At 34.3% G+C, this 139719-nt stretch overlaps 21 protein-coding genes and 1 long non-coding RNA gene across 23 annotated transcripts in view; 11 read left to right on the top strand and 11 right to left on the bottom strand.

The window, feature by feature from the left end:
• The first annotated feature begins 8384 nt into the window (after nucleotides 1-8384).
• On the top strand, nucleotides 8385-18649 carry LOC128168117 (uncharacterized). The gene is made up of 14 exons (XM_052834223.1): nucleotides 8385-8522; nucleotides 8631-8733; nucleotides 10907-11073; nucleotides 12647-12804; nucleotides 12898-13054; nucleotides 13156-13247; nucleotides 13366-13591; nucleotides 13852-13973; nucleotides 14066-14210; nucleotides 14367-14516; nucleotides 14800-14961; nucleotides 15056-15128; nucleotides 16642-16699; nucleotides 16785-18649. Exons 1-14 carry the CDS (start codon nucleotides 8462-8464, stop codon nucleotides 17016-17018), a joined length of 1908 nt encoding a protein of 635 aa, XP_052690183.1. The 5' UTR covers nucleotides 8385-8461; the 3' UTR covers nucleotides 17019-18649.
• LOC128168118 (uncharacterized) lies at nucleotides 8388-10899 on the bottom strand. Its single transcript, XR_008241294.1, has 3 exons — nucleotides 10741-10899; nucleotides 8653-8742; nucleotides 8388-8520 (listed from the first exon to the last, which is right to left on the bottom strand). It is a non-coding gene; the product is annotated as an uncharacterized LOC128168118 (long non-coding RNA).
• Nucleotides 18650-19847: 1198 nt separating the features above from the next.
• On the top strand, nucleotides 19848-26994 carry LOC128167264 (uncharacterized). Its single transcript, XM_052832871.1, has 19 exons — nucleotides 19848-19996; nucleotides 20609-20758; nucleotides 21008-21184; nucleotides 21380-21507; nucleotides 21602-21679; nucleotides 21897-22017; nucleotides 22098-22220; nucleotides 22387-22473; nucleotides 22925-23032; nucleotides 23124-23205; nucleotides 23353-23465; nucleotides 23841-23935; nucleotides 24085-24124; nucleotides 24243-24341; nucleotides 24698-24793; nucleotides 24884-25027; nucleotides 25153-25206; nucleotides 25303-25388; nucleotides 25493-26994. Exons 1-19 carry the CDS (start codon nucleotides 19862-19864, stop codon nucleotides 25797-25799), a joined length of 2223 nt encoding a protein of 740 aa, XP_052688831.1. The 5' UTR covers nucleotides 19848-19861; the 3' UTR covers nucleotides 25800-26994.
• A 4210-nt stretch (nucleotides 26995-31204) lies between these two features.
• LOC128166707 (methylthioribose kinase-like) lies at nucleotides 31205-35336 on the top strand. Its single transcript, XM_052832026.1, has 8 exons — nucleotides 31205-31439; nucleotides 31838-31963; nucleotides 32120-32249; nucleotides 33170-33341; nucleotides 33744-33981; nucleotides 34130-34292; nucleotides 34801-34909; nucleotides 35090-35336. The coding sequence occupies exons 1-8, from the start codon at nucleotides 31356-31358 to the stop codon at nucleotides 35235-35237; spliced, it is 1170 nt and encodes a 389-aa protein (XP_052687986.1). The 5' UTR covers nucleotides 31205-31355; the 3' UTR covers nucleotides 35238-35336.
• Nucleotides 35337-36095: 759 nt separating this feature from the next.
• On the bottom strand, nucleotides 36096-36810 carry LOC128168103 (uncharacterized). Its single transcript, XM_052834208.1, has 2 exons — nucleotides 36588-36810; nucleotides 36096-36489 (listed from the first exon to the last, which is right to left on the bottom strand). Exons 1-2 carry the CDS (start codon nucleotides 36808-36810, stop codon nucleotides 36350-36352), a joined length of 363 nt encoding a protein of 120 aa, XP_052690168.1. The 3' UTR covers nucleotides 36096-36349.
• Nucleotides 36811-38094: 1284 nt separating this feature from the next.
• Nucleotides 38095-40317, top strand: LOC128168264 (uncharacterized). The gene is made up of 3 exons (XM_052834460.1): nucleotides 38095-38251; nucleotides 38419-38619; nucleotides 39594-40317. Exons 1-3 carry the CDS (start codon nucleotides 38197-38199, stop codon nucleotides 39752-39754), a joined length of 417 nt encoding a protein of 138 aa, XP_052690420.1. The 5' UTR covers nucleotides 38095-38196; the 3' UTR covers nucleotides 39755-40317.
• A 4229-nt stretch (nucleotides 40318-44546) lies between these two features.
• Nucleotides 44547-45352, top strand: LOC128168265 (uncharacterized). The gene is made up of 2 exons (XM_052834461.1): nucleotides 44547-44946; nucleotides 45041-45352. The coding sequence occupies exons 1-2, from the start codon at nucleotides 44688-44690 to the stop codon at nucleotides 45178-45180; spliced, it is 399 nt and encodes a 132-aa protein (XP_052690421.1). The 5' UTR covers nucleotides 44547-44687; the 3' UTR covers nucleotides 45181-45352.
• Nucleotides 45353-47129: 1777 nt separating this feature from the next.
• LOC128168263 (uncharacterized) lies at nucleotides 47130-49071 on the top strand. The gene is made up of 4 exons (XM_052834459.1): nucleotides 47130-47243; nucleotides 47333-47402; nucleotides 48509-48709; nucleotides 48854-49071. Exons 1-4 carry the CDS (start codon nucleotides 47130-47132, stop codon nucleotides 49012-49014), a joined length of 546 nt encoding a protein of 181 aa, XP_052690419.1. The 3' UTR covers nucleotides 49015-49071.
• A 1461-nt stretch (nucleotides 49072-50532) lies between these two features.
• LOC128168266 (uncharacterized) lies at nucleotides 50533-51459 on the top strand. The gene is made up of 2 exons (XM_052834462.1): nucleotides 50533-50936; nucleotides 51035-51459. The coding sequence occupies exons 1-2, from the start codon at nucleotides 50714-50716 to the stop codon at nucleotides 51172-51174; spliced, it is 363 nt and encodes a 120-aa protein (XP_052690422.1). The 5' UTR covers nucleotides 50533-50713; the 3' UTR covers nucleotides 51175-51459.
• A 576-nt stretch (nucleotides 51460-52035) lies between these two features.
• LOC128165907 (protein ecdysoneless homolog) lies at nucleotides 52036-61874 on the bottom strand. 2 transcript variants are annotated; one of them, XM_052830849.1, is made up of 14 exons: nucleotides 61688-61874; nucleotides 60448-60571; nucleotides 60018-60105; nucleotides 59756-59934; nucleotides 59256-59397; nucleotides 59034-59084; nucleotides 58105-58233; nucleotides 57330-57464; nucleotides 57029-57114; nucleotides 56799-56896; nucleotides 56550-56715; nucleotides 56369-56436; nucleotides 55698-55957; nucleotides 52036-55526 (listed from the first exon to the last, which is right to left on the bottom strand). In XM_052830849.1, exons 1-14 carry the CDS (start codon nucleotides 61866-61868, stop codon nucleotides 55158-55160), a joined length of 2076 nt encoding a protein of 691 aa, XP_052686809.1. In that variant the 5' UTR covers nucleotides 61869-61874; the 3' UTR covers nucleotides 52036-55157. The 2 variants fall into 2 exon arrangements, with proteins under 2 accessions (XP_052686809.1, XP_052686807.1); XM_052830847.1 differs by having other exon boundaries at nucleotides 56799-56899.
• Nucleotides 61875-61938: 64 nt separating this feature from the next.
• On the top strand, nucleotides 61939-64876 carry LOC128165908 (ragulator complex protein LAMTOR2-like). The gene is made up of 4 exons (XM_052830850.1): nucleotides 61939-62101; nucleotides 62654-62816; nucleotides 64161-64250; nucleotides 64347-64876. Exons 1-4 carry the CDS (start codon nucleotides 62034-62036, stop codon nucleotides 64401-64403), a joined length of 378 nt encoding a protein of 125 aa, XP_052686810.1. The 5' UTR covers nucleotides 61939-62033; the 3' UTR covers nucleotides 64404-64876.
• Nucleotides 64877-65089: 213 nt separating this feature from the next.
• Nucleotides 65090-73691, bottom strand: LOC128165906 (phosphatidylinositol-glycan-specific phospholipase D-like). Its single transcript, XM_052830846.1, has 24 exons — nucleotides 73554-73691; nucleotides 73420-73472; nucleotides 72013-72091; nucleotides 71828-71922; nucleotides 71618-71728; nucleotides 71162-71210; nucleotides 70840-70894; nucleotides 70421-70528; nucleotides 70285-70312; nucleotides 69629-69768; nucleotides 69225-69411; nucleotides 68936-69066; nucleotides 68089-68201; nucleotides 67866-67963; nucleotides 67663-67776; nucleotides 67226-67303; nucleotides 66967-67114; nucleotides 66743-66798; nucleotides 66538-66620; nucleotides 66097-66442; nucleotides 65901-65988; nucleotides 65624-65731; nucleotides 65454-65530; nucleotides 65090-65358 (listed from the first exon to the last, which is right to left on the bottom strand). The coding sequence occupies exons 1-24, from the start codon at nucleotides 73639-73641 to the stop codon at nucleotides 65248-65250; spliced, it is 2544 nt and encodes an 847-aa protein (XP_052686806.1). The 5' UTR covers nucleotides 73642-73691; the 3' UTR covers nucleotides 65090-65247.
• Nucleotides 73692-76212: 2521 nt separating this feature from the next.
• Nucleotides 76213-77026, bottom strand: LOC128164943 (uncharacterized; the record flags this gene model as incomplete). Its single annotated transcript, XM_052829055.1, has 1 exon — nucleotides 76213-77026. A coding segment is annotated over one exon (663 nt), but the record flags the coding sequence as incomplete, so codon positions are not given.
• A 138-nt stretch (nucleotides 77027-77164) lies between these two features.
• On the bottom strand, nucleotides 77165-94498 carry LOC128166993 (phosphatidylinositol-glycan-specific phospholipase D-like). The gene is made up of 24 exons (XM_052832478.1): nucleotides 94214-94498; nucleotides 92473-92519; nucleotides 92077-92155; nucleotides 91641-91735; nucleotides 91139-91249; nucleotides 87687-87735; nucleotides 87464-87530; nucleotides 86216-86323; nucleotides 86050-86077; nucleotides 85174-85313; nucleotides 84100-84289; nucleotides 83848-83987; nucleotides 83420-83532; nucleotides 82853-82947; nucleotides 82423-82536; nucleotides 81954-82031; nucleotides 81707-81857; nucleotides 81323-81384; nucleotides 81139-81221; nucleotides 80695-81028; nucleotides 80373-80460; nucleotides 80170-80276; nucleotides 80003-80083; nucleotides 77165-79488 (listed from the first exon to the last, which is right to left on the bottom strand). Exons 1-24 carry the CDS (start codon nucleotides 94383-94385, stop codon nucleotides 79390-79392), a joined length of 2631 nt encoding a protein of 876 aa, XP_052688438.1. The 5' UTR covers nucleotides 94386-94498; the 3' UTR covers nucleotides 77165-79389.
• Nucleotides 94499-98236: 3738 nt separating this feature from the next.
• LOC128167942 (proton-coupled folate transporter-like) lies at nucleotides 98237-99760 on the bottom strand. Its single transcript, XM_052833941.1, has one exon. It carries the CDS (start codon nucleotides 99758-99760, stop codon nucleotides 98237-98239), a length of 1524 nt encoding a protein of 507 aa, XP_052689901.1.
• A 7031-nt stretch (nucleotides 99761-106791) lies between these two features.
• LOC128164615 (uncharacterized) lies at nucleotides 106792-107267 on the bottom strand. Its single transcript, XM_052828553.1, has 2 exons — nucleotides 107045-107267; nucleotides 106792-106937 (listed from the first exon to the last, which is right to left on the bottom strand). Exons 1-2 carry the CDS (start codon nucleotides 107265-107267, stop codon nucleotides 106792-106794), a joined length of 369 nt encoding a protein of 122 aa, XP_052684513.1.
• A 160-nt stretch (nucleotides 107268-107427) lies between these two features.
• Nucleotides 107428-108188, top strand: LOC128167970 (uncharacterized). The gene is made up of 2 exons (XM_052834000.1): nucleotides 107428-107632; nucleotides 107970-108188. Exons 1-2 carry the CDS (start codon nucleotides 107431-107433, stop codon nucleotides 108068-108070), a joined length of 303 nt encoding a protein of 100 aa, XP_052689960.1. The 5' UTR covers nucleotides 107428-107430; the 3' UTR covers nucleotides 108071-108188.
• Nucleotides 108189-108199: 11 nt separating this feature from the next.
• On the bottom strand, nucleotides 108200-111957 carry LOC128167969 (uncharacterized). The gene has a single exon (XM_052833999.1). The coding sequence runs from the start codon at nucleotides 110728-110730 to the stop codon at nucleotides 109558-109560; it is 1173 nt and encodes a 390-aa protein (XP_052689959.1). The 5' UTR covers nucleotides 110731-111957; the 3' UTR covers nucleotides 108200-109557.
• An 84-nt stretch (nucleotides 111958-112041) lies between these two features.
• LOC128165788 (uncharacterized) lies at nucleotides 112042-119729 on the bottom strand. The gene is made up of 4 exons (XM_052830617.1): nucleotides 119630-119729; nucleotides 117139-117441; nucleotides 116670-116871; nucleotides 112042-116450 (listed from the first exon to the last, which is right to left on the bottom strand). The coding sequence occupies exons 1-4, from the start codon at nucleotides 119691-119693 to the stop codon at nucleotides 116399-116401; spliced, it is 621 nt and encodes a 206-aa protein (XP_052686577.1). The 5' UTR covers nucleotides 119694-119729; the 3' UTR covers nucleotides 112042-116398.
• On the top strand, nucleotides 119711-130070 carry LOC128165789 (ribonuclease H1-like). Its single transcript, XM_052830618.1, has 12 exons — nucleotides 119711-119850; nucleotides 120949-121037; nucleotides 121532-121662; nucleotides 122676-122791; nucleotides 123174-123286; nucleotides 125507-125529; nucleotides 126465-126775; nucleotides 127032-127149; nucleotides 128733-128787; nucleotides 128951-129035; nucleotides 129130-129254; nucleotides 129642-130070. The coding sequence occupies exons 2-12, from the start codon at nucleotides 120957-120959 to the stop codon at nucleotides 129744-129746; spliced, it is 1263 nt and encodes a 420-aa protein (XP_052686578.1). The 5' UTR covers nucleotides 119711-119850; nucleotides 120949-120956; the 3' UTR covers nucleotides 129747-130070.
• Nucleotides 130071-130199: 129 nt separating this feature from the next.
• Nucleotides 130200-136298, bottom strand: LOC128165786 (uncharacterized). The gene is made up of 11 exons (XM_052830616.1): nucleotides 136149-136298; nucleotides 135388-135576; nucleotides 134884-134979; nucleotides 134537-134774; nucleotides 133516-133661; nucleotides 133144-133305; nucleotides 132919-133000; nucleotides 132626-132789; nucleotides 132452-132523; nucleotides 131220-131411; nucleotides 130200-131023 (listed from the first exon to the last, which is right to left on the bottom strand). The coding sequence occupies exons 1-11, from the start codon at nucleotides 136290-136292 to the stop codon at nucleotides 130814-130816; spliced, it is 1695 nt and encodes a 564-aa protein (XP_052686576.1). The 5' UTR covers nucleotides 136293-136298; the 3' UTR covers nucleotides 130200-130813.
• A 206-nt stretch (nucleotides 136299-136504) lies between these two features.
• LOC128168072 (methylthioribose-1-phosphate isomerase-like) overlaps nucleotides 136505-139719 on the top strand; it is a 6809-nt gene continuing 3594 nt past the window's right edge. Inside the window, exons 1-5 of the mRNA XM_052834166.1 lie at nucleotides 136505-136688; nucleotides 137281-137516; nucleotides 137927-138096; nucleotides 139041-139442; nucleotides 139576-139719. The exon at nucleotides 139576-139719 is cut by the window's right edge and continues 31 nt beyond it. Coding sequence (XP_052690126.1) covers nucleotides 136557-136688; nucleotides 137281-137516; nucleotides 137927-138096; nucleotides 139041-139442; nucleotides 139576-139719 — 1084 coding nt within the window. The 5' untranslated portion in view covers nucleotides 136505-136556. The remainder of the gene's footprint in view (nucleotides 136689-137280; nucleotides 137517-137926; nucleotides 138097-139040; nucleotides 139443-139575) is intronic.

The following is a 139719-nucleotide window of genomic DNA, read 5'->3' on the forward strand; positions in this document are numbered from 1 at the left end:
ATTCTCGAACCTGCTCCACTTTTAAAAAAGGTTGACCCCCGGGATTACAGATAAAAATCACAACAAACTCATCAATGCATAACTTTGGTTCATCATAAATTGATGTTGCAAAAGATCTGTCTTTTTCTTATCTCGCTTCTTCCAACGAAAAAACAAACAAAAAGGAGTAACTAGTTGAAAATGGTAGTTGTATGGTAGCAGATTTTGTTATCAGTAATGGTGCGTATCTTTGTATGATTACACCAGTCGTTTCAGTATTTCAATTCGCTACTATACCAGTTTGTCCTTGTAATTAAGATAACAAATGTTTACAGGAACAACGTAAATTTAATATGAGCATGATAAAAAGTGATAAAGTCCTATAAATGACGAAGAATTTCCATTGTTTTAAGTGACGTCACATTTCGGCGTGGCAGGTTAAAATGATTTCTCTTTCACTCGATTGGTAATTTTGAAGTGAAAAGGCAATTTTGATCGAACCGAAAATCAATACTTCGATTAATAACCATCTTTGACGTCTGTCGGTATCTGTTTGATATCTATTTATCAAGAGATCGGGTAGTGTGGCCTATATAGAGATATGCCTAATATAGCACATCTCATAGTTATCTGTTCCCAAAGCTAGGGTGTACTTGATTTACTGTGCTTCATGTTATCTGTTCCCAAGGCTAGGGTGTACTTGATTTACTGTGCCTCATAAACAATCCGACAGTCATCAAAGTTATGTTTACCATCTTGCACATCTAACTACTTTAATATCCTTATATCGTATCATTTGATTACAATGCTAACAATTACATCGATAAATGTTTATTCACAAGAAAAAAAACCTGCGTGTTACAAAGTAGTTTGGCAACAGCATTTGGGGAAAAGTTATAGCGTTTGCTTTCACCACATATTCAGAAAGACCTCTGACAGTAAAGAATAAAACAAGAAGTCCACGGGCCATATCGCTCACCTGAGCAACAATAGCCATAACTCTTCAAATCTGCATCAAAGTATCTAATTCAAAATATCTTGACAATTTAGCAAAGTAGATTTTACACTGAAAGTTAAAAAAAAAATCTTCCTTTTCTTATCCACATATTTTTATGTTGAAATTCAAGCCCCTTTTGTTGTTTATATATTTTACCCCTTATCCTTTTGTGGCCCCACCCTTCTTCAGGGAACTGTGATTTGATCAAACTTAATCTCCACAATCTGCGCTTTCACAAAAGTTTCAGCATTTTGGGCTGAATGCTTTTCCAGAAGATTTTTTATTCTATAGATATATCCTTATGTAAAAAAAAAAATTCGACCCCTATTGTGGCTAAACCCTATCCTGGGGGTCAAGATTTTAACAAACTTTATTCTAAACTACCTGAGGATGCTTCCCACAAGTTACAGCTTTTCTGGCTAACTGGTTTTAGAGAAGAAGATTTTAAAAGGTTTTTCTCAATATGATTTAACATGTATGTCAAAATTCATTCCCTCATTGTAGCCCCAACCTACCTCGGGGACCATAATTTGTATAAACTTGAATTTACACCACCTGAGGATGCTTCCACACTAGTTACAGCTTGTCTGGCCAATTGGTTTTTGCGAAGAAGAATTATATAGATTTTTTTCCGGTAATTTGCTTTGTAAAAATTCATCCCCCATTGTGGCCCCACCATACCCCCGGGGACCATGATTTGAAGAAACTTGAGTCTACACTACCTGAGGATGCTTTCACGCCGATGTATTACCGCATGTCCAAATTTATTTTGTTATATTCATAATGAGCGTTGCACAATTTACAAATTACTTTAGTCTCGTGTACACTAGTTTTTCATAAACAAGTACTCCAAAAGTTTTCCACACTCCATATTTAGCCTCCTAACAGTTTTGACAACTTTACGAGGTTTTCCGCCATCTTTGTACTTTCATATTAGGCGCGCGGACTAAAAATAGCCGATATATGAAGCTCGGATATTTTTGAAAAATTAAAAAAAGTTCGGTAAGGTATCGTTGTATTAATGGTAAATGTATCGATCCAAATATCGTCAAAATAAATACCGCGATGCACCGGTGCATCGGTGGATCGTCCCATCCCTATTTCACGCAAATTTCAAATTTTCTGGCTTAATGGTTTTTAAAAAGATTTTTGAAAAATACAACCAATTTTTCTAAATTTCTTAATTATCTCCCCTTTAAAGAGAAGAATAAACTTGAATCCCCTTCATCAAATGATAATGATACTTTGTGGCAGGTTTGCTTTAAAAAGTGGCTCTCTGGTTCTGGAGAAGAAGGTGAAAATTTTAAAAGTTTACGACAACGTCGCCGATAAAGACGACAGACAACGGACAAATTTTGATCAGAAAAGCTCACTTGAGCTTTCAGCTCATGTGAGCTAAAAAGATTTCAATCTTATATTTTCAAGTATTGAACAGCTCTTTAATACTCATTTCTGAATAGTACAGTGCTTGAAAAAAGCGCCTGGAAATTTGAGAAAGGGGTAGGGTATTCTTGTCTTTACACGTCCCCCAAACTTTTAAACTACGCAAAATCTCAATATTTCAGCATAAAGAATCATGATATGGAGAGAAAATGTATTCATTGCACTGTACTTTTAAATTTTTGCTAATGGTTTTATCATTTGTTTTTAATAAAGGTGACATTTAACTGTTCTTTGACAAGAAACACTCAATTTGTTTTAATAGTGAATTACAGCTGTTTTCCTTTATAAGAATGAAAACATGAAAGACTCGAGAGTGATTTAAAAATGTCTATTGCTAAACGGTCGAAAAACAATATTTTGATATTAATGTTTCCGTACCACAAAATTGAACAGCTTGATTAATTTTCTATTGAAATCTATAGATAAATGTACCAGTGACTCAAGCTGAAATCGTTTTAACACCTTAATAAATCATATAGAAACAATTTTAGACATAGTAAATGAAGTTGTTTAAGAAACTGACGCATTTTTCTCTTTATACGAGGGTGTGTTTTGTGAATATATACAAAGACACAAACAATACCCTTGACAAATTGATTTTTGCTCGCACCGTCTTTCAACAGTTTGTCTTGTTGTGTTACACAACCAAATCGATGCATATATTAATTTTAAATGTGAAATGAGCAAATTTTAACAATAACATTGATTGAAGAGCAGCAAAAATGAGAAAATTCATCTCACAACTTAATTCTTGCACAGGAAAGCAATTGTAATTGATCAAATAAATTAAATTACATAAATTTATAACAGGCACCAAAAAATTGTACAAAATTTTTATTTGCATTTAACATGTATACACTTGTAAGCCATTCTGATTCAGTGACATAGTGTACAAATTTTCTAGAGTTACACATACATTTATGCATATTGCACTTTGATTTCATTGCTGATGTAAACTGTAAATATTTTTACGATTACACGAAATATACAATTAAACCGTCAGAAACACAGACAAACAAAACTAGCACTCATGTTTGCTTACAAAATTTTAGTAATTTACAAAATATCGATCATACAGTGACGGAAGTGATTGATTAATCTATATGATTGTCAAATAACAAATACATACCGAGAAAAGTCTTCCATTTGGCACATACCCTATTGTTGGGGAGAGTTGCCGTATATCTTCCGTTTCAAATTTACAGCTGGAAATTTGAAAACGTTCGTGCTTTCACGGCGTATTAACCTTATTTTACAAGAGAAGTCAATATTGCCCCACATAGACGAAATTTGAGAGCAAACAAACAGAAGACATTGGTAGACATTTATGAGTCTTCTTGTCAACTTCTTGAAACATGTCATACCTGTGCATGTAAAATGACGATTTCTATTTTTAAAACTAATTACAGAATTCTACAATTCTACAATGGCACAGTACCGCAGAACTAACGAGCATGATTAGGATATTTTTAATATGAGTCTGATTTGGCTCATTCTACAAATCAAGAAAATACTGCTTTTATCACCAGGCCGTAGATTGCTTTTTCTGAAGCATCCACTTATTCTTATCGATGCAAAACCATTTATTTAACGATTTAAACATCAACTATGTGAACAAAAAAGAGAACTTAACCTTCATAGCAAATTATACCATCTTTATTTACTTTCCTTTTTCCGTGAAGGCGATTTCGAATCCTTTTTCACAGAACTCTCTGATTTGGGCCTCGACCGAAATATACTCCGAAATCCTGATGTGTGTTCTTGAGCTTCAGATTTTTTGTGATTTTCTTGATTTTTGTGCGGTTTTCCATTTTCTGCTTGTTTAGCCTTTTCTGTAGTTTCTTTCGTAGCCTTCACATCCTCCTTTTCAGAAATCGAAGGATGGTCCAGTGTGTTGCTTCTGCCTCTGCCCCCTTCGTGGTGCCTCAGGATGCCGTGACGTTTATGGATGTCTTCGGAGGACCCGTGCTTACAGGGTTCAGTCGTTGTCAATTTCATTGAGAAATGAACATGATTTTTGGGCCTTGTGTAAGAACTATCTACAGTATGACTTCGCTTCCTGAAGCCCGTCTCTTCAGGTTCTACTCCTGATTCCACAAGAGCTTGCTGAAATTCTTGAGAACCACTCGGAATCGACAGTTTTGCCATTCTTAGATTGTTAAACTCCAAGTGAAGATGATCTAACTGACTTCTGCTGTTCTCTTGGCAGTTGTCTATAGAATTATTTAACGTTTCGGTTTCCATGGTTATTTGTTGCTGATGTAATATTATCCAATAAACACTGATTAACACACCCTGATCGAGGATAACAAAAATAATACGTTTCTTAATTTGAATCAAATAAATATCAAAGAGTCTGTCCATGTACAAAATCACTGGCCATGTTTGAAACGAATACAGCTCCTCATATCGATTACGAATTCATGCAAAATTCAACTTTCAAGAACGTACGTAAGAAATAGTGGATAAGTATTTGTTGAAAGAACGGACGTTTAAGTCAATTTCTTACCGACCAACCCAGTTCGTGTTTGAAGTGTGGGTTACGCTACTGCCAATTCCCTCGAATACGGTTATCGTTAAAGTTGATCTTTAACTGTGCCTCGTTTCACTGATTAAAACTTAAGGTATTTTAATAATCACCAATGTCCCAAAGATCAATTTTATCGAATGTTTGACAGAACAGACTTTGCAATGATAAAGATATTCCTCCTTCGGTCTTTAACAGTTTTATTTACACTAGGTTTGTTATGTTCTCCCGAAAATTTGGCAAGCAAGATCATGAAGCGAGTAATAGTCTAATATTCTGTCGACTTGTATAAATCATTGTTACATAAAAACGCCGGAATATTGATAGACTTCCAAACAAAGGGGTTAGATCTTGGAAGATACTATCGAACGAGTTTGTTCTTTGAATGGAAACCACACGAGCCTATCACGTCTGCTTTCTGCAAGAGTCACCTCCTTAAATGGAAGATATTCAGATATTCCTCGCATTAAAAAATCATTCAAACCGCAAGGGTATCCAGTAGAAGCCCCTATATTTGCTGAGCATTCTGTTTTCCGATTAATTCTGTTTTCGCCGTACTTGTTGGTCCTCGTTAGAAAATTGTCAAGGGTTTAAACTCTTTAGAGCAGGCAGTTTTAAGGAGGGACAATCGGACACTTGAATCACTTTACTGCCAGTTTTCTGATAACGCTAGTCCGATACAATATAGGAATATACAATGCCCCCATCTGTGCTGCATGTGCATCGATTGTATTCTGACTTCATTGAGTATACAGCAAACAATATGTTGCAGATCTTTTCTACTGATATTCCCATCAAATAATGATGATTTTTATGATATTCTGCCTCTGGTTCTTTTTTCTGCAGAGCCGAATTAATACATTTGCATTAAGTAATAAAATGTTATACGGTAAATGTCATGTCCGAATTTAATCTCAGAAATCTTCCTTAATATCAATGTCACTAAAAAGAACCTTTCCTTATTTGAATGATAAACATTAATCAGAAGTAACAAAAAATATGATTTTATTTGTTTCCTTGTATGAAAGAAATTTTTATATAATTATTTACTTTCCATTCTATCGGTTTTTTTTAGATTCAAATAAAACCCTTAAGGAGGCTTGGGGGGGGGGTCAAAATATTATATAAAAACCATCAGATTTTGCTGAAAATTTTATATGTGATTTCTGAAGCAAGCTGTCGACTACTATTTGGTAAAGAAAAATTTCATATATTTTAATATAAAATTTCATCATTTTCCATTATCTTAATATGGAGCTCTTCTTGTAAAGGAGATCAATATTGTCTATAAAATGACAGCCACCCCTTAGCCCCCTTAATGCATCAACGTATCACGATTGTACAACACAGTAATACATTAATTACATCAGGGGTTTTTTCTGTTTCGTCTAGCTTTGCAAGAGAAGAATGCACTTCTTAAGATTTGAAGGACGAGGTTCCCTTACTATTGAGATTTTTGAATAGACACAATCAACTTATGTTTTCTGTTGATTTAAAGTGTCGCAAATGCTTGAAAAACGTGCTAATAGCAATGTGTCTGTTGACAAAAGGCTAAGCTGGCAAATTTCCTACCTGTCTTTACAAATACTCATTATATGAATATGTACTAATTTGTGGCATTGCCAAAAAAAGGGTGAAAAACACATGTGTTTACTGTTTAGTGTCAAATGTCCGATAGACTTAATGACAAAATGATCCAACAAATTTTGAATTTATCATGCACGTTGGAAACTGCTCAGCTTTCAGCTTTCCGTAGATCTTATTTGAACAATATCCGCATTGTGGATTCTCAACTGTAGTTTCAATATCCTGAAAATTCAGAAAAGAAAGACTCCATTGCCTGATTTAAATTTATTTAAAAACTCAAAATCAGTCTTCCGTAATCCGGAATTACAGTCAGGGAATTGCAGGCTTATCATTTGTTGATACTGAGATGTTTATTATACCGTAATCTCGTTACTTTTGTGACCATAATATTCCTGATTGGTATAATTAGTATTAAATCAATTCTAATTCTTATTAGCTTCCTAAAGCTTTACTACTTTACGTTTTTGGATTAGATGTTAATAACCCTTCATTTAACTGTCAACTCTTTGTTCGTTTTCTATTTATGAACTGCTCACCTTTTAACCTCTCTCCTAAAAAACAATAGGAAAAGGGAAAATAACATTTTTCTAATTATAGGATAATTTTATATTTTATCTCATCCCTGTAATAGATTTTGAAATTCGGTAAAATAATGTACGACAATTTTCAATGCCTTTTTCTGAAATCTAAAGCAATGTTTGCTTGCTGTCGGTATGCGAATATCTCCTAATCTATCAAGTTTGTTGACTCTTTAATTAATCCACCAAAAAGAGGTTTACAAAAGATTGGATATCAGTGTATGTCATTAATACGGGGCCGGGTCAGGTTGGAACAGAACGAAATGCAAGGCATAAATCAACTGCACTCTCCCTCTAGCCTAAATCCCAACGTAAGGTCACAAAAACCTACGCTATAAAGACGTCAATGTATGAGTTATACTTGCTCAATGGTCACATTTTTTTTCCAAAAAAGAAACGCTTTGTTTTTGTGTGTCATCATTATTACTACAAAAAAGTGGTGAATTATCCGAACTTCCTTTTTGTGTGTGTTTTTTTTTCTTCAGAAAACGTCTTCCTCAGAATTTTATTGGTCTGATCAGACCGGTTTCGGTGCCTCGATGTATGTTGATTGAGCCTCGATGTACGTCGATTGAGAAAAGAACGCCTTGCACGAGTTTGAATATGTCTACATAATAAACGTGGCTTTGATCATGTTGATTCAGAAAGGATATTTTACACATACATTCAAAGTAGCAATTTGTTTTTCATCATGAAATAGATTCGACCCGTTACCCCACTCTTCGGGTTCAGACATCACCCCCTTCTTGTCACCGTATCTCACTCTACCATGTCCAGAATCATGATTCCCGATTGCTCTCCCCCTCTCCCTTCAACAACACACACATACATATATATACACTCATACCAAGTACAGTTGAGGTTCACCGGCGTTTCAGATACACGGCCTCTTAATTTATGTTCAGCCCCTTTATAAAACGTGTGTTTAAAGGGAAAAAAAGAATAAAATTTCTTTGACATCTGAAAATGTCCATTGTGTGCCCTGTCGATTTCTAGCGTATATTCTGGGCGCCCAACGTTGAAAAGGAAAAATACCCGATCAATTCTTTATTGCCATTTATCGATCTGATTAATCTTGATGGTTATTGAAAAAATGGAATATTCAAAACCATTGCATCCCAGCGAATGTGTGGTTTAAAGTTCCAATATTTCTCATATAAGAATACTGAAATTTCAAGTTATGGCCATCTCATGAGAGGGGTGTTTTTCTAACAAGGAAAGGAAGAAACATGAGAATAATAATGGAAAACAGTATCCTGTATGATTCAAAGTTATTGTGGATATTAACGGATACTCTGTGAGGAATTCAAGATGTATCCTCATTCCTGATATGAAAGCATTCGATCTGCAATGACATCCTGGAAATGTTTACAACTTCTGTTGGTTTTCCTCCGGGCGGGAACCGTCATCTGTAAGGAGGAAATTCTCATTAGAAGTGTTAACGAGGGCCTCTGATATTGGACGTACCTGAATAAAAAAAATAATCTGTTTATTGATATTTCCTTTGCTCTATTGTCAGGTGAGGCTGTCAACTGTTACACCTATAATTACGAAGATTTCCTCTTCTGCTCGTGGAATTCGTCAACTGCAGATAGCGGTACGACTGACGTCACAGTGAAGTGGTAAGTGCGCTGTAAAGTGGATTAAGACAACCAATAAAAGACAGTGAGAGATATTGTTTGTTTCCCTTAATTCACGCTGTGTACCAAAATCAAAGATTTCATTCATTACCATATTGATTTACCAGATGTATTCAGATTTAAAATGCCACCGGTTTAAATTACTCATATATGCATACAACCGTGTAAGGTCCTCGAATACGACTTTACATCGTGACCGTGGTTATTGCAAATCTGAAGTGTCATTGCCGATCGAAATTAAATCTCAATTAGAGTGAAAAAGATCTCAGTTAGAATGAAAAAGATCCGGATATGATTAACTAACATACAGTTGTAATTAGATTGAACGAGAACACATATATAATTGATTACTTCCGTTGAATGATTTCGATATCTAAAGACTTTTAAAGAGTATATGGTGTATATGTTCTAAGTATATACTAAATCAATGACTTCTAACGTGTATTTGTGACACTTTTGCTTTAACGAGTGTTTATATGTGCTTACTACAGCATAAAATCGGACCGGGGAGTAAATAATGAATTTAAACATATATGAACAAAGGCTATATTTACTCTATTTTATAACAAGGGGGTTGACAAAGTTTTTAATATTTCTCTTATTTCCTCTCTGAAAGTAGTAACAAATATCCATACATCGTATACTATGAACGTCTTGTTTTGAAACAAAATCTGTACAACAGAACAATGACATAAAACTATTCTTGAAAAACTGGTACAAGCAATTAAGGTCAACATTATGGATATCTTGATGTCTTGACCGAAACTGAATATCTTGTAAAGATGAAGAATTGCAGCAATACTGATATTCATTAAGCAGATATTTACATCTAAAGAGTAGACTTATTTGAATTGTTTTTTTCTATGGCAGATTAAACCGTTATCTTTGATTTTTTAAAACAGTCTCACACGTTTCTCGTTACAATTTTGTGTTATAGGGTCTTTAAATAACGAAATATTGGCTGTCTGTGACATTCTTTCTAATATGTCTCTAAATTTTTGTTTCATTGAAAAAGTATTTTAATCAAGTACAATGTAAATATGAATACATCAAAAGGGATTGAAAAGCAGGCGGTGCTTCTATACAGTAAAACACGCTTATAACGAAGTCCCAGGGATGGGCAATTTTACTTCGTTATTAGCATAATTCGTTATATCCGTCAAGTTTACAACATGAAATAAAGTCACCGGGAATGAAAATCACTTCGCTGTAAGCATCAATTCATTATAAGCGTGTTCACTATAACCGTGTTTAACTGTATATGTTCTCTCAAAGCCAACAAGATTTAACATGATACAAGTATTGCCATACATCATGAAAACATTTTAGAGGCTAATGATATAAATAACATGAGAAAAGGGTATATAACTTATTAACATAGTTACAAAGATATAACCACAGTCATATGATAAAGACTAGAGTAGAGATGATAATATTAATTAAAAGAAAAGAGGGGAAATCCTTACCAACAAAAGTGATTTAAGAACAAAAACAAAAAGACATGAATTCCTCTTCTTTTTAATTCAAAAAATATATATTATGAAAGATACATGGTACTGTTAATCAAAACAACGCTATCTTACTATGTTATAGCAAAAGGCATATACTAAAGGTATTTTAGTGAAAATTTATTATAATAATCGCTCCGATTTTGATATGGTTACTTATTTGTTTTAAGCTTTATTTTTGTTTTCATTTGTTCATTTTTTTTTATATCCAATAATGATTCTATGTCAGCAGTAATGAATCGTTCATTTTGAAGTTACCAAAAACACAAGAATTATAAATTCCTAACTATCAGCGTCTGCAGTGCTTGGCAAGACAAAACGCGGTATGATTTGCAATGAAAATATCTGGTACCTTGTCAATTTAACATGTAGTACCTACATGTATCATATAAACTTTTAATTTGTTAAAGTCTACACGTAGAGTGAAAATCATGTGGGTGTTGTGAGATACCATTTACAGATAAAAGGTTAAGATACTTACAATAACACATCTTTCCTTAGTTCCAATATTAAATGTTTTACCATTGTGAGACCCAGATGGACATGATAATCAGCATGTATACATATTGACAAGGCCATTCATATAATTACTTTCAAGCAAATATTATGTTTGATAACTGACATCCGTTTTTAATTTGAATGTGTAGGAGTTTGATATCCGGCTCCTTGATGTCCAGTTGGCTTGATTGTCCAGAGCAATCCCAGAATTCCTGTCGATGGGACATAGAACGCGGGGATCTGGATCCTAATTGCGTCATTAGATTGTGCGTCAGCCTGTTTAACAGTTGTTACGAAGTTCACTGCCAACAGAAAGGTACACAATATACTACACATGTGATTTCTACATTCACACAGGTGGTGTGTTACTGTAGCTACGTATGTAAAATACACTTATAACGATGACGAGCGTATCATATTCTAAAATTTGATTTGTGTTCAAATACAACAAAATGATGCATGTTTATATTGATCTTCAATAAACTCTCAATTATTTTTCATACAAGACATAAGTTCGATATTAACAACTGTATATGAATATTATATATATACTTTAGTATCTTAGTTAAAAGACTACATTCTGATGTTTTCCCATTGCGTTATGAAAAAGTTAGCTGTTTATTTTTGTTCAAAATGGTTACACCTGTAAAAAAAAGTATTACATGTACATTGTAAAGAATAAAAAATATCGTTTATCGTTCAATTTTGGGCACCGGTGGGGGTGGAGAGGGGGGGGGGGGGTATTGGGATTCCAAGTTTCATTAAAAAGAATTGGAGTTTTGGTTTTCAAAGTATAGTTTTATATAGTTTAATATTACTCTGAAAAAGAACTGCGCATGCATCGATCTGATATGTTTTCAAGGTGAGAGGAAAAAACACTCCTTCTTTTTTAAACTTTTCTCTCATGGATATTTTTACCCAAATACAATGTATACATTTATGCAATGATTATGTGTAATTAGGAGTGCGGAAATTAGATTCGAAGAATAGACTTCTCTAATGACAAAAACTACAGAAATTAGCCATATTAGAGTAGAATTTTGACGCCTGGTCTCTCCTTAGAGGCTCTTGGGGATGATCACGCACTACAGATTGATTAACCAGCGAGTGTCATTGCCCTTACAACTACGAAGTTTGAAAAAAAAAATTAGCAGTGTCCGCGAAATAGAATTCAATTTGTCGCCAAGAGATTTACAAGCTATTATCGTGTGTTATTTTGCATTTTGGAATAGAACTAGAATCACCCTCCTTTTTGAAACTTCTGGATAGGCTTTCTTCACCTCTTTTATTCTATATTATGTAATAATGTAATACTTAAAGTTTTAAAATGCTGCAATTTACCACACAGAATGCATTTTCATGAACATTACCACTTCTCAAGATTATTGTTTATTATCAATAAGCACACGTATCAATTAAAACGTTCCTGTCATTTAAATAGCATTCCAGCAAGTTATATTGACATAAAAATTCTTTTGGCGAAATGCAAATAATAATTTCAATCGTCAATAGAAAACTCAGCCGAGGTTGTCTGAAAGGGACTGAGTTTATATTTGGTTGATTTTACGATAAGTAATTACTTTGAGAACATATAGCATCAAAACTAAGGACGGGTCACAGATATTGAAAAATTCTATCAACATTTCCTCTGCTGGCTCAAAATTGTTATATCTTATTTATATCATTGGTTAAAAAAAAAAGAATTCTGTTGCTAGCACTTTCAGGTGTATACTGTTCATATCATCATCCTGTCAATTTTTTGAAAGCTAAAAATCGTCGTAAAAATAATTACCTAACATTTTGCACAGACAGCGAAATTTTCAAAACAATGTACATGTAGCATACATAATAAATTTAAGTTTCAGGATTTTCATAACTTATCATTGCAGTCAAACCTGCCCCTGTACAGAATGTAAGCCTTGTGGGGACCACCCCTTCTTGTGTGACACTGCAGTGGTCCTGCGGTAGGGGCTATCTGTGGAGTGTCCTGTACCCCCAACTCTACCAAATCACGTGTCTAGCTATCTCACCTGAAGGACAACAACATGTAAGATTGCTTGTTTCATAATTTAGCGTATAAGAGAGGTTACCACAACTAATGGCTATTGGAATAAAAATCTTTGAATAATTTCTTTCTCAGCCATCAGACAATTCTGCCTGGATAGTCAACAGCACACGGTTTGAAGTGTGTGGTTTGTTGCCTTACACAAAATACCTCATCAAAGTTGCAGCCATACCTCAGGAAGGAGGAATCTGGAGCGAGAGTCGATCTATTACAGCATCCACAGACAAGACAGGCATGTTTATAAACAATGCTTGACAGGTGTTACCATGAATTGCATTGTTTATAGTCTATTCCAAGTACTAACGTGACTTTAATAGTCTTTCTTTTTTACAGTACCTGGCCTACCACCCTACGTTCACATCAATTCGTTCACCACAATTTCCCGGGGAAATGGCGCATATAGCGGCCTTATGATCTTCTGGAGGGTATTATTAATTTAAGATCAACTCAATTGTCCTGTATGAAAAGAATTTTTTGCTGACTGTTGTAGCGCTGGAAATATTTTCCATTTTATGTTATTTTCATTGCTTCGATATTTTACAGGAGATTCAAAAACAAAGGATTTATGGATCCCATTTGCGTTACGTAGTGTCCGTATGTCCATACAATACATCACAGGAACCTAGAGACTGCACTGAGGAAACTGTATTCAATTTCGCTCGATTCCAAATCCCCGCGCAACAGGAAATAACGACCAGAATTTGGTCAAAGAATGAAATTGGAACGTCACGAGATTTTGCTCTGATTAGAATTCCATCAAAAGATGAATGTAAACATGTTGTTTTATTGAAGTTTGTAAACATCTTTTATTGAAGTTTGACACCTGTGAAATTGAGTAAACATGGATATTATCAGTAATTCACCTACTCAATATACCCTCGCGTTAGAGAAATTGACGATAAATTGACCGAATTTAAAACACGTTACTCCCAGTTAAAAGTAATCTTTCTTGTTCAAACCAATATAGTACTTCGATTATGCTTTAATAATTTATATGATTTCTACACGGTTTTTTTTGTTTACATTTAGTGTTACAATCGCCCGTCATTTTGGTTGTCGTCAGTGGCAGCTTAACAACAGTCTTCTTGGATATTGCTCAACAGAAAGATGTCAGATTTACGGTATTTTGGTGCCAAAAAGAAGATTTTCGGGTAATTATAAATCATAAAAGTATCATTTTTCTCATATGAGTTGATATAGAATGAACAATTAACGAAACCCTGTCTTGTATTTTTAAATTTAGAATTTACGGTGGCTGGATAATCTTCGGAACACGACAATAACAATAAATCACAGTCATAGCGTCTCTCTCAAATATGGCGTGTCTGTTAACCGAGGCGAAAGGACGAGTGGAATAAAATGGGCAGATTGTATTTTTCAAAATGGCGGTAAAGACAGAAATAAGTTTAAATGTTAGCTGATCTGTAAAAGAACAGATAATCAAGTTATCTAAAATTTATTGTGATTGACATTCTAGAAATTCTGTAAAATCAACCACTGTCTGTGGATGGAAAGTTTGGTTACACCTGTAATGTCTTCTTCAGAGCTTCCTGGTCTGTTAGAAATGACATTGACCCACACGGAAGAAGACCATCTGGAGGTCACGTGGAGAATACCTTCCTGTAACATGCGATTGGTTTCCGCTGTGGTGGATCACTATGTCCTATCCTTTTGCAGCACATCGGACTGTATGAGTGAGAACATTTGAACGTGAACATTTGTCAGGCTATATCTAATTACTTTCCATGGCTTATTTAAGGTTGCCTGACCTATGAAACGCTAATGTGTGAACTATCAGTAAACAGCTACGGTTTTCAAAATACTGTAATTTGAAACTGCTTTTAAAAAAAAAAAGATCGAGTTCCAAAGAGACAACAACATAAGTAATGGAATAATTGATCTGAAAAGTCTGATCATCGGAACATTTTCAGTGCAAAATTATTTTGATTTTATGGAACAATTCTTTTCTATTTGAAGCAAAGAGAAATTTCAATATCTCGCCGGAAGTAACATCATATTCCTACCATTTAAGTAACGAAGATACACTTTGTGCAGAGATAAATGTTCTAACATTAGCTGGAGAGAAATTACAAAATGGTAGGATTCAATGTTATACAACCGGAAAGAAGTCCAGCCTATGTAAGTTATCGAAAATCTTTGTTTCCAAACCTTATTTGGATCTTTGTATGTTCCAGAATTAAATGTAAGTCATCGAATTGTTTATTTTCCACAGATCCCATCATAATTTTTGCTGCAGTCTGCGCATCCATCTTCATTCTCTGTCTCATTATAACCACAGTTCTAAGGTTTGTATTTTTATGACAAATTACGAAACTTTAACCATTCTATACGTGTAGTTCCTTAGTTTGTACAACAAATTAATAAAAATTGCTATTCCTCGCTTTTCTTCTTTCAAGAGTTATAACCAACCTCCAAAATTATGATTTAAAAACCCAGACAACAAAAAATGTCAGTTGTTTTTGGAATGTTGGGGAGACTCTTAAAACAATTGAAGGTCGTGTTAATTTGATATTCAATTTGACTTTTCAAAATGAGTCACGCTATCGAGTATGCAACAAATTTCCATCTACAGTTCTTACCAAATTGCCAATTCATCAAAATACGTACAATTTGTCATGAAGTGATGGCATTTATGAGGAAACTCATTCATCGCAAATGGCAGATGCATCAAATCACAAGTGGAGTTAATGTATAATATTTTTGTCCATATTGTATTCAAGCACTGCTTCTGGTGGCAGTCGGATGAGTCCATGCTTGTAAATGTTTCGTTTAGCGATACTACAATCTTAGAAGAATCAAGAAACATTTTTTTATTTGACTGTACAGTATTTCCTTACACAAGAGGCGTTACCAGAATTCACCACAGGTGCTTGTGGACTGGACCGTGCACTACCCCCCCCCCCCTTTTTTATATTTTTTTTCCAATTTTTTTTTTTATTTCTTTTATTAATTATCATTAACAACTCCTTATATATGTCTCCAGCCGAAAAATAAAAGAAATATCACGACTTGGTAGCATTTTATAATCACACTCGTTTCCCCTATATATAGGGCACAAGCACCTGTGGAATTCACCTGCAGTGATAATCACACGTTAATTTAGGATCTGTGTTGACTAATCTCATAAAATCATAAAATATTTTTCACCACGCAATCTGAATGATCTGTTTTTAGACATAAAAAATTAATTTCATTTGGTTTTATACATGTTATTATTTTTCCCCATACGTTATCGTTGCAAAGTGGTATCGACGCTTCTAGTATTGACGTCTGTATTTAATATTTTCTGACATTATCTTTCGTTTGGACCACGCGTTCGTTTTACTTCTGGTTAAGAGATAAATTTGATAAAAAAGAACCATTTTAACAAGCGCTTGGACTTTGGGTAGTTGTGTCAAACAAGGCCTGTCCATTTCATTACTGCCCACTCGATGATGGTTCATTAAAGTCAACAAAATTTGTATATACAATTTGTAATACACAATCGGTGCATATTTCGCTTGAAACCAGCGTCATATTTAACTTGTGAGAAGCAAGAAATAGATAGTTACGCTCTTCCAAAAGTCCAAGGCCTTGTTAAAATGGTTCTGTTTGGAATCAAAATAATCAGAAGAACATACTCTATTTAAAAACAAAAGAAAACTCATTTCCCAAAATTTTGTCATGAAGGCCCCTTCTTTTTGACGCAAATCATGTGCAGATGAATGTAAAGAATAAAATAGCATCTGTATCCCTTATATCGGGGAATCCAGACAGTATAGATTTGAAAATTACAATATGTTGTTTTTGCGTTTACAGGTTGTGGAGAACTAACATTGAAATAGAGGTTCCTCCAGTAGGCAGTGAACAAAATCAGGTAACAGCCGTGCATGCATTGTGTCAAAGATTTACTATTTGAAGTATTCTTTTTGGAAAATTAAGGAAAATATCCAACTTTTCAGAAACTTTTAAATGCCACTCCATCTACCTCCAGTGGTCAGGAGAAATTGTACGTCCAGATCGATACAGACCATTGCACAAACATCAGAGGGCGCACTGATCCTAAAGAAATACCGGAAGTTAAGGACGAGGAAGTGAACCAAAGTATTAGCAAAAAACCGTCATCTTCCGAATGCTGTGACAGTTACATTGTTATGGACGGATTAGATTTGGGCATGTCAAAAGACCAGAGCTGAGAGAGAGAGAGAGAGAGAGAGAGAGAGAGAGAGAGAGAGAGAGAGAGAGAGAGAGAGAGAGAGAGAGAGAGAGAGAGAGAGAGAGAGAGAGAGAGTGTTACAAGGCATTTAGTTTTCAGAAGAGCAATTTTAGCAGGAGTTACTTCCCATCGGCGGTCATGTGCCGGGGTCAAACTACCTTTATTCCTTCATTATTTAAAGGGGCATGGTCACGATTTTGGTAAAAAATTATTTTTTCAATTTTAATGTTTACAATGCTTCAATAAGGCATTTTTAATTTAACCAAAATTTGAGTGTAATTTGTTGAGTTATAAGCGAGTTACAGAACTTAAAATTCTTCGCTATGTAAACAAAGCTTTTGTTTACATTTTGAATGTTGAAGTGAAAATTCCAGTTTTAGACTTCAAATGCATGCGTTAATCATTAGGAACTGTTTATTTATGCTTAAAATGAATAAGAAGGTAGACAAATCAGCTTGAAAAAAGATTTTTACTGGTATATTGAACCTACGTAAACAAAAACAGGGCACGAGCCTTGTTTACATGACGAAGAATTGCGAGCCCTGTATCTTGCTTGAAACTCATCGACTGGCACCCAAATTTCATTTGATCATTAAAAATACATTCCTAAAGCATTGTAAATAATAAAAACAGAAAAATAAAATTTGACCAAAATCGTGACCATGCCCCTTTAACCAAAACAATTCAATTTGCCATACCGGGTACTGTGACGCATATTGTACTGTCTTGTGTTTTTGTACTGTTTTGTGAGAAAAAATGTTCAGAAAACTCATTTTTGTACTTCAAGGTCAGATGAAAAATAAAATAAAAATGCACACTAACAAAGATTTCTTATTAACTAGTAAAAGGTAGTAGGCTATTTAAATCAATATGAGCTCTATTTTTTAGAAATCTATTTTACTGCAAAAAACAGCTATAAAAACACAAAAAAACTATGTCCCCAGTTTTTGCTTCCACCACATTTTGCTTGATATTTCAATAATCATAAATACCTTTGTGCTCAAACTATGTTCATCCACTAATATGGAAAATGTTCAGATTATCTGTTTTGAAACGCCCCCCTTACCGTCTCAGGTTTCAATACACTTCCTAAAATTGAAAGTCTATGGAGGATTTGCATTGCATCAGCCATTAATAAGCCCGGATGATAACGTTGAAAAATTGCGTGAGGTATCCCGAGTACTTCCGAATGGAGAAATAATGTAAACATTTCCCATTATAAATCTCCGTAAAAAAATTGTTTTCGTTCCTTATGAGTGAAAAATGATAATTGTTCAATGAAGATATCTTGTATATATTCCCTTTCATCGATTTTAACTGTATTTCTTTCACAGATATGTGTATTTTTGTTAAAAATCATCAAAAAGTGATGGAAGCAATAACTTGGGACAGACTTTAGTATGCTAAGTCTGCATGTAACTTAAACTTCTATGATATATAAAATTTGAAAATATAAATTTTTGTGAGAAATTTTTTTTTCTTCTAAGGAATATATAGCAGTTCAGTTTTTCTACAGGACGACAAAAATTCAATTTTGCTTCAATTAAGGCTTCTTAATGGCTTTTCCCACAAAAATATGGCTATCAAAAATTAAATAAAAGTACTGAAGTACTGACGGGAGTTGATTTTATCGATTATTATTAATCTTAAAATCAACGATATGTTATTTTGTTTGGCAAGTAGTTTATAATTTGTATTTGAATTACGGACATTTTTATAATGTGAATTCTCGGACTTCTCCGACAAGAATTTCGAGAAAACCTATTATGTTGTGTAATATTTAAAAATAGAATTGATTTCATTAAATTATGTATCGATATTCGAAATATTTCAAAAATTGTATGGATCCAACCAATAATGAACTCTAGTCTCGTTCAATCAGATGCTCGGCTGTCTCCGTTAATCTCGAGAAATACCAGGTCACGTGATAGCTTGATGATGCAACCTCTAAATATAGACCAAATGCTATTGAACTCTGGCGTAAGAATACATACGACTGCAAAAAACTTCTACATTGTTCGTACTATTTAAAATCTGAGTATTTCCAAGGTATTTATAAATAAACTTCCTTTAAAAAAGGATACTTAAGCGTAATCGAATTTATCGATTATTTTCAAGAACTAAGTCTTGTCAGCGGTGATTTGTGCTTAGGTCCAAACATTGTTTCAGTTTCGGTTTGCCAGAGTAACTGCATAGGAGAGTTGATCAACTCCCAAAAACCATGATATTTTTGTCATTATATTAGAAAATAACATTTGTGTAAAAATAAGCATGAAAATTGCAGCTTGTATTGCTAAATAAAACCTGTACTGTACTGCATGAACATACAAATGTAATTATTATAAAGTGCTAACACATAGAAAATTGAATTATGAATGAGTTGCCCCCCCCCCGTATTGTTTTAATGTTTACATTATAAAGTTATGTATATTTTAATCCACTGGCGTCGGAAGCAAATTGAAAGTGGGGGGCTAGACTAATCACAGGAGCCCCTGTGGACTAATCCTGCGAGAAAAAGTGGGGGGCTGAACCCTCTATCATGCTATGTTTCTAATGGTTAGGTATAACTTTGCAAAAAAAGTGGGGGGGCTAAGCCCCCCCTAGCCCCCCCCCCCCCCCCCCCCCCCCGGTTCCGACGCCTATGTAATCAGTACAAAAATCCAAACATTAGTTTAACCAGGGACGTATATAAAACTACATTGTATTATGGTATGGATTATAAAACAAAATTTGTTACATCGCACCGAGTGGTACTCCAGCAGACGACGTTTAATCACATGACCATAGATCAGCACGTGATTCAAACAAATCACATGTTTGAAAATGGCGACCGCCTATGGAGTGAGCGGCTTGTTTCTCCTTCTCTCGCTTTGTCTAATTTGTAATGGACAGAACACAAATTATATTATTGGTGCCGGTATCGCTGACATCACTGGTCCGGCTGCAGAGGTTGACATGGTAAGTTTTTGCGTGTTTTAGTTTCAAAAGATATTTTTAATCTCATTAGAGTTCAGATAGCATCATGTTGCGTAACTTCTGGTACATGTACTTGTTGACGTATAGTTAACATGTAAATGGGTTGTCATTATGCTTTATACCATTACTTAGAACAAGGCTGTTATTACATTGTAATGTAATGTCATGATAATGGCTCTGCTTCAAACAATTTCTCTATATACACTGAATCAGATATAGTTGAATAATAACTGTCATCTTGGATACCCTGTAACAGTATTATCTGATTTAAGAATGATTAAAAATAAGATCAATTAAAACAAGGCATTTGATTTTGCAAGTTTTTTGTTTTTTATTTTAAGGAAACATATACATCCCTGTTTTAAATTACAGAGGAAATAAAATGCATATTCATACAGCTATGAAGAAAAAAATGTGCTGTTTAACTTCCTCATTGTTGATATACATGTATTTACATGCAAAATAATATACTTTGTATGAATAAGTTCATTTAGCAATGGTTGCTTATTACTGCTGAGTACTCTTAGTTATTTAAGTATCATACATCAGGACATAACAGTCACATGCATATTAATTGGTATTTTTGTAACACAGATGGGGTATGCTAACCCTGCACAAACCAGTAAAGGCATCCACTTGCGCCAGTACAGCCGTGCCTTCATCATCACAGATTCTGCCAACAAGAGCAGGATAGTGTTTGTTAGTACTGACTCCTGTATGCAGTCTCAAGGACTGAAATTAGAGGTTGGTGATAAAAAACAATAACACAAGCCTACTTTAGTAAACTGTAACAATTAAACAAAGAAGATACATGTATTCGAAGTGATCAGATCATTGTATCATATATCCAACACATGGGTGCTAACATGTTAGGATCTAGCTCATCTTTTAATTTCTTATTTCATTTTATTGTTCAACATCAAAATACACATTTTTATTGAAACGTGTCTGTTGCACATTTCCAAAATTTTATTGAAAACTTGTTGGTTGCAGATTATCAAACGCCTGAAAAGCAAATATGGAGATTTGTATAACGAGAGGAACGTAGCCATTAGTGGGACCCACACACACTCCGGTCCAGGGGGATTCCACCAGTATCTCCTCTATGACATCACTTCCCTAGGATTTGTCAATGAAACTTTTGTACCACTTGTGGAAGGAATTGTTGCTGTATGGTTTTTTTCTTTTTAATCCTTTTATACTCACTTTAACAGTAAATGAGAGCTAATAGGAAAATTTTCATTTCAAATTGCTATAAACATAACTTATCCCAAAAAGTGAAAAAAAAAATTATTACTGTTTTCACTTGACAACAAATTCATTGATATTTTCATAGCTATATACGGTATATCTCTGATATTTTAGAGCATTGACAAGGCCCATAACTCTATGAAACCAGGAAACCTGTATGTCAACACAGGGGAGCTATTGGAGAGTAATATAAATAGAAGTCCTACAGCCTACCTCAATAACCCGGCTGAAGAGAGAGCCAAGTAAGTCCTAAAGTTACATGTAGCTTAAAGTCGGGATTGAGAAGGATTTTGTGCTTTATTGACAGTTTTTTTAGGATGCATTTCTATTCTACAGATACAAGTACAATGTTGACAAAAATATGACAGTCCTTAGACTGACTGATGCACAGAACAATGGCATAGGAATGATCAAGTAAGTTTGACATTGATTGCATCATTTGAATCTAAATCTATGTTTGTATTATGACGTATGGCAGTATTGTACTCACATTTTGTAATAAATTAAAAAAATAATCTAAATTGAGGGCATTTGGTTAGAAAAGAAAATAACGTATAAATTTCATATGTATAGCTGTTCAAAGTGAACCTATATAAAAACCAGTGTATAATCCTCTCCATTGCTTTTGTAGTTGGTTTGCCGTTCATTGTACTAGTATGAACAACACTAACCACTTGATCAGCAGTGATAACAAAGGACTGGCTGCTCAGATGTTTGAGGCTGACATGAACAAAGGAGCTTTCCCAGGAAAGGTAAGGTCTGGATACGACACATTGTTCTTGACTTTTATGTGGATTTTTGACAATGACTTTCATTACCATTTCTTGCACAGGGAAAGTTTGTAGCTGCCTTTGCACAGAGCAATGAAGGAGATGTATCCCCAAATACAAAGGGCCCCCATTGCATGGACACGGGGAAGCCATGTGATGTCCCCACAAGTACATGTAACGGAAGGGTAAGTGGCTGGGCACAGGAAAATAATGTGTACTGATACTGTATTTTGAATTATAAATGTTATATGAAATGTAGCAATTAAGAGATATGGTTTTCTAGTCTTTTACGATGTGACTGTGATTTTGTCTTGAACGATGTGACTGTGATTTTGTTTTCCTGTTCTGTAGAATGAACTCTGTGTGTCCCCTGGTCCTGGGAAGGACATGTATGACAGCACCAGAATCATTGCTAAGAACCAGTACCAGAAAGCCAAGGTAACACTGTTGTTACAGCAAGTCAACTTTCATTCATCTGCTAGAAATATTCACAGTTGATGTTTGCAAGGTTGGAATGAACCCCTGCATGTTAACTGCCATTCGTAAACATAAAAGTAATAACGATTTAATTTTTGACACAAACCACTTTGCCAGGTCATTTTTTTAAATTTAAGAACTCCCATATTACATGTACTGTCGCTCTAAGGTATCAATATCAGAAGGATTAAACTTGCACTTCTTGTAATTTATACTTTACTCAGTTTATTCATAGCTTGGTTTAAGGATATACCATATTGTGTAGATTTTGTTAGCTTCATGCAGATTTTAAATAATGGTACATATACAAAAAATGTCGCATTCATTCCATTTGAATTTTCTTCCTGTCTCTTTCTATTCAAATGAAAAAAATTAACAAGTTAAACATTACGGGTTAATTTCAACCCCACAGATTCTATACAATGACCCGTCCAATATGAAGTTGGAAGGACCAGTGGACTTCAGACATACCTATGTGGACATGTCCAATGTAATGGTACAAATCAACCAGACGACTAAGGTAGGGGACATGTAAAATCCACATGTTTGGTTTTGAGCCTTTAATAAAGTTCAATGTTTTCACCATTATCAATTTTGAATTAAATCAACAGGTGAAGACTTGTAAGCCTGCCATGGGATTCAGTTTTGCTGCAGGCACCACAGACGGTCCAGGAGCTTTCAACTTTACTCAGGGTATTTGTTGCAGTCACTTTCTTTCTATCTATGCTGTTTTGATGTAATTTATAATTGGATTGGAATATCATTGTGGATTCTGAAAGTGACATTGTTACCTTATATTGACAATGATATTACAGAAAAAAAAATGTGTTGTATTTTTAGGTGACACAACTGATAATCCTTTCTGGGATTTTGTTCGAGATTTTCTCAAGAAGCCCTCACCAGAACAGTTAGCCTGTCAGCATCCTAAGCCTATCCTGCTTGACACAGGGGAGGTAATTATTACAACAATTCCTATGTGTTTTACATGTACTTATGACTGTCCTATAATACAGTCTTACACTGTATGTATGATCCACTTTCTAGTTTATGCATTACTTGATTATTTACGAGGATTTTTTTTAAAGAAAAGCACAAAGATTTGTAAGTTTTAATGTTTTTAAACTAAAATAGGAATGTACCACCATATATCTTATACATTTTGAAGTAATACAGGAATTTTATGTAATTTAAATCTTGATGTTATGGTTTTAGAAAATTTGATTTCATATTCTGTGATAAGACTAAACTTAAATACATATCAAACTTCATGTACTAAATTTAAACTTGAAATGGATTTGGCAATACCAGGTTATTTAATTTGTTTGCAGATGACTGTCCCCTATGCATGGTCACCTTCCATTGTGGACTTACAGATCTTCCGAATTGGACAGTTAGCCATCATATCTGTACCTGCAGAATTCAGGTAAAGAAATTCAAAGATCTATACACATGGATATGTAAAAGAGCATGCACATTGTCGTTATATTTTTCTTCACAATTGAATTACATTTAAATCTTTTGGATCCAGTGAATATCAACTTGAAAAAGATGTTTGTGTCATTTTAATTTTAGTACTATGTCAGGAAGAAGGACAAGAGATAGCATAACTGCTGTAAGTACATGTATTGTAACTGAAGATAAGTAAAATAAAGAGTCAAAAAGGGGTAGAGGTAGTAAACTTGTGAATAGTAAATAGATAGAGTAATTAATTTCCCTTGTCTTCTTTTCAGACTCTGAAGGCAGCTGGCTTCCCTGCCAACACTGTGACTGTAATCGCTGGACTGACCAATGACTATGCTGACTACGTTACGACTTATGAAGAGTACCAGGTACCTACAAATCTTTTTAAGACCGTGGAACATTAACTGGCAAGTTAAGAACGCTGAGATGGATTAAAAATACACTTCCTATCCAATGTTTTCTCGGATGTCTGCGTCAATTTGTCCCCGCCCATTTTAAAAGTTTTGACTGTAACAGGTGAAATTGACGTAAGCTTTTTCCAATCTTGCCAGTTAATGTTCCGCAGTCTTATTGTCAGTGAAAGAAGTAAATCTTCTTCTATGTGATAATGTTTTTAAGGAATGGCTTTAAGTTTGCAGTCTTTGACAGTAAACAAGTGTCTTTATCTGATTATATAAATTTAGAGCAATGGTGGAGAATAATTAGCATTTCTCTTGATTTGCAGATTCAAAGGTATGAAGGTGCTTCTACCATATATGGACCTCATACACTAGAGGCCTTCATACAAGAATTCAACAAACTGGCTGATGCCTTAGCAAAGGTACAATATAGTAATGCATTGTCTGCTTTAAACTTCTTTCTTCCAATATTTTAGCCCTCAATCTCAAGTTGATACATCTGTCTATTACAGGGAACACCAGCCCCCAAGGGACCCACCCCTCCCAATCTGTTGGACAAACAGCTGACATTCCTCCCCCCAGTAGTGTTTGACCACGCTCCTTTTGGGAAGAGTTTTGGTGATGTAGTAGTTGATGCTGATGCGCAGTACAAACAGGTAGGTCCAGAGTACTGAGCTATAGTAGCTGGTAATTGCTTAACTGATCAACGACTGAGTTATATTGGCTGGTACTTCCTGACGGTAATGAAGTATGAATCATGTATCTCTTTGATTGTTCATAGGGGAGCTCTGTTAAAGTGACCTTTATTGGTGCCAACCCAAGAAACAATGTGAAGGTATATCATAAATTTGCAGTGTATCTTTAATAAACTATTATAAAGAAAGACTTGTTGGAACACCATTGGTGTGATTTTTCTGTGTATGTGTTTTAGTTGGAGGGCACTTTCCTGAGTGTAGAGATGCTACAACCTGACAACAACTGGAAGGTCGTGTTCACAGACAGTCAATGGGAGACAAAGTAAGTCACCCATAGGGTCATACATGTACTTACTACAGTTCTACTCTGCTATAAACATTATTATTGACATTTATCTAATTTTACTTAACATCAACCACTGATAGGTTTGAATGGAAGCACACAAGTTTGTTACTGGGAGAGAGTGAGGTCACTATTACCTGGGACATCCCACAAACCCAGGCCCCGGGTACCTACAGGATTCAGTACTTCGGGGACGCCAAGAGTCTGGATCAAAAGATTTCAAGTTTCACTGGGAAATCAACGGATTTCAAGGTCATGACCCCAAAAGAATATATCAAACACAAGCATGGAATGCCCAAGAGTGTTAACAGAATTCTAAAGAAAAACTGGCAGTCTTTGTATAAAAATAAATATAGAAAGAGTATGTCCATTGTAAACAAAAAACACTGAATGAACTTTGTTTACCAGGGTATGTTATTTTTCATACAGAAACTGATACCGGTATTTGCTCAATATTTATATTTTTGAGAAGACTCTTTTTCTAAGATAGGTTTCACATTACATTAGATGATTCTTGAATACAAAACAGTAATGTTTAATTCAAAATGCATGTATTGTCATTTTTTATCAACATTTTGATATCCAGAAATTATATTCTATGATAGTTTTATACTTTATGCTTTATAAATGAAATCCATTGCATCTATAAAGGATGTAGGAATTTAACTTGGTATTTTTTTTCATTATGAGATTAATTATTCAGGGTTTTTATTTACTGTTTGGTATATGTGCAAACAGTGTATGAATGCCTTAGTTCTGCATGTTTGTATGTCTCATGTCTATGGTAACAGTTTATATATAGTGACATTGTGATGCACAAACCACTGATTTTCCACATTTGAATCATCAGATGTTTTGCACTTAAATTATTTTTTAAAATGAATTCATGAATTTGAAAAATTCTGATGGTCAAAGTAAAATCTGGTAAACAAGAGAAATTTGAACCTGATTATTTTTGGTTCAGTACAAAAATATTAGTTTTCCCTTCTGTTTAAAGATCACAAATGAGCAAATGATTGTAAATATTGCAGTATTAAATGTATCTTTTACAACAAGTTGCCTAACAAATCGAAAGTTTTCGCCCTGAACATATACTGTTCTTATTAAAGATGCCCTCTACCTCACTACAATTATTAAATTACCCTACATTCCATTTTTTCCCCTTAATTTTATCACTGTCATTACAATTCTGGGTAACTTTGAACAACTTGTGATCAGGGATGCTTATGAGTGTATAGATTCTCCTAAGATTAGAAGTTTTACAGATCTATTTATTTCCATTCTCACAACCGAAATAGAATATCATGTCAAAGTCATGTGTCACTATCGGTTTGTCTCAATACAGTTCCTTGTGTTTCACGGTGCCAAATTACTAGTATTTTGTTGTTCTTTGTATTCACTTTTCCTTTAAATGTTGTTGCAATGTATGGATTCTTGTCTGTTGATTTTGATATGATTTACTTTCTCTGTGCATTGATCCCTTTGGACACTGTGCTTTCTTTTGAAGTTTGAGACTCTGTTTGTTGAATGAATGGCATACATTCAAAACTCCACTTTGAATAAAAACTATTTGATAAACATGTAATATTTATGCTTTTGTTTTGCTTTTATCGTATGATAAACTATTTCATAACAATTCAATCAATATGAATAGTCATAGTTTGTTGTGCCGATATTACAGCGAATTACAGAATACCGGTAGAGTTTTCAATAGCTTGTTGGATTGCTCAATAGGGTATTCAATTTGGTCAGCAAGGTATCTCATCAGGTTTAAATCTAGGTCCTGTGGTTACTCAAGTGTAGATTGTTATTTTGCTCTCAACCCATTCATTTTACACAAAGAAAACCTCTAGAACACTCTCTCCTATTGTTAGCTATTCTATTCATAGACTTTTAAAAAGAATGTTCACCTGGACAGCACTGGACTCTATAGAGCATCAATTCTGCTTGGAGTAATTTGAATTTTGTTTTTCAAAAAATGTAATTCAAAAGGCAGTTCTGAAGAAACAAACAAAAGAGAAAAGCATAACTTTAAAAAGGAGATATTTTTCCCTGCAAAAAATCATTAAACATTTTGGTTCCCTGATTCCTGGTGCATCTTATGCATCTTACAGCACTAATAGTTATTTTTTGTGCTGACTGCTTAAGTAGTTCAGACTTTAATAGCAGTAATGTAGGATAACAGAGAGAAACAAAAAGGCCCAAAACGTGCAAATCTTAACCAGATTAACTCACTCTATTGCTGTCATACCTGAGTAATCACATGACCTAGATTTAAACCTAATGTGATACCTTGCTGACCAAATTGAATACCCTATTGATCAATCTAGCAAGCTATTGAAAACTCTACCGGTATTCTGTAATTCGCTGTAAAAGATAGTATCTTTAAATACCAACGAATTTAAGGTCAATCATTTTTAATTTAGCTTTGACGGCACTGAATCTCGGCATCAATGACTTAGACGAGAGGCCCACGGGCTACAATGCTCACGTGAGAATCTTGATTGTAAGAAAAGGAAATAAATCTGCTACAGTCATTTAGTATAATAGGGGTTGTCTTGAAACTAAAAAGAAAAACAAATAGTTTAAGGGTTAGGACCACATATAGAGGAACAATCTCTCGGTCAGAACCCCAGTTGACCCCCGATTGTATCTTGATTAAGTATATAGATGACGTTGTCTTAAAACATAGAAAAAAGTAGCTGTCTAGAGATAATGTTTTCTGAAGATTTTAAGACACGATGCTACATTTTGGCAGAGTCTAGTCTGAATCTACAAGAAATGTGCCAAAAAAACCCTCAAAACTCGTGTCTCTTTATTGAATCTATACTACTATATTAAAATAATAGATTCGATTCTTTGAGCTTTAATACCAAGAAATCGGATAAGTACTGTCTTTTGTTTTATATATTTTAAACATCATTGGTACTTGAAGATTGCCAATTTGATTTTATTTTTTCTCAATCAAGCTTCGCTAATTAGTAATCAAAGAAAATTCAATTAAAAAATCCGGAAATCATCTGAATTTTTTGGATTTTACAATTTTGCGCATGCGCATTACATTCACGTTAAATCACGGAAGGCTCTTTAGTTTATGTTTCCAAAATATGACATTTGTATGGATAAACTCAGAAACGAAATTACAAATACGTGTAAATTTTCATTGAAATCGAAAATTTGTTATATATTTATCAAAAGAAATACAGGAGATAACTCTAACTCAGTGCATTTAATATAAAAAATCCCGAGAGTTCCGAATGTCAACATGGTGTGTAAATTCAAAGCGAGGAAAAAAGTTGGTGAAAAGTGTTGAATTCTTCTTTAGTATGAATTAATTTTTTAGATAAAAGATATTTACAGCCTCTAAATGTTGTTTTTTTGTGAATAATTTGACTGTTATTTATTTACAATGCAGCTTCGTTAATTTTCTCCAAAATCGTTCCGGAGCGATTCTGCAACTTTTTGCTACGTTAATACGGGTGTACATATCGGAGGCGTTTTAACTGTGGTGAAGGCCCGTCCCAAGGTTTTTCAGTTAGATTTTTCTAAGCAGAGTGTAGTGAAATTAATAGCATTATTGTAGGCTTAAAGCTTGGTTATGTAAATGTCAACAATACGGCGTGTCGATGTATCTATTTCGTAAATGTCCGATATCATATGTTATATGTCAACCCGTGCACGCACGGGTCAAAGTCTAGTATTGTCAAATTAATTTCAGCGACAAATCAAAGTACATGTACCATGAGCATGAAGAATCTCTCATTTGGATTTGATTTTGCCCAGGAAATCGTAATTCAAACAAATGAGTGACTTTATAATTATTGTAATTGTTCTTGAGAAGAATTAAACTTTTAAGGTGGTATGGGACATCTACGAAAGCCGAAAAGGGCCACATAAAAAAATATTTTTATCTCGTAATTACGAGAAAAGATCTCGTTATTACGAGTAAATTATCTCGTTATTACGAGAAAAGATCTCGTTATTACGAGAAAAGATCTCGTTATTACGAGTTAGTTATCTCGTTATTACGAGAAAAGATCTCGTAATTACGAGAAAAGATCTCGTTATTACGAGATAATTTTCTCGTTATTACGAGAAAAGACCTCGTTATTACGAGATAATTTTCTCGTTATTACGAGTTAATTTTCTCGTTATTACGAGTTAATTTTCTCGTTATTACGAGAAAAGATCTATATAAAATGGTGCGTTTCTGAAAAAGAATTCGACTGGATCACACTTTAAGTCTATCTTTTTCATTCCAGAAACGTTGATTCAATTTTGATAAATATTTAAAAATAACAACGATCATTATTCATTAATTTCTACATATCAAAATGATTGGTTTCGACATTTTATCTGGTAATAATAAAAGGAAAGAACTTTATGTAATTTTTCTATTCAACTTATATATATTATAATCCCACTCCGAAGTAAATACCAGGTAGTCCTTTAGTCGTAAAAACACAGTTTTATTAGTTACAGATCACTTTAATGACTAATAGTTTCAGTCATGGATATGGATACACAGGATTTACCCGAATTTGTGTTTTATATGTTCATACACAACCTACATGTATATTGAAAATAATTGATTTTATATAAACATTTTGGAGTCTGAAAAAAAAATAACACGTGTCCTTCTTAATTATTGACATACAGTTCAATGAATTTTTTAATCAATTTGCTTTGCTAATTCTTCTGAAATTTCTTTAAAACTGCTTGGTCCGATTTTATATCAAATTATGCGTTTTAAACGATGATCATGCTAAGTAAGTGTATATTAATAGACATTACAGTAGTTCATACACTTTATATAAAAAGAATAGAATAATGAAACGCGCCATTTCAAAACTAGATCTTTTCTCGTAATTACGAGATAATAAACTCGTAATAACGAGATAACTAACTCGTAATAACGAGATCTTTTCTCGTAATTACGAGATCTTTTCTCGTAATAACGAGATAATTAACTCGTAATAACGAGATCTTTTCTCGTAATTACGAGATCTTTTCTCGTAATAACGAGATAATTAACTCGTAATAACGAGATCTTTTCTCGTAATTACGAGATAAAAATATTTTTTAAGTGGCCCTATTCGTCTTTCGTAGACATCTGTCAACATTAACGTGAACAAAAGTGCATTTTAACCAAAGTACTTTCACCGGTTAGGAATTTTCAAATTTTACAATATATCACTAAAAATCATGTTTAAAAATTTTTGGAAAGGTAAAAAATTGTAATAGCACCAGTGGGATTCGAACTCATGACTTATATATTATTAGTTAACGCTCCAACCCATTGCACTACTGTTAGGTAATAGTTTTTGTATAGAGTATTTCAATAGGAAGTGCTCACAACATAGAGGTGTCCCATATACCACCTTAAAACACTATAATGATTCCTTTTTCTTTTTTTTTATTATCTTCCCTTTGGAAATGAAGTCTATTACTTACCATTTGAATAAAGTTGAAATCGCTTTATGTTTGATTATGATCTTTGTAGAGAACAAGTTGAAAAATGGAAAAATTCAGTTAAAATGTAGGCGACGGGGTTAAAGAAAGTATGTCAAACTGCCTATAAATAATAAGGACTTGTTTGTTTAACCGCCCATAACACCTTGAAGACGTTTGAGCAAAATTGACAAAAATTATCCCCATAAATTCAAAGCAAACTAAATGGTATCTCTAATTGTTTGCTAATACATCCACTGACCAATCATCCCAGAGTATGGAATTTTTCTATACAAAAAATATCTACTTTTGACTCGAATGTTCGTCCTTCCACAGATCTTTATCAGGCTCGACCCCTATGATCTAAATAGGTCAATCATGTGGTACCGCAATTTTACAGATTAAGACAAGTCACCTTATCCGCAAAAACTTCCTCCGAGTATGATCTTTTTGTAAAATCTTTGTAAAGTTGTTGATCACAACACTTGGGTTACGATGACCGCTGAAAGTGAGGATATAAACAATCGGACGACGTTCATCGACCTACTAAACAAATACTCACGGCTTGACCAGATCAAGGTAGGTCAGTGTTGTACTACAATGTATGTACGGCGGACTAGTATGTAACAGTATATTGCTAAGTACTTTGTTTATTTAATTAATGAATTACTAAGTACTTTGTTAATTTTATTGTTTATTTAAAACTGCTTCTTGAACAGACCCGAAAAATGGGTATCCTATTCAATAATTAATAATATATATGGGGCGAATCGGTTAGCCTTTGGTCAAATATTACAATTGTAAAAGCACCCCCCCCCTCCGCAATTAGAATCGCTGGGCCTATCGGAAATTTTTCTCATTGCACTGAACTTTCCACACAGCCATAAAACAAATTGAATAAGGACTGGTTTATTGATTTATCGTTGAAAGGAGATGTTCTGAAGATCGAGATATTGTTCCATATTTTTCTTTTACAGCATTTCACTGTTCGTACAGAGGAAATAGAATTGGCATCAGTTGGAGATGGAAATTTGAACGATGTGATAAGGGTTAAAAACGCGTCTAAAAGCGTCATTCTTAAAAGTGCACCTCCATATATCAAGGTAGACACATGTTTTTTGCAATGTTACACACAAAGTTTTACTACTAGAAATACCTCTTGCGTTTTATTCGTTGAAACAAGAGCCGAATGGATTTTGATCAAACTAAGAATTAGCGAATAACTTTTGATGTCAGTAATGAACTCTTTTATATTGTAGTGTCTGGGTCCCGAGTATCCCCTGGATCCATGTCGAGGCCAGACTGAATATGAAGCTCTCCGTATTTTCTCAGATTTGGCGCCTGGATGTGTACCCCAGCCATATTTCTATGACAAAGAATCAAAAACTAGTAATTGAATTGAACATATTTTATTGAATAAATCAAAAGGATAAGACACAAGTTCTAAAACTTAGATAGTCCTCTCCTAGTAATGAAATTTTATAAATATTGCCATACATTGAATATATTGAAATATTGAATATATTGAATACACATAAATATACATGAATAATAACTAGTAATTAATGCACCAATCATTCATTTTAAAAGAATTTCTTTCACAAAATGGAACAAACCTGTCTCTTGAGATAAGCGTCAGTATTTACATATTTTATGATACTTGTAAAACAAGTAATTGTGTTGAGAAAAACGAGAAAAATAACGCACAAGTGCTCATGTAAATTCACTTAACTCTTTACGGCATGGTCACGATTTTGGTCAAAAAATATTTTTTTCGATTTTAATGTTTACAATGCTTTAGTTAGGCATTTTTAATAGGCAACCATAATTTGAGTTTCATTCGTTAATGTTATAAGGGAGTTACAGAGCTTGAAATTGTTTGATCTGTGCACAAAGTTTGTTTATATTTTGAATGTTAAACTAAAAAATTTAAGTTTTAGACCTAAAATGAACGTGTTAAAGGTTTGGAACTGTTTATTTATGCTTAAAATGAATAAAAAGATAGACAAATTATCTTGCAAAAGATTTTTTAATGGTATATTGAACCTATATAAACAAAAACAAGGCACGAGCCTTGTTTACATGAGGAAGAATTGTGAGCCCTGTATCTTGCATATAACTTTACGAATGACTCTCAAATTTCATTTGTTTATTAGAAATGCATTGTAAATTAAAAAAACAGAAAAATAGAAATTGACCAAAATCGTGACCATGCCCCTTTAAGCCTGCTGTAAAATTATGATGCAGTATATTATGCTAGTGTGTAATTTTGATTTAATTGTTTAAAATCAATTTTGAATTTCTTACAGTGTGTATGGATGACTTAACCACATATACGGATTTCCGTAAGCAGCTCATAGATGGCGTTTGTAGTTTGGAGGCGGTTAAGAAATTAGCCAGAGGGATAGGCAAAGTTCACAATCAATCACATCTCGCCAAAGTTGGCGAGCAAAGCTTTTCCCAACTCAAACAGAAATTCCCGTGAGTATGTCATTATCTATGCTTGAGGGCTGGAGCTCGCTGGCGTTTGACAGAATTCCTTATTCCTGTAATTTACCGTAAAGTTTCTTATAGAAAATTTTGCAGGATACAATTTTTGCGTTTTAATATTTTGCGATTTAAAAGTCATCGCGAAACAAGCGAAAATTAAATAATCGAGTAAAATTACTGGATATACGGTACGTATTTGCAAGTGCTCGTGGGCACCTGCTCTGCTGATAATCTGATAATGTATTTATACTAAATTTTCGTACATTATTCGTGTTCATTAAACAATTGAATTGGATTATTATGAAAATTCACTGATGACACCAGTCCTTTTTCAAGAATTTAGTAAAAATTGTAATTGATTGATCGATGCTCTTTTTTACATTATGACGACAGAGATACTGAACTGGTTTCCTTAACGGAGCAGTATATTTTCACGAAACCTTTCGACAAGTCGGACAGCAACAACAGACTCTCGGAAGACATCAGCTCTAGTCTCCCTCAGCTCTACGATAATCCCCGAGTCTTGGAGGCAGCGGATGTTATGAAGAACATCTTCCTGACAAAGAAAGAGTGTCTTCTGCACGGCGACCTACATACAGGTTCTGTGATGGTTGACGGTGGGAATTCAAAAGTAAGTGATATAACCCCAAAAAAACTGTGGACATTTTTTTTTATTGTATACTATTACCACATCATTAACAATGTAAGAAAAGGACGCCTAATAAAGAAAAACAAAACGGCTTAACATCGTCGTTTTGATATTTATGTTATACATCCAGATGATTGATTTGGAATTTGCCTACATGGGACCCCCAGCGTTTGATATCGGGGTTCTCCTGGCCAATTATATTTTCTCTTACTATGGACACATGTCTATACCAGAGGACAACGACAGACACCGGAAGTTTGCGCAGAAGATGATAGAAGCATGTAAATTAACAGGTGCGTCATAGCATCGTATCAATAATGTAATCGTATCTAATCACAACCATTTCATCATATAAAATCACAACCATATCATTGTAACATATCACAATTATTACATCGTATATCATCAAAATTATAACATCTTATTACATCACAATCATGTCATCGTATCAAATCAAAGTTATAACATCACAATAAAATTATCCTATCAAATCACAAATCAATAATAACATCGTACCACATCAAAATGATATCTATGTATTACATCACAACCATATCATGGCATCACATCACAAGCAAACCATTGTATCACATCACAATCATGACAGCCTATAACATCACAACCATTTCATTGTATCACATTCCAATCAAAACATCATATCATATCACAATTAGTTTTGTGTCATCCCCGGAAACCCACGACATAGTGTCAGTAAGCGTATGCGATAAAGGCCGTTGGTTTGTGTTTATCTTCGTTTTAATCCTCATTGCCGTCTAATGACTACAATCTTCACTGTTACAGTGAGTAGTTACCTGAAGGAAATGACGAGCAGTGTAGGGACACTACAACAGTATCAGGACAACCTGCTGTCAGAAATGGCTGGATTTGCAGGATGTGAACTAATCCGACGGTATATCTTTGTACAAAGTTCTAACTAGTTATTGGGTTACAAATCCAATGCAATTTGCTAGAAAAAAATTGATGTCAGTGATTGCAACTCTTCGATTGTGTCTGTTTCTCAGATTTTAAAATATATTGACGTATTCTTTCCCTTTTATCTACACGGATTAATTATTTCCTGTGGTTGTAGGGTGGTTGGAGCAGCCCCCGTGGCAGACCTCCACAGCGCCTTCAGTCGACAGGACGCCCTGGGGGCCGGGACCCGCCTTCTGCTGGGCAAGGACAACATCCAGTCAGTGGACAAACTCACGGTCATCGCCCTCATGCTGACCCACTAGACAACTCCATCACTTTACTTCATTTCCCACCTGTTTTATTTTTTTTTGTTTTACACATTTTGTTGCATTAAATGATATATTCTTTAGAAATACATCTTTTGTATCATTATTTTATGTGTTGGTCGGGAGTTAAAGGTATTTTAGTGTTTGACAAAGTACGAGTTTTATTTTTACAGATTTTGTGTAGATAACGCGCTTTAAGTCTGTAGCTCCTGGTCTGAATTTTTTTTTTAACGATCTAGGTCGTCCATCCGTTTTTTTTTTTACAGACACTGTTTTTAAAGGGGAAGGGTGAATAAAATACTGATAATTTGAATTTGGTTCGACTTAGATAGTCGTTCTGCACAGTAGAATTATTTTTTGTATGATTGGTTAAAGCCAGTGCAAATGTACTTGTCTTTTCTCGTTATGTAAATATCATATTCATATCAATATGACACGCTAGCTGCAGCTCCCGGTCTGAAAAAAATTCGGATGGACGACAGTGCATTTTTTCATTTATGTTACGTATAAAAAATGTGGGGGTGTAAGGGGCCAGAAAACTGATTTAAAAAATATCTATAAAAACAACATCAAAAAGTTGATGCTCAGAGTTATGTTTTTGATATTAAGCTACCTTAACATTTTCGTTAAACGGTCCCATTAAGGAGATAAATCTTTTCCACACGTCTCTTTCCCTCGCCGCCGCATCTTCGCAACATGATACAGCGAGTTACTATTAAGTGGTTTGGAATTCAGACAGTTTTATTTATACTTTTTATCAAAATATGTTTTCTATGAAAAAATATATGATGCCACCAGAGCAACGTTTTCGACATATTTACTTAGAAAAAAGAAACAATCAAGAACGTACGTTTTCAAAATATTTATTTCAAAATGATTTTTTTTTTCAAATCATTCATTTAGAAACTATATAGAAAGGAAATTATTGGATTTAGAAAGTTCCAAGCATCAATATACATACACATTTTTAGCAAATAGAAATCGTCTGATACGGTATTGGGTAGACCTATATGTCCCAATCACAGGATTCTTGATTGACAGGCTTCTTCGTTACTCGGACATTCTATTAGTCAAATCTTCGTAAGATTTTTGGTCCGACTCTATGTCATTTAATCAGCACCAAGGTTGACGTATTTTTCGAGTCTTTCCATTTCTTTGTGGGCTTTTTCAATCTGTTTCTGAATGCGGGCCTCCTCTCTCTTTTGTTGTGCCAGCATCTGTTTCCTTGCCAAAGTCTTTCCTTGATTTTCTGTGAAAAATATGTACATAAAAAACGATAAAGAACAATAATTACGTTTCAATTATGGTATTATCAACATTTGATTTTTATGGTCTTTTCCAATTTACCTCTCCATTTCTCGGGATCCTCTTTTTTGAGTTCCATCAGTCTGCGAGGCGGCATCTTTGGGGCTTCCTCCGACACAAAGGTCAGACCGAATGCTACCCCTCCTTTCTTTTCCGTCACCCCCTCTGTTACCATCGTACGACGTACTTTATCGTACACTTCTTTCTCCTCTTTCATGACACCGACTTTGTTATTTCTAGACAAACAACTCTGAAACAACCCCATGTTGATTTCTTCGAATGAACTAGTATTGATACACTATGACGTCACAATCTGGCCCCGCCGTCACCAACTTTCCTCAAGTCAATACTCAGCCTCAAATCTGAGGTTTGACCTCAAATTTATGCACTTTTCTTTGAAGGATTTGAGTTGAGGAATGAGTTGAGGAATTTGAAAATTTTGGTGACGGTGGAGCCAGATGACGAAACAATCCTTCTACATTAAGACGACGTCATAACGTAATCAAAATTTGTAGTGTCATTATAATAATTTTCAATAAATTAATGTATGACCCTATTCATCGTTGCCTAATATGATTTAAAAAAAACATAAAGCGTTTAACTGCCATTGGTTTCTGGACAAATAAGGGCTATTACGCATGACGTAAACAAATGTTTTTAAATTTTTGTTATTAAAGATAGAATGTCTTATAGATATAACAATTTGATAATGAGTGAGAGAGTGACAGTTTCTGATCTGTCTTTTTGGTGGGTTTGTCTTTAAAAATATAACTATTGTATTTGTAATAATAGAAATAAAGCATGGAGAAAAAAAATTATAACAAATAGAGGAATGTTAATTTAAAATTTCATACAAAATGTCTCCAATAATAGGTCATTGAATTTTTTACTCCGTGATAGTCTGATGAAATTGTAAAATAGAACAAATGGTGAAAAACATTTTAACTATAGTGCACCTTATCAAGATATCTTGTTTTATTCATGTTCGTTAGAATATTCAATCTGACTATAGTTAGAAATTCTTCTAATGCAAAATAGTATCAAACTATCATCATATAGATTTTGATTGAAAAATAACAAAGTTGAAATTGTATTTTACAATTGAACCAATGGGCATTTGTACCATCTTATTTCTCCATCTTATTTTTAAATGTAATTCTATACTTGTGTGGTTTTTGAAAATCTGAACCTGAGAAAAAAGATTCTATCAAGATTTGGAAATAATAAGAACATTTGGAGGATTGAGCATCAGTAAGTAATTGATAAAAAAGAGCCGTTATGAAAGTGGGTGATATTTTTTATCGTTCGTATACAATGACGTCACATCAAGTAAAATTGACCCCAAACAGAGCCCTCGGGCAAGTCATTACACAAGCAAGGCCAATTTGACACATCTGTTTCATTTGTTCAAATTACTTAAGTGTCGATCAAGTAAATTTGATATTAAATGACGGTATTATAATTATAACTGTCATTTCAGTTGCACATAAAATTTATATTGATCACACATATGCTGCACGTTGCGGCTAAATTCATTTTCGGCGCGCACCTGCTATTTCGACCGGCGATATAAAACCCCTCAGCAGGTCCTTACTCTACTTCAAATCAGAATCCAAGTCTCACGGAGTCAACTTACGGAGAAAAATTGAAAATGAACCTCTCTCTGACGTTTGCCGCATGTGTTTGTTCCATGGCTGTTTTTGCAGGTTAGTTCTTACATCATATGCACTTTATACAAATACTATTGGTCTATTTTTTCAAAGACATAAAGATTTAAAATAACATGATGAAATTAAAAAAAAATTTAATATTGTTTTCTCCATGAAAAGGCAGTTGTACTATTAAGTTTGCACTATCTTTTTTGCAATGGCAGTGCAAGGTTCTCGAAATGAGAAATCGTACTTCGACTGCAAGGTCTATTTCGACGAGGAGGAGAGACCCACAGAAAAGGCGAATTGTGTGTATGACTATCAAGAGAAGCTGCATTACTGCAAGACCTGGGAGTGTGAGGTCCCGAGCTGTCCCAGGGAGGAACAGGTCGATCAGGAGGGCGAACCCTGCCCCTTGTGTCCAGGTACAAATTACAGAACCTAACAATTGACAAAAATTCTAATTTCTTTCATGAAAATAAATAATATTAGCATATATTGTTCCAACTAGAGCCGTATTGACAAGAGCTTGGACTAGTACTTTGGGTTGCACTTGTCAAACTCGGGATCTACTCATGGTAAACTGCATGTCCACCTTTCGCATCGGTTGACAATGATTTTCTCGGGTGTCAATTTCAATTGTTATACTTTCATGTTAATTACTGAAATCTGATTGGTTAAGACGCAGTTAATAATATTTTCTTTTACCATCAGCGTTAGTAACGCACTTAGCAACGGGTAACATTAAAAAATGTTACATGCGCGAAAATTATGCGCGTACGGTTCGCTGTAGAATTCCTATATAAAAGCAGTAAAATTTTCTTAAAAATTAAGACATTCAGTATAACAAAATAAATAGTGCCTGTTTGGGAGGATAACAGTTGAAATTGACACCCCTCAAAAACCATTGTCAACCTCCGCTTCGCGTCGGTTGACAATGGTTTTCTCGGGGTGTCAATTTCAACTGTTACCCTCCCAAACAGGCACTATTTATATATTGTTACCCTCCCAAACAGGCACTATTTATAGAGTAGTTGCAGCTAAGTTGTAATATTTAAAAATGTCTTCTCCTGGACAATACATTCAATATTTGTCAACTAATGCAAGCAAGAATATTAAAGAATTTCCCATTTTCGGTAGAGAAGTTGGTGGCGTTTTTTTGTTTTTGTTTTTTTTGTTTTTTGGTTTTTTTTAAAGTTATAGATCTTGAATTGTCAATTATTTCAGAGATAATACAACCATATAACGCACCTCGGGTCGCTCAATATCGGACGTAATGGACAGTATTCAAATTATTAACAGTTACACCTGCCCTGTGTTACCCCTCGAAGAAAATTTTGAAAACAATTTGCTTGAATTTGTTTAGCCTATAGTTACAGTCTTTTATTTGGTCCTGCAGATACCTGTACCACCGGGGGTAAGATCTACAATGTGGGGGAGACAGTCACGTGTGTGGATGGGTCCAATATCTGTGGGTGTGTCGGCACCGGAAAGGCTTTTTCAACATATGCAGGGACCAACAAGTACATGCTTTGTGGAGCACCACATAACTCGGAATAATAAAAGCAGAATATATGGTTTATAATTCATCGAAACTATGTATGAATAAAATATTTATTCACGTGTAAACAATTTTTGCGGTGAGAGCTTCACCATCGCGAATATTTCTCGTCGCCAGCTTGTCCTTGCCGCATTGCTTTAATATCGCACAATTGGATAATATGCTTGATTGTCAAAATAAGTCGTCGCGAACTAAATTTTCTAGGGTGTCTCGCGAAATAAAGTCGTCGCGAATAAAAATTTGTTTACAGAATATATTTTGAAACATTCTCCTCTACTATTTGTACCTTATATTGAAAGTTACGCATTTGGAATCTATTTGATAATTTCATAATTATATTTAGTGTCTCATAAAAACAGATTCAACGATTTAATGAAGTTATTGTTAAAGTCAACGAATTGATAAATATAAAAGACATTAAAAAACAACGAATTTTGTTCTGTTAATCTTGAATCAGCAGTGTGTATTTTTATTTTGTTTAAGCCTACTTTTTGTCGTAAAGATCAATCAATGGCAACTGAATGTCAAAAAATTAAAATAAAGATTTTATCTTGAACAACAAGTTTTTGTTTTGTTTTTGTTTCTAAAATATTAATGCATGTACACCAATAAAAAGGTCAAAAAACAAAAAACAAAAACAAAACCTTTTTTCTTACATCTTACATTTTAAAAAAACGAACAAAAAATCCGAAACATGTACCACATGTTTTTTTTAAAGTTATGTGTATGGAACGCCATAACTGCCTTATGTGGCTATTTTATATGTAGATGGTGCTTTATTATATTATGCTGTGGTTATTTCATGTGAAGATGGTGCTTTATTATATGAAAATGGTGCTTTATTATATGAAGATGGTGCCTTATTATATGAAGGTGGTGCTTTATTATATGAAGATGGTGCTTTTTTATGTGAAGATGGTGCTGTATTATATGAAGATGATGCTTTATTATATGAAGATGGTGCTTTATTATATGAAGGTGGTGCTTTATTATATGAAGATGGTGCTTTTTTATGTGATGGTGCTTTTTAATGTGAAGATGGTCACTCGGAACTTTATTTTTGAAGACTGACTTAAACATTTATTTTCTCGAAATTTTGAAAGTAGAACAAAATTGATACAGTTAAAATCCATTAAATACACAATTGCTAGTTTCTCTTTTTTAGCATAATAAGTATTTATGTTACGAGATGAACTGTACGACTTAATCTCAACTGAATTGACAAATATGATTAATTGAATAATACAATATTTTGTCAGTATTTCTTGACATTTTACTTTTGTCTTTACCACTTATAAAAGGGCCTTCTTTGAGCTATATTATAGTATAGTAGACCTTTCCCTGTGACTTTCCCTTACACTATCTTAAAGTCAAATCCTATCACCTAGGGCATCAGTCTGTTTAAAATCAGATCCTCAATCCGTTCCTTTATTTGTTTTTGTTTTTTATAATATTTTGTTTTGAAATACTCAGAATATGAGCTCTTCCTCCAACTCACCACTTAGGTTAAAGAGGAACGGTCATCAATGACGAAGACCGACTGGGCGATGACAATTACAAAATCAAAGTACTGAAGAACTGACGGGAGTTGATTTTGTCGATGTTTATTTATTTTAAAATCAATGATATGTTATTTTGCATGGCAAGTACATATAGTTTCTAATTTGTATTTGAATTACGCACATTTTCATAATATGAATTTTTGGACTTTTTCGACAAGAATGTCGAGAAACCCCCATATGAATCATCTTAAATAATATTTAAAGATAAAATTAATTCAATCAAACTATGTATCAGTAATAGACATATTTCTCGAAAATTGTATGGATCCAAGCAATAATGAACTCTATAGTCTCGTTCAACCAAACGCTCGGCTGACACCGTAAATCTCCGACAAGCAAGGGAGACTCTCTGCTTGTCGGAGATTTACGGAGACAGTCGAGCGTCGAGTTGAACGAGACTATATTGAACTCTGGCGTAGGAATACATACGACTACAAAAAATATCTAAATTGTTCGTACCATTTAAAATCTGACTATTTTCAAGCTATTTATAAATAAGTTTCCTTGAAAAACAATGCTTTAGCATACATTACATCGAATTTATCAATTATGTTCAAGAACTAAGTCTTGTTAGCAGCGATGATTTGTGATGAGGTCCAAACACTGTTTCACTTTCGGTTTGTCTGAGTAACTGCATAGGAGAGTTGATTAAAATCAACTCCCAATTAAGAGCGGATCAAAGATCTTATTTTAATCAGATTGCTAGGGCATAACCTTCACTTAAACACAAATAATTATTAAATTTAATAGATGTAAGTTCGGTTGGGGTAAAGTCGTACACAGCTAGATCTTCTCGATAGCTTATATACTAATTGTGTTAGAAAAAAGAGGAACTAGCAATAGTGTATCAAATGGATTTTGATCGCATCAATTGTTTGTTTTACTTTCAATATTTCGAGATAATACATTAATGGTTACCCCAGGATTCAAAAATAAGAGGAGTTCCGAGTGACCACCTTCACATTAAAAAGCACCATCATATAATAAAGCACCATCTTCACATAAAAAAGCACCTTCACATAAAAAAGCACCTTCACATTAAAAAGCACCATCATATAATAAAGCACCATCTTCACATAAAAAAGCACCTTCACATAAAAAAGCATCATCACATAAAAAAGCACCATCTTCATATAATAAAGCACCATCTTCATATAATAAAGCACCATCTTCATATAAAAAAGCACCACCTTCATATAATAAAGCACCATCTTCATATAAAAAAGCACCATCTTCATATAATAAAGCACCATCTTCATATAATAAAGCACCACCTTCATATAATAAAGCACCATCTCCACATGAAATAGGCACATAAGGCAGCTATGGCGTTCCATATATGTGTGTACAAAGAAACCATCTCTGATGACACTAAGTATTAACAGAGACATCAAAATTGCATTAATTCATTTTACATCTTTTGAAATTATATCGAATCCTGGTGCGAGGTCTCGCAAATATAAGCTTACTGGCAACTAACTGAAGCGTTCTTATCATTGATATTTGTAATATTGAAAAAAATTTACGACTTTATTCTGGCGTTAAAACAATGCATCGATATGTTTATGGATGTATGCTTAAGCATTTTAAAAAACGCGATCGGAGATAATTCACTCACAAAAGTGCGAAGGAAAAAAGTTGGACATGAAATAAATCATTAACAAGAACGGAAATATCAGCAAGTCGGTCCACGGCCAGTAAGCAAGAGCAGTGAATTTTATAAACCATATCAACAGTTTAAAACATAAAAAAAAACCACAACATGCACACGTAATTTATACTTTTTTTTTTAATGAAAACGTCATATTGGACTGCAGTGGATATAATTAGAAAACACTGCCCACTACTATCCTGAAACCCACGGTAATTTACACGGCAGTTTTACAAGGCGATTTTTTTCTCATAATTTGAAATTAAAGATATCATACATCGGTATTAATATTGTTTGCATAGCAATACATGTTTTACTATTTTATAGCGAGCGCAGCGCTCGCGAAGCGAGCTCCATAGACAACGTGTACGAACGGAGAAAATTCGAGTTGAAATCTGCACATTGTTCAAAGAAATTTTTATGAGGCCACGTGAAAAAGTTCTACATATCCCAATAATCCTTTGCGGTGCATAGCAACATGGTGGAACAGGAAGCGTTTCTACGGAAAATTCTTACCTGTAAATCGCATACATCATTTTCATTTAACAATTAAAAAATCCTTTTAAAAACATTAAAGTAAAAAACACATATGCTTACGTAAAAAAACTGTACCTATCTGAACTTTTGCTGACATATGACGTCATTTCCTTCCCCGAATTTGCCCGACAATTTACGAAAGCTGTCGAGCGCAAAAGTTAAGTATGACGTAACAATGATCTCGGGCTATATAATTTCCAGCAATAAATTTAGAGGTAAATCAAGCATCTGTACTGGATGTAACGTATAGAAAGTACTCAATATCAGTGTTAACGGTGACTCTTTGGCTGATTAGTTTTGATGATTTTTTTTGGTCAGTAAATACACATGCAAGTTCCATGCTAAATTTACTGTCATATTGATCCAAACATATATGCATACGTTAGGTAGGTGAAAAAAATATTATTAAAAAAGAAAAAAAAAAGAAAAGTCGAATCATTATTAGATCTACGTGCAGCCACGTCATTTTGTAATGAATAAATAAAAGAAAAAAATTAAACTGTTAAAATATCTACATGTCAAACCTTTAAATAAAATTGGATAACACACACTAAAAAAGGGTGAGGGCACATGTCTACAACGCTTATATAGCGTACAAAAATTAAAAAGATTAAAAACAAAAACACAGATTTCAAAAAGGTACAAAATGAGAAATAACACAGACACACACTTTAATGTTTACTGATTTTAATGATCATTATTAAAAGGTAAAGGAATGGTAAAAACTTAATTGTATTTACATAAAAAAACCAAACGGCTTTGTGTTTATCTAAATATTTTAATAAGTCTGTTTAACATTTTATTAATGCTCAGTGCATGGTAGTTTGTTTAAGTGTATAAGCCTTAAGGAAGGGACCATTGGAATAAAAGTTTAATAACTTTGGGTTCCTTGCGGCGGTAAAAGTTTTCAAACATTATGCAAAGCCCAAGTTTTTTGGTTAGGGCAAGTCAACGGGTTGCATTTAACAATGATGACAGATGTGTGGTTCCTTCTGCGTTCGCCCTAACGGTCACACCGTAAAACATATTATCTAAAATTGTTCTTACTATGAGTAAGTTTGTGAAAGGTACCTGTGTAATTTTGTGTTTACGTCGATGTTGAAGTTTCTACTTGATTTTGATTACGTTATGACGTCGTCTTGATGTAGAAGGAATGTTTCGTCATCAGATTGTGACGTCACAATGCCATTCGTTCTTAGAAACAGGTTATTGATCAACATGGGATTGTTTCAGAGTTGTCTGGCTAGAAATAACAAAGTCGGTGTCATGAAGGAAGAGAGAGAAGTATACGATAAGGTATGTCGTACAATGGTAACAGTGGGGGTCACTGAAAAGAAAGGAGGGGTAGCATTCGGTCTGACCTTTGTGTCGGAGGAAGCCCCAAAGATGCCGCCTCGTAGACTGATGGAACTCAAAAAAGAGGATCCTGAGAAATGGAGAGGTAAGCTGGAGCAGACAACTATTATCGTAACCAAATGTTTGATAACATTTAATCAAAACGTGATTATTGATAAACTGGTATTTTTTTCGTACAGAAAATCAAGGAAAGACTTTGGCAAGGAAACAGATGCTGGCACAACAAAAGAGAGACGAGGCCCGCATTCAGAAACAGATTGAAAAAGCCCACAAAGAAATGGAAAGGCTCGAAAAATACGTCAACCTTGGTGCTGATTAGATGCCACTCTAACACTGTGTGAAATTGTCAAAAAGCTATGGAGTTTAAGTTTAATTATTGAACTTTACGTGCGTGGGACATAAAACGTTTCTCGAAGACCGTTAAATTTACACTTTCTTTGTCGTCATGAAAATTTTATCAATGTCACGAAGAAATAAGTAATAAATTTGAAATTGGATGAATTTGTTTCTTATTTTATAAATACTTTGTTTTTTAATTGCAGAAAAAAACGTGTATATTTAGTGTATGTTCATTGTTAGTAATTGGTAAAAGCGTTCTCATCAATCTGAAATCACGCTCGCTTGGTTTTGGGAGAGTGAGAAATTCTTTTTGAGATCATGTAGGGTAAATGGCGATGTACTCGATTTAGAAGTATCTTGGTTCAGCAAAAATGCAAAGTAGAATACAAGTATTAGTACATTTACACTGCCACGTGTATATTTTGGGGACATAGCCATCATCCTAGATTTACCCAGTAAGAGATTTACCACTCAGTACTATTAAAAGAGAATTCAAACTTTTTTTTCAAACTATTTAACTTTACACCCAACAACTAGAAAGAGATTAATCTTATGATTTTTTAAAAGAAACATCGTGGCACTTGACACCATATAAAAGCATTGTGTGATGAAACGGTTGAATATTACCGTCCGGCTTAATTTACATGTAACAACGCAAATGGTAATATATACATGTATATACAATTTTAAACGATCTCCAGAAACTCAGACAAAATCCAGTTCTACTGCAGTATATTGTTTTGCAAAGTACAGTTCTCAGTATGGATAAATTACGGACTAAACAGTTAATATCTGTTTAAGTCACAGTTGCATGTTTTCTCCCATTTTTTTGTAGAGCGGACATAGGTCAGCATACTGGGTACAATGGTATTGCAAGATCGATCTAGGCTTTGTACATTCGTGACAAACTTGCTCACACGTAAAATAAGACGCATATACTAACATATTAGCATATTATGTTAGTATGCCATGAATGTTTCTTCCCTTGAACGCCCATTAATTGTCAGTTCTGTCGTAGTATGAAGGTTGGAATTAGTAATTATAATTAAACGAAAATTAATAGTTGGACTGGGGATAGAACCCACCACCTTTAACTTTTAGTCAAAAGTCAGACAGGAGGAATATTCTATGAAACCTCTGATAGAAAAGGTCAATAATATCCGCTTTTTATATAACTTAAATCGAAACTGGTGTCTACTCACTTAGCAAATATAGCCAACATTAGCTATGGAATATTTGTGTATTAATTAAAGAAGAATATCAAACCCGTTGGTTTCGTTTAATTGTACATGTAAGATACAATTTTCAATTTTGTTATTTTTTCTTTTAAATGTCCTTTTAAACATTATGATACAATTTTGCAAAAGAACAATTTCTTACTATAGGAGGTTAGAATATATTAATAAACACAAAAAAAAAAAAATATTGCCTAACGTTTTGGTGGTGTCGAAATCTGAACCTTAATGAGAATGTAGTACATTACATTTAAAATACTTTCACTATTTTGAATTTTTGAATTTTTACAAAATTTGACCAAATAAATGTACTTGAAACAGTTTTGGAATGGTAAAAACCTTTGAAAAGGTATAAAAACCCCCAGCAGGATCCGAAATCATGACTAAAAGATTCATAGTTAACGCTCTACCCCATTGTACTAGGCTGTTGGGTTACATTTCCAGGAGAGAACAATGAAATTATTTTTTTGATTTTATTGTTCTAATAGGATGCACGTCACAATATGGAGGTATTTCATACAACCTTAAATGTCATGATTTTCTTTATATTTTCCTAATTATGAGGCGACACACATCAGCTGATACTTAATGAATAATGGTCATTTATTAATCGTCAGTGTAATGTCAAAATCAACTGTTACCATTGTCATTAAACTATATAACAGACCACCGATTGACCATTACAATATGTCGGATGATGGGAAAATTCAGTGATGACAAACACATGACATCTGCTTCTTATATAAAGTCAAGCCAGCTTGAAAACCGTCCATTTCATTTAACCGGGTTACCGATATTGACAGGTTCAGTATGTATAATACTTGTGAACTTTATATATATATGTATACTCATTTGTCCTTCGAATCATTCTTGTTTTGTTCACACTTTTTATTGCAGAACATGACTGCCTTCCTGGCCTACGGTTTAGTGATGTGCTTAGTGGCGTTTACTAGTATACCAGTAACCGGTATGTACCATACTGAATCAAAGTACTGAAGTACTGACGGGAGTTGATTTTATCGATTATTATTTATCTTAAAATCAACGGTATGTTATTTTGCTTGGCAAGTAGTTTATAATCTCTATTTGCATTACGCACATTTTTATAATATGGATTCTCGGACCTTTCCGACAAGAATTTCGAGAAAACCTCTTATGAATCATGTTGTGTAATATTTAAAAATAGAATTGATTTCATCAAACTATGTATCGATATTCGAAATATTTCAAAAAGTGTATGGATCCAACCAATAATGAACTCTAGTCTCGTTCAACCAGATGCTCGGCTGTCTCCGTTAATCTCCGGAAAGTAAGAGGTACAAGGTCACGTGATAGCTTGATGATGCGACCTCTAAATATAGACTGACTCTCTGCTTGTCGGAGATGTACGGAGACAGCCGATGGTTGAACGAGACTATATTGAACTCTGGCGTAGGAATACATACGACTGCAAAAAACTTCTAAATTGTTCGTACTATTTAAAATCTGACTATTTCTTAGGTATTTATAAATAAGTTTCCTTTAAAAGAAATGCTTCAGCGTACATAACATCGAATTTATCGATTATTTTCAAGAACTAACTCTTGTCAGCGGTGAATATTTGTGCTTAGGTCCAAACACTGTTTCAGTTTCGGTTTGCCAGAGTAACTGCATAGGAGAGTTGATTAAAATCAACTCCCAAAAATCAATTACTGAGGCAGTATTTGCGATATATTTTAATTTTTATCTAATCCTATATTCAAGAGAGAGAGAGAGAGAGAGAGAGAGAGAGAGAGAGAGAGAGAGAGAGAGAGAGAGAGAGAGAGAGAGAGAGAGAGAGAAAAGTTATGCATTCAGAGTTTTAAAATTCTTCTGGATAATTTCAGAACATTAATCTGAAATATTTCATATCACTTAGATCTGTCAAATTTTAGTGCGAATTGGATGCCATGAAGTTGCTTTGAAAATGTACATGATGTCTACATGAAGTCTACACCATTGGTTGTACATGTAGTTACTGTATATAATTTATCAGACAGCCATAAAAAACATATAGAGAACGATTTTTTACTTCTGTTTTTCACGCAATGGCAGTGCAAGGTTCTGAAAATGACAAATCGTTCTATGACTGCAAGGTCTACTCCAAAGAAGAGGACAGACCTACAGAGAAGACAGAGTGTGTACACGATTACCAAGACGGGCTGTATTACTGCAAGACCTGGGAGTGTGAGGTCCCGAGCTGTCCCCGGGAGGAACAGGTCGATCAGGAGGGCGAACCCTGCCCCTTATGTCCAGGTACATGTTGCAGAACATCTCTTTACACATATTTAAAAGTCATCTTCCATTCTCTCTTCACTTGGCTTTTATGTAGGGTCTATTTTAAGAATTTAAGAAATAAAGTCTATTTGTTTTGTATGTTTGTGTCATCTTTTGTTTCAGGTACATGTACGACCGGAGGTAAAATTTACTCCGTGGGAGAGACGGTTCCCTGTAATGACCGGGTGAACAGCTGTGGATGTATCAGCACCGGACAGGGGTTCTCTACATTAATTGCGACCAACAAGTACAGTCTTTGTGGAGCTCCCTTTCCTACAGAATAAATTATGCTGTCATAACTATATCCTGATAGAAACTGATTAAAAAGTACTCACATTTTGTTTCTTTTTAAATTTCAACATATTTTTGTTGTTGTTGCTCTTTTCCTAAAAAATAAGAAACATATCACCATCCTTGCAAGAGTGACTAAATCTCATTGAATAAAAACATGAAATGTGAGCATGTCGTCTTGATTATGTTTGTAAAAAAACCCAAACATGTATCGAATGCATGCCATTGTTTTCTTTCTTTGAACAAAAACCTTGATTTTAAACGGAATTGTAACCAAGATAAAATAACATTGAAATTTACTCGTAGCCTATAGTATATAAGGACTTATACTAGTATATAAGTCCTTATATACTATAGGTTCGTCGGGTAGAGGATAATCGAGTTTAGATTCATAAAATCTTGCTCTCAAGACCCAAAAGCCAGCAATATCAAAATCTTTGAATTTAAGATTAGCTTCACTATAATCGTTACATGATATGATTTAAAATCCTTCAATTCGGAAGAGTCAATTCATAGTTTTATTGCAAAAAGCTTAAAAATTAATTGTAGTTTTCTCCTAACAAAAATTATAAACAATTCGGTATATTCTGATCTTAACCTATGATTCTTTGACCTCAGAATCAGTAAGGTATTCTTTAAGTCATTCAAAACTATGGTTTAAAAAAACGTTTTTTTATGATTTCGCCTGGAAACGAAAGCGTTACACAAAGGTGGAATATATTAATTCATTACCTCGGCCATTTTTTCTATTCTTAGAATATTTGGCCTATTTTCAACCAAACTTGGAGCAAAGCATTCTGTTGTAAAAGGCTTTGAAAATTGATACAACAAGAGATCTGGTCTTCTTTAAAATATAATTAGGAAATTCAGAATTGAAATCCCGAGGAAAATTGAAGCAGAGAGAAGCTTTTAATCTGTGAAATGAATATAAAGGAAGTTAACATTACATTACATGACGATGTAAAAATAACGAAAAAATAACTGTGAAATTCTATAGTATTAGCTAGTGTATAGAAATTTCACAATAAGTCATATCGTAGCCTTGGGGGCCAGAGAAGGGTCACTATTTGATTAAGAAAATATTAAAAAGAAACCTAACTTTTGCAAAAGTAAACAAATGGCGCTTATATTTCTGATAGAACACAACTCGTATATAATTTTTACAAGTTTGTTTTGGAATTTTCACATATATGCAATGTACAAACATGTAGAGTATCTCATGGAAAAAAAAACAATTGAAGGTTTTTACGGGGATGTTATATATATCTTATATAGTAAGTTATTATATTTCAACTAATTGTTTCCCAACCTACAAACTGTGTTATTATTTCTAATAATGACAAAATAAAGAAAGCCTTGGAAACGGTGGACAAATTAACCTAGTCATTTGAAAGTGAAAAATAGCAACACAATAGTTGGGCTACAATGTACAATAAGTAGTTTTTTGTTCATATTAGTGGATTCTTTTCCCCCTGAGTAAACGTAACCCTTAAATAAAATTATAATTATACGGAAAATGATCAAACAACATTATATTGATCAACTGTGATTACGTCATAAATTGCCAGTCATTATGACGTTGAGATTTACTTTGCATACATACTATACGTCATGATACTGTGACATCACAATGTTATACATTATCATTGATATTGTGTAGTAACACGCATTCTGTAAATCAAAGAAATCAACATGGGGTTGTTTCAGAGTTGTTTGGCTAGAAATAACAAAGTCGGTGTCATGAAAGAGGAGAAAGAAGTGTACGATAAGGTACGCCGTACGATGGTAACAGAGGGGGTGACGGAAAAGAAAGGAGGGGTAGCATTCGGTCTGACCTTTGTGTCGGAGGAAGCCCCAAAGATGCCGCCTCGCAGACTGATGGAACTCAAAAAAGAGGATCCCGAGAAATGGAGAGGTAAATTGGAAAAGACCATAAAAATCAAATGTTGATAATACCATAATTGAAACGTAATTATTGTTCTTTATCGTTTTTTATGTACATATTTTTCACAGAAAATCAAGGAAAGATTTTGGCAAGGAAACAGATGCTGGCACAACAAAAGAGAGAGGAGGCCCGCATTCAGAAACAGATTGAAAAAGCCCACAAAGAAATGGAGAGGCTTGAAAAATACGTCAACCTTGGTGTTGATTAGATCCAATCATTGAAAAAGACATCCCTGCTGTCTTTCAACTTGATACCCAATCGCTCTAATTTAATGTTTGACTCTTTAAATAAGTGTGAGGCATTTTGTAGGAAAAAATCTGTCTTTCTACATTTGAAGGACATCATGGCAACAAACGATATAAATGTTTGCTGTTTTTAATTCATCAGCAGTTCGATCAACTCCGTTTTCAGATGTTCACAAGCCTCAACGCATTAAATATTTATACAAACGTAAATAAATCTTTGTATAGAGCGTGTTATCTTCTGTGTTTGTTGTTGTTGTTGTGTTTTGTTTATATATATTTTATATATATTTTTGTATATAAAATATATCAGATAATGTAATTATATTATCCTTATACAAAAGGGTCACATTAAAGTAAAGATAAGTAAAGTCAGGTTTTGTGTAAGATGACACCATCTTTGTTCATTCACGACACAAATTTGCATACACAAGTTTTGAATCAAAATTCTACCGCTGAAATATTCTTGGACACGTTCTTTGCTATTGGGAGACCAAAGATTATGGGTGAGTCAAATATTGTCAGTTGACATTGACCTTGATAAAACGACCTTGGTCGGGTAATTAAATGAAGTTTTCTTGCCTTTTATGCCAAGTTCTTGAGATCCTTATGTTTGAACTTTTAATATAACTCATGTCAATGCAAGCAGATTTTTATATTAAGTAGGTATAAAAAGGTCGAACAAAAATTCAAAGAATATACATGTACTTGAGATTGTGATACTTCTGAAATAACTATTAGACTAACAAAGAGAGCGATTCTTATACTCTTGGTAAAAGGACTTTATAATAGCTGAGTGGTCCATTTGAAATAAAACAGATAAAAAGTCAGAATTCTCTGTTTATTGCTGCTTGTTTAACATGTATCTGTGTATGAATATGTGTTCAGTTGCACATAAAAAAAGACATAAAACACGTACAGAGAAGAGTGTAGTTATTTTCACACGGTCTGTGCAACTGTTACAATAATACTGACCTCATAAACAGTGTTTGTAGTATTAAAAACATTTTATGACACCTATATTTCTTATTAAAATATGGCAGGTGAGAGTGTTGACAATTGCAAAACAGGATAAAATGATTCTTGTGGATTTTGGACTGAGCAGACATGATAAAATCATAATGAATGATACGGAACCAGACTGTTAATTTTGGCAGTCAATTTAAATCAAAAGTACTAGTATTTCATTGTGAAAGCTACTGCCAATGTATCAGATACATGTAGCACTTATACAATATACTCACTAAATCTAAGGGAAACAAAAGAAATTGGTCAAAAAATATAATGTCATTACATACTATACTTATTCCACCGATTCAGTGTAATAATACAACCTCGCTAGAGCCAGACCTATATGCAAACACAAAGAGGATCAGAAGCTCCTTGCTGTAGCCTAAATTGAGCTCTGACTGACTTTTGTTACATTGCTGCAAAATCAAATACATGTATTATGCAAAGGATAGTTATAATCACAACCAATAAAAATTGAGAAAACAGAAGTCTTAATTATTGACCATATTTTAAGCTGAATAAAAAAGAAGCAGAAATAAAATCCACAGTACAGTATTGCAAAATGTATGTATGCAAAACACGCTAGATATAGGGACCATCTGATTGAAAAGAAAAAATCATTGTCAGAAAATACCAATTTTTTTCTCCCTTACACTGATGGATTTTTATCTGTGTAACACGGAAAATTTTGAGGGAAAATGATTTTGAGTTGTACATAGAGATATTTTCAAACTAAAAAATGGAATGTAACATGGATGAGAAAGCTATTCTAAAAGGTGAAAACTATATATAGCCAGGAACACATTGATACTAAAGCTGACATAATAAGATATAATGCATTGAGAATACATCTGACTAGAAACACTGTGGAAGTCTACACACAGGTGAGCTATCATAAAGGTACACATATATAAGGTGCATCTACTTTACAAGGAAATTATGATCTCTCCTATAACATAATTAAGCTTGTCAACTTCAATATTTGTACATCTTTGACTCAAAAAAAAAGAAAAAGACACAATATATGGCAAGAAAGTGATTGCCTGGAACCAAATATGCACACATAGCTTTGATCACCTTATAACAATTACTGTAAAACCCTTTTCATAATTACTGTAGACTATTCAATAGTTGAACCTTTGTAATGCAATTAATTTCTCAAGATTTCAAACTACAGATAAAGTATAGATAAGAGCTGATAATTCTGACTTGTTATTAATGAAAAGAGCAACAAAAAAATAAACAGGATATAACCAAAAGATTCCAATGTTCGGAGCTTCTCGCTCTGTCTGTTATATGTGTTAATGAGCAAGTTCAAAGTACCATATGTGACTAAATAATATTAAGGTACCAGTACCTATCAAGGTACTGAAGTAAAAATTAAGAAATGACTGTATCAGATACATTATGTATTATACATGCTCAGAAGACCATTATAGTTTTGCTGATCTTTGTTTCTTACTGGTTAATAATAGATCAATGTATTTTATGCACTATTATTGTTTTTCATAAAAAATTAATATTTCAACTTTTAATGGTTTTATCAAAGATTAAGATGTGTAATCTTAAGCTGTGTAAAAATGCAGCTCATAAAAAAATCTTGCATTCAATGGGAATAAAAAAATCCCATATATTAAAAGTAGGTGGAATGTTTTGAGGTGAAAGAAAAATCAAAATCAGAGATTCCGTACTTTGCATAGTTTAGAAAACAATGGTTCCAGCAGTGTTTTACAATTAGTACTACATGTATGTAACTATTATGGTTTTTTTTTCAAGCACTGAATCTTTACAGCATGCATCATTATACATGTAGGTAATAACTGACTTTTACACACTATGTACATACATGTATATGCTACAATGGAGAGATGTTCTAGCTGAGCACAACATAGTAAAAACATCAACAACTTGGCTAAATAAGAAAAATACAACAACCTCTTGAAATGGACACCATTTGTACACTGCGGTTATCTAGCAAAGCATTTTCAACAAAATTTATTTACATGTACATGTTTACAACAATTTTCTACCATGCACGAAAACAAAGTTTAAAAAAAAAATGCACCTTAACATTTCTGGTGTAAAAAAAATCTCAGTACATCTAATATTGCACTGTGTTTAAAAACCGGTTACATTGTGAAGCTCTGCGGCTTCTCTGTATTTTCTTTGCTTTAACAGCATAATACAATCATGGTTACGATATATCACTGTCTATGGCATTTTTATAGTGATCAATACACTTATCCAGTCGTTTTCTCACTGGTATTTTCTTCCCTGCATTAACATTGAAAAAGTCATTATTGTACAATTACAGTAACTGAATCATCTTGTTTTAAGGTAAAGCATCAATATATGAAGACAATATCTAAGCTAAGTTAATGCACAATAATGAAAATTCAAAAGAAGCATATATCTGCTAAGGGATCCTAAGAAATGTAAAAAAAAAATCATAAGTGCAAAAGTTAAAACATGGTTCATGATACCTCAAAGTATCAACCCACTAGAAATTTCCAAAATCTCAACAATAAAACTTTTACATGCATCTAGAAATACAGATATACATGTAAATGTAACAATTAACATATATATACATGTAACAATAGAAATTTTTTTCAACATTTTAAAGCTACTGATATTGAATATTGAAGACAAATGCCATTCCAAGTTAACTTTTTGTAACAACTCTAAACAGGTTTTTATGGTGTAAAAATTAAAACATGAACACTTTTTAGATGTTGTTGCAACTTACATGCAACTACAGAATGTTATCCTCATAATAAAATTCCCTTCTCAAATCCAGACGTTTTAATTCACAACAATGGTCAAGGGGGAGTTCTAAGTTGAAATGAACAGTCTCAAGTCATTCTTTTAGAGAGGAATCCTCTAGCCTTTTTAATTTTTAACATCATTATTATACAACAATGATGGCACCTGGCCACTACACATTGGTTTCCTTGGACTGCTGTCTGTGTAGGGAGGTAGGTTTGGGAGGGGGAGGTCGTTGTGGCCTCTGTCTGCCCTGTGACACGGGGAGATTGGTTGGTTTGGGAGGGGCAGGGGGTCTATTCCTATCCTCGGTCCCAGACGATCTCCTGCGAGGTTGTGGGGGTCGGGATGGGGGTTCTTTGGTCTCCTTTGGGATTTGGATCCCCATGGAGCTGAAAATGTTGGTGGCAGGTCCCGCTAGGCCGGACTGGGCATTCATGGACTCCAACATATTCTTCACTATGTTGATGTCAATGTTGACTGGTTCAAAGTCATCATCCTCTTCTGCTATAGATTTCTTCTTCTTCGTCTTGGTGTCATTCTATGAAGAAAAATTCCAAATTCATTTCTCATGAAAACTGTCAGAGTTTATTTATTTAACCCATTTCAATTGAATTACCAATTCACACAGATTATACTTAATACTAAATCTAATTTTTTACACACATGAAAATTCAAAGTAACATGTATACAGAATTGCCATAATTTTAACCTGAGGAGGTTTAGGTTCAGATGCTTGTTCTTTGACGATGGGGTCTTTCTCGAAGCTTTTACCCACACTGGTCTGGCTGAGTTCCCTGTCCATAAGGTCCATGTAATCCTGTACAGAGGGACCCCCCGCAGACTTCACACTCTGCTTCCTCTTCTCTGTCTGAACTACCGGGGGCTGGTCGTCCACATCAATGTCAGAATCATCCCAGCCATACTCTTCCATGTCAGAGCTTGAATTTCCATCATTGGGGTCCTCAAATTCTATAAACATTGAAAATATTTCATCAGTACATGTATTAAACATACGTGCACACATGCATCTGATGTATACTTATAACTCATCTTACATGACAGCAATGACATACATGCTTCCTATTTAATATATAAGGCTCTCCCTTAATCCATTTTGATTACTATAGTATCAAAACATTTATGCATCATAAATGTTGATTAGCAAACTTGACAACAGCATCAATCCACTCAATATGGCTCTGACTAGATTAACTAGTATGTGTATCATACTCATAATAGAATGATAATGCTTTTAGGACACTTTGGTTCTAGTTTGAATAATGGCAACAAATACAGCTAATGTGTCAAAGTAGCTGACAAAAATGCCTGTTTAATAAATTGTTGAATTTGTAATGGAATCATAAAAAGACTCATTCTTACCAAACATTTTTGTCATGGCTGATATAAACCCTGTACTGTCAAACTGAATCCCCTCCTCGTCAGCTTCTCTACAAAACAACAGAAGCCATTTACAAGGTCTTTGAAAAGAGTACTGATTTAATAGAACTTCTTCTGTTATGGGAAGAATATAAATTGTTACATGACTCCCTTAAGGACTCACCCTGGGAATTCAGCACCATCCACACCAGAGACTTTATCTACGAAGGACTTCATTCCGCTGGCTACCTGCCCGAGGTCAGCAGATGGAGAGCTGCCATTGGACACACCTGACCTCTTCATCAACAAAGTCTCCAGCTCCTCGGGTGAAATATTGAGCCAGCTGTCATCTGTGGAAATCATAAAAATTCATTCAATACCGTTCAAAGGAAACAACCTTCACATACCTTTGAAGTTGGGCCTTTACACTTACCATCAGGTGGAAGCAGGTTTCCTTCGTTTCTTCTCATGGCATCAATGTCAAAGGTCACTTTGTCCAGCAAATCCATCACCTCATCAGCAACAGTCCTCCTGCTAATACATCAACAGTTACCAAACACTGATTATTTATCATTTTTCTCACATAAATGTAATACTGTGGTTTCATCAATATTCGTTGAATACCAATTTTCTAACAATTTCGAACATTTGTTTAATATGTACCTTTTAGCAGGAAATGCCTGTTGCTGATAGAACTCTCTAGCTTTGTAGAGGAGTTCATTGTACTTTTTTGATCCTTCTATCTCTCCCTACAACATAAGCAAAATAAATGTTTGAAATTGAATTTAATTCCATAAAATAATTCTTTCAAGATATGGAAAGATTCATCTCTCTCTCTCTCTCTCTCTCTCTCTCTCTCTCTCTCTCTCTCTCTCTCTCTCTGTGTTTCTCTCTCTGTTTCTCTCTCAAATAATCTTGAAACTTGCAAAATTATCTAAACATGCATATGCATCAAATACTGCACCTTGAAAAAGCCTTTGTCTTTCAAGAATTGGAGATATCTTTTCCATCGAGCATCATTAGGTCTGACAGAGTGACCATTCTGTGATCTTTCTTCATTTTCATTGCATTTGGAACATAAAATCTCAAACCCATGTGCCTGTTGAACAAGATGGATAAGAAATGCAGTCAGTTTTTATTTATAATTGACAAAATAGCATGCAGGTTTAAGCAAATTGTAACCCAAAGAAGATCTGTTTATTTGATATATATTTCATTCATAAAGATATTGGTTAAAGATATTGGTTGGACATGAGTTTATTTAGTTTACATGTAATATGTAAACCCGATGACCTGGTATGATCTAAAGCAATTCACTTGGCAGGCATGTAACATTTTTTGACAAGCAAAAAAAAAAAAAAAAGGAAATAAGACTTTAAATCTTCAAAATCCTAATCCGGGGTGGGGGTGGGGGCTGGCATAGTATATAACTTCAATTTCAATCCTAATTTCCTTATTTCCATATCAATTTTTAACTGGCCCTCCCTGATGCTACGTGCTTGCTTGGTAAAAATTGGGTATGGAGTAATCAATAATCTACATTCATTTAGGATATAAATATGCAAAGCAAACCTACAGTCTACTGACAAACATTTGTTAATTGATGTCCTCTTCTTGAAAAGTGACATAACAAAGTTCGGATAGAAAAACAATTTGTACAAGAAGTTGAAAATAAATGAAAACAATAAATGAAGGTCAAAAACAGCTGACTATTAACTGAATGTTTAAAATCATCATACCAGTTTCATTCCAAGATCATGGGATGTGTGTTTGGGGTTACTGGTGGTGGGAAGGGTAAACCCAGACCTTTTGTCTGGCTGGAATTTCTGCTGCTTTAGCTGGGCATAGAGACATCTTGTCATTTTCACCTGCAAATATTAGAATAGACTGTTCATAAATGTATTTATGTTCATTTACATTTTTTTTAATTGTGTTTGGGGGAGGTGGTGTAGTTTCATACATGTGATAAGTACCAGGGGTACGCAAAATGTACCATTTTTTCCCACCCAATTGACAGAGTACCGGCAGGACATCAAAATTCACAGTATATGAAAATTTGTACAGTATTTTGAATTTCTTGCTAACTGCTGCCATTTTTCTCTCATTTGCTTGCAAGCCACTGGAAAACATCAACTGTGTTTGACATGTGAACTTCCGATACTTGTGTAGTGTACACAATCTGTGGCGTGTGAAGAGAGGAATACCTATGACCCCAACTTCTCAATATTTCAATCTAAATTTAAGGTAAATTTAGGAACAATTATGTTTGCTGCAAGAAAAAATGGGGGTGGGGGGTAGGCTGAACCCTCTATGATGCTATGTGCTTAATGGTCAGGTTAGGTCTAACTTTGCAAAAAAAGTAGGGGGGAGGGGCTAAGCCCCCCTACCCCCCGGTTCCAATGCCTATGTAAGATATTTGCAACAATATGCATTTGTTAGTTTAGAAATATGGTGCCTTGTCAGAGGAATTTAAGCAATATTTTGTATCGTTTTTTGATGGGCAGTATATATAGCTCCTGTACAGTTTTGTGGTCTTCAACTTATCACATGTACATGTAGTTTAAAAACAAAATGTTGAAATTGGAATAATTCAATGTAAATCTCAATGGATACAAGCATAGTAAGCACTTTTATATCTATTAAAAATCATGAGTTTATATTATCTTACCCTACTGGTAACTCGTGTTCCGGGTCGAAAATACTGCATTGTTCTGCAAACCTGTTGTATTAATTATAAAAAAATTTTAATCAACAAAAAAAAAATCATTTTAATTTTAAAGAGGAGTCTTAGACCCTATGCTTCAACACTCATTATTTATAGTTTAAGAATATAAGATACTCAAAAGATTTTGAAACCACATAAAGTATCTTTGTGGGGTACACTGCTTACCTGTAGATCTATAGGGTCCCTCAGGTAGAAAGCCTGTACCCCCGCAGACACCAAGGAGGGGCGTCTCTCTAAGACGGCTGCTAAGTTTGCTGGGATGTAACAGTGTGTGTGATGTATGTTCTCCTGGATCTTCTCAGGATACCTGCAGTAGTGTGTTTATTGTACAATCATGAGGGCAGTTCTATATTATGATTGTACATTTACACATGTATACTATGCATGTAAGTAAACGTCTGAAAAAATCAAACGCACATCTGGACATTTGGGCAGTGTATGATTCATATGAAGGTAACAAGTCATGATTATGTGTTAATCTATCAAATAGCAACAAAAGTGATATCTATACCTACATGCAGAGTCACCCAGTGTAATCTAGCTAATACCAGTATATGCAAATAAATTACAGAGTGATTTCTAAATGTGAATAAAGATTATGACACATGGGTATTAAATCTCATAATTTAATAGGAGTGCATATCAGTGTATTTACATGGACTTACTCAGTAATTCTGGCCTTCAGAGCTTTCTGAACTCCGTTGTTGGCTCTGGTTCTAGAGGCAAACTTCCGCACGCAGTTCACAGCTTCCTGTAGGCTTGGTGTGGACGCTGGGAGCACAGTCACATCTGCGGGAGTTTGGGGCATGGGAATGATGTGCAACTCATTCTTGTGAATGAACACCTGAAAAATTATTAACATGCCCTAAGATATTGCCAGCAAACAATATTCAAAATATCTTATTGAAACTACTTTGTTTAACTTACCCTATTTTCAGCAGTGTCAGGGTTCACCCACTTAGGTAGAACATCAGCTGCTTCAATCAACAAGAATTCCCCATCAATGTCTTGGACTCTGAAAGAAAATGAAATGTGATTGACTCGTTATATTGCAACAAAAGCAAGAAAACAATGGATCACTGTTCTCTATGGTAAAATATGCATGTCATTTTGTTGTTTATATTTTACATTCATTTTAGAGGTTGACACTGATTCTTTGAAAAATCAGATAACAAAAGAACAATTGGATATCTAGCAAAAATTAGCTGAAAATACTCAAGCAAAAACTATAGGAGAAAAAATTAGAACAAATTCAAGAACATTTATAATTAATAAATAATAATCATCTCTCTTTTGCAATTTAATTCTTTGTCGACAGTTCATCACTGCAGTGCTAGAATTGTGTAAAGTTACTTACTGTATGACAAGTTCTGGGCTTTGTCTTGATAACTCAAATAGCAAATACACAATGAACCACTCATCTTCGATATTGTCCCCAAATGTGGTTTTACCATATAAATGAGAAGGACAGTCTTTTGAGCCTGTAAAAAATATACAAAGAAAACACTATTGATTGTTGATAAAATAGATAAATTATAAGTTTATAGAGTAGATAATAATTGAAAACGTAAACATTATGAAAACTAAACATTATGAACAAGATGAATCTGGAAAACACAAACCATGATTGATGAAAATAATGATTGTTTTAAACCTAAAAATAAATAGCTTTCCAAAGAGTATAAATTTAATTAGCTGCAGGTCTGTAGCTCCCGGTCTGAAAAATTTGGATGGACGACCTGGGAGCTACAGTGCCTCCCAAAGTAAAAATCTGCAATTTACGGCGCACAAAAAATTGCGCTAGTTAGGGACTGATTAACCTTATTTACACACAAATTCGATGAAAAAAATTAGTATCATTAAATTCTTCATGCAATTTTCTATTGACATCGTCCTTTTCCTTGCCTCAGACTTTCCCCGAAACACGCTAATCAACCTCGGAAAATGTTATGTTAAATTCAAGTCGAGATCGAGAGTCGCCATTTTTACATGTAAACAAACTGCACCACTTCACTTTTAGGGACTGGTGATGGTGTTTAAAAGAATATCAGAGGCAAGTAAAGTGACGGACGATATTAGTCCGAAATATCTGACGTTTTTCTGGCTTTTTTAACGATTTTGATATTTTCTTGCCAGGAAAGTAAATATCAAAATCGTTAAAAAAGCCAGAAAAACGTCAGATATTTCGGACTAGGACGATATCTGTAGTAAAATGTCCGAGGAATTTTTTTAAATCTAATATATGAGCAGAATGTGTTCGGAAAAAAGATTAATCAGTCAAAAACTAGCGCAATTTTGTGTGTGCCATAAATTGCAGGTTTTTTTTTACTATGAAAGGCACTGTAGCTCCCAGGTCGTCCATCTGAATTTTTGTGACCGGGAGCTACAGACCTGGCCCCGGGGCCATAAAACTTAGACGAGCTTAAAATGTAATAAGATTTTATCATCTATTTCTTCTATAAGCAGCACTCTGAAAGAATATCGTTTTAATTTTTAAACAGTTTGGTGTTATAACATTATTACTTTGTCAAAAACTTTACAATGTATGGAGGACAGTAGCCCTTGTCAACAGTAGCAGTGTGTACTGTGTATCCTACCGTCCACAGGTGTGAGCTGAAATGGGTCATTATGCCAAATGTGATCTACAACGTGCGGGCTGACCAGGGCCAAGCACGTGTCTAAAGCATGCAGTAAAGTCTGGTGGTCATCGATGCCATTTAATGCCGGGAAAATTCTGTATTCCACACAGTCCTCGGATACTTTCTTTCTCTCGGCCATCGTCACTTTGTCGTGTTTTTACGGAAGTGATTCAGAGTTCACGACCTTGTAGTAGACCAATTGAAAAACACGACACAACCGTGTAAAAACTTATCATGTGACTCGACATGGGAAAGTAAAAGTAGAAGAAACATCCTCATCATCTGCAAGAAATCGTCATTTATCATGTTAAAACCTAAAGCGCTCACACAAGTTTTGAGTCAGGCTAATACAGGAGGTGTTCAGAGCACACTGTAAGTTGAACTATTGGCATCATAAAGTCCCCCGTTGACCCAAACATATAGAATTTGTAAGTTCACTGAATCTCATGGGTGTTAATACATTTAAGAATTTAATGATTTATATTAATTTAACTTTAGAATCTTTTGCAGATCACGATAATTTAACACCAATTGTGATATATTTTAACAAAGAAAAATATAACAGTTTTGCATACTTGTACGTCCCTGATTTTAATCAGATTTGCTTGCAAAATTTGCTGTGGTATTGATAATATATTGATATCATGACATGACAAACAAAATGAATGTTTTGCTCTTTATTAGGTTTATATAGATAATATTTGCAGAAGTAAATATTAAAAAAAAAATTATGTATAATCAATTAATGTCAGATTAAAATATTTGAATAAGTCCCATGTGTCAGTATCTACAATGTGAGTTTGTTAAGGTAAAGCCTAAGTCAGCCTCTGTACTGCATCCCTATTGATCTGAAAGATCTAACAATATCCACTTCATCATTCCTTTTATATTCACAACACAGCTGAATAACATATTTTTTTCTAGACTCTTGAACAATGAAGGTGCCTTGTTGGCTTACTCTGGCTATGGAGACAAGGATGCCGCTGTGACAGCAGCCATTGCCAGTAATGTGTGGATGTCGTACCAGAAGAGTGGGACCGTGGCCTTCAGTGATGACAAACTCAAGTACATTATGTTAGAATGTGAGGTCAGTGGTTTAACTGGTGCATGAAGTACATGTACTATAATATGATGGTATTTTGTATGACTGCGACATTTCTGGTTCTAGAGATAATGTATTTTCACTCAATAATTGTATCCTTTTCTTTCACAGTGTGAAAAAAATTCTAAAGGATTGATAAAAATATTACATTTAGATTTTATATCATGTCGTTACATTTTCTTGTATCCCATACCAAAAAAAAAAGGACTAAAAAGTTATACCTATGAGCCAGCCCTTAAAAAGGTTACAAAAAAGTCATAACTAAGTTAGCACAATTTGGAACCATCTGATCAATTATGGTTCCAAATTAGCATCAAAAAGTTATACCTATATTGTAACTTTTTGCTTAAGTACAAAAAAGTCATAACTAGAGTATAACTATTGACAATTTATTTTTTCCATAAAAATCAAATAGGTATAAAAAAGTTATCAAAAAGTTATAATAAAGTTATCATTTAGGTACAAAAAAGTTACAAATTAAATTTACAGAAAAGTTATCATTTAGGTACAAAAAAGTTATACATATAGGTACAGAAAAGTTATCATTTAGATACAGAAAAGTTATAGATGTAGGTACAGAAAAGTTATACATATAGTTACAGAAAAGTTATCATTTAGGTACAGAAAAGTTATACATATAGTTTCAGAAAAGTTATAGACGTAGGTACAGAAAAGTTATACATATAGATACAGAAAAGTTATCATTTAGGTACAGAAAAGTTATAGATGTAGGTACAGAAAAGTTATAGATATAGTTACAGAAAATTTATCATTGAGGTACAGAAAAGTTATAGATGTAGGTACAGAAAAGTTATACAGTACTGACCAGACCCAACCTAACACCAGAGCAGACCCCAACTAAACCCTGAGTTTACTTTCGGGTTTACTCTGGGTCTGACTTTTGAAAATTTGCGTTCATTCGGGATTTACTTTGGGTCCACTCAGGGTTTATTTATGTTTACTTGGGGTTTGCTTTTGGGGCAATGAAGTGTGAAGCAGACATGTCTTTTATCTTACCATCTGTAATCCCCCCCCCTTGTATATTCCAAATACACATGTAGCGTCTGTTTTCAGGGTCTACTTCTGATCGGGGTTTACTCTCCATGTCCACTCTGGGTTTACTCAGGGTTAATTCTGGGTCTGCACTAATAAACCCAGTGTAAACTCTGAACAGACCTCGAAAATAAACCCAGGGTTTAGTTTGGGTCTATTTTCTGTTAGGTTGACTCTGATCGGTACTGTACATGTATATGTACACTAATTTTTTTGATCAACTTGTATTTTCTAGCTTATAATAAGAGTATGATTTCTATTATACTTATGTTTCAGGAAGGTAAAGTTGCCATTACAAAGGTAGCCAATCTTTTATTGTGCATTTGTTCAAAAGAAAATGTTGGATTTGGAATTCTAAAGGCAAAGGTAAGAGGAATATTCAAGGTAATCATACATATGGTACATATATTATCTTTGCTTCTGATTTAACTAGACTGTAGCTAAGTACATTTTATGTTTTAGATGGAGGCATTAGCATTATATCTTGAAGAACCTTTATCGCAAGTAGCTGCATCTTGACACAGAACATGCTAATTATTTGTCTTAATTAGAAGAATGTGTTCAAGTATTGTCTTGAAAGAACTCTTTAAAAAAAAAAGTTATGAATGTAATTTTGAAATGTCATCTTGGAGCAGAGTTTGAAAATGTATAATTTTTCTGATGCTTAACGCATTATGTTGGGTCTACAGTATATGTCAATTCCATGTTTTATTTCAAAACTTAATATGTAGAATTAAGATGTTATCTTACAATTCATACTGGATTAATGAAGTGTTTTTGTACCAAAATTAAAGAGCATGCATTTGATAATCATTCAATTTGTTTAAAACTCAGGTTTGGAATAGTATACATCATTCAAATAAATTGACATTAATTTCAATTTTAGAACTTTTTTAATATTATTATTACAAGTACAGCTGCAATTCATTTATGAATACTGAATTATGTATTGCTGACAAAAGTACCTGTTTTCATTAAAGGCATTTAGTACATACAGTGTATATTGTTTTGAAACTGGTTACAAACTAAGTACCTGTATTTGTATTGGTAATTGAGAAATAATTTTGACTAGGTCTATAAAATAAACTCATAATACCCAAATATTCTACATTTATTCTATTGTTCATACAATTAGAATCAGCATTTGATTACTACTCTGCCAAAACTTTATAATTTATTTTTTACAATAAGAAGTCAACTAAACGTATTTTTGAGTCCGTTTTTATTCAATGATTGACATATTTACAAAAGTAACAGAGATTGACTGTGCATTTTGTGTAACTGTCAGTGCTGGTCATTATTTGATGTGCTCAACCTCAGTTCTAAGTGAAGTAACCTAACCATACAAGATGTCTAATAAATGTCAACCATCTCCCGGCTTGCTGCCCGTATCAAAAACGTAAACAAAACTTGAGTAGGTTCCAAAGTCTTCTAAAACATCCGCACAGATGGAGGCCGAAACTATCAACTGGGTCTGGAAAGAAAAAGAATAGTTGTCATTTCATGAGAAAGGTTATTCACAAGAAGTGTTGCATGCATTATTTGTCCTCAAGTTTTCTCTTTACTCACCACATTCAACGAGGGCAAAGTGACGAAATTATCTCCAAAATAGTTCTTATCAGACAGGAAGGAGGCATAGGTTCTATCTGCCTGTTCGAAAATGGTCAAGTGTTAAAAAAGACACTTTCTTAGTTTTGAAACAATTTCATAATCATGATAATACCCAGACTGAAAGAAACTTGCGTTATGATCAGGACATGGCGATTGTTTTTTACAATGCCTTTTGGTGACGTTTCCGACCGGAAACTTCTCTCCGCCATGGAACACATAAGTCTTCCCATCAAATACTGTAATCAATAATTATGAATGGTTAACATAAGTATATTATTATATAATGATTAGTTTTGTTAAATTCGTGTCTTAGGAACCAATGTGTTGTGTTGTATCGGGCGTTTTGCGACGTTTTCAAATGGATGCAAGATTTCGAAGTGACACAAAACAACAAATAAGTCTCACCAAGGCTGAACAGATTGGACGGGTCGTCGTTCCGGTAGGGACTTCCAATCAATAAATCGTCGATTTTGTCGCTGTTAACGTCGGCAAACTGTTAAAAAGGACAATATTTTGAATGTCTTTAACGTCTGACTTTTATTCAATGTTTCCTACAGATACTTTAATAGAATATTTAATAATATAGAAGCCCATTAATTACATTAACTCTGAATCCAAACCGACTGTATCGTCGATCACTTTCGTAGTTGGCAATTTCTGTGAGTTGTCCTTTTTCTACTTTCAGAAGTATGACTTTGCCAGCTTGCGTCAATTCGTTCGGTAACGTGAAAATTTCCCCCTCCACATCAGCACCGGGTACCCCCACGGCTAAAACCAATGAACCGTTACCGAAGGGATCGCCAAAGTCAGTGCTCTGACCCGCGAGGTCGTTGGCGTCCCGCCCAGCAATGGACATGTTGGTCATTGGGGAGCTCGTGTCGAAGCTGTACACGTGTAATCTGCCCACGGCTTGTTTGTCCGTTTCAGAAAACCCGGGGCATGATGGGCTGCATGGACAATTTTTGAAAACAAACGTTAAACATCACTAACATTTTATATATAAGTACTACTTTGGATGAGCACCATACACAAGTATACTTACTCTTCGCAAATTCTAAAGTAGGGCTCATTCACTAAAAGCACGCCATTTTTCCCGCTTAATCGCTGACCAAACCAACCATAGGACTACAGAGGGAAAATAATTTTATCACAATTTCCTCCACGGTACAGAATTTGGATATATTTAACAGTCACCCTTTACATGAGGCGACAGTCTGTATACAATTTCTGACATTATGCCCACTCACCTGGTCCCCGTATATCTTCCTTGCCAGAGATTCCACAGGGATGGTAGTACCAGAACCTGGTCACAAAATGTCAACAGTAATTACATGATTTCATGTTGTAGCTCAGTTTAATTCTTGTAAATTTTTAAACGTATGAAGGATTTTGTTTAGCATGAAGATAGACAATCAGACTGGGTGTCATTTTTTTTAGGGGGTGGGGTTATCAATAAATCTTAAAGCTATACTTATGGCCTTGGACTGGAGAATGGCCACCATTCCGTTCTGGGTGAGGTTGCCCTGGCTGTAATGAGGGGTGCCCATGACAAGGTCTGGGTGCCCGTCTTGATTCACATCCACCGCGGTCAGCGAGTAACCAAGATTACAGTACTTGGACTGAAACAGCAAGTACATTTATTGTACATTTAGATATCGATGACTTTCGATCAGTACTGGCCAATTCTTACTGTCTTCAAGCAAACTGGGTTGAAAAATAATAGGTTTTACCTGACAAGTCAGAATGATGTCTGGTTTCTGGGTCCATTTTCTGTCTTTTCCCGTGCCAAAGTATATGTAAACTTTGCCCTGAACAAATTTGACACTTAAAGGTCACCATAAAACGGTGTATTCATATCTATACTGTATACAAAACTATTTTTGCCCCGTGTAATTCTCGCCAAATCACGTTTGTAACGGATTAACGTAGAAAGGAACACTGACCATCCCACAAAGACTTAACTTGTCCATAAAGTTCTAGCCATTTGAATTACGCTTATGAGATCATTTCGATCAGATCAACATAAACCAATGCCCAATATCTCAAAAATCCCTTTCGTTTACTTGAACACTTCAAGTTAAATTTCTTGATAGCTCAATCCTAGGCTTGGGAAACAAGCAAAGCCTATAAAAAAAACCTCTCCCAAATACAAAATATCAATACATACGTTATAGTCCAAGGGACCTGAGTCTCCGTATGAGCTGGCGCCGACCGCCAAGTCCACATTACCATCCAGATTAACATCCAGCAAAGCCACCGAGGACCCGAAACGAGAGTGTTTCTGCAAAGTAGGAGACCCCGATGATATGTGACTAGAGAGTCGTTAAACAAAAAATCCCCCACTATCACAAACCACAGCCAATTGCCTACCTCCTTCTCTCCGTCAAATATTTCGTTATATCCCAGAGTTGCATTATTAATATTTACGCTATCGTAGTAATATCCTTTCGGATATCCATTTTTAGAATCTGAAATCATAAAATTTGATTTTTTTTTTAAGTTATTTAAATGCAAACGTTTTCTAAGTTCGAATTTTCCAATCGGTTTGGTTTTGCTTACAAGTTTGATTTCTCAAAATGTAAGTCTTACTCACTGTAGAGAATGTAGGCCCTTCCCGCCATGATGTTTTCTTTGTGGGAGAATCCTGGAGCTCCAATAGCAACGTCTACGTTACCGTCCCCATCAACGTCAGCCGCGGCAAGGGACCTGGGGATGGATTTTAAAAATCGGCCACGTTTTATCGACTGCTCCGCAACTTTTAACAATTCCCAATACTTCAAACAAGTTGAACAACCATAATAAAATTTCACTAGTAAGAAGTTATTTTAAGACATTTCTTTAGCTGATGAATGATGAACTTATATAAATTTGGTCGTTATATAGTCGTAAGTTCTTTGCGTAAGTCAAGTACACTAGCACTTTAAAGTCAGACTCGGCGTAACGAGATATGAGTATCAACTATCATAGTCTTTCTTAGGCGTGGCAAACGGTTAAATTGGTTAACTAGTCACAGGCAGCAATTAGTTGTTTTCCTCAAACTAAATTGACGCAACGTTATTGGATAAAACGCGTCACGTGAGTGACATCTATATTTCTATAGTCGATAAGAAACAATTCATAGACGGCGACATTGGATCCCTAGCATTTTTCATCATGCAAAGATTTTTATTTTCAATTTATAAATATACAAAATTTTGGTTCCTAAAAATAACCCAGATCACTTTCGCCAAGCCTTCTTTGGATTTCAGTAATAACTGACATGGAGATCTATTTCTGTAGACTTTTAGTAAAGAACCTAATAAGTTTTTTTCTGCAATGTGACAACCATAAAAACCAAATAAAACAATACATAAAAAATTCAATGTTAAAATGTACATGCAAAATGCAATAGTGCGTTTAATAATTCGGTGTAGATTACGTAATAAAACGTTATGACCTACTTTCCCAGCAGAGACCCATAATTTTGGTCCTCAAAAAAGACTCTCCAGTGGTAATCGTCCTTCAGCTTGTTACTCTCAGACTTTGCATCCTTCACTGCACTCGCATGAGATTTCAGCTCTTTTAATCTAGTCTAAAAATGAAAAATAATATTTTTTTATACTCAGTAAATGCTAATGCATTATAAAGCGCATATGGATACATATCAAATGTAAAAATTTGACGCAATAAAACTGCATGTTTTGCTGTCATACATTTACATTGAGGGAGTGACAAAAAACTCTCTAAAACCTTTAGTTTTTGTCCTGGTCTTATGCTGATGCCCCTGTCGGATTTCTCTATCCTGAAGTCTTTGATTGTCAGGTCCCCTGTATAGGGGGTGGTAGTTGGTCTCGGGAGGGTCGGGGAGTGTGACCCTGCCGTGTCATGCTTCTTAGAACAGTTGATGAAAAGGGGGTTGTGTGGGATTTTGCACGCACTAAATTGAAGACGAAAAAAAAATCACAATACGTTTGGGGGGGGGGGGGATACAAATACACGAACATGTATAACGGTCAGATGCTAAGTACTGTATATGATATATAATTATCTATTATTAATATCTATCTTGCTGAAATTATGATTGGTTTTTTTTCGTTATAGATCTCGCAGCTAGTTGCATTTGACTATGTATATGTCTTCTTTTGCCGACTTGCCTGGTGCCGTTTTCGATCATAGTGATGGCGTCGTGCCACATCCTGTTTGTCCATGCCGCCATATCCATTAGGCCGCCTTGGAAATAGTCCATCAGATTGTCTACCAGGAAATCCGTCGTATCCGCTACCACTGTAAACAACTGGAATGGCGGAAAATATATAAACATGAGCTGTTATAATACAATATATACAGGCAATTGTGCCTCGCGTGTTATCACGTGAAATTTTCACGTAAAATTCGTGTGTGAAAAGGACAATCATCATGAATTTTTTTCACATGAATTTCACGTGAAAGGGATTTCACGTTAAAATTGTGTGAAAATTGTGTGAACTTTCACATGAATTTCACGTGAAGTTATTTCACGTGGCGTTATTTCACGTGAAATTCACTAAAAAATTCCAAGTGATTTCGGATGAAATTTCACGTGAAAGTCACGTGAAACTCATTTCACGTGAAGCTCATTTCACGTGAAGGTCACGTGAAACTCATTTCACGTGAGGCACAGTTGGCGCGCTCTCTCTCTCTCTCTCTCTCTCTCTCTCTCTCTCTCTCTCTCTCTCTCTCTCTCTCATTATACAAATTCGACGTTCTGTGGCATTCAAATGAAAACCATTTGTGCTCCACAGTAAATTGGGTCTTCCATCCATGGCCTTACCTCAGCATTTCCCGTAATTTCTGCATACCTAAAATATATTAATTAAATGTAAAGAGTTTCTGTAACTGCTAAAAAATAGGTGTTATGTATACATGATACTTCATTTGTATACTAGAATAAATAAGACAGTACTCACGCCGTAACCAGAGCGAGTGCTGAACACGACTCTATTAACGACTTGTCGATTTGGACGGAACCATAAAACTCCTTGTAAATTTCATACAGATCGTCAGTAGGGACGTACCTGTAAAATGGTTATTCAATTAATGCTTTCTTTGCAAGTTCATAGTAATATGAAGGTAACGAGCAATGTAGTAGGAATCACAAGGGCTAGTCGAAGAATCTCGAAACATGCAGTACTGTAGTCAGAATCTGAAGGGAACGTTCCTTTACTATTCTATCTCACTTAAACCTTATTAACCATTAAATCGATAATATGTTGTCCTACATGGATAACCCTTAAACTCATGGTATTCTCAAATCAATACGATATGAGTATTAAAGATGAATACTATAAACAGTCTTCAAAAAACACAAATGAAGAGGAATCCTTACCATTCGTCAATTTCGTCGAAAACACTTAGAAGGTACACAACGACAATGTCTCCACCTAAAACCAGAAGACAACAACACAGCTGATATATTGATAACATTGGCAATGTGCTGTTATGATGAACACAGGAGTTGTAACTAAGTTGAGGTTTGTATGTGTCTCATATTTCTTGAAATGCCATTTTTAACACGCGTACGTTTCTCTAACTTATTTAAGATAGAATCTACAGTGTCTTTCACAAATATGATAAGCTCATGTTAACCGCAGAAAGCCACTCTTCAAAATATTAAACACCTATTGCTATAGAATTCTCAGTAGTCATACCAAAGTTGCCTGCTTTTCTTGCTTTATGGACCGAACCGTGGAAGTTTGTCTAGAATAAAGATTTAAAATATTAAAAAGAAAAAAGTGAATAATTTTAGCAAAAATCTATGTAATTCTTATTACTCATAATTATGAATATGCGAGAGAAGATGAATAAATGAGATGTAAATTTATACAGTCAAATGCTTTCTTTGTCGTTTATACGCGCTGTAATCATACATGTAGTTATAATCATTGTAGAATTTTAAAGATATATATTCTTTTCTTTAAATAATTCCCTGTTTCAAATGAGCGCGATCCTCTACTTAAAATTTGAGCTCCTGGTTGAAATGGGACCAGCTGGTATGAAGACGTCCGTAATAAATAGAAGTTACAGACAAGCAAGCGGGCGCAAGTTTCAGCTCAGGTGAGCTAGAAACCCAGATTCAAGATTTACATATTGTAGACATAACATACATATCCCATCGTGGAGAGGAAGCCCTGCTCTACGCCCAGACTTGTCCACAAGGAATCGGAAACCTGATTAGACATCATGCCCATCATGAAAGAAAACAACTGCTCAGTCGCCTGAAAAAAAATGTTGTTGTGGAATTGTTGTCAAAAAGCAAAATTTACTCGCACTGCTCGTTTCAAATTTGTGTCACAATGATATTGGGGTCTACATACCTTGTCCCATGGCTTCGGACGTTTATTTATGTAGTTGATGGTCGCATTCAAAAATGGACCTGATTTAGTGTCATCTGATATGTTCGAAAACATCCCTAGAAATAGTGAAATAAAATATACAGTAGCGTTCTTTTTTTCTTTTTTTACTTTTCTAGATTTTTTTTAACATATCTCCATTAACTTACCAAATTCACAGAGTTCATTGTAATACGCGTCCGGGTACGGGGTTCCACCGAAGAATGCTGTCTTATGCTGATTGATTATCTACAAAATGTTACTCAAATAGCCAAAACTGATGCATATTAACATGTAACTGTATATAATTGACAATTTATTACATATCAACATGCTCATCTCTACATGAATGAATAGAGAAACGACTTCCTATGAGATTGGCCCGACAGACTTGTGTAAGGATACCGAATTCCAATATAGTTTCTCCCGCTCATCTTCGCTAGCCAAGGGTTTTCCACTTCGCTCCCCATAGACTGTTTATGGGGAGCAAAGTGGACCGAAAACTCTTGGCTAGCGAAGATGCCCCTGCAGCTGAGCTAATTTGTATAATATATTCAGATAAAATATAATATTGAATATATAGTAATGCACCATCCATTTCATTTCAATCATTTAAATTTGGAAGGGGCAGCGATTTTCATGAGTTGCGCAATATTTTACATTATGACACAACTGTGAAAGTAAGATCTTATTCTAGAGATATGTATTGTCAAATTATTTTGAAATATGGACTTAGATATTTTAGCTTCACCAATTTTAAAATTCAACCCGTCATTTAAGAAGGTGGCGACATTACAGAAAATAAACGGGTTATATAAAAAAATTTCTGCAATGATCGCTACCTTCATAACCCGCATAAATCATCAAAGAAAGTGTTTCATTGTTTATATTAACATATTTCTTTTAACGAATGAATTAATTATTATGAAAAGTAAGTAAAATTCACTAAATTACTGTTTATGTACATTTTTATAAGTACGTTAGTTAAAAGAAACAGCCAAATCGTCTCCTGTGAGACTTTGAGTCTGACATCATCATGATTATTTCGTGCAGTCCGTGGTGTTTTTTTTTTAGGTCGCTGTAGGTTTCGACTAATCGATAAACAGGGCATGTTAATTTCATTTCTGTCAGTTTCTTGTCAGTTTCAGCCGCTGAGATTTCGACCAATAGATATACAGGGCGTGTAGATTTCAGTCTGGCTGTTTCTCTAGAGTTATAAATTAGAATCATTTTAACAGAAGCTTGGACTTTGGGTAGTTGTGTCAAACAGCAATGTGGGTTGGCCCTGTCTATTTCATTGCTGGCCACTCGGCCGTAGCTCTTTGAAATCAACAAGATTTGTCTGGATTTGAGCTAAGACTACGCAATAGGTATATTTCACTTCAAACCAGCGCCATATTTCACTAGGTTTGACGCAAGAAATGGATAGTTACATACTACCGAAAGTCCAAGGTCTTGTTAAAATGGTATTAACTATAAGTTTCCGTAGAAAATAGAGGAAATAATACTTGGTAAATGTAAATATATACATGTACTATAGTAAACAAAAATGTTAGTAATTTGTCTTTTTCGTCTACCTGTGAATAGTTCTTCTCTGGTTCTGGATCAAAGTATCGTAGAGCATGCTCGGCTACAAAGCAATAGTATAAATTATGTCCTTTATTATTTTTTTTAATTTAGTTATCAAGTCAACAAATGTCTATGATCTTACCCAATGTTAATTGCGTCACAATGCCAGCACCTTCCGTGTCATAAAAGAAGAGAAAACATGCAAAGCAGACGATGCTCAAAGCCTTCATCTTTCTGTTGTAGTTTGTGTCCGTGATTTAATCGGACATAAATAATGTAGGTAATCTACACAGATAATTCGGCATGTGATAGAGGATGTCTAGGGTAGCTTGATCTTTTATAGTTTTATCAAATGTAACCAAGATTTCTTTCATCTCTCTGATAAGAAAACGATGTCAACAATACATCAATCTTTATAATTAAGATTAGATCTTAGATCCGCTCACTACACTAAGTGGGTCTAAAATCTAATTTTAATTAGATTGACAATACATGTACTTAGAATGGCCTTCAATGCTAATGGTCTTCAATGTATATCTATATTTAGTTATTTTGCATAGAAAAGAAAAAGGTAAAATATATATTACACATATGAAGGGTGGATTATTCGTTCAATAGAGGTCAGAAGGTCAAGGGACTGTCCTTCGAATTCGTTGGTACATATTTTGTCAATCTTGTGATTTACATGTATATCTATGTTAAGCTGATAACCTATTTTTAACTTGGCTATGTTAGATCATTGAACGGTCATATGTAAATAGGATAATTCCAATTTATTTCTTATTTGTTTTTCCCTATCGTATCGCATTTAAGTTCACAATCAGATTGTTCCCAATTATTAAATCTGATTCTTCATTTTCTCAACAAATGGACACAAGTTATATTAGTTCAGTGTCCAGAATTCAGAGTAGTCTGGGCGATAAGTATTGGTGATGTTAAACAATACCAGGTATATGAAATATGACAGTCATTACAGAACCATTTTAACAAGAGCTTGAACTTTGGGTAGTTGTGTCAAAGAGCAATGTGACGTACATTGTAGGCCTGTCTATTTCACTGCTGGCCACTCAGTTATGGCTCACTGAAATCGACAAGATTTGTCTGGTTTTGAGCTAAGACTACGCAATCGGTACATATTTAGCCTGAAATCGCGTCATTTTTAAATTGTTTTGAGGCCAAATAGATAGATACATCCAACCGAAAGTCCAAGGTCTTGTTAAAATGGTTCTATGTCAACAGTTTCAAAGAATGACGCAAGTCTAAATTCACTTGCACTAAATAACGCGAACTTGTTAGTAATGTCATTCTCCGTATATACTTGAGCGCTAATAAATATATATATATTTACATTATCCAGTGTCTTTGCCTGTGATAACACTACGTATCGATTTTGTACTATATAACTCATAATACAAATGACGCTAAATTGAGGCGCCAGCGGGTTTTGTTTATTTATATTTAAATATTTAATCGTACGATGGCCTAAAATAATATAAATATAAGTAATAAGGAATCATTCTTTGAATATTATGAGGTGATAATTTCGGTCGGGGCGTGATCAAATCTATCATAAAGCCCTTCGGGCTTTAATGGATTTGATCACGCCCCGGCCAAAATTATCACCTCATAATACTCAAAGAATGATTCTTATTCCTTATTTATGTACATTTGTATTATTATATAAATACATGTATATTGTTTAACGACGGGCCGCCCATATTCGTCAATCGGCATGATATAGAAATTGAAATTATGTCTAGAAGATGACCAAAATCAGAGGTATATCATGTTAAACGATCAAAGAATAACAACCAGAAGTCAGCTGTGTGTCTCAATAGTCACTCAGGTTTTATACATGCCAGGAAAAGCCATCAACGCTGAAGTCTTTTCCCATCAACTTCACATTATTATACCCCCGCAAAAGTTTGGGGGTATATAGGAATCACCTTGACCGTCCGTCCTTCTGTCCGTCTGTCTGCCTGTGCAATCGTGTCCGATCAATATCTTTTGTACGGAGAAACATTTGAAGTTCAAACTTCACACAAAGATTGCTTATGACCTGGCGGAAAAGTGCAAAACTCGTGTCCAGACTTTATCTTTCTTATTGACAAACATTGGAAGTTTACTCACACAAAGATTGCTTATCACTTTAGGAGGTGTCATGAATTTGACCCAGGTTCAGTAGTGCAGGTCGAGGTCATAGTTAAAAACGCATATTTCCTGTCCAGGCCATATCTTGTATTGGAGATTGATTAGAAGCTAAATTTTGTCACAAAGATTGCTTGTGACACTTAAATATGTCCTGATGGTGAGCTTTGATCATTTTTGCAAGTCTAAGGTCACTTTAAGAAAATACATATAATACATCTATTACTTTCCAATAGAGAAAAAGCTGGTATTTGAGTTATTATATTTTCGTAGTGGGGTATCATTTGTAAGCTTGCTCACAGTACCTCTAGGTTTTCATTTAAATCCGTCTCCTTATACACAACGTTTGCATTTATATACGCATCAGAACATTGACACGCGCAAACAGTTTTGTGTTTTACTCCGAACGATTCATATCAGACGTTATGGTAATGGTTGTCATGTATACAGAAGATATTGTCAAATTGTAAATCTGGAATTAGCAGAATGGCTGCAAATATGAAATTTACAATATGACAATACATTTAAGTGCTATACTGTATAAGTACTTGATAATATACCATCACTATTCCAAAACCACACACTACTCAATAAATCGTAATTTAAAAATCTTAGATATATTCCCTGCAATCAATTGTAAAGACAAGGCAATGTATCAATATAATGTTTTAATTTCTTTTTTCTAAATCAGACCACGGATATGTTTCAAGTTCAAAGCAAAAAAATCACAAACAAGAAATTTGATTTTAAAATTTCGGTATACACTATGATCCATGTCATTGACCATTTTCAATCGAACGTCTTCTAGCCGTCCAGTTTCCAGTGTTTACTCCAGCCCTGCCTCCAGCCCCGCCCCCTACTCGACGTGCTGTTGGTCCTGTTCCTGCTTCCACCGCCCCATCGTCCGTTTCCACCCTTCTGACCAAACCTCCGGTTCCCGCGCGCACCTGCCTTGCCGTGTCCTTTAACATGTTCCTTATTCCACCATTTGTGTTCCTTTTTCCACCATTTAGGTTTAAAAACCTTCTTTTTATCATCGACAGTCCAATGTTTTTTGTCTCCTTTGTTCTTCTTCCCCCATCTTATTCTATTTGTGCCGTTTTTTCCTTGGAGTTTGTGCTTCAATATAGTGTTATTTTTTTTGCCTTTGTTTTGCTGAATTTTATGCAACACACCTGATTGAACAGATTCAGCCACTGGGAGAAGAAATCCGGATGACGACGAGGCTAGTTCGAACCCAGAACTCCATAGCGTGTTTAGCACTGATCCAATATCCCCGACAACAGCTAGGAACAGAACAGTAACTATACAGTGGTGATAGATATTCATAGCTCTTGCCCAGCGTATAGCGACAGCACAGGCAGCTGTCCAGACCATGTCCAATATATAGAGATCCACAGAAACCCCGCCCATATCTACTGAATGTAGTTGGGAATCCGCACCAGTTACGTGTAACTTATACTGTTGTCACATAAAATAGTTTAGTTCATGTTAAAACAATACAGAAAGTGTTCGTGTTTCTAGGTCATAAAGTAAATAGGGTTATGTGGTTTACATTTGTTTGTCCTTCGATATTTCATTAAGTAAGAAATGAAGAAAGTATACTTTCTGTACTGATCAGTGTTATTTATTTCAACCGAAAACAAATGCATGTATTCAGCAAGTTTATGTTAAACTTGTTGAGTATACTAATCAGTCCCCTTCCCAGTCAAAGACTAACAAACTGAAATATTTGTCGGCTGATAATTATGAACATTTAGGAAAAACTCCATATGAAAGAATTCCCCATCTAATGCAGATTAATTTTTATTGCAATATGAAAATACAGTTTGAATATTACGCACTTTTCCGAGTTCATTATAAATTATCGTAATGAATTGTTTATTCTTATATCCTTTTCACCAAATTATAATACATCAGCGCTTGATGAAGGTTGGTGTAAATATCTTGAAGTTTACAACAAGATACTAGGATTAACAAATGATATGATGAATGGTGGGTCTTTATCCTATAAGGTCAACTTGAAGGTAAAAAAATTAAAGAGACATGGATTCGCTTTTGTCTATATTAAATTTGATTAAAAAGTTTTTTAAAAAAATATATGGAGAAAAACACGTAAGAGTAAAGAAACTCCAAGATAAAAAAATTTAAGACATCGTTGCATTGCTGTCACCAATACTATAGTATGTGTCTTTAAGTTTGAAAAAAAAACCCTTAAAAATTGGATCGACTATTCATGATAACCTTATTGAATAGAACATCGATATTAACCATGCATTTTGCACTTGTTACCCCTAAACTGAATATGTACCCAATCGCGTACTTTGGTCCAAACGAGCGGATTCCGTGACGACTGCTGCAATGCGATGTCTCCTCGCTACTGCGCCAGACGGCACGGAAGTGAAATCAATAGTCAGATGTGACCATTCAAGCTACAATGATATTTTAACAGGTGTAATATTACTGATTAGTCCAAATCCAAAGCAAAGCTTACATGTATCTCATTTATTGAAGTTAAAATTTATTCTCACAAAATTATACCACAGTACAGTCCAATGACTTTCGTAGGTGGTTTTTGATACCTTCGTTTTCACTTACAAATGTAGAATATCTGTAGACATGACAAGGTTCCGTTAGAATGTTAAGTGGTAATCCTACTGACACATCCCAACACAATACATATAGCATTGCATACAGATCAAATGCTGGGTCACAAATATAATTAAAATCAGCTGCTCTGATAGACTAATGCTCTCCTCTAACATCTGGAAAAATATTTGTCCTTATCTCTATCCAGGACTGTTTTAGGGGATTTATACGGTCTAAAAATGTCCACAACCCCCCCCACAACCCCCCCCCCCCCTCTTGAAATATGAATTTTCAACTGACACCTTACAGGTTATACGGATAAAACTACATGTAAACGATGTCATAACAATTAATTATCATAATAAATGGCAAGAAAAAGAAACAATAATGTATGGAGACTTTTAAACAATAAATTGAGACATAAATATCATCGATGTGATAGTAATACAAAGCTAAACAATGGAAAAATACATGAAACATTTGAAGGTTTTTAATTTTTTTCTTAGAATAATATTTCATTATTGAATTTAGGCAAAATAAGTACATGAACTCATTGCATAGTGTAAAACAAAACATCACAGGAAGTAAGAAAAGTGTGTGTTATAAGCTGACAAAAATGCTGCAGATTTTTTCAAGGAATAAGGAATCATTTTTTGAGTATTATGGGGTGATAAAATACGGCCAGGGTGATCAAATCCAATAGAGCCCGAAAGGCTTTATGATAGACTTGATCACACCTGGCCGTATTTGATCATCTCATAATACTCAAAGAATTTAATTTACCTAGTACTTGTATTACATTCAAGAACATAAGAATACATTGAATCAGGTTATTAGCAGGCACAATGCCTGTATATTAAAATAGTCATTGATGAACCCTATCAGACAATCATAGTTTTATCACAGACAAAGATATTGGAAAATGTAAATATAAGAACATTAAATCAAAATCACATTACCCTTGAACACCACCAAGAAAGAAGCACTTGACCTTGAAAGACAGAGTTTGACTTTTTGTGAAAGACTGGGTAATCTTTGTCAAGGACAGACAAAGGAAGTATAGTATAAATTGGCACAGGGACTATGGTCTTGTACACATAGACATTGGTGAAGCAATTATGATCCACATCAGTGGAGGAACTGTGTAAATTGGCACAGGGACTATGGTCTTGTACACATAGACATTGGTGAAGCAATTATGATCCACATCAGTGGAAGAACTGTGTAAATTGGCACTGGGACTATGATCTCGTATTGTATACATATACATTCCCAGACTGCTTCATAGTTCTGGATTTAAAATTGTCTCCGCTTTCAGGAGCGGACACAACTATCTGGACCTGAAAATAAATCGAAAAAATGATTTCATATGTGTAAACTTTATGACAGGAAAGCTGATCATAGACTTTAAAGTTTGGCTGGGGAGACAGTTTATCTAAATAAGGCCAATATAATTTCTGTGTGGGTGACAACAATTCATTCAAGTAGATTATTAACTAAAGTCAATAATTAGATATGTCAGCAATAACTTGTTTTTTTCTTAAATGTTTCCTTTTTATATTTTTTTATTTATATAAAGAGCAACATGTTTAAACAGCTGGTAAAATCTTGTGAGTCTTTTCCAGAGACCTCCCCTTCAGACATTGGTTAAAAATCACCTCCAATTAGTACTTTCACTACTTTGATTTTAATTAGGAATGTCTTTTTTTTTATTTCAAGCATTTTATTGACTTTCAAACTACATATACTGTCACCTGATTCAAATTTGTTTTCTTTATACATGTATTACATTAGATAATCAACCAATGTGACTGGTTGTGTCTTGAAAAAAAATTTGATCCAGAAATAGCATACCTGTTGTTTACATTTCAGAATTGTCATTGGTTTTCCAAAGTCTGTTTTCCAATCTAATCCATATCCTAGAGTTAAATTGGCCTAAAACAGAGTAGAAAAAGTTGTCAATGATGTCAGGATAACTCTGATAATGATTACTATCAGCAGCTGATTCTAATTGTACTCACCAATATTTCTGGACAAGGGGAGATTGAGCCACAAACAGGCGACACTGTAGCATTGTTCAGTGGGAACTGACTGCCACCATAGAATACATACACTTTTCCATTTATTCCTAGAAATCAATGAAGGAAAAATATCATATGCCCTTTGAATTACTGTTCATACTGGTTGATGAAAGAAAATACATCTGATCTGTAAATGTTCTTACTTGAATTGATCAGAATAGTTGGGTTGTCATTCCTTATTGGTGCTGATATCAATAGGTCATCTATACCATCACCATTAACATCACTGAACTGAAAATGTACCAACTAAACTAGTTAAAAACACAGTTCACACAGTTACATTCAAAATATTGAATGAACATGTAATCTTGATACATGTAACCTTAAAATCACGCAGGTTCTAATAGAAAGAGTTGCTCGCTAAAATTTCTGACTTATATCTGTTATTATGGCAAATTTCAGTGATCACTCACAAGCATCAACCATGCTGAGCAGGCCTTAAGTGGCCTGAAACTGTAATCTCACCTTGACAACACTTCCAAATCTACTGAACATCCTGTCCCCAGTGAACTGGGCCACTTCCTTCAGTTCTGTAGTCATCAGAACAACCCCCCCTCCCTGAGTGAATTTTTCTGAAGAGGAATCAACCCTTCCAATCACGTCCATCCCAGGAATCCCCACAGCAAGGATCGAGGATCCGTTACCAAACGGGTCACCTATGTCACTGCTATAGCCAGCTTGATCAAATCTGTTTCTGCCATTAATGGACAAACTAGGTTTTGTGTTAAAGCTTTTTCCAAAGGAGTAAATGTTTAATTTACCGACACTCTGAATGTCTGTTGCCAGGTAGCTTCCACAACTGTAACAATACAGGAAAGGTGACCATTTGATTTTAAGAAGGGAGAAGATGAACTAGTTTTAAGCAAGATATAAGCTGAGCTATAATAATGAATGAATTTGAATGCAGACCTTTTGCATAATCTGTAATATGGCTGACTGACCAGCAGTTGCTTTTTCTTAGCATTCAACCTGTGCCCAAACCAACTGTAAGACTAATATGAAAAGAAAGAAAAGGAATCATTTTTAATGCTTGAATGTTATTTTAATACACACCAGCAGAAATATATAGAGATCTAAAATGATCAGAGTTTACCTGATTACCAAACAAAATCCAAGTCTGTGTCAATTTTTCCACTGGTATATCCATGCCTGAAACTGAAATAAAAATACAGGAATGAAAAGATCAAATAGTTACTGTAAACCAACTTTTATTCGCGTGCGAGAAATTTTCGCAAGGTTCGCGAACCAGCCCATGTTGTTTGATTCTTATCACAACATGGGTCTGGATAAGGCTTGGTCGCGAATATTAGTCGTCGCGATCCAGTTTATCTCCAGGAAATCGCGAAATAAAGTCGCCGCTAATAAAAGTTGGTTTACAATATCGTAAGGTGTTATTACAAGCAGCTTTATTCAGCATGTTTCTAAAAGCTATGCATGTAAAAATGGCTTTGTGTAAATTCTTCAAACAGAATCTTACCCAGACTGTTTGATGAAAGCAATGCAGTTACCATTCCATTCTGAGTCAGGTTTTTGACACTGGCAAAAGGTGACCCAATTACAAGGTCATCCTTCCCATCATTATTGATGTCTAAGCTGGTCATAGAGGAACCAAGGTTGCAGAACTGCATCTGAAAACAGTGTACAGTCTACATATAAATAAGAACTAAGGAGTTTCAATTTTAATGCAAGTTTAAGTACTAGCTTAGTTGTTGTTCTTCCATTACCTGACATGTCATGACCAGATCAGGTTTGCTGTTCCATGACCTTTTAACCCCTGATCCAAAGTACACATATACAACACCCTATAAAAAATGTGGCATTTTAAAGTCTACATAGTGAATCACTGAAAAAAATTAATGGAGACAAATTTCAGAGTGTAACATATATTTTGTTATTATATACAGTGATATAATGGTTTTATTGAAGTGCCAACTTGGAGCAATTTTGATTGCTTCATTTTAACCAAAATTAATCATATTAAGTAGGTTTATAATAAAATTCTATGATGAGGGGAATAAATTTGAATTCATTGTTAGCGTGAATTATTTATAAGCATCATCACTGTAGTTGTGTTCTACTGTATTTTGTTTTACCTAAAGGAAAGTTGCGATCATTATATGTACATGTATCTTTGCTTTCATGTGAAGCAGTGACTTATTTAATACAAGGATCTAGAAGTTTTAATGCCCTCACGTTGTAATCTAACAGTCCTTTGTTACTGAGTGAGCTTGCAGAGACAGCAATATCCATGTTACCATCCAAGTTGATATCCATAGCTGCTAGTGCATATCCAAATCTAGAGTATTCCTGTCAACAGCAAGTGACAGTTCAATGAAAAATAATTCAGTTTGGTTTCATAAGAGAGCATTTAATGGAAAAAAAATAAAATAAAAACAGTCATACCAACTGGTACATAAATATAATTTGTGATATTTTTATACATGTATGTTTATTTGAAATCAATATTAAATTAATTTGATGTCTTAAATTTTTTATGGCAATTAATCAATCTGAATCAATTGACCATATGTAAATGGAGTGAGTTTAAATGATACTGGCCATGAGCATAAGCAATGCTACAGAGAAAATTAAAACATCTCTTGATAAAACTTCCAAGTCATACCCCAGGGTTTCCCTCCAGAATTCTGTTGTATCCAAGAGTCGGGTTATCAATATCCACAAAGGGACTTCCACCGACTGGCAGTCCAGAATCTCCACCTGTCCAACATCAAGGTGAGGTAAGTATGATTCTTGTGTATCATTTACTGCTTAAGATTTGAAGTATCAGTAGCATAATAACTTAGACAGACAGACGTTTCACTGCCATTTATTACTACTAACAGAAGCTGTTAACAATGATCAAGATAATAGGGATTATGTATCTGATATTTAAAGAAAAGAATACCAGAAACAAAAATATTGAATCATTTAGCATCTAATTGTTTTCAATAACAATTGGTATCATCTTACTACCCAGAAATTTATTTTCTTTGCATAGACTTGTTCATTGTTCATGGAAGATCAAAAAACATAAAAAAATCATTAAATTTTAAAACGTAATATATATAAAAATTTTCCTCAATAATGATTTTCTGCTTCCACAAGTCAAAAAACATTGCAACTTTCCTGTTTATAACTTTCAGCCAACTTCTCAAGACTACACTGAACACTTCCCCTTCTCTGTACATACTGTATAGGATGTAGACACAGCCCCTCTGGGGTTCGTTACTGGTACTGTATCCTGGAGAGCCTACCACTAGATCTTCATTGCCATCCCCGTCCAAATCCTTGGCTACCAATGACCTGGATGGAATGAAACAACTTTGCTCATCACACATAAAAGTTAAATGAAGCATTGTAAATTAGGTTTTATACCATCCTGCAACCTACTTGATTCCATGTATAAGTTGGAAATAGATAATTCATCAACTGATGCTGAGAAGAAGAAGAAAATCCTCTAACATAAACTTGAACAAGGAACGGAGCAATTTTTTAAATGTTATTTCACATTCAAATATGATTGAATGGTATATTTACACTGTATATTTACACAGTATCACTGTTAATATCAAGTAAACATGTTTATGACAGTCAAAATTTTTCTTTTCATTGCCTTACCATCCTAACTGGGAGTAGTTTCTAGAACTGCTGTAGTCAATTGTAAAGTTGGGCTGCTGTTTGTTACCAGACTTTGCTAACTCAAAACTCTTTCTTTGAAGAAATTTATAATCTTTTCTCTTTCTATCTAATACCCTGTCCTGGAAAAACAAATTAACAATTAACTCAATAGATAATATTATTTTTTAACTAAAGAAAAACAAACATTCTTAAATCTAATTGTAGTACATGTACTTAGAGAGTTATACATACCTTAAGTTTATCAGCCATCTGAATTTTGACTCCCCTAAGGGATGGTGTAATTCTTAAATCATCCATTGTGAGATCATACAATCTAAGTCTCTGGTAGCGAGACTTCTTTACGGGAGCTAGATTGTCTGGTGATCCGTCCAATCCTCTTGTGCAATTGATAAACACCGTACTATGTGGAACATGGCAAGCTCTAGAAATATACAACAAGATGTTTGTGAAACACTTATGCCCCCCTACCTTGGAAAAATCCATGAAGAAAATGAACAGAAACTGCAAATAATTGGAATTTTTCTAAGTCAAAGGGGCATAACTCTGTTGAAAATTGCTTGAACGTACCCAAAATCGAACTTGACCTAGATATTATTACAATAAATGTGTATACTAAATCTCATTTCAATATGTGCAACTTCTGCAAAGAAAATTGCAAATGACAGGAATTTTACTAAGTCAAAGGGGCATAACTCTGTCGAAAATTGTTTGATCTTACCCAAAATCAAACTCAACCTAGATATTATCATGATAAATCTGTATACCAAATTTCATTTCAATACATGCAACCTCTGCGAAGAAAATGAACAGAAACTATTGGTGGACCGACCGACAGACAGACGGACAGCAGCAATATATATATTCTTTGAAGGGGGACATAAAAATTGTTTTTTTTTATAGAAAAAATTCCGTAAATCAGACAACTAGCTATTATGGTATTCTCCTGAGCAATGAAACAGCCATGGGTGTTGCAGTTCATGTATATGGGAAAGCTCGGTAAAAGTGCATAAACATTTTGAAACTTCAACAGCCTTATCTTAGCTGCACTAACGTAGCCCTCTCCCGTTTTTTTTTTTTTTAAATTTTGGAGAGAACCCTCTCCAGAAAACATCAGATGAAAAAAATTGAAGTGGGCTACATAATTGCAGCTAGCCTTACCTCTACTAACAATGAGATAAACTTGCTCAGTGTTAGTTATGTATGTTAATTTTAAGTGAAGGGGATTCATATAACTATATATTATAAAATTATACTTTATCTGTGTGACATATCTATTCAAGTTGCCAGGAGACCTAGGAAACTCACTGCACTCCTTGCTCTATCATTGTGATGGCATCGTTCCATTTCCTTGTGGTCAGACTTGCCATGTCAGTCAAACCCCCCTGAAAGTACTCCATCTCATTGTCGATCAGAAAGTTGCTGTCATTAGCTATCACAAGGAATGGCTAGAAAACACACAGTCTTATGATAACCATAAATTTTGCATGTATTTTTAAGGGACCTAGGCACAATTTGAGAGAAAGTTTTATTTTTCAATTTGATGTATATAATCGTTTCCTTGTGTATTTTGAATGATTCGCCAAATTTTGAATATTAGAGGTAAAGTTACAAGTGAGATACAGAGGAAAGAGTTTTGCAAACAAAGCTCAATGTCTTTTACATGTACATGTATTTGTTTACAAATTATGCAAAGTACAGTAATTGTCATTTCTTTTCACCAAATTAACTAGTGGCAAACAAGATAAAATACATGTAATTCAATGTGTTTGTAAATAATTTAATCAACAACAAATAAAACATTAGATTGAAACTTATACCAATACAACACACATATACCAGTAAACAATAACAAGACTCGAGCTTTGTTCACAAAACAAAATATTCTAACCTCTGAAACTTGCATATAACTTGATATTAGACCTTCAAATTTTGACGAAGCATTAATAACATTCATATTCTCCATTCTAGACATTTAAAATGAAAAAAAAAAATTGAAAATTTTTAGCTCAAATAGTGTTCAAGTCTCTTAAACAATTTGGATTTTTTCAACGCTAACAATATTGTTCTTGAATGTAGAGTTAAATTTTTAAAAATTCAAGTGCTCAAATGAGCAACATATTGCTGCAGTTTATAGAGGTGCATGAAAGCTTTGTTTTTTAAAATATTTAACATTTTGCTTACCTCTGATCCTAACAAAATTTCTGCTATTCTGTAAGTATGAAAAAAATCTAATTACTTAGTGATCCATTTAACAGTCCAATAAAAGAATTAGTTTCTTTAACAAACAAAAAATTAATATTTTTGATTGATTAAAAGGTTGCAATATTTCATAAACAAAAGTAGTTACTCAGACAGGAGGAGTAATCCGGAGCAGAGTTCTATGGTGTCTTTGTCGATCCTGGTTTTCCCATAGAATTCCTTGTAAATATTGTAGAGATCATCAACAGGCAAATACCTGTAAATATATAGTAAAGTAAAACTGTCTGGTACATAAAGCTGCCGTCTTAATTAAAGATTGCATGTTTGCTTATAAGTAAGACGATTTTTTAAAAAAAAATTCACTAGTATTATTAATACATAATTTGAGCATGGCACTTTTTCATCAGTCAGGAGATCTGGCTTATGAGGAATTTAATTAAAGTGGCCTAATAATATAAAGAAGAGTAAAAAGAGGCCCAAAGGCCACACCGCTCACCTGACCAACAACAGCCAACTGTATTTAGAGTATCAAATTCAAACATCTAGAGAACTTAAAAAAGTATGTATACTTACTTCAAAGGCTTTCAATTTTTTCTCCACATATATTTAAGTGAAACATTGAGTTCCTTTAGTTATTTCAGTTTTTGAGAATAAGATTATAAAGATATTTTCCTATTACATGTAATTCATCCCCATTGCGACCCCACAATTACACTTACTCCTGGGGTAATAATTTGAACAAATTTAAATCAACACTTTCTGAGGATGCTTGAAAAGCAAGTTCAGCTTTCTGGCAAATTAGCTTTTGAAAATAGATTTTTTAAAGATTATTCTTTATATATTTCTATGTAAAGATTTAAAAAAAAACCCAGCCTTTTTCACTGAATGGAAAGATTTCTATAAAAGATACCAAGAAATTTTCAATAATTAAGAATATCTTTCCTTTTAAGAGGGCATGACCCTTTATATGAAAAAACTTAATTCCCCTTTAATAAAAAATATTACTTTGTGCCAAGTTTGGTTGAAATTGGCTGTGGTTCCAGAGAAGATGTAAAATTGTAATGTGAAAAGTTTATCACAACAACAACAACAACGACAGACAACAGACAAATTTTGAAAAAAAATTAAAAGCCCAGTTGATTTTTTTGCTCAGATGAGCTAAATATGTATTCAGAAAAATACAAAAATAAAAGTTGGCCCCATCATTCAATATCTTGATGATTTATTATATAAATGGTTAGTTTTCACTTTTTTCCTATTTGCCCCATATGACTGAAAATAGCATGGAATGATAATCTTTTTCCTTAGGCAATAGTTGAACTTAACATAGCCCTGTAAAAAATATTACTGGAAATAATAAATTGTTAAACAAAGTACTATACTGATTTCCACTTACCAGTATTTATCTGGGTCAATCTTGTAGTCTTTTGACAGTAAGCCATACACATTCCAAACATCACCTCCTACGGATCATTTAATATAAATGTGCAGGAAAGTATTTTTATTTTTTGCTATTTTGATAACTCTACCATGTTAGTAAATATGATTCTGGTCAGAAATTTCTTAATGTGCATCAGTTTAGAAAATTATTTGTACAATTTACAAAAATTGATGATTACCAAAGTCTCCTACTGGATGAGCATTTGAATATGACCCATGAAAATTCATCTGCAAAAAATCAAACAACCATATTTTATGTGTTCTTTACGATTCATATACCTATCATATACATGTAATAAGCATAATAAATTCAGTGATGAAACGACTTTTAAAACCAATTTGGTTAATAGTAAGAGCACGATGACATGATGTGACCCTGCTTGACACCATGTTAAGTCCCCACTGTGCCCGTGAAACAAAAACTTATTTAGTTGGTGGTGCAATTCTAGCCCCCTTGACAAGAAATGAATTGATGTGAGGAATCAAACAATGTGTCTCAGAATGGACTATAAATGTAATATATCCCCTTCAAAGTAAATCTATGAGGCAAATGCATAATATCAATCCCCTTAATGGTACATGAGATATCACTATCCCTAGGGTTCCATGCTACTGAATGCAGTAGATGTATATATCTTTGACTGTCCTTCCATATATTATGCATTTAAGTTAGCCTCTCTAAAATTAATCGTTGGATACCATTAAGTAAAGGAGAAAATCCGAAAACTGTCCATTCTGTGAGAGAAAGAACTGTTCGTGGCCCAAAGGGCCGAGAACAGTTCTTTCTTTCACAGAATGGACAGTTTTCTGATTTTATCCTACTTAAGGTGGCTCGACACACCAATGCATTATTTGATGGATCGATAAAGAATTCTCTTCGAGAAATTATTATTCAAAAATGACACCTATATCGGCCTCTGATTATTTTATATGAATTTTTTTGTATTTTTTTTATAGAAACTGGAAACATCGTTTTAGCTGCGAACAAGATATATTAGAGCTAAAAATTTGTTATCAATTAATGCACAATACAATTATCTATAAATACATATCAAAAACGGCCAGATAAACTTTGAAATATTTTTGTAAAAAAAATATTTATGAAAATGAAAAAAAAGGATTGTAGATATTTTTTAAATCTATGGATAAAAACTGCAGATAAACTGTTACTCGCATTTAACAATTGCTGTACAATCATATTTCAACAAGAAATTGAAACCAAATAGTGAAATTAAAGTATAAATGGAAAATTTTAAAATCGAACCGATCCCGATTGTAATTAAACAGATCCTGAACGAAATCACATAAAGTTAGAATGAATCAGAATTTTGCAAAAATTTCAGGTTGTTTAGCTGTAAAATGGTTTCGTCATTTACTAACTTTATAATTTATATCAATTACTTTGAAAAAAACTGCAGTTTATTTGTAAAATTTCAATTTTAAAATAATTCTGATCGGGATCAGTTTTTTTTCAATCGGGATCGGTTCAAATTGATAAATAGCAATTTTTCCAAAATTTCGCATTTTCATTTCAATTTCTTTGTAAAATATCATTGTTTAGTAAATAGTTTATGTGACTATATGTTATTTTTAAAATTTTATCCATAGATTAAAAAGATATTAAAGAATTACAATTTTGATTTTCAGAAATATTTTTTTAATTAAAAAATTAAACACTTGACCAAACGATCTTTGGCATGAATTTATTTATAATTATATTACACATTAATTGACAACAAGTTTTAAACTCTAATATATTCTGTTTGTCTGCAAAACAGTTTTTCCTATTTCACTGAAAAAATACAAAAAAATTCGTATAAAATAACTGAAAGCCGATATTGATCTCTGTTTTGTGGAATCATGTTTCAAAAAAGATTCTCTATCGATCCATAAAATAAAATTTTGGTGTGTCGAGGAACCTTAAAACATTTTCTCTATTGTTAACTTAATAAATACTCAGGTGTTGGCTTGAAAGATTGCTAAGATTACGTAACATTATTGATTATTAATTGTCCATTTAAAAAACAACAGCAAAAGGGGTGAAAATAATGGTGTATTGTTGAACTTAATGGACAGTGCTAGGTAAGTTTGTATTTACCCGGTATATGATACCCAAGGTAATTTCTGACTACTCTCTCAATCTCAATGAGAAAAGATGTCTTCATTAGATGGAGAGAGTATATATTTGACGCAATCAAAATTTAGAGATCCAGAAGAAAGTGTAAATATGGATGGCATTTTGAGTGATATTTTAGACATGAACAAAAAACCAAAGAACAGAGAGTGAGTGAAATAATTCATGGAAAAGGGGGAAATTCAAATGATGGAAAAGGGGGGAATTCAAGTGATGAAAAAGGGGAAATTCAAATGATGGAAAAAGGGGGAATTCATTGAGTGATGAAAAGGGGGAAATTCAATTGATGGAAAAGAGGGAAATTCAAGTGATGGCCAGTGTGAAAAAAAAAAGATGAAAATGTGCGATACCTGTGATTCTTATAAAGTGCACATAGTGAAATTAATATTACAGTACCGATCAGACCCAACCTAACATCAGAGTAAACCCCAACTAAACCCTGGGTTTTCTTTCTGGGTTTACTTTGGGTTTATTTTTTTAAAATTTGGGTCCACTCGGGGTTTACTTTGGGTTTACTCGAGAATTGCTTTTGGAGTCAACTATAAGCACTGAAGTGTGAAGCAGACCTGTATTTTATCTTATCATCCTACTGCCTGTAATTCCTGCCCCTTGCTTATTCCGGGTTTTACTCTAAGTGTCCACTCTGGGTTCACTTGGGGTTTACTCTGGGTCCACTCTAGTAAACCCAGGGTTTAGTTGGGGTTTACTTTCTGTTAGATTGGGTCTGATCAGTACTGTATCTTTGGAAATCGGTCTTTCTCATTCAAATTCTGATATGTTTCTGGAGTCACATTTACATAACCATTCATTGAAATGGTCAGCATATTTGTTGTGCATGTATGCCTTTCTTCGAGGACGATAAATTCATATTGTAGTAAAATAATATTTCAAAAACTAATTGTGGTATTTATGTTTTTATTTGAATTAAAGTAAATTTTCCTAACTGTTGAGGACCATGTGTGTGTATTGCTTTCAACATTTTAAACCTGTACATTAAGTTACCTGTAGCTGTACATTAAGTTGGAGAAGCTGTCGATTAAGTTAAGAATCGATAGTTTTTTCCACTTAATATACAGCTACAGGTAACTTAATGTACAGGTTTTAAAAATCCAAATCTGTTACGCTATATAATGTACCAAAAACATAAAGGATTACATAACAAAACAGCCTAATATACTTTACATGTATACACTGTGTGGTGTGCACAGCATACATGAACAACCAAAATGTGTAACACGTATGTTGGTTATATAAATCATCTTTGCATAATCAGATTAATTTTAAAAGGACACACCTGGTAGATGTTTTTCATTATCATACATAAATTAATTTTGACAAACTGAAAAATGTTTCAACCATATGGGACATAGTCCAAATATAATGGATCTCAGTACTGTAACATTGTATATTCTCCATACAATCAAGTTGAGTTTCACAACAGAAATTATTTCTGTGTACCCGGTATGTACAGTATGTACTGTATGTTAGATAACTTACATATCCCATGGTTGGTAGAAATCCTTGTTCCAAGTACAAGCTGTGCCAAGTGATATCAGCTACTTGGTGGGACATTAAAGCCATCACAAACACAAATAACTTCTCTGTTGCCTACAATTAATGAAATTGTTCATTTAATAAATGTTATATGCATGTGAGTATCGACATGTTTATACTTAAAAAAAGTTGCCAAAATAGTAAAATTTAAGAATATTTGAAATTAGTTTTATATGCTCCTCATAATTAGCTATTATGTTCAAATAAAATGTAGTTGTCTCAGTGGTTTCTGGGAACAATATAAATTCCAAACAACGACAGGCCGTGACCCAGATCATGTGACTTACCTCAACTGAGGTTTCTTAGGGCTCTCTTCTTATAAATGGGAATATGCACTTTTTATTTCCATTTCAATTTAACAGATTTTTTTTCTAAACAACAATATGAAGTAATGTTCTATTTAAGACAAATTTTCATCTAATCTTAAATTCTAAATTGTACTCACCATATCCCATGGTTTAGGTAGTTTATTGATGTAGTTTATGCTAACATTCAAGAATTCCCCCCAGTGAGTGTCTTCTGATACATCATGATATATACCTTTAAAAAAATACAACAGCAAAATATTTTTTTTCAATAGATAACACATTAGTTTTATCAATATTTGCAAACAGTACAGTAATTTTCATAGATTCAGTAAAATTCTGTCTCAAGGCAACATAAATTCTTGACAGTAGTCATAGCAATGATATCAGTAATTAATATGTCACATCTTACTTGAGCATTTGTTTTTCTTGGATTGACGTAACAATTTAGGAAATCGATGAAATTTCATGTTCAAGGAATATTGATTAAAACCACAGTAAACTATATAGTCTAGGAGAATAATTAAAGTTAAAGACATCCACATGAAACTTTGGAGACAAATGAACAGCTACTACCTTTGAAACAGATATCATCGTAAAAGGCATCAGGATAGGGTGCTCCTCCATTAAATGCATCTTCATGAATATCCATGAGCTAGATATCAGAAATATCTTGTAAAAATTGATTGCTGTACAATATTGGTACAAATCAGATGTTTTAAGTAGATTGTTAATCATTAACACATATTCTCAAAAGATTTTTACTGAAGATTTTTACTTGGCAATAACCAATGGTCATATTAATTTTCCTATTCATTAAACTTGAACATATTTGGTCCAAAAGAATTAAGGTAATGAATTCTTATGGTAACATGTAGTTGCTGATTTAGTTATATCATTGTAGTGAATTTTGACAGCTGACAAGACACAATTACTAATACCGGTAAACTCAATATATGTATTTAGTCATACCTTCCTATAATGAGAATTCTCTTGAAAACTGTCTTTAGCTCTTTCCGCTGAAAAAAATACGGATTATGAATTGATTGTTTATTTTTTATATATGGCACCTGTTTATCCAATTTGTAGCAAGTTTTCTATCCCTCTTTTCTATATCTTTTTTCTAGCCTCTGTGAAGGGAGTGGAAAACCCTCATATCACATACATCCAATACAAATTATAAGAGTTTCTTTATATAAATCGTATTTTTCTAAAACTTGCGTATTCGTTTGTTTCTGAACCAGGTTAAAGGAACTTAGACATGATCTGAGCTCAAAATTCTGAATTTTGATTTTTCCAATTTTAATGTTTAGAATGATTATTTTATGGGTATTTTTAATGCTTCGTCAAAATTTGAAAATATCGAGTTACAAGCAAGATACAGCGTATGTACCGGTAAACAAAGCTCGTTCGTTTTGTGAACAAGGCTACAGTGTTATTGTTTACGAACATGTTTTATGGTATAAATTTCAATCAAACGTTGCTTTCTTCTTTTTATCATATCATTTATGAACACATTGAATCAGTTTATCTTGTTTGCAGTGAGTTATTTTGTCAAAGAAATATACTTTCCGTACTTTACATTATTTGTAAACAAAAATAAGACTCATGATTAGTTTATGTAATTGTGTGTATATGATAGGCTTAGTACTGCCACGCTCCTACTAGCACTAGCTAATGGGTTTAACCCTTTAGCTCAGTCGTAGAGCGTTGGTTTTTAAACTGAAGGGTCCCGAATTTGAGCCTAGTTGTGGTCGTTTCTCCTCCTCTATTACATTGGCGTCCAACAAAATAACCCACATGGAGTGGTTAAGAGAGTCTCGTGTGAAACCTCTAAGAGATGGAAATCTCAAAAGAAATGGGGGAAGAGTGTAATAGTGTGTGATTAGGTATATAACAGATTCAATACTGCCATGCCCCTATTAGGCTATTAGCACTAGCTAGTGGATTAACCCTTTGGCTCAGTTGGTGGAGCGTTGGTTTTTAAACTGAAGGGTCTCGAATTTGAGCCTAGTTGTGGACTTCCTCCTCTTCTATTATATTATATAATGAATTCTTATCTAGGTATCTCTCTTATAACTTGACTTCTAATACGTATTCAATTTTTGGTCAATCATTCACAATGCACAGGTAAACCATTTTTAACATATAAAATAACAATAAAAATTTGATCTCAAATCATGTCTACTCTAAGTCCTTTTAAGAGAAAGAGTTGAATAACTAATGAAGTGACTGTGTGTATAGATTTTGAAAGTTTTTAGCCAACAAAAAGACTTGTGCATAATTGCCCCAAAATTTAAATTTATTAATCTTGATTTGAATTTTCTAGACAGGAAACTAGTCTTTATGTTGTAGTTTGTTATTAAAAGAAAAGAAATTGGATAAAATAAACTCTTGAAATTTAAATCATTAAAATTTTCTTTAGAAAAGGTGACCCCAACCAGGAAAACCCAATATCAAACCAATTAAACATTTCTGAACTGACCTATCCCAAAACATTTTGGAATCATGAAAGCTCTATATGACATGCAATACACAGCTTTTGTTTTTTATTGGCGCTGTATTGTAGAAAATGATATTTAAAGAAACATGCACTACCCTATCCCAGGTACCCCCCCCCCCCCCCAAGTCCCAATCCGCCCCATACAAAAACAAAATGAAGCAAAATCAAGAATAACACTTGAGAGAATATTAAGTCATAAGTAAAAATTACCTATAATCGTGTGTGTTATTCCACCGCATCCAAAAGCAAAATCTTTTTGGAACGACAAGAGGCATAAACCTATAATGCACTTCGCTAAGAAAACAGTACCATCACTTCGCGAATCCATACTTAATACAGAATTACTGATTAAACTACTTGATACATCGTGTATACGGGGCATGTACGTTCTTTATTGATTGTGTTATACTTGCTTTAAAAATGTTAAATTGCCTACGTACGTATCGCACTTTTTATTTCAATATCTAGCATGTAACATGTTTACAGACCTGTGAAACCGAAACTAACATTTTCAACGAACACCGAGCCCGATGCTTTTTTTTTTAAGTTTACTTGTTGGCATATTGTAATGTTAGCATGATATTATATATAAATGCTTTGTAAATGCGCATATTTAACCATAATGATTTGTGATTCTCCTTTTTTAAAACTATAAAAGTACAAGTTTACTTGCTGATATAATATTAACATAATATGTCATAAATTGCAAGAATACAGTACAATTTCCCAGTACGACAAATCTGTCACCCAGTTACCAATGTAATAATCATCGTGTTATAAATGGCCCTCCAAATTCACAAAAAATGAGCTTAATCTAGTTTCACATTTGATAAATTAGGTTTATCGACTGGAATTAACTATAATTTACGAACCGCAACTGAATCAGGCAAGTAGCATCCGGGGGGGGGGGGGAGGGGTGCGGGGGGGGGGGGGGAGGGGTGCGGGGGGGGGGGCACTTTTTTTCTCGCAGCAACTAATTTTATTAAATTTACATAGTAAAAATAGAATTATCATGGAGTTGGCCCCCAACTTTTTTGGGAGTATGAAAATGAGAAAAATTGAAGTTATAAGAAATAGATATACCCCCCCCCCCCCCCCCCCCCCCGATTAGGAATTTGAAGATTTGGGGAAATTGCCTTTCTCCTTTTTTTTAAACGTTAACAAAACATTTTCCCAATAAATATAGATTTGTTCACACCTGTAAACTATAATTTACATTCGTTAACTATAGTTGATAGTTGTTAATCATAGTTTCACAATCGTGAAACTATATTTATCAGATAAATTATGTTTTGCAATCGCAAATGGTTGATTTCAGTGTTAATTATAGTTTTACACTTTTGAAACATGGATAATTGCGTTAAGTATGGTTTACAGATGTGAAATATAGATTAGTTTATCGACAGTGAAATTATGATTAGCTCATTTTAGTGGATTTGGCGTGCCATACTTGTATCTATATGTATCTGTGTTCTGAAAGAGGGTAACAAAGGTAACCAGCTGGGTAACAGACCCTTGTACATGTATCAATATAAGCAATTATCCGTCTCTTCTAAAACAGGTTCTGATTGAAACAGCTGTACATATATCAGACAGAACTCAGAATAGCAATGTTTAGAAATGTATCCTAAGGCCAAGCTAAACTAAATTATTTCATGCACATTGATAGGGGTGTGGTAATTTTGTATTTCATTGTACCGGTATGTAAAACTTATATCTCAGGCATCTTAACAAATTAAGATATGTTGGCATTGCATGGTTAAAAATGAATTAGGGGAATTAGGGAAATCCGTTTCATCATCACCATCATCCTTTCAGCATATACGTACCGCCACTGATTTCAAAATCCACTAATATTCTGAAAAAAAATGACTTTCAGTGATATCATCTGACATTCAGTGTGCATTGACCTAGCTACCTCTGAAATAAAAGGTCATCGCTATTAAAATACTGTGAATTAATTGCATATAGTATTTTTATATTTCAATTGGATTAGTTTTTTCTTGGACTATAATACTGGGTTAGATAAAATTAGATGAACATCAATACATGTGCCTCTATGTATAAACTACTTTCTGTTTGAGAGTCCTCCACCCACTTGGGAAAAGTTTTGCATACAAGCCCATTATTCTAAATTGCTTAAAGATATGGGTTTGATTCTCTAGCATGAGTTAGACTTGAAAATGACAGAAAAAAGTATTTGAGGGAAAAATATACTTTTCAAAGGACGGGCGTATAAGGTATTATACATCCCCCAATTGGAGCAATAAATAATAACTTGTTCGAATGTAAATAAAATATGTATATTTGGCTTGTACTTATACGTTGTTTATACTATAAAGGATCTATTGCGATTAATAATTAAATTGACCTACAGAGGAGGTGGATTTCCCAGAAAAAAAAATCACTTTTGAAAATCAAAGTTTTGTTTGCTATTTTCTACCGTAAATATTTCTAAATTTTTCGAATTTGCATTTTGAACCCATCTTGCAATTTTATTATAATCTTCAAAGTTGGCTAAAACAGCATTCTCTCAGTAAAATGGTCCATTTCTGCATGATTTTTGGCCTAGATATCCTTCCGGACCGGCATGCCCCTAAAAAATCTTAGATATTTTGATGAGTTTTGTTCAAAGGAATAAATTAAGATATCATTTTTTTAAGGGCACCCCGATTCTCGGGTTGATTTAGCAAAAAACCGACAAAAATTTCGGAGACCGATTTCTATCATAGTAATCTATATTTACATCGCTATTATTAACTTCTGGATAGCTCAGTAGGTTAAACTGCTTGCTATGTAACAAGTGATGTTTTTTTGTGCCCTGGTTCGATTCCATCTGTGGGCGTACTTATTCTTTTTAAAAATTAAACATTTTTATTTTTTTTCATATACATGATTGTGCATTTTTTATTTTACTACGATTTTCTGGTGTAACTTGGTGTGAATGTAAATAGATATTATAGAATTGATTTTTTTTTATGTCTGCTTGCCTTAATTTCTATCTCGTCTAATGAATACATGAGCATAACTCCTGAGACATCTTAAAGAATAAAACATTAATGAAATGAACAATAAATGACACTGAATAATAGACAAACATTAAATCATGAGCAAAGGTAATAAACTTATATTCATATGTACAGAGTTACATTACGATTCCTTCTACTTCTCACGAAAATCATAGCTCTATAAAAACAATCTACATGCCCTGATTATCGATTGGTCGAAACTCGAAACCAACCGTGACTGAAACTGACAGGACTGAAATCTACACGACCCTTAAATCGATTGGTCGAGACCTACAGCGACCCACGAAAATCACGGTCTGCACGAAATGATCAAGATGATTGCAAACTCAATTTCCCATAGAGGACGATTTTGCTGTTTCTTTTAGCTAACGCACAAAGAAGGAAAAGAAAAAAAGGACAACTTCTTGGCTGAGCTGTCTGTGCTGCTGACATATTTCTGTAATCAGTCAAAATCTTGAAAATCCTAATCCGTAAAAGTGAGGAAAGGGGGAGGGATAGCGTAGTGATCCTGTTACTTTTATTTCACTGTCAGTTTCCTTACTTTTCACCTCAATTTCTTGCGTGTGTGCTCCCCAAAAAAGGGGGGCAACTCCATCCTGATTGACTTTTTTATTAGTATTTAACAAAAATGTTTGCTGCGAGTTAAAGTGGGAAAAGTGGACAGTCCCCTTTCCTACTGCACCTCCCCCACCCCCTGATGCTACGTGCTTGCAAAATACTACCCAAAATAAACAGACCATGCAGCTATAATATTTATATGAAATTCATGAAACTATTGCAGGGTTGTGCAATGCTGAGGTGAACATTAAGGCTGATGGACCTCTTGTTAAAAATTGATTATTTCATTGAAAGTGAAAAGGTTCTTTTTAAAGTTGGAAATAAAATTTCAGTGTATGGTGACATGCTTTCTGGCAGTAATTAAAAAGAAAGGACTATACATGTATACATTTTGAAATAGATATAATAGATATGCAATTTTGAAGCCTCATTGAATACATAAATACTCAAGCATCAGTAGTGCAATAAAATGTCATCAGAATGAACCATTTGGTATAAGACTTGCATTGAAGTAAAACTCAAAAGTAGGATGATCAAATTGACTTTATGATCAACCAAAGACTTTCAAGGTTTTGAGACCAGTTCTATAAAACTGTAAAAAAGAAAACAAACTATTGGACAATTTGTGTATGGATCACTAAAACCTTTATTTACACATTTTTGACAGTTCGGGAATGATGATGTACACAGAGTTATCGTGTGCGGAGAGTTGAGGTGAACTTGGGTATGTCTTTGACGGGACCTGTGCATGTATTTGATGGCCTTGATCTTCTGCCTTTATAGTATCACTTCCGTTGACTGTTGCATGGTCTGTTGCCGACTGCTGTAGATTTTGACGTCGGTTAAACACGATCAACACAACAGCAACAAGAATAGGAAAAAATGAAAACGCTTCTATCAAAAAAGCCATTCCACGAAATATATGGACAGTCTCGCTGTAGATATTTACAAATGCTATTGTACCCAAAAATTTGGCTATTGTTTCCCCACTTGACAAGATGGCAAACATCTTTCCCGCCTCGTCCTCGCTCACAGTCTTACTCAGCAAAGAACGCAAAGAAGCACCGATCATTCCGATGAAAGATCCGATTCCTACAGAGGCTAAAATCATCCATGATTTAGTGCTAAAGCTCAGGAAAATTAATTTACTCGCGTTGGAGAGAAGTCCTATTGTTAGGATGATTCTGTCTGACAGCCCTAACTTATTGGTGAACAGTGGTATAAACAGAAGCAAACCTACTCCCATTAATGCATATTCTGAAGACAAAAGATATCCAAACCATGACTCCGACCAGCTCAAGGGACTTCTAGTAACAAACATAATTTTGACGTCCGTCTCACCAACTTTACACATTTGACTCACAATTGACATGATTATCAGGGTGATTAAAACCGTTCTGTTGTTACCGGGACGTGGCTTTGATATAACCGCTATTGTTTCTTTTATGTGTTGAATCTGGAACAAACTGCATGATTTTTCATCCGCTTTATCTGTTTTCTTATCGTTATCGTTTAAAAGAGTCAATGTAAGAGTAAGTGCAATGAGGTAGGATACCATAATCGAAGCAAAGACAGTATTTAAGTCAAATACGTCTTGGAATAATCCAGAAAATAACGCTCCAAGAGATCCTCCTAAAAAATTCATAGCCAATAGTAATCCAAAATGACGCGTGCGGTTTTTTTCGTCCGATAAATCGAACACGAGGCTGTTGATCGCCATGGTTATCATTGAGCTTTTTCCACATATTCCCTGCATCGCGGCCCCTCCTAAGATCAGAGGAATTCTGTACGCCGGCACCAAGTTACTTGTCCCATAAAGTATCACCGCTAACATGCTTCCAAAACATGGAAACAAAATGGTGGGTTTCCTTCCATATTTATCACTGTAGGACCCACAAAACATTGATAATACAATGGCGGGAACATTTAAAAGAATCCTGTAGTACATCAAATAGTATCCGCTTTGTTTTTGTATATCATCTTCTAGTTCAGGGTATTCATCTAAACTTGAGCAAATAGTTTCATTCTTATTATTGATGTCCTTGAGAAACTTGTGGCACACAGCGCGAATTAAATATGGACGTACTGTAGCGTCCATCATTGACTCTCCAGTCTTGTACAAGAATAGCACAGCATCTATGACGATAATACTGTTTTTTAAGGAAAACATGGTTGCAAGTTATTCTTGTTTGGCTTTGTCTCTACGGGATAAACAAGAAAAATCGAACTTAGAATAATCAGAAATAAATCGTTAGTAAAATTCAAAGATCGTCTGTACTTCTAAATCAATTGCATTTTTTTCAAAGACCAATTATAAAATTAATACATAAATATTAATTGGTTGGATAAAACGCTAGTTTGCATACAAATATGAATATACACAAAAGTAAACTCGAATAAAACAAATTATGAATTATGCCTCTTCATTACAAACTCAAACTAGTAACTAGGTATATACTAGTAGATTAAGGCGGATGTGCGGTCATCTTGTACATTTGAGAATAAAAATGTAAACATTTCTTCAACAAGCTTGTTTCTGTCCAAAACTGACTAAAACAGTTGACAAAAGATAAAAAAAGCTTTAAATGTACATTTAAATGATATTGTACATGTTGTTTTGTATGCGAACATTCAACACAGATTGTTTCGAATTGACATTAATTTTTTGGGATGAAAATATTACGTCAGGGTGCCTCCATAGACACAGGAGTTCTAAGTATAATGGATTTTCTTGTTCTAAATGTATATCCAATGCCGACTGATAAAAAAAGGTACCCTATTTTGAGGCAAAGTTACTACATTAATGTGCAAGATTCAACCTTTTCCTCAACAAATGGTTGTAGAGATGACACCAATGAAACCCTCTCTTATTTTTTCAGATTTTTAAATCTTTAATATAAGTCTGCAGCTGCGCAGTTCTACAATTGTTCTAAATGATTAAAAAGATAGTGTTCTGTTCTTGTATGCTTACTTTGCATTCAAAACAACATGTACAGCCTCATATTTATTGTTTTATCATCTTTTGACAATAGTTTTGGCCAGTTGTGGACAGAAATAAGCCTGGGTTCAAGAAATGTTAACATTTTTATTCTTCAATGTAACCCCCCCCCCCCTTTAAAATATCTTTTGATCACTGAAAGACGACTTTTTACCTTACCTTTTGGAGTCTGTTTATATTCAATTAAAATTTTTAGAACTATTTGTACTGTGGACACCGTGACGTAAGTAGCAGGGATGGACAGTTGCACTCATGGGTAGTTTTTCCCCAACCCCCATCCCCTCATAAAGAAACACAAAAGTTGTTTACGGTATCTCAACACAGATTTTGCATAGTTAATTGTTATGCTACGATGATTCAGCTATCATTTTACTTTTTTATGTGACTGTACCTACAGGTCGTTGATATGAGAAACGTATAAAAACGAAATGACAAAGGTCCGTATCACATTTCACCTCAAAATTCGTTAAGGCAGGAGTGTCGTGCAATTTATGTGTTGTGTAATTTATTTTGTGTTGTGTAATTTATTTTGTATCATTTAATCTAGTTGCATTGTCATTTTCTGTAGTCTTTGACGTAAAGTTAGAGACCGATTCTAGCTAGATTAGAACATTACGTTTTAATGGCGACCAGTTGTGTCCTACAAAAAAAATGCATATATAACAAATATTAAAGATCATGACTGTTTACTTGTATTTTAAAGTTTTTATTTTATAAGGTCATACATAAAAAAAGGAAAACTGTATTTGGGACCATAAAAGAATCTCAAAATTGCTAAATTATTCATGGAAAACATTTCAAAATCATGGATTGAAGATTTCATGCTTAAAATTTTCAAGATATAAAGCACATTCGTGAATTTCATTCATCTTTTCATAAAAACTTAGTTTGGTTTGTTTCAAATTTTTCATTTTTCTTAAAAATAAGGAGGACCCTTTTAAGAAACATTGTTAAACTCCTAACATAAACAGATATTTGTTAAGGAGCTGTGGGGCATCAAAATGTTATGCAATGCATGTTATTTATAGCACTTTTTATCTCAAAAATGTCTTAAAATAAAATCTGAAACATTTTTTTCTTCAGTTTTCTCTGAAAATAGAATTATTTGCAATATATACATGTCTTTCAATGATGGAATTCATATGATGGTGGTGATAAAATCAAATTTTAGTATCCAATACTTTTCTTTAAAAAATTAACACGACAATATTCTTTTTTTTTCAACATTGTATATTACAAGTAACTGCATTTATATGGAGGGTAATCGTGTTCAAAAATCCAGACATGTAAACATGTAAATCCGAATATGCAATCGTGTTGATGTATGAGCCTGAGTATGAATATGTGTAATTCTGATCGTGTAACCTATAAAACTCGGGCATAAACACGTGTAAGATTTGACTCAGTTCCTTCGCATGATGCACATTTTGCAACTTTATTGTTTACATTAGTTAATTAAACCTTCAACTTTTCATACTTTCAATCCGTGGTTTCTGCATTTGTAACTTCAGGCTCGGCAATAGCACATCTGACATGATACAAATTGACAAATGTAAAGTCTACAAGTTTGTCGAATTTTGACATGACCTTATGTGGCAACTGCCTTGCTGCGGGAAAAGGCATGCCGTAACCGCCGGAATGAACGAAAAATAAACATAATATTCAGCTAAACGGTTGCAATAAGCTTTTAATGAACGACACCTTTTCTATCGAAAACACCAGTATTATTTTTAGAAAAAAAATTGAGGTATGATTGAAACTGGACCAAACAGGAAGAGGTTCATGTAGAAAAAAAAATCGTTGCTGATGTGACGAATTTCCGTAATATAATTCTCATGGTATTATAAAAGGAAATGCCTAATATCTTATTTCTCTAAAAAAAAAATTGACATGTAATTTAAACTGGAATATAAGTAAATGCGTACTCTTTTCTAGAAATGAGATCAAGAAATTTCCTAAAGGGGTAAATATATTTTGAGCGGCATGGGGTTCGAAGACCGCCGTGAGGTCCCATGTAACTCCATTGCTTCTGAATTCTATGAATTTTGAGAGAGAATTTTTAACCGGGTTTCCGATTATTGAAATAGTAAAAATTGCAGGCGGGCGAGTGGCTGTCAAAAAGGTACCCTTATTGTATCAATAACTCCTCGAACAGTTTTCAAGATAGGACGTTGTTCTTTTGCAGATCATTTATACATATATCAGAGGTATGCAAATTGCTAGGATTTTGATATCTGATAATTTATGAAAAAATATCAGCTGTTGAACTTAGTCATTTTTGGGGTAAAAACATTGCATATAGAGAACCCCATTTTTACTCATGTTATTTTTCTGAATTAGTTAGAATAAACGACCTGCAAAGATTTGGTAATTTTTCGCGGAAAAATTTATGTTACTTTACGTGTATTTATACTTTTTGTTGTTGTGTAAGTGAAAGATAAATAATAACACAATCCTCAATAATAATAAAGAACTAGCGCATATTTTTGTGCGCTGTAAATTAAAGTTTTACTATGGGAGGCACTGTAGCTCCCAGGTCGTCCATCTGTATTTTTAGACAGGGAGCTACAGACCTGCAGCTAGTTCACAAGTGGCTGTAAAGCTGTATTATACAAGCTCTCCAGAAAATTTTTATCAACCAACTTCACAAAGTGAGTCTGTATTGAACCGACATTCAGGACGTCATAATCATATCCCGTAATAACTGCTTGAAATAATTTTAAAAAATGCCAATTTTTACCTGCACGATAGGCTTATTCCCCTATATATTGCCGACAATGCAAAGAAACATTTCTTAAAATAATTTATACACATTTTAATTTCACGACAGTTAACCTTATCTTTGGAATTTTTATTCATTTTTTTAAAGAGGATGTCGCTTCTTATGTCTCATATAATCACAATCTCAAAACCAATGTCTTTAAATAGTTTGTTTTTCTCGATAACTTTGCAACTCAGCTGCCCGACCCCGTGTAATTTTTCGCGGGGGGTGGGGGTGGGGGGGGGGGGGGGGGAGGTCTTGTCACAACTTTGTGGTATGAGGATGCATTTGGAGATATTTTCTTAATTCAGCCGAGGCCTATACTTTAACAATGTGTTGCATGTACTCTAATAACAATGGCGTCGGAAGCAAATTGAAAAAAAATATTGACAAGAATTCCCATAATCATGAAAATTCTAATCCGTAGGGGTAAGGTATACCAATAACTCCAATCTTACCTGTCCAATTTTCCCCCCAAATCATGAAATTCCTAATCCGTGGTGGTGGTGGTGGTGGGGGGGGGGGGGGTGCTAGTATACCAACTATGACTCTAATTTTTAATATCACTATTAATATTTCATTCTCTTTAAGGTCTTTTAAGGAACAATTTTGTTTGTTGCGAGGAAAAAGTAGGGGGGGGGGGGGGGGAATCCTCCCTGTTGCTATGTTCCTAATGGTTAGGTCTAACTTGGCAAAAAGGGGGTGGGGGGGGGATAAGTCCCCCCCCCCCCCCCCCCAGCCCCCCTTCCCTGTTCCGACGCCTATGAATAAAAATGCGTATATACATGTATCTTTATACACGTGTATTCAAACAAAGTCATTAAATGTAATTTTTTTCAGTTCTAAGAGGATATCTGAAGCCGATCGAATTCTTTACTCGCATCTTTTATCCATTATCTTGATAAAATGTACACCAATCTCATAATTTAATTTTCCGAAAAATAATACCCTATGAAATGTTGTTATCCAGAGATAATATGATTATAGGCCTACCTAATATATTGTTTTTTTTATTTATTCCGTCCCTATTCCGGCGATTACGGCATGCCTTTACCTGCAGCTAGCCTTTTACTATCAGTGACGTCACTGTTTCCATATAAGGTCATGTCAAAATTCGACAAACTTGTAGACATTACATTTGTCAATCTGTATCATGTCAGATGTGCTATTGCCGAGCCTGAGATACAAATGCAGAAACTACGGATTGAAAGTGTGCAAAGTTGAAGGTTTAATTAACTAATGTAAACAATAAAGTTGCAAAATGTGCATCATGCGAAGGAACTGAGTCAAATCTTACACGTGATTATGCCCGAGTTTTATAGGTTACACGATCAGAATTACACATATTCATACTCAGGCTCACACATCAACACGATTGCATATTCGAATTTACAAGTTTACATGTCTGGATTTTTGAACACGATTACCCTCCATACATTTATTTACATTATTGTTTTGGAATAAAATACAAGAGGGCTTTTGGACATCTCTGGTGATTTTTATTGTCTAAAAGCATCAGTTTTCGACAAGAGTAACTCGATCATCGGTTGAATTCATCCGAAAAGGCGAAAATAAATAGTAGAAAGTTGATTTCACCAAGCTGTGTGTTGTTGCTATGAAAAAATAATTACTCAGATGAAGTCGTATTTACCAAAAGAATTGACCTGTAGGGGAGATCGATCTCCCGAAAAAATCACTTTGAAAAATCAAAGTTCATTTGATATTTTCTGCTGTACTTATTTCTCAAATTTTCAAAGTTTCATTTAGAACCTAGCATATTGCGTTTGTAATTCTTAAATTAACCTTCCAAGTTGGCTAAAAACACCAAATTTTCAAAGTTTCATTTAGAACCTAGCATATTGCGTTTGTAATTCTTAAATTAACCTTCCAAGTTGGCTAAAAACACCAAAGGACTATGCGCGGTATGGTCAAATATCTGCCCCCGATTTCAACCAATTTTTAAATAGTATCGTATAAAAATGAAATCTTCACAAATCATTGTAAAAAGGATGCCTATAACTTATTAAAAATGATTTTAGTCATCATTGCTCACTCCCTGTTTATCTATGAAGTCACCTAAATGACCTAATTCCCGCAAATTTGCAAACAAATGAAGATATTCTCATTTTTGCTCTATATTTTGCATTCGGAAGTATAGAGCGCAGGTCTGCTCAAGTGCGATTTTAACATATGTTTTTCTTCAGATAGTTATACATATTATACTAAAAAATGGTACTTGAGCAAGCCTGCGCTCGATGTTTCCCAGTCGAATAACCATCGGAAAACACCCATATTTTGCTACAAAACATCAATTTATCAAAATAATGCAATATTCATGACGTCATTTCTACATTATGACGTGACGTCACTGTGGTGATAACCTTTCACACCTTTATTTTCAATATGATTTTAACTATCTTTCACCTTATTTTAAAGCTCTTTCTAAAACTTTAATTTTGGGGGGCAACAATTGCATAAAACCGCACTTAGTCCTTTCAGAGTTACTGGAGACAGGTGCCACGTATCTAAAGAAATCATGCCGAGCAAAAACTGTTGCGTTTGCCTTTCCACAACAGCTAGAGATAATGGTACAATTGTGGCAGAAGTACTGCAAAGTAAAATGCGGTCGTTCTTTGCAAAGAAAGGTCCTTTTGTGACATTTTGTGACATTTTATGCCAAAAAATACAGGAGGAAGGTTTATTGATTAGAAAAAAATGGCTGTGGGTCAGTTAATGCTTTCCGTCCCCTTGCCATTCCGGCATCAGGTACGTCTCTTTATACAAAGGATACAGCTGTTAATACGGGAAGGAATTCAGTTGAATGTACAGTGAATGATGATAGTGCTCGAACGCCTTGTAAAAATCATTCTGCATCTACAAACATCACTCTTCCTGTTATTTCTGTTGAAAAACTAAGGCATTACGTACATTAGTTGTCCAAGAGTCAAGGATTTGCAACCTTTGAAATCCCGTCACACGAGACTTTTGATAGTTGCTTATTGTCCCTGGTTGTAAATTAACGAATGTAAAGTAAACGCATCGTAATATAGAATGTAAAGTGAAAAATAAAATTTAAAGAAAATAAAGTTTTAAAAAGTCCATAACTTATTCTGCTTGGACAACGAGTCATTTTTTTCCAGTCACTATACATTATGAGAACTAGAACTAGAGTTTACTGTGTATGGCTCAAAATAAAAAAGTGGAACGGAAATTGATATGCTTTTTGTAAAGACAGAAACCAATAACCATTACCGGCCCGGTAGGTCGTTTCTTCTTTTTTTTTTTAAATATACAAGTAATCCTTTGTCAAGAAGTTATCCAAAGAAGGATGTTCTTTTAACATTAATCTTATTGAATCGACACCAATAACTTTTTATACGGCCTTTGCATCAGAAAATAAAATGTTTTAAATGTATTTTTTATTCGAAAGACCAGTTTAGATTTAATCAGCACTTCTAGTGATGTTAACATATTTTTCGAGTCTCTCCATTTCTTTGTAGGCGACTTCTATTTGTTTCTGTACGCGGGCCTCCTCTCTTCTCTTTTCCGCCATCATTTTTTTACTGAAGTGCGCCTTTCCTCGAGTCTCTGTTTAATTACAATGATGAATATATTAAATCTGACAATTTATAACGAATATACATGGATCTGGTGATCGCGATTCCTAATTTATCAGGTGGTTTCCTTTTAAATACCTCTACTTTTTTCTGATTCCTCTCTTTTGAGTTCCATCAGTCTGCGAGGCGGCATCTTTGGGGCTTCCTCCGACACAAAGGTCAGACCAAATGCTACCCCTCCTTTCTTTTCAGAGACCACCTCTGTTACCATTGTACGACATACCTTATCGTACACTTCTTTCTCCTCTTTCATGACACCGACTTTGTTATTTCTAGCCAAACAACTCTGAAACAATCCCATTGCGACTTCGAAGACAAATTCATCGAACTGTTTCTATCAACTTTGACGATATCGATTATGATTACGTCACAAACAAGAGGTTATCGTGACGTAGAGTTTGTTATAACGCATGAATTAAGTTAAGGTATTGTGACGTCACAATGTACTAACACACATACTTGCCATGGGCCTGTTTGAATATCTGACCAGAAACAACAAAGTCGGTGTCATGATGGATGAGAAAGAAGCATACGATAAGGTACGTCGCACAACAGTATTAAAGAAGGTGGCGGAAAAGAATGGTCCAACATCTACCTCAGAAGGTGCTCCAAAGATTCAGCCGCGCAGATTGTCTGATGAAAGTAAAGGCACAGAGAAACGGAAAAGTAAGCTTGAAATTGTTCTTTCCAAAAACCTTAATTGGATGGATACACCGTAGATTTGGAAATTTACCCAATGATTTTGTTTTCACTATTTTCGCGATTTACGATTCTCTGCAAAGTGAAACACTGTAGAAATCCCTATGTCTAATATATATTAGAGTACATTTTCCTACAGTCCATTTAGAGCGGATCAAGGTCTAATTTAAATTAGATCGATTTTCCTAACGCGTGAAATTTGAACTATCTTAATTGGTACTATGTGACAAATTATTGAAGTTAATCAGTTAAAAAGACTTGCGGTATTCAACAGAATGAACATCATAACGTTTGTTTTGCACAGAGAGTCAAGGAATGACAATGGCAAGAAAAAAGAAGCTGGCAAAACAAAGAAGAGAGGAGGGCCTTACATTCAGAAACAGACTAAAGAATTGCGATTATTAGCGAGATATAAAATACGCTGTCAAAAATTGTAATCATTAGTAATCATAAACTTTAAAGTAACTTTTTAAACTTTCTCGATCCTGGATTTGGCTTATAATGGATCAAAATAAAAGAAAAACATATCAGTCTTTCATTCTGTATTTCTCTTCTATCACAAATCTCCCTCCTTTTCAACGCATATCTTTATATACCCAGGAATATACATGCACGCTAAAGTAGTTCGATAATAGCTCTACGTCACAATAAACCTTTTACAATTTGGGTTTGATTTTACATTTGACAGAGCTTTGAGATGTTCGGTATTGATTTTGCTCATCGGGCGTCTTGTCATCAATGTTGAATAAGCAATTTTAAATTAGAATGGGAATGTATGTACAAAAAAATAATAAAAATGGTGATGTTGAGAAACTTGATGACGTAAATTATTAGAATGCGTTTTTATCATTTAAAACTATTAAGCTTTTGGTGAATGAGTCCATCTATTTCCAAAATTAGGACTACCTAATTAAAATTTATGTAAACTCATTAAATAAAGATAAAAAGTACATACTACAACATCACAAAACTGGTTGGATTATATTTCTGCTCATCAGTTTGCTCTGTTCACAGAAATATTACACAAAATATAAATATAAAACCGTTTTAGATGTTACCAATTTTTCCTGAACATTTCAGGTAGTTAAGGGCCTTGAGACATTCACCTTACGTCCTTATTTTTAATGCCAGTGCTACCTCTTATGGATACCCTTTGTTGTGATTTCACTTCTTCGTGTTAATTGGAGTATCATTCATCTTAGTTAATATTTTGTTCCCAAATACCGAGACAATTTTTGGAAAATTCAATAGGCACCAAAAAATTCCCGATCTCAGAGAATTATTGAAGGTTCGACTATGTCCTTTCTAAGGAAAGCAGTAGGATACCCCCACATTATAATTGTTTTCTATGGTGCGTTTTTCAATAAAAAGACTAACATTTTTATGTTGATCAAAATCATTTTATAAATCTATAATTATGAAATTCTTCGATAACTGATTTTCGCAGCATTAAGTTGATTAAAGTCCAATAGTGACTTTTGAAAATCCTCTGTGAATATTCAGTAAAATACAAATATTTTGACTGCAATGTCTACCTTTCGTTAATGAGTTTGTTAAAAAATATCAAGCTTTTTTATTTTCAGCTTTTCCAAGTTTTTTTTTATAATCGATCAAAAAAAGGCAATATACAATGATGCAATAAATGATGGCGGTTTAAAAACAAACGCCAATGCATGCCCGATTATATCCCAATTCATACAACAATAACGGCATGTTTAGCAATCGTTTTTGAGATTTTTCAAAACTTAACAAGAAGTTCTTTGGAATTATTTCAGTACATAACCATTGGCCGAATGCCAATATAGACTAAACTATCACAGACAACATAATATCACGAATTATCACAGACAACACAATCAAATAAATAGATTATACAGTTGAATCCACAAATATCATACGGATGGATACTGTGAACAAGTGTTGGCCCAAATCCGACACTTTCTGAACAAGTCCATTGGCCTTTTATTCAGCTCTGCCAAGGAATCACCGAGGGACGTTGTGTTTTTCTTTGCTTTAGAGCGAGACAGACTTTTGTGATACATGGGGTACAGAGGTTTCTCGGACGATTCATTGCGAGGAAAAGACACTGTCTTTTGGGGCCCTCGGGCCTTTTTCGTTATTTGCTGGTAATCCGAAGGAATATCATCCGAAATTTCGGAAACACAAGGAGATTTCGATGATGGGAGATCTTCCTCGCTAGATCCCAAACCTGACGTTTCTTTCTTGTTCGGATTCAGGAAATGGTCCAGACGACGCATCAGAACAAACGTCCTCTCGTTGTTGACCTCTTTTGGCGGACAAACGGGATCTAAAGTATGTTTCCGGGCGGAATCAGGAAAAGTTTCCGGCGGATGGATAACGTTCACAAGACCGTTCCTGGTTGATCGGAAGTTTGTGTTGTATCTCAGACACCGGTCCTTATCTTCGTTGTTCCCTATCCGACTCATGGGGACGTACTTTTTGGGTAAGGGTTTCACAACTCTTGGATTGGTTTCGCGAAATCGCACCGGTTCATATTTGGGTTCCATATCTTTTGGCGTTAATTCAGTTTTCTCATCCAGTGGACTATAACTGGATCCATATGTATTATACGGATCTTTCTGTATTGGATCTAAAAATCTTTTTCTCCCTCCCGGGGTAACCATATAATCGGGTGCGCTTAATTTGGATCTTGGGCTTGAGCGATAGAACTGACTGTCCTCAAAATTACTGTTCATAAAAGTACTATTCATAGAAACATTTTTCTTGAAATCTGACGGAGGTCGTTCTGATTGTGCGCGTGGCTTCGGCGTTGATGAATGAAATTCATCTTTGAGCTGTTCCTTCATCAACATTTCGTTCTGAGCCTTAGATTGGACGGTTTCTGTTACAGGCCTAATCGTCACATAGTTTGTCCGCCGAAACTGTCCGAGTTTGGGCGCGTTTGACTTCCATTGTGTTTCCGCTAATTTATCAATACGGCGCAAATACTGCTGCCCTCGGCGTATATCCGAAAGTCTCCTGTCGCGCACTTTCGAATCAAAATTAAATTTTTGTTCCGAAATTGGCACATGTTCCGATATCATTTTTGAACAGCAACAAAGTTCAATAAGACTTTTTCAAACAGGCGAAGAAGGAGTAATAAAATCAATCGGCGGTTCTTATGTATGACTTCCCGCTATCCCTTTCCTCCTTTTAAATATCAAAAATTCTCCATCAAATCCGAAAGGCTAATCCGTCAGTGTTAAAAATGTTAGCAACAGACAAATGTCGGTCATTCAAATCAATAAATAGCTTCACACATATATCGATATCCAATCTGAACTGACTCTTCTTATCAAGCTTTCGTTGTTTACATACTACCTTAGTAAGTTATTGTTTATTCCGCGCATTAAAAGCCAGGGGCACTTGAATCCCAATCAGCACAACTTTGATCTCGTTTCATCGGTCGTTGCTATTCTCTGTTTAAATATTACTTAAAAACTGTGTCTATCAAGTCAATAACATTACCACGCTGATAGTCAATCAATCCCAAAATGAAAGTTAATAATTCATAGCGTTTGTGAAAACGTTGAAAGGATCCGGTATATCGCCGCCCGCTTTTATTCAAGATCTCGCGATCTTTTCAGTTTAAAAGTCATATTTGATTACCTAAAGAAATCCTATCTGAAAACAAGTTATTTAATAATGGTAAAGAAAGCAAAGAAAAGAACTTTATCTATGCTGTCGCGTTTGCTTGAGAAAATAAAGTTTTGCCACTTAAAGCAAACCTTTAAAGATTATCCCTATTTAACGGTGAATGTGCACCTGGTTAAAACATCAACATCTGAAGAGGAATTTAAAACGTTCGAAGTATTTTTGGCGTTACAAACAATGGTACAATGAATTGATTACAGCAATAAGAAACAAGTGACTTTTTCTAAGACGCCTTTTTCTTCGGAATGTTTACCTCGTACACAATAACGTTATCGACATACGGACAATCTCTGCAGGGTCGTAAATCTCGGTACGCACCCTCGGTACTATTTGACATGCAGAGTTTTTTAAGTTCTATAGGTGCCGTAAATAAGGAGTGATTTGTGCGCCTTTTATTTTATTTCAAATGCATTGTAAGCATTTTTATACATTGTCGTATTTTCACCGCACTGCAGACGTTTGTTTGAAAGATCTTTTACCACTTTGAATTGAATCGCAAAGAAAGAACTTTTGAAAACGCACGCATTTTCATTGTACGTAACGAAATTGAAACGATTTTATTGAATTTCAATATAGCATATGGTGGTGAAATGATTCCGATAAAAATACACATAGCTATCATCATGCGCGGATCTAGAATTTATTTCCGGGGGGGGGGGGGGGGGGAGGGGGGTCCAAGGGATAATTGTGTCTTCCGAGGGGACGGAGGTGGGGTTGAGGGTCCGAGGCATATTTGCAATAATAAAACTATGTGAATTTAATATTTTTAATTTTTTAGGGGTTAGGACCCCCTCCGCTCCTCTAGATCCGCGCACAGCTTCAATATCCGTGATTGGGACCAAAGTCTAGTGTTCTCCCTTAAGTTTTCTCTAAAGTCAGGACAGTGTCAACAAAGGTTTAAAAATTGACCACCAAATCAATATTGAAATATCGTATTACCCTGTGTAACTCTCTTTATCTTGAAGTGGGTTTATGCTACCACATACAAATCATCTTGTCATGGTCGACATTACACAAACTCGCATGCTTTATCGACTTTCAGCAATTTTCGGATACTTTTTTCAATTAAATCAATGTTCCCAAATACACTACAACAAATCTTGAGTCCTGTTTTAACTGTTTAGTTAAAGCAAACTCATTGATCTAGCTAAGTTAAATACAATTCTCTCTCTCTCTCTCTCTCTCTCTTAACTGGTATTATAAACTCAGTAGTACCATTTAAATGACTATAATATTATAATGAATCCAATATTTAATATACCATTGGCATATTAACAGTGTGAAATACAACTGTAAACAACACACTAAAATCATAAATCATAACTGTTGCAAAAATGTGAGGCAACGGGTGAAATAAATTAGATATACGGGACTATCATCAACATTTTTAGCATACATAATTTAATACATTTATTACTGGTATAATTATGTGTACCCAAAATGACAATTGCCAGTAAAAACAACCACCCATTGAATCACAGTTGCAATGCCAATCTCTTCATAAAAATGCAAGTACTTGTCTTGTCATTGTAAGGACTTTTGCTAACCGGAGAGAGGAGATTTATCAACAGGTGACTTTATAAATAAGGAAAGTGCCACTTGCAAACCATTGGAAGAACAAAAGAGGGTATTCAATAATTGATTAGTGAAACGACCTGGAAAGAAAGACAAGTGAAAAGGGCTAGAACTAGAACTAATATTTGACTTGCAAAAGACTGAGTGAGATGGTTGAGACTTTCAGTGAAAAGAATGCATCTATGAAGTTCAGTCACTAAATTTGTAATTTTCTATTCAACATTCTGTAAACCAAAATTGAAAAACTGTAATATAATCATATTATTTGAACAAAAATACAAGTAAATGACTTGGTTTATCTAATAAATGGAATGAAAAAATGTTTATTTTTTCATAATAATGTGTTAACAATTGGTGATAAATACCGGTAGTTCTGCAGCCATTTGACATGAGTGAATACTTTGCGAGGGTAAATGTATGAGATATACAATTTTCAAGCCATACTAAGGAAAATATAAACTATTAATCTTGCACATAATTTATATATCTTAAATAATAAAAAAAAAATAGAATGGGAATGAAATAAAAAGCTTGCCTAATAATTTTATGACAAAAGCTGGAAGATACCAGTATACGTATATAATTATACCTATGAATTATTTTAATAAAATAAGACATGGGTCATACCAGCTGTAATAAGGCAAAAAAAATTAATTTCTTAGTTCTCAATCAAAGAAATGAAAAGAGAATAACTCGTTTAAAACATGTCAATAACATTTGACAATGCATGTACAGCAGCATTTACATAATGCAGCAATGCCCAAAGAAACTAAACATTTTAAAATCTTTTTTGCCTTAAGCTATATGTATGGAATGTATTTTTTCAAGTATAAAAACTATATTATGCAGTCATTCGTTGTAGTAAGAGGGTGGAAATAATTTCACACTGTCTCTGAAGACTTTGGACTTAAATGTCAATAAGGGAATAAATAGGTTATGGAATTATTATGCCTATGCTAAACAATACTTTATAGTGGTTTATACTGGGAGGTGTAAAATTTGGGGACTTTCAAAGATTTTAGCATGCAATTTGTTTAACAAGTTTAATGTTGGGGATTTCAAATTCTTCACTATAAATGTTAAAGTATAAATAAGCTCAATTTTGAAATCAGCAGCCAACTGAGCACCTCCCCTCCCAAATTAACCCACTATACAGTATCCAGAAGCATTTTCATTGCAACTATATGGACGGCTAAATCAACATTTCTATTGAATTAAAATTGTTCAGCTTCATATCAATACTTGAACACCTAATGCCCCTCCTACAGAGGAAATAAATTATAGTCATTCAATAAAGTAAAATCTAAGGTAAGGTTTTCTAACAAAATAGTAAAAACTAATAAGCTTAGTTTTAAACTTTCAAAAAATGAATTTTTTCAAAGGATTTCTTCACCTGGACCAATTGCTTTTGGGTACTGGACCACACCAATATAATTTCTTGTTCGTCAGACATCTAATGAAAGACAGTACCAGCAAACGAACGATTAAATAATAGAATTTTTTTTTTGTAGACAAAATTTTTAGATGGTAAATGAATAAATATGAGCTGATTGTAATTTTTTTCTACTTGTTTCTGAATTATAGACTAAAATTATCTAAAATACGAAGAATAGAGCGGAAATAAAACAGAAAACAGCACAAATATCCTTGATGTGGGAAATTAGTAATAATATTATTTGTATAGATTTATTGAAATACGAGTGTTCGGGGGCCCGACGAACAAGAAATCAAATTGGTGTGGCCTTGAGCATTTATTTAGAAAGAAAAGAGTGGGGGAACATGTCAAATGATTTGAGTTTGTCTCCTATTTTTTTTTTTTATTATTAAAAACTACTCCATTAGATTCCCAATTATATTCAAAAGGAAATTCCCTTGCAACTTATTCTTCTAAGAAAGACACAGTATCTGTTGAACTTTGTCTTTTACACTGTAATCTTCGACATATAAGTCAAATAGTAAATAACCACATACATATGGAATACAAATTCAATAAATAATTAGGGCATCTGGTGGTCTAGTTAAAGATACTTGTAAAAATTCATTACATATACAACAATAAAATAAAATGGCAAAGTCCAGGCATGAGTTGAATCTAAAACAATACACGTTTAACTAAAACATTATATGAATATGTACATTCGACTAACTTTTGAAAATTGGATGTCAGACCTTTCTTGACCAACTGATAAAAAATTAACTGAATCTAAATCAGGCACCAGACATTCATAATTTTTTTCTAAAGCAGGCACCAGACATTCATAAAAATTTTCTCATGATAAAAACAAAATATTGAATTGCCAACCCCCCCCCCCCCCCCCCACCCCCCCTACATTATAATACACAAGTTACACATCACAATCCTCTTCGATTTTTTTCTGGCTGAATGATAACATCAGTCTGATTTTATGCCAAAAACACAGTAAATGACTTACCGTATTTTGCAACCCTTTCAGTTGGGGGTGGGGGTGGGGGGTATATTTTCATTATTGTTAGTAATTGTATACCAGAAATGTCATGTGTCTGTGGATTCAATACTGGGGTATACTCTTTTTTTCAAATCCAGCTGTTTACAAAAAAAATTTCTCTCATTTTCTTCTTTAAGAAAATTTAAACAAAAATTTAATTTCCCTAGCGACTGACCTAAAGTTGTTTTAACACTGAAATAGGAGAACGGGACAAACATTTTTTAAAAAGGTAATCTAAGTATCAACTCATCAACAATGTCATATACAACGGGTAAAATCACATAATATCATTTAGCATGTACAAACAAAGACTGTAAATTCACTTTCTGGATTAGGAAAAAAATCTTCTAAAAGATGCTAGATACATACCATCATTATACATAATAACATATTCAACTTCAAAACATAGATGTGTATGCTTGTTAGAAATACAGAGACCATGTGATAAATATTTTGTCCTTGCAAATACATTATACATGCAAGTTAAGTCAAAGCTCATTGCTTGTATGTTGATTTAAAAACCATAACATTTTGAAAGGTTTGTTATCAATTCAAATTCTACATGAAACAACATACATCTGTACCGCTACATGATGGAATCAAATACAAAATTATTATACAAGAACACATATATATCACACCTATTAATAACAGTGAAAGACTATATATACCATATGCTGTAAATAAGCATAAACACTCATTATGCTGGATCTCTTATGGAGGATTGAGAACCATTTTAACAAGACCTTGGACTTTCTGTAAGATGTAACTATCTTTCTGGCCTCAAAACAAGTGAAAAATGACGCTGGCCTCAAGTGAAATACATTAATGCACTGGTTGTGTATACATAACTCATTAGCACGACAAATCTTGTCAATTTCAAAGAGCAATGACCAAGTGGCCAACAATGGAATAGACAGGTCAACCTCACAATGCTGTTTGACACAACTACCCAAAGTTCAAGCTATTGTTAAAATGGTTCTAACTGGGACTCTCTCATTCTATAGTGTTGGGTGTTTCATTCCTCCATATGATCCTGTAGTCGCTCAAATGGATCTGTGTGGGGAGTACTGAAAACAATGGTTTATATTGGATTATGATGTATAAAACAGCAGATCACTGACTTACATTGGATATGGATTTTCATTTCTGTACAAATACTGCATTTTTCTCATTTTCAGGAGGGATAACTCTTATCAAATGAATCAATTTTATTTTTCAACACAAGCAAAGTTAAGTTTTCTTTTGAAGAGTACATACACAGACTTCGGAAAAAATTGAATACTGACCTGAGGTACTGCTGCATTCTCCGCCGTCGCCGGTACCTCCGGTACTGATAATACACAGTCACAAACACAATCGATAATGCAAAAACACTAAACACAATGCCCAAAACAATGTCCTGCACAGAGGAAGAGAAAATTGTGCGTGGTTTATAAATCACTTCTGACTCAGGTGTAGTGCCAACATTCTGATCCTTCAGGCATTCTCCTGGAATAAAAATAACATTTCATTTACAAATGCATATTGTGTGCTAGAAATAAGCCAAATTACCAATGTTTGAAAGCATATGTCTTTCCCTAAATTATTAATCAAAAATATCCGAATAAAAGAAATAATAAAGTTTAACACTTGTGTTCCTATGTTTTAAAATCTTAAAAGATAGTAGATAAACCAAGTCAGAGCACTAATGTATTATCTTAAAACATCATCTACTATATTTGAATAGATGCTGAAGATACAATGGAATATACATACCTGTTAATTCAGTTGTGATGTAAGGTATAGGTTTGTATAAAATACATGTCAAAACTACATTGTATAAAGTCTTTGTTGGAGGTGCAGTGTCTAAAGGAACTCTGAACACACTACTGTTTAGAAAAAATCTGTAAACCACAGGCAAAGGGTTTGACCTGTTTTGACTGAGATTAAAAGTTATAGTACATTTGTTGCCTATAAGGTTCTCGGAAACTCCAAAGAACGCTTCATCTTTGCATAAGCTGGTCAGGTTCAGAGTTGCTCGTTTACCACTATTTCCTTCTGTCATATTTATCAAAAAATCTGGAAAAAAATAACATGAATTATAAGGAAATAAGTTGACAATTTTTTTTTAATTAACAAAAGGCCTACAGGCATTGACAGTCACCTGAGTATCATAGCCCTTAGACTGATCTGTCTAAGGGTCTGTCTATCTAGGATACTGAGTCTAAACCCTTTCACAATTTTGGTAGAGGGCTTCATGGACATTTTAAACATGTTATTAGTTTTTTGCCAACATTTGGGAGTAGAGAAAAGGGTATTGAAAATTTGGCCCTTTTTTTTTTTTTTTGTTTGGCCCCACCAATGAGACCCTTTGGGCGATACTGTCCTAAATTTCACAATTTATATTCCTCTTATCCTAGAGATGCTTTAAACCAAAAATGATTGGCCTTGTAGTTTTCAAGAAGAATTAAAAAATATAAGTTGTTAACACACAATGTATAACGCACGACGACGGATGAAGACCAATTGCAATAGGTCACCTGAGTGACTCAGGTGGTCTAAAAATGGTAATAACTGGCCTTGTAGTTTTCAGGAAGAAGTTGAAAAATGTAAAATTGTTAGCACATGATCATCGATGGACAAATACCAATTGCAAATGGTCACCTGAGTGACTCAGGTGACTTTAAAGTAAAAAGAAACAAGGTGTCCCTAGTACTTCCCAATGGAGAAACGATGTCAACATTCCCCATCATAAATCTAAATCTCTGTAAGGAATTTTTCATTTATGTTCATTTCTGCAGGTGAAAATGATAAAATGTCAGTGAAGAAATCTTGGATTTTTTTCCTTGTATTAATTTGAATTGTACTTCTATGATGGTACTGTGGTAGAGTGTTATTTTTAATTTGTTTTTATTTAAATTTTTCCGTAATTAATAAAAGCATACAATACTTTTGGTTTTTATTTTACTTATTCATACAAGTCCCGAGGGTAGTTTATAGATCCGTGATTTTCATTGGTTGAGAGGGTTTCATGCGAAGTTCTCAGTGCTTATCAGTTATAGAGCAGTAGTTTTTCAGCCAGTTGAGATATTTTGACTACATGACTATTTTCATTAAATGATCACGAAAGACTTCAGGACATCGACTGGCTATCTGTCGTTCAGAGTATTCACCCATTAATCGGGTATTGTACCATTTGGAACCCTGATCCATAATCAGGGTTCATAATGAAATAATTATAATAAATATAAAGAACCTGAGATGTGGCATTTTCCTTGCTATCATACAAAGGAAATACTACTACAGAAATGGCGCCCACGTTGGGACCTGGGTATTCTCTGGCGGGTGAGAGAGATTGTCTCCAGAACTTTGCCCCACAGGCATTGGCACTCTGGAAGAGTCGAGGACGACTCTTTCCTAGGAGGGGGACAATGTGGTAGAGTCAGGTATATGGCATTCCTACTAGCTCTGGCTAGTGGGTTAACCCTTTAGCTCGATCGGTAGAGTACTGGACTGGCGTGCCAGAAGACCCGGGTTCAAACCCCAGCAGAGGCAATAAGTGTCTCTGTTACAGAACTGAAATGTGTATTCTCATTAAACTTTGTCAAAAATGACGCAAGTCAAATATTCAAGTCTAATTTTAATTAGATTATTACGTCATTTGTCATATATAATTTTATGTGTTGATATGTGTTGGCAAATACTGTGTTAACTATGTATAACATTATTTTTACTCAAGTTGAAGTGATTTTGTAGAGAAAATAAATATATTCCAAAGTAATGTTTCGCCTTTCTGGTTTTGTCAATTTTTTCACCTCATATATTAATTGTGATTTGTAGAATTTAATTCTTTATAAAACAGTTAACAATTAATTGACTTAGATAATGTAGACAACAATCTGAAAACCTTCATAGATCTATTCATGATATATACTGGTAGAACCATTTTAACAAGAGCTTGGACTTTGGGTAGTTGTGTCAAACAGCAATGTGACGAAAGCCTGTCTATTTCATTGTTGGCAGCCATGGCTCTTTGAAATCAACAAGATTTGTCTAGCTTTTGAGCTAAGAATATGCAATCGGTGTATTTTTCGCCTGAAACCAGCGTCATTTTTAACTTGTTTTGACGCAAGAAATAGACAGTTACGTTCTACTGAAAGTCCAAGGCCTTGTTAAAATGGTTCTAAATGCTAAAGCAAATTGGAAAAGGCAAATCTCCAGACAAGAGATGAGATTATCTTTTTTAACTGTGATACGTTTCACTCACTTAATGCAATAAAACAAAATCTAATCCACATAGATTTCATTTTCATTTTGAAGAATTTACGCATCAGACCATCGTCCACATCGTACCACCACTAACATCCGGTTTATAAAATTTAGTTAAGTCTTTCTTATTAATTTCGAGTTCCAAAATAGAGGGGAACTAGCTTTCAGAGTTGAGAAAAGAGAACGTTTTATAGTGTTTAAGGATTAAAGGAGGTCAAGGTATCATTGTTGTCAATATTGTAATTATAACAGTGTTATCTGATTGTCAAACTATTTATTATAAAAGCATCATTGCATACATATGTAAACCAGTATGCAGTCTTTATTTTGATAAATTGCTTGAAGAATAACTAACGTTTCTATTACTCTGAACACTTTGTTGCCGGTTATTTTCATTTTCCAATATTTTTGTACTGTAAACTGTACCCAAATTAAAGTTATAATATAAGCTTTTTTTTATGTACGTAGCATATGAAACAACCATATACTAAAAGAATTGAATTAGGCTTAGCAATATACTCACTTGAAACAAGCAGCATAACAATATCAATAAATTAAAAATTTATATTAATATTTTGATGCTTTGATGAAAATGCGTTGTATTTATTAAAATTGTACCAGCATGTAAACTGGTTATATATGATAAACAAATTTGAGAGTTTTGAATTCCTGTGGGATGTTACATATGTACTACCTACATCATGTAGGCTGCTCATCAAAACAAGCTTTTAAATATTGACCTCATTTCTTCTAATTTTCTGAGAGAAGCTCATTAATATTCATAGATTGTCAAATTAAAACCAAAAAGTTGTTTGCCAAGATCTGCTCTGCTGTGTGAAATTGAAACTAATGTTTTCAAGTGAAATATTAATATACTGTATACAAGGAAATATTCGCCCCGTCTTATTTCCGCCCCTTTCACCCTCGTTGTCAGCGGGCGAATTTAAGAGTTGGCAAATACCCAATGTTCCAAGTTATCTCTTTAGTACACAATCTTGTCTGGGCGAATTTAAGATAGGGCTAAATCATTTGCAAGTGCAGAAGGGCGAATATAACACGGGGCAAAAATAACCCTGTATACAGTACATTCCTGGATGAAGTCAAGTTTCATTATATGTTCAATGTATTCATGTCTATTATAGCTATCATGTCTATTATAGCCAATGACTGAACATTTATATAGCCATGAGTAAACCCTGCATACATGTATATCAAATCAGAGTTTGTCATGTACTTCTCAAAGTCCAAGCTCCTGTTTAAATGTTTCTTTCTTATCAGATTATTTTAAATCTGGCCAATGTTTTTTTTTCCCATCAGATTTAACCATGGGGTCTATCATGGGAAAAGCTATGGATGAGAACTTGAAGAAAAATCAGGAATTTATGAAGCAAATGAACCAAATTGTCGTAAGTTGAGTTATATCAAGATGATTAATTCAGTAAGCTCTATTTACTGGTAAATCAGCTAGGCTGAGCCTAGATGTTTGCAATTAACTTTTATGCCAAAAAATGTCATAAGAGTGTATCTTGTATTTAAAGTCATCATTGAGTTAATTAAAGAATAATGTTTGCTTAATTCTTTTGAGTTTTATAAAGATGAAGTACTTTTATTCTAATGAGATGACAGTCTGAAAAAAGGGAAATATACATGAGCTAAACATTTTCAGTTTACATATGAATATTATTCTATTAATTTCTAGTAACCTAGTAATTGTTCAATAAGCATCCACAGAACAGAATTTTTGACATTTTTATGATTCACAGATACCAATTTTTCAATTAGTATCAGATCAAATTATGTTATAGGATGAGTTATACAAATTTAAAAGTTACATACACAAGTACATACTACATGTACAAGTACAAAATTTGCAATTAATTGTTTACTCTGTGTACGTCAGTTAGAAAGACAGATTCAGATGCAGAATCAGATGAGAGAAAAACAAATGGCCATGATGGTAGCTCGATCAAGGGACCTCTTCCAGTGGTTTGGTGCTTTTTATGCCACCTATGCATTTGCAGCAATTGCAGCGTAAGTTGCATTAATTCACATAAAGAAATAAAGATTATAATGCTTATATTAATAATATGATCAGCTTAAAAAAAAACAATTTTTAACCGGGTTTTCCGAAGGAAAAATCCGGTTATTAAAATGGTGAAAATGGCGGGCGGGCGGGTGGGCGGGCAACTGCCAAAAGGGTACCCTCATTGTACGGATAACTCCTCCTACAGTTTTCAAGATAGGAAGTTGTTCTTTTGCAGATTAATTGTACATGTATCAGAGGTGTGCATATTGCTAGGATTTTGATTTCCGATAATTTATGAAAAAAATACCAGCGTTTGAACTTAGTCATTTTTTGGCAAAATATGGCATATAGGGTACCCTAATTGTACGGATAACTCCTCCTACAGTTTTCAAGATAGGAAGTGGTTCTTTTGCAGATCAATTGTACATATATCAGAGGTATGCATTTTGCTAGGATTTTGATTTCTGATTATTCATGAAAAAAATACCAGCTTTTGAACTTAGTCATTATTTGGCAAAATATTGCATATAGGGTACCCTCATTGTACAGATAACTCCTCCTACAGTTTTCAAGATAGGAGGTGGTTCTTTTGCAGATCAGTTGTACATATATCAGAGGTGTGCATATTGCTAGGATTTTGATTTCTGATATTTCATGAAAAAAATACCAGCGTTTGAACTTAGTAATTTTTTTGGCAAAATATTGCATATAGGGTACCCTCATTGTACGGATAACTCCTCCTACAGTTTTCAAGATAGGAAGTGGTTCTTTTGCAGATCAATTGTACATATATCAGAGGTGTGCATATTGCTAGGATTTTGATTTCTGATAATTCATGAAAAAAATACCAGCTTTTGAACTTAGTAATTGTTTTGGCAAAATATTGCATATAGGGTACACCATTTCACTGGATATAGGTTGACATGGATTATGGATACAGTTCACATAAAAGAAAACCCGGTTTGCTGTCACATTGACAGCTTTTCACTTGTTGTAAAATTTGCAATATTATTTCTAGGAATATGAAATCCAAAGGGAAGAACAAAGCTATGGTAGCTCCACTATTGCCTCTCACATTTATCCTAGGATATCAGTATGACCTTGCGTATGGAGAAAAAATGGAAAGGATGAGAAGTAAGTACAATCTTATTAAGTCTCATATTACTGTATATATGTATATATACATGTACTTCGCATGATGCAGATTTAGTTAAATTACATCATAGCAAAAAAATCCTTGATAAACAGCATTTCCATAGAAACCTTAAGCTGTTAAAATTTGGTTTCTTATTTCATATTACCCTTACTATGTAAATAAGTAAAAACCCATACTTTGATGCTATGCCTGCTTTTTATACATGGTATCCTAAGCAGTGGAAGAATCTAGAGTTGATGGGAAGTTCTTATACCTTCAAACCATTGAATTCTGTCAACAGCATCTAGCTTTTTTCATGAAATGGTTCATCTGAATGAAATGCTTCACTGATGTTTTGCCTCTAATTGATTACTTTTACAGAGGAAGCTGACCGGGTCCTTGACAACGAGTCCTACCTGCTGAACATGCCTCACGGTCTCCCATCATTTGAGACCATCGAGGCTGGAAGACAAAAGGCCAAGCTGGATAGCATAGTTAACAAGGGCCATGACATATTCCTGTGATCTTATTGACTTAGTTCCTAGTCAGTTCTGGAGTTTATTAGAAGATACAATTTTATGGATTCTATCATATTGAGGATTAGTGTGCTCTCATACTGAGGAATAATGTGCTCTCATTTTGGTTTTCTGTGTCTTTTACACTTTGTATCTTCTGATTAGAACAATTTTTAATTGTTGTGGAGTGTATAATTGTTACATAGGGAAAACTAAAGTGTTTTGTTTCTATCATACTGATATTTCATTCCATTCAATTCTATGAGAAATATCATGTTTTCAATGTAATAAAGTATAGATTGTTATTTATATTGTACTATTTTTTTTACATATAAAAGAATTATAAAGTAAGAGAAGTGCATGGTTATTTATTGATTCAGAAAATAATGTTGGGGTGGGTGGGGGGGGGAGGGGAGGGGTCTTGTATTGAAAATACTGAGTATCACACCAAATTGAACCCGTCAGTCAACTCATTTTTTTAAATAAATTGTTATATTGTATTTTTTTTCCTCTTCGCAAATTCCGATGGGGGGGGGGGTGTTCCAATCCTCCCACCCCCTTTTCTAGATCCGCATATTAAGTGCATTTCCGCATGGAAGTAGTTTTACTTATTATTAAAGAAAATGAATTTTTAAATTATTATTAAAGTTGATATTTATGTCAAAATTATTCTTGAGGGGTTTTTTTCTTGCTTCTAAAATACGTCCCTGAATTCATACATATGATACCGGCAAATATAACACCATATCAATTCAAAACTTTTTATCAATTATGTACACGTTTTATGTCTTCTTTTTACAAAATTCTTTTTTCTCTATACCTTCATGGATGAAAAAATTTAAGTCTTTTTTGCATCCTAATGAAGAAGTAAAGCAAAAGAAACACGAAGTGTTTAAGTACGAACTACCTATGACATGAACTGGTTCTCGTCTCCTGATTGAAAAAGAAAGTAGAAATTGTTTTGGAACAAATATTGAAATACGTTTTAAACACTGTAAATATGTTATGGTGTCTGAAACACGTGCGTGTTCGGTAAAATAATAATTTGAGGGGTATAATTTGAATAACATAAAGTCAAAATATAGTTTGACAATATGCATGATATGTGTTCTTGAAGAGCCATCTGATATCGCCTGACCAGTGACCAATCGTTAGCGTCCGTTAATGTTTACTACTCACATCAGAACCTCGACACGCATTTGTACACATATAGGTGGTAAAATGCCATTCTATGCTGTAAGACGAGGACGAAATGTAGGGATATACAATGATTGGTAAGAAATAATTGCCTGTTAATTTTTTAAGGGAATGATTTATTATAATTCAGATGGCTGAATTGCAAGGTTTGCATCATTTTCCTCCTGAATCATTCAGTGAATGTCGTGGATTTTTCGCGCCATAATACTCAGTAAGGAAAATAACCGATGATGGTTCATATATAACATGCCATGTCACAATGACAAGTGTGTGTGTTTCAGGCAATTGATTAAAACTATGGCTTACATTTATATTTTTCTAAATATGGCTCTTTCTACCTTTATCTTATTAACAATTCAATGATATATGAACAATTAAGTTTTTAGAATGAAGGAGGGGGGATTCAAGTTGAAGAAAAGGATATTAAGTAGGTCCAGTATAATTACTAGATTAAGCCATGTAGCTTGAACTGTCTACATAGCTTTAATTTAGCTACTCAATCATATTTTTTTCTAAATTGGGCATTCATATAAAAAAGTTGCATTTAGGTTCAGCAGTAATTCTTAACTCAATTTAAATTGATCTGAAAACAATTCATGAAAAGCATCACTCTTTCAGCGCAATTGCTGACAAAGTTCTAAAAGTTTTGAGGCCATATGCATGTTTATGTGTTAATTTTACCTAACAGCTACTTCTTAAATAAAATATTATATAAGAACAGTTCTGGTTAACTTGATAATTGATTGGTTATCAGTCACGACAATGTAAAGTAATCACTTTAAATATCCATGCCTCATTATATGCGAGGTTGCATACAATTAAACAATAGAAATGCATGTTTTGCTGAAAACTGTTCAAAAGCAGTGATGTGTCAGCGATAACTATTTTTGCTCTGGGTTTCTTTTTAAAACTACAAGTATACAGTACAAATACTGTAGAAGTTGACAGTTCCTTTGGACTTTTTGTCTGTTTTGCATAAAAAGCAAAATTTTATAATTGTAGCTAAATAAACATACTTCAGGTAGGTAAATAAGGCTATGTAGGCAAATCAAGCTACATACAGCACACCCCGGGTTTACTTTTGGGGTTTACTCTGGGTTTACTTTTTGAAAATTTGGGTCCACTTGGGGTTTACTTTGGGTTTACTTGTGAATCAAGGTCAACTGTACGGACTAAAGTGTGGAATAGACCCATATTTTACATGTATCTTACCATCCTACTGCCTGCAATTCCTGCCCCTTGTATATTCCGAATACACAGTTAGCGTCTGCTTTCAGTGGTACATATTTCTGACAGGGTTTACTCTCTGTGTCCACTCTGGGTTTAATTTGGGTTTACTCTGGGTCCACTCTAGTAAACCCAGACTAAAACCAGAAAGTTAACCCAGTGTTTAGGTGGGGTTTACTTTCTGTTAAGTTGGGTCTGATCGGCATTGTAGCTAGATCTAGTGATTTTACTAGACATGTTAACAGTAAAAAGATGAAAACATTTTCCATTATAAATCTCCATGAAAAATTTGTTCTCATTCGTGTTAATTTATCTGCGCAAAAAAGAGATGAAGTGTCAATGAAGAAATCTTGGAGTTTTTCCCTTGTAATGGTTTAAAGTACTTTGTTGACAGATATGTGTATTTTTCCTGAAATTCTTCAAAAGTAATAGAAACGGTAGTTTTGGACACTCTATAGCCCATCGTTGGAACCAACGGGGTTTCTATTCGTTACACTGCTTTCAACTGTTGAAAGCAGTGTAACGGATAGAAAACCCGTGGGTTCCGACGATGTCTATAGCTGTGTTGTAGCTTGTGTGAATGTTGTGTATACCAGTAAAAAAATTATGATTGATTTTTAACATAAAACAAAATGTTATAGGGATTCTACTAAAGTATGAGCTATCTTTAAAATTACAGTATTTTTTCAACAGTTGAGTACATTATTACAATTTTAATTCATGAATGCTGTAGGGATTCTTGTAAAGCTCAAGTGCACGGATATGGTGGAGCACGTTACAAGAAGTTTAACTCACCAGAGGAGGCCCAAGCCTTTGTCAATGGACAAGACAGTGGGGGCTTCTCAAATTATACAAGTGGTGGCCAGTCAAGTTACAAGTATTCATGGGATTCAGCGCAGAGTTATAGCTCATGCTACAGTAATGAAACTCCTCAACATAGCAGTCATTACTCATACCAACATCAGAAGAAATACACTTCAGGGCACCGCAGTAGTCCTTATACCTGTAGCAGTCGGCAGTATTCAAGCTCTTCAACATCAAGTGGTTCGCTACTTTTAAATAGCAGTAATTCATATGTTGTATAAATACATATACATGTACTCTATAGCATTTAGTACATGTATATGTTGTTATTTATTCAAAAATTTGATACATGTGTACAAGAATATTTTTTTATTGTGAGAAAGATAATATATATCTGTTTATATTTCAATGAAAAATTTGATAAGTTTGCAGCTCTTTTATTTTACAAAGTACTGAAATTAGTACATGTAATATTAATTCAATAAATATAAATCAGGTTCCACTTACAAAGGCTTTGAGGAGGATCATGTTTACACAGATGGATGTTGTCGTAATAATGGACGAGATAATCCTGTGGCTGGTGTAGGAGTTTACTGGGGCCCTGATCACCCAAGGTCTGTCCTCCACTTCTCAGAATTTCTCTCTGTTACATATAAGGTTGACTGGTATTCAGCCAATTAGTTTTTAAAGTTTTGTTATCCTTGTAAAGGTGTTGTCATGTTTTATGATAATATGTTATAAAATTTAACAATTTTTAGCTCACCGAGACTAAGTCGGTGGAAGCTTATGCTATACCCCCGGCGTCAGCGTCCGGACCTCTTTAAAGTTTATGGAGCAGGCCCTGTATCTATGACTATATCTTACTTACTACTGGTTCTTACTTCATCATACTTGCATGGATGGTGTGTCTTATGATATTCATGCACTTGACAGCATGAATGCTGAATCTGAGCAATATATCTCGGATGCTGGATGAGGTTAGGTTTTTGGGGCTGCTTACAGTTTTTGGAGCAGGTGCCCTTTGATGACTCTATCTTACTTACTACTGGTCCTAACTTTACTAAACTTGCATGGATGGTACATCTTACAATACTTATGCACCTGACAGGCTTAGATGCTGAATCTCTGACAGAGTTTTCAAGATGCTAGGTGAGGTTAAGGTTTTAAGAGCTGGTCAGAGTTTTTGGAACAGGTGCCTATGATTAACAAATCTTAGATATTATTGAATCAAATTTAATCAAAGAACTAAATTTGGTATGGTCAAACATCTGCCCCTAATTTTAACCAGTTTTTAAGTAGCATCGTATCAAAATGAAATCTTCATAAAACATTTTAAAGAGGATGTCATATTATTCTTGACATTACTCATCATTGTCCGATAACGTTCATCTCCGACATCAATAAAATGGGCTAATTCCTGCTATTTTGCAAACAAATGAAAATTTCATCATTTTTCCTTCATATTTTGCTTTTGGAAGTATAGAGGGCAGGTTTGCTCAAGTACCATTTTAACACAAGATTTTGCTTATAGGTTATCTAATTATACACATCATAGTTAAAAATGGCACTTGATAAAGCATGGGCTTGATATTTTTAAGTTGCAAAACAAAACACCCTGAATATGCTCCAAATCATTAATTTATCAAAATTAAACCATCTTCATGACGTCATGTTTACATTTATGACATCACTGGGACGATAGCCTTTTACATACTTAATTTCAATATGATTTCAACTATCTTTAACCTTATTTTCAAAGCTCTCTTACTTTAATTTTGTTGGCGATAAATGCATAATACAGCATATAGTCATTTGAATAGATGATGCATCTTGTGACATTGATGCACTCCACTGGCTTGGATGCTGAATCTGAGTCGTAGGTTTCGGATGCTGGAGGAGGTTAAGTTTTCTGGAATAGGTCACATGTGTATATAAACAATATTACATTGTACAAATTTAAACTTAAATGACTGATTTAACTACATAAATGAATCACAGAGCTAGCTTCAGATACAGAGAGTGATCTTGATTATCTAGATCCTTAGACAGGTTTAAGATTTTGGAACAACTCAAACTGTGTTCGGCTCCTGGAGCTGGTTATAAAATGAAGTAAATTCTGCTCAAATAATAATATCCCACAGAAGTACAAATCCTTCTTGGGCAGCTGTAGTTGTTAATTGGTGATTTGTTTTTCCAGCAATGTAAGTGAGAGGTTACCTGGAAGAGCTACCAACAACAGAGCAGAAATACATGTAAACTTTTATAGATTTTTCTATGTTTGTAAAGAAAATGTAAAATGATTAATTCATCATTGAAATGATTTTTCCAACAATATTATGGTAAGTTTTGTTTATGATTTGTGAAAGACTCTAAATTAGGGAAGTATTCAAAATATTATATCTTAAATTTTTGCAGGCAGCAAGAATTGCTGTGAAACAAGCCAAAGAAAAGGGAATGGGAAGTGTTACAGTTGTGACAGATAGCCAATTTCTTATCAATGGTAAGTTGTCAATACCAACATTATTATCACGTGACAGCACAGTTTGATAGATACAGGACAGACAAAACAGTAGACAATTTACTCATATTTTCAGGAATAACAAGTTGGATTCACAAATGGAAGAAAAATGGCTGGACATTATCGGACAACACGAAAGTCAAAAATGAGGAGGACTGGAAATCGTTAGATTCTGAGATGCAGGGCATCGACGTCAAATTTGTAAGGATATTAGTATCTACAGTCTCTTCAGTCAAGAGTGTAGAATACTTGATAAAAAATTCATGAAGTACAGATTTTGTACAAGTTGTTCATACTGTACATAATTATGAAATGCCTATTTATCATGCATAGATTTCTAAGAAAAAAGAATTAAAGCTTTAAAAAAACACTGTTGCCCTATTACAGTTATGTTGGTGTGCATATTTTTGATACAATAAAAAAACTTAGAAAATTTAAAGACTTGTTCATTCACCAGAGCATCATTTGCTTTGAATTATGCAATTTTTTCTGTCATTAAGCTTTATATAATTTTATATTTCTACTACAGAGTATTCATATTATGCTTGTCTATCAGTGTAAGGATTAACTATTTTCTTCATCTGACAGAAACATGTCCCTGGTCATAGAGGAGTGGATGGGAATGAGGCTGCAGACAGGCTGGCCAATGAAGGAGCCATGAAAATTATGCAAAAGAAGTCATGGTTCAACTGAACTGAACTTACCATTCTGTGTTCATGTACTTTGACTTTTGAATAAGCAGGTACCTGGTGCTTTCAGCAAGTTCACATATTATGCTCCATGAGTTCATGCATTGTGAGATTGAGCAGATTATGAACCTTCAATATGTGATCTTTGATAAAAAAAACTTGCATTGTGGGATTGAGCAGGTCATGAACTTCAATATGTGATCTCTGGTCAGAAACATGTTATAAATGATTTGAGCGACTTGTAGAATATCTTAGTATTTGTTTGGAAAAAGTATTTTGAATAAATGCTTGGGAAACCACATACAGTGATTTCTCGGTTTTTTTTTTATTTCATCGTTCCTTGCCATTAACCTTTAAAAAGCATTACTTACTGTACCATAAAACCCCAAAAGTTCAATAAACGGTACATAGAATTTCATTTTTTAAAATTTAATTTACAAGCAAGACTATTGTATTAATTATTACCATAACATATGTGTATGATATACTTAGTCCAATCCAGCAAACTTGGAATATTTTGGGCTTTTTGGCCTTCACAACAGTATATACATAAGCAGTAGATGGCTTTTTAGCTCGATGAGACGAAGTCAGGGGGGGGGGGCTAATGCTATACCCCCAGCGTCGGGACCTGGTTAAAGTTTTTGTTGCAGGTCCAGTATCTAAGTTATTACTTGTCCTATCTTCACCGAACTTGCATGGATGATGCATCTGGACCTACTTAAGGACTTGAAAGACTTGGATGCTGAATCTGAATCCTGAATTTTAGATGCTAGGGGAGGTTAAGGTTTTTGAGCAGGTTGAAGCTCGGCAAGCTTTGTACCGTGTAATCTGTGATTACCTATGTATTTTTCTCTTTGATCATTTCATATGCTGCATTATTATTGAAACTACTAGTTTATGAAGACTGATACTTAATTATTGATCAAACACATAATATACATTACAGGCTGATAAGAGGTGTGTTATGTTTTATTTATATGTATACTGTTTGTGTTGACTCTGTATTGTCAATTTTTTTAAAAAGAGAAAATGCTCCACGTACTATCAGTTCCGGATTCTCTATAGACTTTATTATGACATCTTTTCAACAATGTAATTAACTGCAGCGCTCAGTTCATTGCTACGTAGTTCAGTTGTTTCATTGCCACGACTCAAACTGTTCAGTAGGATTCGGTATTGGTTTTGTTTGCTTGCAGACCATCTATCAATCTGTATGTTCAAACTGTCATGGACTGTTAACAATGCTTTCAACTGATGTTGAGCCAGGTTGCTTCCAACTGCCTACAACAATAAAAAAAAACATTTTATTACAATCATAACCACAATTACAGTTTATGAAATATTGTATTCTTACAGGTTGTGTCGTTTGTTTGTAATGAGGTTTCAGTATAATAAGACATCACCGTTTTACCCAGAATTTTGCATTCAATTTGGAACTATACTAAATCAATATCCTTTCTAATAAAAAGCTACCCACCATTTGTAATATGTCCAGTGCATGTCTCAATCCTTGTTCAGCCTTTAACATGAATATAATAAGAAGCTGTCCTAGCAAAGCCCCGTGGATCACATCTGATGCGTCCATCACAGCACATCTTATGTCCATGATCCCTAAAGATACTTTATGCAATAAACCACGCAGACATTCTATCACTTTTGGAAATGCTGTCTGAAAAATAAATTAATTTTTTAATCAAATGTCATATTTTCTCAAATCGGACGTATTTGAATATATATGTTGCATTGGTGTCGGACAAATTGAAAGTGTGTGGAAAAAAGTCCGGGGTGTGGGGGGGGGGGGGGGGGGGGGTTATGGTTATGCATAACTTTACCAAAGTAAAGTCGGGAGAGGGGGGGGGGGCTATGGTTATGCATAACTTTACCAAAGTAAAGTCGGGAGAGGGGGGGGGGGCTATAAGCCCCAGCCCTGGTTCCGACGCCTGTGTTTTTGAAGATGATGAATCCAATCTATGGTCTGTAAAATGGGCATGTACAGTATTAAATTACGATGGTCAGATTTCTGGATCTTCGAAATTCGCATCTCAAATACCGACAGCATCTAGAGGATTCAGACCATATATATATATATATAGAGAGAGAGAGAGAGAGGCGTATTTTAACAATAAATTCTTTCTTTGGTGATTCATACGGGATATGAAGGCAGCGACATTGCACAAAATAATTATCAGCCTGTGATGTAATTATTTTTGTTTAATTTTTTTCTGCTATGATCGGTACCTTCATAACCCGCATGAATCATCAAAGAAAACATTTTATTGTTTATATTTACATCTTCTCTTTAACAAATTAATAAAATTGTTAAAAGTAATTTAAATTAACTAAATTACTGTTGATGTACATTAGGTAAAAGAAACACCCAAATCGTCTTCTGTGAGACTGAGTCTGACATCATGATTATTTCGTGCATTGGTTTTGACCAATCGATAAATGGAGCGTGTAGATTTCAGTCCTGTCAATTTCCTATCAGTTTCAGTCGCTATAGATATCGACCAATCGATAAACGGGGCATGTCGATATCAGTCCTGTTAGTTTCTATAGAGTTATAAATTAACTAATGTTTCCGTAGGAAATAGAGGGAGTCATACTCGGTAAATGTAAATATAGTACATGTATAATAAACTTGGTGCCATATATGAAATTCTTGACAGAATGCTTAAAGATGATACACAGAACGAAAGCGTCAAGTACCTTTACATGGTTTTGCTTTGCCTCTTCTAAGCTCGAGTACACTGATATTATTTCTATACAGTCAGTTATCAGCTGGAAGTGAGAATATAAGATGACCATTGAAGGACGAAAGTAAAAAGAACTTTATTAAAGTTTTATCAAAATCTTTCTCATGGAATGAGAATACACATATACCGCTTTATCACACGTCAGACAGAACTTGATGACTCTACTGCACACGTCCAGGTGGTGGACCAGCAATAGACACATTCTCTCTTTCTGAATGGCAGTTCCATTTTCCTCAAGTTTCTGAAGCTCGAGGGAAATTGCCTTGACGTGCACCGCTTTCATCGTCTCTTCTGTGTATGAAAAAATCGTAGATTATTATTTTGTGGTGCTTTTGAAGAAAATATTTCTAGCATTACAAGTACCGGTAGTACTTTTATTGTATATGACTAGTTTAAGTACACAGTTCCATGCAGACAAACCCCTTGCAATCAAGAATCCTTGCAGATGCTTCAACAGTGGGTGTACAGATTCACCATACAGGTTTGTGGGAATTGCCAAACCCTGAAATTTAAAACTGATCATAAATATTGATATGGGTAAAAAAAAAACAAATCCGTTATTGGATGAAATTCCTGGGTTTTGGTCTCAATGAAAAATTTCGTAAATCTCATTGGTGTATTTCTATAAATCATTAATGAAATTACCTGCTCCAATATACTAGTATTGTTTTCCTTTCTTTGTGTACATTTACAGAAAGAGTTGACGAAAAGTTTTAGAACTCCACTGCTCCATGCTCTCAACAGTAGACTGTTCAGCATTTCTGTACACACATGCAATAAGGTTGTGTTTCTACAGCAAACTCGTACCTGTTAATGAGAACTTGTTTGCAAATGTTCTTCTCCTCTCTTAATTGGAAGTTGGTGTACGTGTGTACATGAAATACAGGCCTATATTTGTGATAGTTTACCAAATTAACGATTTTCATGAAAACAGCGAATTGTTGTTGAACTGATCAAATACATTCTTCACGGACAACTATCCGGCGATCGCTGTTTGTTAAAGAATAAATTTGATACCAAATTTGAGTTTTGTAATTTGTTCAGGAATGATGAGGGCAAAACAAGATGGCTACAGTCGCTGACTAGCTGTAATAAATCTCTCTCCACGAGCGGTCTGCACACCAAGTACATCCATTCTGTGATAGTAAAGGACAATTCTTCCTCTGGAATTAAAGAGATTGGGGTGGGTGGGGCGTCAGACACCTTTAACAGAAGACAGATAATGAACGTTATCCAGATAATACGCTCATCTGTTATAATAAGTTAAAAAGTCTCATTGTCAAAGTAGGCATAATAAAACAATAAAATGCTTTCTTTGGGGATTCATTCGGGATATGAAGGTAGCGACATTGCAGAAAAAATACATAACCCGCTAACGCGGGTTATGTAATTTTTTTCTGCAATGATCGTTACCTTCATAACCCGCATGAATCATTAAAGAAAGCATTTTATTATTTATAATAACATCTTTCTTTTAACTAATTAATAAATTGATTATGAAAAGTTAGTAAATTTCACTAAATTACTGTTAATGTACATGAGTACGTTAGCTAAAAGAAACAGCCAAAACATCTCCAGTGAGACTTTGAGTCTGACATTATCATGATTATTTTGTGCAGTCCGTGATTTTTCTTAGGTTGCTGGTGGCTTCGACCAATCGATAAACAGGGCGTGTCCATTTTATTCGTGTCAGTTTCTGCCGCTGTAGATTTCGACCAATCGATAAACGGGGCGTGTAGATTTCAGTCTGCCTGTTTCTATAGAGCTATGAATTAACTATGTTTCCGTAAGAAATAGAGGAAATAATACTTAATAGATGTAAATATATATTCATAAATTCTCTTCTTAAAAATCCTCAGAAAGATGTGCAATAGTTATAGTTTACACTGTTGTGTTGTAAATTTTGAATTTACCGGGTGTAATTACTAGACAACCTGCCGCCTCTAGTCAGAGAGCCTATCAGCCGTTCTATGAACAAATTGCATGTAGTCTAATGGACGAATACTTGTATTTGTGTTTTCTATATTAGAGGTCGTACCTGTCTCCTTGGAACACCTTGTCAATTTCTCGGAGATACGTGAACAGAGGCGTAACCGGAGTTCTGTCGGGAATTCCCCTATTGACTTTATCGTTGATTCCCATGCTCGTATTTCTGACAGATCACACAAATCTATCAAATTCTGTACAATATCTTCACACCGCTCCAGTTCACTCTCTCTTTCTGGGATGTTTCTTTCACTCAGCTCTTTGGTTTTTTGACAAACTATTCTTGATATCTTAGAAAATAAGTAAATAATTCATGTTTATTCAACATTTATGAAGCGATACAAGTATTACGTACACACATGAAGAACTAGTATATACTATAGGTGTGGGGAAAATAACCTGTTCCAAATGGATCCGCTCCACTGTTATCCTATTGACTCCAATCTGACTAATAGTATAAACGTTTAGAGGTAACAGCAATTTCCTGATATCTTTCTATAAAATATAGAGCAGAAACAATTTAGCTATATAGGTATATTCCTACTTGACACTGTTGTGTCCTTGTACTATATAAGGAATAAGGAATCATTCTTTGAATATTATGAGGTGATAATTTTGGTCGGGGCGTGATCAAATCCAATAAAGCCCGAAGGGCTTTATGATAGATTTGATCACGCCCCGACCGAAATTATCACCTCATAATATTCAAAGAATGATTCCTTATTACTTATATTTATATAATTTTAGGCCATCGTACGATTAAATCTTTAAATATAAATAAGCAAACCCCGCCAGTGCCTCAATTTGGCGTCATTTGTATTATGGGTTATATAGTACAAAATCGATACGTAGTGTTATCACAGGCAAAGACATTGGATAATGTAAATATACTCAAATAGTTACCATGGCCCATTCGTGTTTTTCTTTGTGTTCCTTGTTGGTTTTATCAAAAGATTTCAAACATCGAAACAAAAACTTGGATAGAACAGACGACATTGACTCCCTGGATTGGTCACAACAACTGGGATTCTCAACCAAAGCGTCACACAATGTAAACACATTGGGAATCTCCATCAGTAATTTATCGGGCTCCTAAAATGTTCTCAAGCAATTAAATAGTTATATAGTTAACACATACCGGTACTAGTAATCTTTTTTATAGACATGCTCAAGTCTCTATGTAATGTTCATTAATCAGCGTTTTCTTAAATACCTTTAAATAATGCCAAACATAGATGTTTGGTAACTTTTAAGAATGGTACCGAGGAAGCACTGAGGAATTCAAATTTTTTAAATATTATTTTTATATTATAAAATACAGTAACATTGTTGTAAAACGGTAACTTTTTTAAAAGAATCATTGGTAGTGAGCACTGAGGAATACACATTTTTGAAAAATAGTAACAAGTATTATGGTGTTCCGCCTTCACAACTTCGCTCTAAAGGCGAAAGTACGAAGATAGAAGTGGCCTTATCGGAACACCGTATAAAACAGTTACCAAACAGAAATGTATAAATTTTAAGAATGATAGAGAGCAACGAGGAGCTCAAATTACTGTATGTTAAGGGGAAATAAAGAATCAACATGAATATTAATATATGAAGGACTACGATCGGATTGTAAACAGGTCAAATGTAGGCCTAAGTTATTTTTTTAACCTTACCTTCACTCTGGAAATTATTTCATTAATTTCCTTCATGACAAGCAGACTGTTTGTTGTAAAACACAACGGATTAAAATGTTTTAAACTCAAACATGAGTTGATTTTCTGTGCTAGTGAAATCAGATCGCAGTTTACCTCTGTCATATTGAAAATTTACGCGCCAAAATCTTCAATATATTAAGTTTAAACAAGTCGATGACAGAATTTCTTACTTTGAACAGAAGTTATACATTTATTTTCTCTTTTATCAATTCTATCAAATCTAACAATTCTGTGAATAATTTTTTCATTGTTTCCACGAACAGTCTTTTGAAGAAAAAAAAGTTTGATAAAAATGAAAGTAAACCATCGTACAAGTTAATACACGTGGAGCAATATTTTGGTTTCGATTTACAGAACAACATCAACATGACTTTGGAAGCTATCAAGTATGAAAATGACACGCTGGAAATTTTAGACCAGCTCTTACTACCCGGTGAACACAAGTATATTCCCATATCCTCGGTGGAGGACGGATGGAAGGCGATAAAACTCATGCAAGTGCGTATTAAACAATGACATGCTTGTCAGATTGTATGTCACCGCGACACTGATAATGATGGTGACAGTATTATCGTAGAGTTTTCCCCCATATCATGAATAGTTATTGAGGGATTAATGCTGACATGGCTTTGTATTAATTTTTTTTACACTCCATATATTATACTGTATCCAATTGGTTGCATTACACACAATTGTTAAAAAGAGAGATGTAGCTATACGAGTTATTGAACTTGATTCAGGACGATACGATAAAGAAGTGACAAGGTGTAGAAAAACTGTCCGATACATGTCCGTTCCTAGCATCATGAGTTTGCTGTCAAAACTTTTCAAAATTTTATTTTGCGCGTCGTTTTAAATTAACAGAAGACAAAAATCCGAATGAAATGAAAGTGTTTACTGTTATTTAATGTAAACATAAAGAAATGATGATCATGCATGAGCATCGGTACAAAGTCAAAGGCCTTTGAATTTCTATCATAAGCCCTTAAAATGTATGGAAAGAGAGAATGATATACCCTATATATTTCTAATTCACGCGAGTCCTGCGATCGGTACATGAATATGTAAAATAAAAGTAAATTTCTTGTAGGTGAGGGGAGCGCCCGCTATCGCCATTGTGGGTTGTCTGAGTTTAGCGGTAGAGCTGAAGAAAACATCGTTTTCCAGCAAAGAAGAATTGTCCAAATTTATTGAAGAGAAGCTGAACTATCTTGTCACTTCACGGCCAACTGCTGTCAATATGGGCAAGGCAGCTAAGAAATTCATACAGAAATCGGAATCATTAACAACTAATTCAAAATTCACGCTACAGGATATGCTGAAAAGGTAACAGATTCACCTCTCGATTAAATACAGAATGAAAGTATTTTCATTTATCCCCCCCCTCCCAACCCCCCCCCCCCCCCCACCCCACCCGCCCCACACACAAAAAATTATAAGGAGAGGGCTAGTGTAACATTATTGCAGCTAAATACTAGAATATGCACAGGACAATATGTTTTAATATCACCTTTCTGGTCGCAAAAATGAAGCTGAGATTCTGCGATGAAATTATGGTACCGTAAGTATGTTACCTACCGGTACACGTAAAATATATAAATTTATTTATCATATTTTAAAACAACAATATAAAGTATATTAAACATCGAAACAATAAAAAAAATGAACGACATTTTTATAATATATCAAAAGAATAATTTTATGTTAACATACTTTTTTTCTAATTGTGTATAAAGAATAGTGACAGCGATCGAGGAAATGCTTCCCAATGACATCTCTGTGAACAAGACCCTGAGTAAGTATGGCGCCGATCACATCCTACAGCTGTTCAATGACGAGCCCGTGGACATCTTGACCCACTGTAACACTGGCTCACTGGCCACCGCGGGGTACGGCACGGCACTAGGTAAGTCCTCATATACACACTCCTGGCCCTGGGCCCATGAAACTAAGATAAGCTCTTGTATCCCCAGTCTCATATTTCACTTTATTTGCTTTTTGAAAAAGATCCAAAGTGAGCTCGTTAGTGTTACGGCCCCAGAGCAGTATCTTTGCGTCATGGTGCAAGAAAATAACGTGTAACAGCATGTATGATGTTTCTGTTGTGTTAGACAGTTTAAAAAAAAATATTTATATGTACATGTATTTATATGTATTTAAAAGTTTGTATTATTTATGGGGTTTTTTTTATATTAAAGGGGCTTGGGCATGATTTTATTTTCTATTATTTATGTATAAAATGGTTTACTTTCTCATTTTGAATAATTGACCAAAATTTGATACAGTGATAATAATTCATTGTTATGTAAAAGAAAAACTCGAGTCTTATATTTGTTTACAAATAATGTAAAGTATGGAATTACCGTTTCTTTGACAAAATGACTCGCGGTAAACAATGTACACTTATTCAATGTATTCAAAAATAATAATTATATCTACAGAAGAAAGCAACATTTGATTGAAACTTGTACAGTATTAATAAAACGTATGTAAATAACAACAAGACTCGAGCTTTGTTTACAAAACAAAGAATTTTAAACTCTTTATCATACTAAATAATTGACCTCAACAATTTGACAAAGCATTGAAAATAAATGTACCCATATTAACCATTCTTTACATTAAAAATGGAAATATAAAATTTTGAGCTCAAATCGTGTCCAAGTCCCTTTAAAGTACATGTACATACCATTTATATCCTCTAAACACAATATTTGTACTCGTGTACATCATGTATGAAAAACGTGTAATGTTTGCACAAAATAGTTCTGTATTATTAAATGATTTTTAAGTTGTGTATTTTCTTGTTTTGTTTATATTTAAAACAATTAATGAATCTTATTTTCATAGGTGTCATTCGAACTTTACACGAAAGAAAGAAATTACTGCATGTGTACTGCACAGAAACTCGCCCCTACAACCAAGGCGCGCGCCTGACTGCTTATGAACATGTATACGAGAAGATGCCGGCCACTCTGATCTGTGACAGTATGGTGTCCACCCTGATGGACCGCCGGGGGGTGTCCGCCGTGATCGTGGGGGCAGACCGGGTGGTGGTCAATGGGGACACGGCCAACAAGATCGGGACCTACCAGCTGGCCATAGCGGCGAAGCACCACGACATCCCGTTCTATGTGGCTTGTCCAACCACCACATTTGACCCACATCTTGAGACGGGGAAAGACATCCACATCGAGGAAAGACCCCACGAAGAGATGACCCACTTCAATGGCGTCTCAGTTGCCGCACCAGGTACGGATGGCTTTTTCTTAACACTGGCGATATGATTGTGTATGCATGGACGCACGCACGCGCACGTACGCATAAGCATTTACAAATTCATACACAATTAATTTATGGGGTTTTGTTTGTTTGTTGTTTTTAGGTATTAACTGTTGGAACCCGGCCTTTGACGTGACCCCAGCGTCACTGATTACTGGGGGGATCGTCACAGAGTTTGGGGTGTTCAAGCCGTCGGAACTGGCGGAGAAACTGGTGCCCATCATGATGTCCCTGCACCTGGAGGACC

This window comes from Crassostrea angulata, chromosome 10, assembly GCF_025612915.1.
Source record: "Crassostrea angulata isolate pt1a10 chromosome 10, ASM2561291v2, whole genome shotgun sequence".
Lineage (NCBI taxonomy): Eukaryota > Metazoa > Mollusca > Bivalvia > Ostreida > Ostreidae > Magallana > Magallana angulata.

Excerpts from the sequence above, each read along its gene's own strand:
- LOC128168117 (XM_052834223.1), top strand. The coding sequence starts at position 8,462 with ATGACATCCTGGAAATGTTTACAACTTCTGTTGGTTTTCCTCCGGGCG. Across the intron at positions 8,734-10,906 it reads ACTGACGTCACAGTGAAGTG|GAGTTTGATATCCGGCTCCT; the intron begins GTAAGTGCGCTG and ends TTGAATGTGTAG. Across the intron at positions 16,700-16,784 it reads TAGGCAGTGAACAAAATCAG|AAACTTTTAAATGCCACTCC; the intron begins GTAACAGCCGTG and ends CCAACTTTTCAG.
- LOC128167264 (XM_052832871.1), top strand. The coding sequence starts at position 19,862 with ATGGCGACCGCCTATGGAGTGAGCGGCTTGTTTCTCCTTCTCTCGCTT. Across the intron at positions 22,221-22,386 it reads CAAGTACATGTAACGGAAGG|AATGAACTCTGTGTGTCCCC; the intron begins GTAAGTGGCTGG and ends CCTGTTCTGTAG. Across the intron at positions 22,474-22,924 it reads ACCAGTACCAGAAAGCCAAG|ATTCTATACAATGACCCGTC; the intron begins GTAACACTGTTG and ends TCAACCCCACAG.
- LOC128166707 (XM_052832026.1), top strand. The coding sequence starts at position 31,356 with ATGACCGCTGAAAGTGAGGATATAAACAATCGGACGACGTTCATCGAC. Across the intron at positions 33,982-34,129 it reads TTGACGGTGGGAATTCAAAA|ATGATTGATTTGGAATTTGC; the intron begins GTAAGTGATATA and ends TTATACATCCAG. Across the intron at positions 34,910-35,089 it reads GGATGTGAACTAATCCGACG|GGTGGTTGGAGCAGCCCCCG; the intron begins GTATATCTTTGT and ends CTGTGGTTGTAG.
- LOC128168103 (XM_052834208.1), bottom strand. The coding sequence starts at position 36,810 with ATGGGGTTGTTTCAGAGTTGTTTGTCTAGAAATAACAAAGTCGGTGTC. Across the intron at positions 36,490-36,587 it reads GGATCCCGAGAAATGGAGAG|AAAATCAAGGAAAGACTTTG; the intron begins GTAAATTGGAAA and ends TATTTTTCACAG.
- LOC128168264 (XM_052834460.1), top strand. The coding sequence starts at position 38,197 with ATGAACCTCTCTCTGACGTTTGCCGCATGTGTTTGTTCCATGGCTGTT. Across the intron at positions 38,252-38,418 it reads TTCCATGGCTGTTTTTGCAG|TGCAAGGTTCTCGAAATGAG; the intron begins GTTAGTTCTTAC and ends TTGCAATGGCAG. Across the intron at positions 38,620-39,593 it reads ACCCTGCCCCTTGTGTCCAG|ATACCTGTACCACCGGGGGT; the intron begins GTACAAATTACA and ends TTGGTCCTGCAG.
- LOC128168265 (XM_052834461.1), top strand. The coding sequence starts at position 44,688 with ATGCCATTCGTTCTTAGAAACAGGTTATTGATCAACATGGGATTGTTT. Across the intron at positions 44,947-45,040 it reads GGATCCTGAGAAATGGAGAG|AAAATCAAGGAAAGACTTTG; the intron begins GTAAGCTGGAGC and ends TTTTTCGTACAG.
- LOC128168263 (XM_052834459.1), top strand. The coding sequence starts at position 47,130 with ATGATGGGAAAATTCAGTGATGACAAACACATGACATCTGCTTCTTAT. Across the intron at positions 47,244-47,332 it reads TACCGATATTGACAGGTTCA|AACATGACTGCCTTCCTGGC; the intron begins GTATGTATAATA and ends TTTTTATTGCAG. Across the intron at positions 48,710-48,853 it reads ACCCTGCCCCTTATGTCCAG|GTACATGTACGACCGGAGGT; the intron begins GTACATGTTGCA and ends CTTTTGTTTCAG.
- LOC128168266 (XM_052834462.1), top strand. The coding sequence starts at position 50,714 with ATGGGGTTGTTTCAGAGTTGTTTGGCTAGAAATAACAAAGTCGGTGTC. Across the intron at positions 50,937-51,034 it reads GGATCCCGAGAAATGGAGAG|AAAATCAAGGAAAGATTTTG; the intron begins GTAAATTGGAAA and ends TATTTTTCACAG.
- LOC128165907 (XM_052830847.1), bottom strand. The coding sequence starts at position 61,868 with ATGGCCGAGAGAAAGAAAGTATCCGAGGACTGTGTGGAATACAGAATT. Across the intron at positions 59,935-60,017 it reads CTGACACTGCTGAAAATAGG|GTGTTCATTCACAAGAATGA; the intron begins GTAAGTTAAACA and ends ATAATTTTTCAG. Across the intron at positions 59,398-59,755 it reads CTGAAGGCCAGAATTACTGA|GTATCCTGAGAAGATCCAGG; the intron begins GTAAGTCCATGT and ends ACACTACTGCAG.
- LOC128165908 (XM_052830850.1), top strand. The coding sequence starts at position 62,034 with ATGTTAAAACCTAAAGCGCTCACACAAGTTTTGAGTCAGGCTAATACA. Across the intron at positions 62,102-62,653 it reads GGAGGTGTTCAGAGCACACT|ACTCTTGAACAATGAAGGTG; the intron begins GTAAGTTGAACT and ends ATTTTTTTCTAG. Across the intron at positions 64,251-64,346 it reads TTGGAATTCTAAAGGCAAAG|ATGGAGGCATTAGCATTATA; the intron begins GTAAGAGGAATA and ends TTTATGTTTTAG.
- LOC128165906 (XM_052830846.1), bottom strand. The coding sequence starts at position 73,641 with ATGAAGGCTTTGAGCATCGTCTGCTTTGCATGTTTTCTCTTCTTTTAT. Across the intron at positions 69,412-69,628 it reads ATGATCGAAAACGGCACCAG|TGCGTGCAAAATCCCACACA; the intron begins GCAAGTCGGCAA and ends TCTTCAATTTAG. Across the intron at positions 65,989-66,096 it reads GGTTTGGATTCAGAGTTAAT|TTTGCCGACGTTAACAGCGA; the intron begins GTAATTAATGGG and ends CCTTTTTAACAG.
- LOC128166993 (XM_052832478.1), bottom strand. The coding sequence starts at position 94,385 with ATGCCCCGTATACACGATGTATCAAGTAGTTTAATCAGTAATTCTGTA. Across the intron at positions 81,385-81,706 it reads GCTTTCATCAAACAGTCTGG|TTTCAGGCATGGATATACCA; the intron begins GTAAGATTCTGT and ends TTTTTATTTCAG. Across the intron at positions 81,222-81,322 it reads GGATTTTGTTTGGTAATCAG|TCTTACAGTTGGTTTGGGCA; the intron begins GTAAACTCTGAT and ends TTTTCATATTAG.
- LOC128167942 (XM_052833941.1), bottom strand. The coding sequence starts at position 99,760 with ATGTTTTCCTTAAAAAACAGTATTATCGTCATAGATGCTGTGCTATTC.
- LOC128164615 (XM_052828553.1), bottom strand. The coding sequence starts at position 107,267 with ATGGGATTGTTTCAGAGTTGTTTGGCTAGAAATAACAAAGTCGGTGTC. Across the intron at positions 106,938-107,044 it reads GGAATCAGAAAAAAGTAGAG|AGACTCGAGGAAAGGCGCAC; the intron begins GTATTTAAAAGG and ends GTAATTAAACAG.
- LOC128167970 (XM_052834000.1), top strand. The coding sequence starts at position 107,431 with ATGGGCCTGTTTGAATATCTGACCAGAAACAACAAAGTCGGTGTCATG. Across the intron at positions 107,633-107,969 it reads AGGCACAGAGAAACGGAAAA|AGAGTCAAGGAATGACAATG; the intron begins GTAAGCTTGAAA and ends TGTTTTGCACAG.
- LOC128167969 (XM_052833999.1), bottom strand. The coding sequence starts at position 110,730 with ATGATATCGGAACATGTGCCAATTTCGGAACAAAAATTTAATTTTGAT.
- LOC128165788 (XM_052830617.1), bottom strand. The coding sequence starts at position 119,693 with ATGCGTAAATTCTTCAAAATGAAAATGAAATCTATGTGGATTAGATTT. Across the intron at positions 116,872-117,138 it reads CATCACAACTGAATTAACAG|GAGAATGCCTGAAGGATCAG; the intron begins GTATGTATATTC and ends TTTTTATTCCAG. Across the intron at positions 116,451-116,669 it reads AGAATGCAGCAGTACCTCAG|TACTCCCCACACAGATCCAT; the intron begins GTCAGTATTCAA and ends CATTGTTTTCAG.
- LOC128165789 (XM_052830618.1), top strand. The coding sequence starts at position 120,957 with ATGGGGTCTATCATGGGAAAAGCTATGGATGAGAACTTGAAGAAAAAT. Across the intron at positions 121,038-121,531 it reads AGCAAATGAACCAAATTGTC|TTAGAAAGACAGATTCAGAT; the intron begins GTAAGTTGAGTT and ends TGTGTACGTCAG. Across the intron at positions 129,255-129,641 it reads AGGGCATCGACGTCAAATTT|AAACATGTCCCTGGTCATAG; the intron begins GTAAGGATATTA and ends TTCATCTGACAG.
- LOC128165786 (XM_052830616.1), bottom strand. The coding sequence starts at position 136,292 with ATGACAGAGGTAAACTGCGATCTGATTTCACTAGCACAGAAAATCAAC. Across the intron at positions 133,306-133,515 it reads AATTACAAAACTCAAATTTG|GTACGAGTTTGCTGTAGAAA; the intron begins GTATCAAATTTA and ends TCTCATTAACAG. Across the intron at positions 133,001-133,143 it reads ATACTAGTATATTGGAGCAG|GGTTTGGCAATTCCCACAAA; the intron begins GTAATTTCATTA and ends TTTAAATTTCAG.